This window comes from Spinacia oleracea, chromosome 4, assembly GCF_020520425.1.
Source record: "Spinacia oleracea cultivar Varoflay chromosome 4, BTI_SOV_V1, whole genome shotgun sequence".
NCBI classification, from domain to species: Eukaryota; Viridiplantae; Streptophyta; class Magnoliopsida; order Caryophyllales; family Amaranthaceae; genus Spinacia; species Spinacia oleracea.
The window spans coordinates 80786025-80930203 of NC_079490.1; the positions used below are offsets into that span (position 1 = coordinate 80786025).

General features: G+C 40.4%; 2 protein-coding genes across 4 annotated transcripts; both read right to left on the reverse strand.

Moving 5' to 3' along the window:
- Nucleotides 1–50870: 50870 nt before the first annotated feature.
- LOC130459791 (probable non-intrinsic ABC protein 5) lies at nucleotides 50871–58106 on the reverse strand. Of its 2 annotated transcripts, none has more exons than XM_056827340.1 (9): nucleotides 57166–58106; nucleotides 56467–56553; nucleotides 55748–56377; nucleotides 55395–55559; nucleotides 53920–54154; nucleotides 53761–53842; nucleotides 53576–53677; nucleotides 53326–53470; nucleotides 50871–51117 (listed from the first exon to the last, which is right to left on the reverse strand). In XM_056827340.1, the coding sequence occupies exons 1-6, from the start codon at nucleotides 57394–57396 to the stop codon at nucleotides 53778–53780; spliced, it is 1413 nt and encodes a 470-aa protein (XP_056683318.1). In that variant the 5' UTR covers nucleotides 57397–58106; the 3' UTR covers nucleotides 50871–51117; nucleotides 53326–53470; nucleotides 53576–53677; nucleotides 53761–53777. The 2 variants fall into 2 exon arrangements, with proteins under 2 accessions (XP_056683318.1, XP_056683317.1); XM_056827339.1 differs by having other exon boundaries at nucleotides 53586–53677; nucleotides 57166–57992.
- Nucleotides 58107–103639: 45533 nt separating this feature from the next.
- LOC110793922 (uncharacterized) lies at nucleotides 103640–116945 on the reverse strand. Of its 2 annotated transcripts, XM_021998859.2 has the most exons (5): nucleotides 116393–116943; nucleotides 111336–112050; nucleotides 109528–109891; nucleotides 104435–104790; nucleotides 103640–103883 (listed from the first exon to the last, which is right to left on the reverse strand). In XM_021998859.2, exons 1-4 carry the CDS (start codon nucleotides 116694–116696, stop codon nucleotides 104740–104742), a joined length of 1434 nt encoding a protein of 477 aa, XP_021854551.1. In that variant the 5' UTR covers nucleotides 116697–116943; the 3' UTR covers nucleotides 103640–103883; nucleotides 104435–104739. The 2 variants fall into 2 exon arrangements, with proteins under 2 accessions (XP_021854551.1, XP_021854552.1); XM_021998860.2 differs by lacking the exon at nucleotides 104435–104790 and having other exon boundaries at nucleotides 116393–116945.
- Between the last annotated feature and the right edge of the window lie 27234 nt (nucleotides 116946–144179).

A 144179-nucleotide genomic window follows, 5' to 3' on the forward strand; every position in this document is an offset into this window, starting at 1 on the left:
ATTAATGCTCACAATTTATAACGAGTTTTCCAAGTATTCAAAGAGAGTTTTAGGCATAAAATTCAGTCACTCATTTGCTTCATAATAACCGAAAACCATAGTACCTTTGGGGCGATTCTAGTTAGTAAAACCTAAGGCGGATCCGGACGTGCTGTGGACTTTCTACGGAGGGACGACACTTGGAGTCATAAAGACTTGTTCTTGTTCGGTTCGGGCGCAGCAAGGGAGGGCACGCTACAAAGAGTATGCATCCTAATTATGCTAATTGTTATGGTTTTTCCGCATGATTTATATTCATTTATATGTATCATAACCTAACAGTGGTATCACGAGCCTCTAATTAATTCCATAATAATTGCTTAACATGGTTAAATTTTATAAATTTGCAAGGAATTAAAAGGGGTGATTAATTTTCGTAATTGTAATTAATTGCAAATTTGCGTTTATTTAATTATATGTACGAAGTTTTTCGGCAGTTTCTTCGTTACTCAACGAAATCGAGGGATTTTTGTGTCAATTCCGCATGTAAAAGGCATTCTAAAATTTTGACAAAACTACTATTTTTCGGCCAAAGCCAGAATTCCCAAATTCGAAGCCTAACTATGACTTTTCAGAGGTTTTAGTTTTTCGAATGCAAAGTTTGTAATTTTAAGATGTTAAATTTAAATATTTGTGATTCTTGTTGTTAAATCTTGAATTTTTGATTGACCTACTGTATATGTTTAACAAATTTGAATGCTTAAGCTTGTTAATTATACAAACCTAATTTGTAATTGTAATTAATTTGTTGAAATTCGAATAATTTAGAATTGATTTGATTTTCATAATTAATTGACGATTTAATTAGGTATCCATGATTAAACACCACCATAAAAATTGTTAATTTATGATAAATTTTAAATTTTTATGATCTAGATTTGAATCCATGATAATCGGAAATTAATTAATTAATAAATTTTCGATTTTTCGCCCTAAATTTATGAAATTAATATGTTTTATTAATTTGTCAATAAATTTGAATTAAAAAGTTTTAATTTTTTTGTAATTCGCTCATGATTGTGGCACGCACAAAGCAAAGGACGCTACGTGTTACCCTTAAGGGTGTTGTATAGTGCGGGCATGCGACGACGAGCAAAGGAGCTCGTCGCCCATGAGGTACGAATGCAACGAGCACCAAGCAAGAGGCGCGCGCAAAGCAAGGGAGTTGGGCGTGTGTGGCTCGATGGGAGATGGGCGATGGGCAATGCGGGTGCCAGGCGAGCAATCGCGTGTGGGCAGCAAGCGAGCTGCGCCACAGCGCGCGCTGCCTCGCCCAGCGAGCCGAGCAGTAGCGTTGAGCAATGCGGGCTGCGCGAAGCGTGCCCTGGCATGGCTGCGATGCGTGTGGCCTGCTCGTGCATGCCGAGCGATCAGTCGAAGGGGCGCAGCTGCCTCATGACTCGATGGGGCTTGGGCGCAAGCCCAAGTGCCTCGTCGTGTTACGATTGATGTGTTTTGAATTTAATTTTGAATTTTCAGTTCGGAAACGATTTTAATTAACTTTAAAATTCGTAATTTAAATTGTTTTCTCGGAATTTAATTTTGAATAATCTAATTATTATAAATTCTAATTTGTACTAATTATTTTACTAAAATTAAAACCTTGAATAAATTTAAATTCATTTATTTAATTCAACTGAAAATAAATTAAAGGATTCAATTATAAATTTTTATGAGCTTTAAATTTTAATTAAATTTGTATGTTTCCGGTTAGACTAGGAAATACAATTTTATGTTTAAAATTAGTAAAGCATGTAAATTTATTGGTTTAAGTGGGAGAATTTTAGTCAGAAACTCTTGATTAGGTATACATTCCTTTAAGGTTAAAACAACTTGATTAGAATTAATAAGGATTGAATAATTGGTATATTATTGGAACCCTTGATTAATTGTTGCAAATGTTTATGTGATGCATAATATTTTCTAATAACCAGCTATGTGGGCCATTCATGATAATGAATGGGTGAATGGTATATATTGTATATGTATTGTTTTGCAGGTTATTGAAAGTGACTAGTATGGCCCAAATAGGATAGAAAATATGGTCTGCGTACCATTAATTTGAATGTAAAATTGGTCTAATGCACCAAAGTTTTTAATTTAAATATGGTATGCGTACCATCAAATAGTTGTAATTAGTTTAATTATAGCTTATCCTATTTGAAGAAAATGGCGCCTCCCATGGATAATTCAAGACGAAGTTTCCAATCCATTTTCAAGACGGACTTTGAAGTTGAAGCTTCAAGATGAAGTCGGGCCATACTAGATCACATTTATATCTTATGCATGTTTTAAGTTATTTATTGCTTTAAATATGTCTTAATTATGCATGAGATTATGGCTTGATTATGTTGCATGATTAAGGATTTTAGTTCACTTAAAATCTAACCAACATAGTTAGAGCCTTAAGTTCCAAACTTTAAAATTGAGTTAAAAGGTGACGTGCCAAAATAACACTTACTTGGATAACCTTTACATCAATCTTAGTAATAGTTTTCCGCCATAGCGAGGTGTTACTTATTGATCCTAAAGGGGTAAGGTACACAAATAATTGTGTGTACATGTTAGTTTTGGTGAAACTCAATTATATAAGTAAGGAGTCCTTTTATGTCGTGGCAAATGAGATAGGTTTACCTAATATGCTCTTAGACGTACCTATCAACCAAGAGTAGTTTCTAGACTATTAGCAAAGGATTTTCTTACCTAAAATATTTTAGAATTGAGTCTAAATACATAATGTGCTTAATTCTTCAACGATTTTAGGATCTTGGAATCATTTTATTCACACCTGCCGGAACAATAAATTCGAATGAAATGCCAATGACTTGTTTAAATTGCATGATTTCTTTAATTGTCAAGTTATTACACATGATAAATGTTTAGACTTTGCATGCTTCAATGTATGTTTTAATTATTGTTTATAATTAAATATCTTGCACTGCAGTAAATCCTTTTAGAAAGGTAATAGTAAATTTCCTCGATTGGTAGTGAATCCAAGAACGATTCATGGAAATGAGAGAAAATGAGCAATTTAAATGTACGTTTCTTATATCGACTTTTATGGTTGTTTTCGAGTATCAAAGTCGAATGGAAAACCAATTGGTGCTTGTGAAATACAATGTAGTTTTGAATAATAAACCATTGAGTTTAAACGCTCAGGTTTACCAATGGTTAACAACCTAAAACCTTTGTCCATTTAATTCTCGAATGAGTCTAGTCCCTAGGCATTCGAATAGATCGATGCTTAGAGAACTTTAGAAGCTTCTAGTAAGATCATCTAAGTTGAAACAAAATATTCAACATAAATTAAATGGTAAGAACCTTGTTGGAGTGACATTGGACATGTCTTAACAAAGTATAAAAGTTCATATCAATCTTTTGATTTGAGTTCCACAAACCTTTAGCATTGTTGCTTAGACCATGTCAACAAGTTAACATTCAAAAGCTCTATTTTTATGGACTTTTGTAAGTTGATTGATTTCTAGATCAATTCAAGACAAGCTAGTCTTACTTGTTGAAAGTAACTAAAGATATGAACTATTGTTAGAACACCTAGACAATAGAGTTCCATGCTAAAGAAAGATTTTATGACTTTATTATTTCACATGGTTTTGAGTGAATATGGATTTCTTTACTCAAAGTGATATAAGTTTGAATCTATTTGGCTAGTTCAAAGATTCAGAAGTATAAAACCCACTTGGCAAGAAATCATAAAGATCTAGGTTAGATCATGTTGATGATTACTTAAGTCAAGAATGATCATCAATGATTGTGTGTTGTAATTTCACGATCTAGCTGCATAAGATATGGCATATCTACGTTGGAATGATCGAAGTCAATTAGTACTTGATTCGATCAATGATGAATCATAAAGACTTTTCCTATAATTTCTAAAACAAAATGCTCAACTACCACCAAACTAAACCAAATTTGTCAAAGCTATTGAAAAGTAATTTCAGAATATCTTTTCATAATATATATCTAAAGAGTTGCTAAACTCAGTGGGAGCTTAGTGTTTGTTATTCAACAAACTAAGGCCCAATAATAGATATATGTTTCATTGTGATTTATTCAAATAAGACACAAGGGTATTGTTTCTACCACGAATTTTTGAGAACATAATGTTTGTTTGCTCGAAATAATGTCCTTTTGGAGATTCGTTTCCAAAATGACAAGTGGGAGAAAATAGACCTTGAAAGTCTTCGAGGCGAACAACAAACATAAACGGACATTCCGGAGGCTTTTCAAAGTTCTTTAGAAAATCCGAACATGTATTCTTTAAGGACTTTAGAAGTGGCTTTAAAGAATAGACATCTCTTAGAAGACTTTACAAGTGCTTCAAGGAGAACAGAATATTCAAAGGACTCTCTTATAAGCATTTACTAAGTTAAACATCAAAGAGTCAAAATGAGATTCTTAACCTATATTATAAGTCAAATAATTTAGCTGGATTTAGTATCTACTGAAACTAGAGGAGCTAAAATTACATGGATAGAATTCAATTGGGAATCATTCTGCAAAAGAATTTATCATGTATGATATAATATAAGGATTGCCAAAAACGTATCGTATGACTTTAGGCGTGACGAACATATACCAATCTCTAATTGATCTAAGTGAAGATCAACTAGATTGATATCAAGAAAAACTTATGGTACTTGAAAAGGTACATAAGAATAGTTCTTGATTCAGGGAAATAAAGATATGCTAAATATTGATGCTACACGCATAAACACTGGCAAAGGATCAAGCAAGATTCCTTTGGAGTTAACCGTTGGCAGAGACGAGCTAAAAAGCATCGTGTTTTGAAATGGCAACATGGATTGAACACCATGAGTTGTTGCGTGGGAAATTAAATATTAATTTCTATGTTCTGAGATACAGATGGAAAGTCTTCCACATATCTGTGAACTGCTTGGATAAGTAAATCCAAACAAAGCATCAATAGCAACCTATACAGTTGAAGTAAAATTACTTATTGCCTAAAAAGCAATAAAACATGGTTGTTTACCTTAAAGAGTTCTTCTCTGAACTTGGGTGAATCACATGTCTGCTGACTTGATGGTTCTTCATTACGAAATGTGTAGAACCACTATTGTAGCAAGAAAGACTAGATCACAAAATAAACATACTCAAAAGATCTTATCATCCTATCTCGAAGAACATTCGATGAAGAGGATATTAAAGATTGGCAAAGCATGATAACTAAACCTATGCAATAAGTGAGAAGCAACAATCACATTGTAGCACTGGAAATCAAGCATAGCTTTGAATTCCATTAATTGTTTTAAAGATGGGTTAGAGTCCCATGGTTGTAAAACATTGGGGTTGAACATTTATCATATATGAAATGTATTTTCATATTCCATTTAATCTTGGTTTAGTATTAAATGATGAGTCCCTTGAAATTGACGATATATTCAAGATAGACGGTCAGGACCAGTCATGTGACTAAGAAATGTCTATCAAGTGAACTTGAATGTCAAAAGTTGAAAATGGTCCCTGGTCGGAGTTTTCTATAAAGATGGATTGTAGGGGGTTTTTTTGTGCAAAACTTGTTTCCCGTTCTACAAGATGGGGGTTTCTTTAGAAAACCATAGAATTTTTGTACCTCGAAGGAGTTGCCACCAAACATTGTTTAAAGTCTCGTTTGGAGAGACCGCAAGTGACTCTATTTTGGATAAGGCTTTGAATCCTCGAAACGGATGGGTGAGATCCGGGCACGGAAACAAAATGCTTATTCCGCGAGCTTTAGAAATATTCAAGTACGTTGGCACAACATTTTCGAAAAAATATACCCTAGATTAGACTATGTGGGTTTGAATTTAGAGCAAATAGAATCTCTAATTGTATGGTGGTCACTTTGCTTTAAAGATTGATTTAAGGAACCTAAGGCCGGTTTTTCCAAGAAATTATCTTTGTTAAGCGTGATGTAACCTTTGTACTTTGTTGTATTAAGCATGTGCGGTGATGAAAGCAATAAAGCAACATCACAATACTAAATAAAGTGCGGAATTAGTAAATACAAGACCCCCTAGAAATGACTGGGGAGTAGGTCCACATTGCCTAGAAATTGACTAGGCAAGTAAAGATGTGGAATTGAAAGTGCGGAATAGAAATTGCGATATTGAAATTGCGGTATTGAAAGTGCGATATTGTAGACACCTACTTTTGTCCCCATTCCCGAAAGGGAAGGTTCGATGATGAAAGCATAAATCTCCACTTGACAACGCATCTCCTATAAAATAACGAATCTCGATCACCCCTTTTCATTTCACCCGAAACCTGCTATTTATAGAAACCTGCTATTTATGGAAACCTGCTAAAAATAGTAACTGCCGTAATGCGTAGTTGTTAAAAGTGGCAAGTCATAAAAGATAGAAACCTGTCAGAATTAGGTGTTGCACTCCAACATAAATCCTAAATGAGATAGAAATTGCGAGAGAATCCTATTCCTAATATGATTCGAAAGTAAGAGTTACGTATTAATTAAAATCCTAACGAGCCTAGAGTTCGTAATGGGCCCAGACGCATTCCGTCACAAGGTTAATACGCACTAAAAGACTCGATTAAGTCTCAAATACTCCGGATTCTAGGAATCCGAATCTGACTAAGAAAATAGCCCAAATCCTATTTTCAACGCCTGACTCTGGGCGCCGAAAAGGCCTGGGCGCTGAAATTACCTGGGACATGTTCTTTCCTAATTCCTCGTGGATTAGAGCTTTACAATTCTATCTTTCCACGAACTCTTTTCTATAAATATAGCCCAAGTTCGACGTGAAAAAAGAACAACACACAATTATTATTCTGAGTATTGACTCTAAACCCCTAAGCCTAAGCCTCACACTGCAAAAACTGATCACGCGTTCTGTCGCAATCGATCCATAAATCGAACAGAACGTATCCTGTCCCATAACTTGAGATTCGTTAAATAAAAGGAGAAATAGCAAAGTCAAAGTGGTTAGTTTTTTTAGAACCGTGGCGCATCTCTCAAGGGTGCGTCGTAATGTGTCCCTTTTCCATGGTTTAATTGCTTTCCTCGCCCTTTTATGAACTGTTAAACTAATTAAATCTGATTGTTCTATCACGCCTAATAAAGATAATATCTTGGGAAATCGGATTATCATGCTAGGTCCCTTAATACAATCTAAATCAGATAATCGCGCTCGATCTAGTACTATATGTTGCATATTGTTAAAACCAACTCAGATTAGTTTAATAGTTAACGCATGTCCCTTCAATTATTTATGCTGAGCTAGTATGGATATCCTGCCTCTGGAGTTATCGAAGAGCGAGTACTCCTCTCGGTAGTTACAGTCCCCCGAACCCTCAATCTCTACCTTGTGGGTGTATGTTGAGAGATCCCCACACCAGGGATCACAAGGGAACCTACGGCCGTCGTGGTCAAACATAATTGCACTCCCTTTATGTCACGATAACCGGGTTGTGTCAGTTTTTCTCATTGTCGTTAAAAACTGAATGGCGACTCCTATATTACTAGTCAATTGGGTGTAAACTCACAGGAAATCCAATTACACTTGATTTGACAAAAAGAAACGTCACACCCACGAGGGACAAGGTCACGCATTAGCTTCGTGCTTTGTCGACCCCCTCACAGTGGCGACTCCACTGGGGATAGTGAAGGAAATACTCGTGCTCGTAGGTAATCAAAATAGCCGAAGGGTGAAACGATCCTACCCCGCGTTTATTTCCCCATCAAGTTGGGACGACCTGAAAATCAGCATATTAATGTGAACGGACAGAACCGCATAACGAATCTTGGCTCCCTTGATGTTTCATCTCGGGAGTTGGGACTAAGGATACCCATCGCCAACCGGGGGGTGCATACGCTTCGAATGTTGTCCACTCGGCACTTTCGCTAGTAGTACACCCATCCCAAACCCAATCGCTCGCCCATTAGGTCCCTCTCATTGGTGCATGCCCCCTTGGCTTACATCGTGATTGGCCTCTCGGGCGAAATTCGTCTGTTGAAGGCACTACCTCGACCGGGGCATGTGTTGGATCTGCGATAGAAGCGGTACCAAGCCAGGCGCAAATAACTACCCATAGAAGCCTATCATAAACTACATGACATATTATTATTGCCTCATGATGGAATGTTAGTTATGTGTAGCGAAATATATGATTGTGTGTGACAAACTATCCTAGAAAAACCAACGACCTTAAAAATTGCCCAAACATTCATAAACCAATTTGCCAAAGAGTTATACCGAAATACGTGTTCCGCAAACCCGAACGTTCGCCACAAAAATAAGCGACGCTCGGGATGGCCTGTAACGAATCCCACAGACGCTGCACAACGAGTAAAGGACGTTATTGGGCAAGCACGCAAAATCAAAGTCGCATAAACAAAAGTAGACGCAAACAGAAAACGAGAACCAGCCAGGGACGCATTTTCAACGCCCCGGGTTGGGCGCCAGAATTTCTCACGCCCGACGCTGGGCGCTGAAGTTGCTGCTTGGCCTTCTGGTCAGACGCAGCAGCCTCGGTGCCCGCGCAAAAGGAAAATACGTAGCACAAAAAAAACGTTCGTAAAACAAATTGCTACGAGAGCGTAAGAAGAAGCACTCGATTCTAGAAGCGACTTAAAAAAAAAAATTAACTCTTTGCGTCGTTGTTAGGCCTCCTACGACGACAATGCTCGGCACCAAAACCGGACCTGCCAATAATTATAAATGTCACACGGGCAAAGATTTTCGAAAATATAAAGTGTTCAAATTGCACACATAGTAGTCCAAATATACTAGTCCGACTCAAGGGTAGTCATAAAATGTTTAAAAACCGACTCACGAAACAAACAAATGTGTCTCCTACTCCACAACAATAATGCAGGGCCCCTGAATACCTACCCGTGATAGCCATCAAGGAGCGCGATGGAAGAAGCATATCCCGAACATCTATACCTAGAGGTCGCACAAACCCAAGAGATGCATGCTCTGGAACACGACTCTCTACGTTCTCAAAGGCCACTCGCCTCAAAGAACCATGCTATGCCAAAAACGCTCCCCAATTCACATGCTTTCGGGCTATTGTTTGGGTTAGAAAAGAAAAGAGCGAGGAATGAAACAGAAATTATGGCATTAGCCCTTCAAGATGAATTGTTCGATCCTACTAAGTTGATCGCTCCATCACCCTCAAAAGATGAACAAATCCAACGAGGGTGGGGCAAGACTTTCAAATGGACTAATGCTCGTGGGATGAAGTTCAAGATATCTGCGGGAGAGGGTCCGATGTACGAAGAATTAGAGTCTGAATCCGAGTCTGATTCCGAGTCCGAACCTAGCAAAATTGTAACCCCTCCCAAAAATAGTTTAGACCCGGAAATATCTACTCCGGGAGATCTTTTTGATGTAATGCTTCATGACTTTAATAAGATAAACAAAACTTTTGAGTATATGCCGCTTAAAAATCCGAGTAATAATGCAGAATGTCTCGCCACTAATGAGCACGAAAAAGAGCCAGAAGAGGAATATGCCGAATTAATAAAAGCTGTAAGTGAACAAGAACTCAAAACTCCTATAATTGAGGACACAGAATCTGTAAATATTGGAACAGAAGAAAATCCTAAAATCATCAAAATTGGCCTCACCTTAACTCCCACTGAAAATGCCGATCTAATCTCCACTTTGCGGGAATTCGAGGGTGTCTTTGCTTGGTCCTACAAAGACATGCCAGGAAGAGATCGAGAAATCGCTGAGCATAAAATTCCGCTAGATCCCAAAATGACGCCAGTAAAACAAAAGCTACGGCGGCTCAAACCAGAGTTAGCCTTGAAAATAAAAGAACAAGTCACTAAACAATTAGACGCCGGCTTCATAAAAGTCTCCAACTACCCAGAATGGGTGGCCAATATTGTCCCCGTAGCTAAAAAAGATGGACGAGTGCGAATGCGCGTAGACTTTCGAGACCTCAACAAAGCCAGTCCCAAAGATGACTTCCCTCTACCTCACATTGACATACTAGTAGACAACACCGCAGAACACGCGCTTCTCTCCTTTATGGACGGGTACGCCGGATATAACCAAATACTTATGGCAGAAGAAGACATGGAAAAAACAACCTTCATTACCCCTTGGGGTACATATTGTTACACTGTAATGCCTTTTGGTTTGAAAAACGCGGGGGCCACCTATCAAAGAACAACCACCACGTTACTCCATGACATGATACACAAAGAAATCGAGGTCTATGTAGACGACATGATCGTCAAATCTAAAGACCGGCACGGTCACCTCCCGGCACTTAGAAAGTTCTTCACCCGAATCTTGAAATATAACATGAGACTAAATCCACAAAAATGTGTGTTCGGGGTAACCTCTGGAAAATTGCTAGGATATGTTGTTAGTACGCGAGGAATCGAGATTGACCCATCCAAGATCAAAGCCATTACCGAAATGCCCCCACCTAAAACTGAAAAACAGATAAGGGGCTTCCTAGGAAAGCTGCAATACATTAGTAGGTTCATTTCCAAGCTTACTATGACTTGCGAGCCAATATTCAAAAAATTAAGAAAAGAAGAAAAAGCCGAATGGGATGAACAATGCCAAATTTCCTTCGATAAAATCAAAGAATATCTAAGCAAACCACCCGTCCTTTCCCCGTCTTTGCCCGGAACCCCTTTACGCCTATACCTAACCGTCACGGATACTGCAGCGGGAGCTATGCTCTCACAGTGTGTACATGGATCCGAGCGAGCCATCTACTACTTGAGCAAGATGTTCATACAGTACGAGACGAGATACACAGAACTTGAGAAGACCTGCCTCGCCCTCATCTGGGCATCCAAAAAACTCAGACATTACCTATTGGCGCACACTGTTCATATAGTGTCACAACTAGACCCCTTAAAATATATGTTCGAAAAGCCCGCCCTAAATGGTCGCCTGTCCAGGTGGCTAGTCATGCTCTCAGAATTCGACCTAAAATTCATGCCAGAAAAAACAATCAAAGGAAGAGCGGTAGCCGAGTTCCTGGCCGAGCATGCCACGAATGAGGAAACCACGAAAGCTTACCTCCTCCCTGACGAGGAACTTCTGATGATACGAGACGACTATTGGACACTATACTTTGATGGCGCATCCAATCAGAAGGGATGCAGCGTCGGAGTTCTCCTAGTCAGTCCCGAAGGGGCCCATATACCAATTTCCGTCAAACTTGACTTCGAGGCCACAAACAACGCCGCCGAATATGAAGCCTGCATAGTTGGGCTAGAGGCCGCAAGTAGCCTCGGAGTCAAGTATCTACAAGTCTTCGGGGATTCTTCCCTAATAATCAACCATATATCCAAAAGATGGAAGGTCCGAAGCACCAGTCTCTCAAAATATCAAGCTCACTTAGACCAAATAGTCGAGCAATTCGAAAAAATCGAGTATACATACTTACCAAGAGACGACAACCAATTTGCGGATGCACTAGCAAAGCTAGCTTCAATGCCCAACATCCCGAATGAATGGGACGGAATGACCCTTCGGGTCGAACGAAGGAAAGAGCCGGCTTATTGTTGTGCCATAGACTCCGAACCTGAAAACACCGAAGAAGAACCATGGTATACGGACATCCTCCGTTACAAAACAAGTGGGGAATTCCCCCCCAAACACCTCCCCGCGAGCACAAAAGGCCCTACGCCTCCTCGCTTCACAATATAGCATAATTCTGGGGGAACTGTACAAATACACGCCAAATAAAATCAAGTTACTTTGTGTCCACCAAAACCAAGCCCAAAGACTAATGGAAGAATACCATAACAGCGTGTGCGGACCTCATATGAACGGAAAAATGCTATCCCAAAAATATCCCGCTCAGGGTACTATTGGACCACTATGGAAACCGATTGCCATCACTTTGTAAAAACTTGCCCAAAATGCCAAATCTTCAGTAATCTTAACCACTTGCCTCCCTCAGAACTATACACCTTCACTTCTCCATGGCCCTTTTCCACCTAGGGTATAGATATAATCGGCAAGGTAACACCAACAGGCGTAGGGGGACACGAGTACGTTTTAGTCGCAATTGATTACTTCACTAAATGGGTAGAGGCAGTCTCCTATGCAAAATTAACGGCCAAACATGTCGCTCGATTCCTAGAAAAGAACATATTCTGTCGATACGGGGTTCCACATGAAATCATAAGTGACCAAGGTTCCCACTTTAGGGCTGAAGTCCAAGACCTGCTCGAAAAATATCATGTCAAACATCATAAATCCTCTCCTTATAGGCCGCAAATGAACGGCGCGGTAGAGGCGGCCAAAAAAAAATATTAAAGTCATAATCGAAAAAATGGCCGAAAATTATAAGGATTGGCCCAACAAATTACACTTCGCATTATGGGGCTATCGAACCTCAATCCGCACCTCCATTGGAGTAACACCCTACTCCTTGGTATACGGAATGGAAGCAGTTCAACCGATTGAGTTGGAAATTCCCTCCCTCCGGATCGTCCTAGAAAGCAAGCTGCCCGAGGCCGATTGGGTTCAAGCTAGGTACGACGAGCTCGTCCTTTTAGACGAACGGAGGTTGAGAGCTTTACATCACGTGCAAGTGTATCAAAAGCGCATCGCAAGGCAATTCAACAAAAGAGTCAAACCTCGAAATATCAAAGAAGGCAATTTTGTGTTAAAAGAAGTCCGCGCACCTACTACGGACCCTCGAGGAAAATTCCGGCCTAATTGGACCGGACCATATTTTGTAAAGACCATCCTACCTGGCGGAGCAGTCCAACTAGCCGACATAGATGGAGCGGAATTCGCTAACCTCACGAATTTAGACCAATTGAAAAAGTACTATATTTAATAAAATTCAGTCAGGAGTTGAGGCATCTAATAAAACACATTAAGACTCATAAGCAAGCATTCTGCGCATTACTCTAAGCAAACGGCTTAAAACTCGCTAAAGTAGGAAGGACGAAGGACAAAGTTTCAGCGCCCAGGACTGGGCGCCTTTATTTTTAACGCCCAGGCCTGGGCGCCGATATTTTCTACGCCCGAATTGGGGCGTCATTCTCTCTTGCCACCTATCCTCCCGCTTCTGCAAGTGTTCGTACTCCTTTTTTCGGATCATCAAAAGAACCACGAACACTTGGGGGGGTAGCAGATGTGTAATGAACGCCCCTTTCAAAAATTTCAAAAAATCATAGCTAGAACTACGCGCGACCTGATTCTGACAAGATACGTAGGCAATCCTTATCAAGGATTCGATCCAATAAAATTAAAAAATATTAAAGTCATGGAGCACATTAAGATAAAAGGATATTACAAAGGGCACTATACCCCAACCCATGCACGGGCAAGGCCAAATAGAATGAAAACAAAGACACGAGAATTTTCAGGAACAAGCCCAACAAAGGAGTATGGCACGAGTCGGCAAAAAACGAAAAATAGTGAACACGCATATGTAACACCCCAAGTAGTCGGCTAGTCTAAAAATATGTGTGCACTCTTGTATGAACTCATTTTTTTATATGGAATTCTTTCTCTTTTCGAAATTCGACGTTGGTTTAGAAAGCTAGTACTGCTATAATGGTTGAGGCAAAGCCCATGGAAGGCTCAAAACATTCTTGCACCCAAAATTCGCAAAAAATAAAATATATATACATGCGGAATACAAGAATGAATATATACAAAACAGGAGGCAAGCCTAAGACTCGTCATCGGCTTCATGTCTCCAAGCCTCGCCGGTCCATCCACTCCACTCCCCGTGGTATGAGGACCCCCAGCCAGAATCACCCCAAAAATGAGGCTGTGGCTGCAACTCGGGGCTAGGCTCTCGAGCCACCGACACGGAACGTCGCCTACGCTCCGGGTCGGACCTCTCCCCGGAAGAACTCGCCCCCACATCGGAACGGCGATGCCGTAGGGGCGAGTGCCGTGCCCTCTCTCTCTCCTCACGACCGCGTCCCCCACCCAAGGGACCTGCGTCGTCGGCCCCGGCTCGTCCAGCCCCCGTATGCAAAAACAAAAAGGAAGGTGAGTAAAGGAAAGCCAAACAAAAGGTACAGATCAAAAGAAAAAAAAGAGGGCACATTACCCGAGTGGAGTGGGGGCTCCTGCAAGAAAGTGCAGATCGGGCCCGAACCAACGCGGACTTCAACCGGTTGATCACCCCCACCATCGCGTTGGCCGTACGGGCCGGAACCTGAAACAGGAATGTTAGTAACAAAAGAAAAAAAAAACAAAAGATATAAGAAGAGTGCACCAATAAAAGGTGCATACCGCCTGTACTCCCTCAGGGAGCGGAGCATGGAAAACCCGGTCTTCCGGGACATTCTCCACAATCTCGGATCCACTCTCTCCGGTATACGAGATCCGAGCATCGGGAAGCACCCATCCCCCTAACGAAGGGTCAGGATACTCCTGCACAAAACATGGTAAACATAAACACATAGGCACGAGCATGAAAACCCTAACAAAAAAAAATCAGTACAAAAAGAGAGAGCAACTCACAACGCCAGGCTCCGGGAGACGAAGAGAATCCTGGATAAACTGATAATAGCTAGCTCCCACTATCACCAACTCCGTCGCCGGCACGCCAGTCCTCGAGTGGACCCTCCACGACTCGCCTATCGAACGAGTAGACAGCATGGTCACAGGCGGGGGCTTAGGCACCGAAAAAACCCCGACCGTCTGCATACGTACCCGCTCTCCCATGTACCAGACAGGGTCGCGGCAGCCAACGAACAAGACCCGCATCTGGCTCAGGGCATAACTATCCCTGACCGAAGCATAAGTACCCCTAAAGGAGAGCCATGGGGTCCAAACCACCTGTTTCGTACAGACACGGTCAGATCTCGCACATAGAAAATAAAAGAAAAATGACGAAATACGAGATAGAGGATAAGATTTTGTACATGCTCAGGGTTCCCGTCCCTAATGAGATCCCACACGGTATCGGGCGGTGGACGCGCAGTCAGCTTCTTCTTCCAACCCCAACGACGACCGGCAGGGTACTCCAAAGGCCTCTGCCCCTTTCGGGGAGCCAGCCAAGGCAAGTGCTCAAAAGCCCACAGCTATAAAAGGAAAAGACAATAATACGTCAAAAAGGGGGCCCGATAAAAGCGAGAAAACAAAAGAAAGGCTAGGCACATACCTCGATCAAACGCGGCACTCCCGCCAATGTAATGACAAAGTGACGTCTACACGGGTCCGAGTCGCGCACCGCCAAACTCATCAAGCCGACGAGCATCGCGTAGCCCAAATCGCCCCAGCAATAGTCACCCAGCGTAGACACATCCTCCGGCATGCCTATCCACCTCGGGTCAAAGGTGTCAGTCGGACCCGATAGAAAAGTGGAAGTAATAAAATGGAGGTAGAATAGTCGGGCCTGTCTCGAAGACGACTCCTCCACCCCATGATCCAGGGCCCACATCAGTTCAGCAAAAGGTATCCCACGGGGCTGGTACAAAGGCAATCTCATGCCCATCCACGAGCCCAGGAGCCTGGTACCCTCAGCAACGGTCGGCAGTGGGCCATCCGACCCCAGGCGAACGGGGTTCCCTGTAAAGGTCAAGCCCGTCAAAGCCGTGTAGTCCTCAGGAGTGATCGTCATCTCACCCCAAGGAAAATGAAAAGTGTTGGTGGTATCCCACCACCACCTCATGAACGACCGCAGAAAGGACAGGGAGATGTTAAGACGCAGTATCTCCCAGAAAGTCTCGACCACCGGAAACAGTGAGCTCGCCCTCACCAAAGCCTGGGCGTCCGAGCTCAGGAAACCAAAAATAGTCTCGCTCGTCGCTGCACCGTAGCCGTGAAACGTAGTGTCCCTCCTCGCGTGAAGGCGGGTAGTCACGTGGTGCTCTAGGTCGTAGTGCAGGTCTCGACCGTCGTAGAACTCAGGACCCACCCATAGGGGTCCCGCGCCAGTAGACTGACCCGTCATGCCACGCTCCTCGTGGCCACCAGAAGGAGGTGACAACTCGTCAGACATGCTGATCAACGATACAACAAGGCATTATACCTTTAACAAAATTGGCACTCACACTAATCACTAAAAGAGTGCATTCCGCTCATAAAATGGAGTCGTATAATTTTTGTTCCCTAAAAACATGATACTAAGTTCATATTGAGCAAAAATTCTCTAAGTAAAAAAAATTATTATTAACTCCAACAAAATCAAAATTCTACCATAATTTGTCATTCATGAATTATGAGGAACGCAAGCAATATACCAAAAACACCTACATTGTAAGAAAACACTAGAGTCGTAAGTATACTTGGGGGCTAGTATAAACATGCCCAAATTCAACAAGAATCAACATACTTGCGAAAATTAACATGCACAAACTAATTAACATGTTATGTAGAACATTTCCAACTACCTAATTGAAGGAAAGGGGCACAAAATCAAAAACCCCCAAATCAATTTCATGCACAAAAAAACTTGACCAAAATTACTGAAATTGACAAAAAAGCTCAAAATTACTGAAAATTACTTACATTGGGAAGATTAGGGAGTGACTTGGAGTAGAATTGGCAAAGAAAAGTGAAGAAACGAGCAAAAAATCAGTTGAAAGAAGTAAGGAGTTTGAGCGAAAATGGTGGAAATGGGAAAGGAAGGAGACGGTCCGCGTATTTAAAGACCAGTCTCCCCTTCGCATTTTCAACGCCCAGCTCTGGGCGTTAGGAATTCTCGCGCCCAGAGCTGGGCGCTAAAAGTGTTTCCCAGACAGCGAATATTCGCTGTCGGGCACGCGCAATCCCTATTTGTGTAAAACATCCGTTATCTTGACATTTGTTTCCCAAAAACGGTATTTTGCAATATCGTTAACAAAAAATATACACAGTGTGGACCCACTTATAGGACACACCTAATCGGGAAATATTGCGACCCACCAACAGGTTGTAATCACAAAAAGCCCTTCTACATAGGCAAAATGAAAAAGCAAGAAATTCAAAATGGGCTCGCCCACCCTCAGCGGGAGGGGTCTGCGTCACTAGCCGCGCAGGTCCTCAGTTTTCCAAAAATAAAATTTTCAAAATTCAAAATGAAACAGGCTCGCCATCTTCATCCGGCGGGGTCTACGGCGCAAACCACGTAGGTCCTTATTTTCAAATTTCAAAAACAGATTCGTCCACTTCCATCGGACGGGGTGTCCACCCCTAGCGGACGGGTTCGCCATCTTTAGCCGGCGGGGCCTACGTAGGTCCTTATTTTCAAATTTCAAAAACAGATTCGTCCACTTCTATCGGACGGGGTGTCCACCCTTAGCGGACGGGCTCGCCATCTTTAGCCGGCGGGGTCTGCGTCGCTAACCGCGCAGGTCTTTAGTCGCTGCAGCGATAAATTTTTTTGGTTTTCCGTTTTTCCAAAAAAGAACGATGTGAGTAGCTTTAGGTTTTCCGTTTTTTCCAAAAAAGAACGATGTGAGTAGCTTTCCCTTTTTTCTTTAATTTAAAAGAATGGTTTTTCGTTTTTTCCAAAAAGAACGATGTGCTGGATTTTCCTTCGTTTTACGTCCCATAAAAACAAGGGGGTTTTCTCGTTTAGCTAACCCTGAAAATGAGAATCTTTAAAAATATTTTTACCTCGTGATTGGGTTTGGTCAGGCCCAATTACACTTTATAGCTTTGATTTCGAAAAACATCTGTAGCTACTCCCAATGACAAAGTGAGGGAGTTCCTACGCCTCTTTAGATACTTCCAATGACAAAGTGAGGGAGTATTCTATACTATTCGTTGACAAATCCCAATGACACGTGAGGGATATGTCGACACTTCAAGTGATGACCCTTAAGTCAAAAGTTATCACTCGGGGGCTCGTGAGACCCTCGCAAAAGCAGGTCACCATGGCTTGTGCGACACACTCCGTCTAATACTTTGACCATCGTCTTACTCCAAGACTCAGTCAAAGTGGGGGCTAACTGTAGACACCTACTTTTGTCCCCATTCCCGAAAGGGAAGGTTCGATGATGAAAGCATAAATCTCCACTTGACAACGCATCTCCTATAAAATAACGAATCTCGATCACCCCTTTTCATTTCACCCGAAACCTGCTATTTATAGAAACCTGCTATTTATGGAAACCTGCTAAAAATAGTAACTGCCGTAATGGGTAGTTGTTAAAAGTGGCAAGTCATAAAAGATAGAAACCTGTCAGAATTAGGTGTTGCACTCCAACATAAATCCTAAATGAGATAGAAATTGCGAGAGAATCCTATTCCTAATATGATTCGAAAGTAAGAGTTACGTATTAACTAAAATCCTAACGAGCCTAGAGTTCGCAACGGGCCCAGACGCATTCCATCACAACGTTAATACGCACTAAAAGACTCGATTAAGTCTCAAATACTCCGGATTCTAGGAATCCGAATCTGACAAAGAAAATATCCCAGATCCAATTTTCAACGCCTGACTCTTGGCGCCGAAATCTTCGGCGCCCAGGCCTAGGCGCTGAAATTACCTGGGACGTGTTCTTTCCTAATTCCTCGTGGATTAGAGCTCTACAATTCTATCTTTCCACGAACTCTTTTCTATAAATATAGCCCAAGTTCGACATGAAAAAAGAACAACACACAATTATTATTCTGAGTATTGACTCTAAACCCCTAAGCCTAAGCCTCATGCTGCAAAAACTGATCACGCATTCTGTCGCAATCGATCCATAAATCGAACAAAACGTATCCTGTCCCATAACTTGAGATTCGTTAAATAAAAGGAGAAATAGCAAAGTCAAAGTGGTTAGTTTTCTGAGAACCGTGACGCACCTCTCAAGGGTGCGTCGTAATGTGTCCATTTTCCATGGTTTAATTGCTTTCCTCGCCCTTTTATGAACTGTTAAACTAATTAAATCTGATTGTTCTATCACGCCTAATAAAGATAATATTTTGGGAAATTGGATTATCATGCTAGGTCCCTTAATACAATCTAAATCAGATAATCGCGCTCGATCTAGTACTATATGTTGCATATTGTTAAAACCAACTCAGATTAGTTTAATAGTTAACGCATGTCCCTTCAATTATTTATGCTGAGCTAGTAAGGATATCCTGCCTCTGGAGTTATCGAAGAGCGAGTACTCCTCTCGGTAGTTACAGTCCCCCGAACCCTCCATCTCTACCTTGCGGGTGTATGTTGAGAGATCCCCACACCAGGGATCACAAGGGAACCTACGACCGTCGTGGTCAAACATAATTGCACTCCCTTTATGTCACGATAACCGGGTTTTGTCAGTTTTTCTCATTGTCGTTAAAAACTGAATGGCGACTCCTATATTACTAGTAAATTGGGTGTAAACTCACAGGAAATCCAATTACACTTGATTTGACAAAAAGAAACGTCACACCCACGAGGGACAAGGTCACGCATTAGCCTCGTGCTTTTTCGACCCCCTCACAAATATGGAAATTGCGGTATTGAAAGGTGCGATATTGAAATTGCAATATTGAAAGGTGCATAATTGAAATTTGTACTTGGGCACATGAGATTTGAACGCCAAGAGGCTCCTTAAAAATAAGTGTGCCCGACACGAATTCAAAGCCAAAAATCTCAACTTGGGAGAGGTTGCTCAACCCAAATATCCTATATTTTGCATGTTAAACTTGAACTTGAAAGCTTGAATATTGAAGTTTTGAACTTGAAATAATTAATATTTGAACTTGAAAGGATCCTAGTTTAGGGAAGTAACCATGAACAACCCTAAACTTGGTGGGATCTTGAAAATTGAAAACTTGAACTTGTATATTGAAAAATGGAGTTTTGAATCTCAAAAGACTAAACCTTTAAATGTTAAAAGGTGTCATCTTTGATTACCCCATATTTGAAGGTGATTCTAGTTCAAAGAGGTGATTGTAAACAACTTTGGACATCCTTGAATCTTGAAAGTTTGCATTTTGTATTTTGAAAAAGTTTGTATTTTTGGAAAACATGTATGATTGTTGCAAGTGGTGTTTTTAATGATTAAAAAACACCAACTTGCTAATCATTTTGAAATCAAAGCAACATAGTTGATTAGAATGGGATTCGGATTTACCTAGTTAGGTTTAGGCAAGAGCTCCCAATTGCTTTTGAATTTAGGAATTTTGTATGTGTTTTTGAGGAGTTTTTGAGTTGTATTTTGAGGCGTAATGTCAGAATTACGACGTTGTATTGTTGTTCTCCTCCTCACTATGCTGAAAATGAGGGGTATTTATAGGGAGAATGGGTGCAAGGCGCCAGCACACGCCAGCGCAGGGCGCTGGACCAGCGCAGTGCGCTGCTGACGTGGCTTGAATGCCGCCAAAGCAAGGACGCGGGCTCCGTCCTTGTTTCGTCTTGTAGTGTTGTACCTGTTGTACGAATAGTACTAGGTTTGGCGTTTTGTATTTGCTTGGAGGTTAAGCCATCATTTAGCGTCTAAAAACAAGCCTTTCTCGGGTTTTGAATTCCAGTTTTACGAGACGGGGCCCGGCATGCTCGGTTTTGTAGGTCGGCGCCCGAATTTGACTTGCCTTATATGATTTTGAGTGGAAAAGGCCTAGTAAAACTAATGGGATGGTCTACTAGATGAGATTGTACTTGGATTTTGAAATTGGATTTGGAAAGTTGTATTTTGTACCGAGAACCGAAAGGGGAACGGTCTCGGGGTTGGATTTTGGATCTTGAATTTTGAAAGTATTCTTAGCATTGGGATTTTCGCCTGGAGTTATTCCAATCACCTAGTAAGGATAATGGTATCTTCATCATCCCAAAGGGGAGACACAAATTAGGTGTCTACAGAAGCACCCACTTTGACTGAGCGTTCGGTTAGGAAAGCGCAAGTCAAAGTATTTCGAAAGGGACGGAGAATGATCAAGATGTTCTGCAATCGAGACCACTCTTTGTACGCCGGTACCTGCATAAAACAGGCGTTAGAAAAAAAGATAGAGTCTACCTCGGTGCGGTTGGTGATGACTCCGGTTTGTACTTGTACTTTTCCGCCTTCAATTCAGGACGGAGTTTGGCATCGAAAATTTTGAATCTTGAATTTTTTTGAATTTTGAATTTTTGAATTTGAAAACCCGGAGTTGATCCGTTGGGGATGTGCTTTGCTGGGGATAAGAGCTTTTTACTGGCCCTTAAAACTTCTTTGAAATTTCGACTGACTTTCCCGGAGCTTGGGTCCGTTGGAAGTTGAACGCCTGAGTCGTTGTATTTTTTGGACTTTGTATTCTTGAAATATTCATTTATTTATACTTGGAGATACGGGTGTATACCCGTTTTTTCGATGGATGGCCTGATGCGATGTTTGATGCTTGGTGCGAAAGACCGTAGCAGCAAAGGATGTGCAATCAGCACGGGAGACCGCGCGCTAAAGATTCGCGCATGCAGGGGGCAGCGCTGGGCGCTGGGGCGGCGTACGGCGCGGGGCAGCACTATATAAGTGCCCCTTGCCCTGCCATTTTGAGGAGCACTTCTTGCTTTCTTGTTTTCTTTCTCTCTCAAAGGTCGAATTATCTTCCCTTGGTCTTGTTCTTGCCTTATCCATGTAAGTATTTCATGTTTTTGCTTATGAAATAATTCTAGGATTGCATGTAGTTTTGATTTTCTCGTACTTTGAAATGATGCTTGTATGCTTAAGCCTCTTGAATCTTGTAGAAGACTGTTTGATAGCCACTTGAACTTGAAATGTTGGAACTTGTAGTTTTGAATTTTTGAAAGTTTTCTTGAAGGTATATTTTTGTATCGGCTTCGGCATGGATAGCCTAGGCGTTGATGTAGAACTTGTATACCTGCTTTGGCATGGATAGCCTAGGTGTTGGTGCTTGAATTTGTATACCTGCTTTGGCGTGGGTAGCCTAGGCGTTGGTGTTGAACTTGTACCTTGAACTAGAGGTCACTGGGGATTTGTCTTGAATTTTTTTTTTTTACTTTGTTTAGGCTAGTATAGGATAGCCCCCAGTTTAGAATTTTGACACCTTGTATTCCACTTGATTTAGTATGCCTCGTCACACTCGGAGGAAGCTCGCCGAATTATCGGTGGTTCGAGCTGCTGAGGAGTACGCTTCGGATGATGAAGCGGCTGCAATAAACGCGCCAGACGGGGGTGTGGTTCCCCGGGATGCGCCTACTTTTGGTGGTACTGGTTGGAGCCCTTCCGACCTGGTGTTTCGGCCAGAGTGGCACTTGTCTCAGCGGCCTGGCGCTGGCATGGTGAGTATTGTACTGCGTTTTGAATTCGTATTTTGTAGTTGTATAGGTTTGGAGTTAACTCGTTCACCTGTAGGCCGATGGAAAGCCGTTTCGTACTTTTTGGTCCTTGGTGGAGGTTCACAGGGTTTTAAAGCTCTTCGTGCTGATGAGGAGGCCATGGAGATTTGGTCGCAGACGGGCCTGGCCGACTTCTGGCGTACCATGGGAGGTACTTCGAGGAGAACGGGGATCAAGCCCCGGCTGTGGGCTTTGTTGGAGCGATGGTGGGATACTACCAACACCTTCCACATGGCATGGGGGGAGATCACCATTACCCTCTTTGAGTTTGCTATGATTACAGGTCTTCCTTTTTCTGAGAGGAATGTGACCTTTGATCCAGAGCTGACGTGGAGCTCTGCCGCTGCCAGGGACTTGCTTGGCCCTGTTCTTGACTTGTCAGATAAAGATGCCCATGCTTCTGTGACGGTGATCGTGGAGGCTATCTGCGGTGTGGGTGTATCCGCGGAGCAGAGGGTTAGGCTCTTTCTCCTAGCCTTGGTGAGCAGAGTGATGGTCCCGAGTAGGAGCAGTCGGGTGCACATCAGATTTCTGTCCGCTCTGAGGGATTTGAGAGCTGTTTCGAGCTATAACTGGGGTGGCTTGGCATATAACCACCTCTTGTACGAGATGAAGCGGGCTTCCCGGACTACGCTGGGGAGTGACCCGAGCATGGCTGCTCTGTGGAGTGCGCTAGAGGTATTTATGACTCCTTGTACCTTGTACTTTGTACTTGTATGCTTGTATTTGAACTTGACTGATGTTTTGTTTGCTTCTTGAAAGATTTGGATATATGAGCACTTTCCGACTTTGGCGCCGGATCGTACTAGAGATACGGCTTACCCGTATGCTGCCTCTTGGATAGGAGTGGTGGCAGGAGTGTGCCTCTGGCGGCCTCTCGCAAAGCTTGGAGAGTCCTTCCTGCCGACGAGGTAATATTCTTGTACTGTTGTGCCCTCTTTGCATTTGTATTTGTATTGTTGCCAGAGTTGTCTGTTTTGCAGGTGGTATGGCGTTCTTTTGCCAACGCGCTTATACCTGCCTCGGCTGCTTGTGCCCATTTCCTGTCTGGGCGGCGGGTTTTGCTTCCAGGGGTGTACAGCCATATGTGGTACCTAGGGGAGCGAGTGTCCCCTCAGCACAATTCGGGGGAGAGACTTATCCCCAAGGACCCACCGGGGTCCATGCTGGCGTTGGATGAAGAGCTGCCCCGGCTCTATGTGGAGGCTAGGGGCGATGTTGTTTGCCGCTCTTGGAGGGATTTTGTACACAAGAAGGGGAGCTATGACGACTTCCTGAGGAGGCTGGCTCCACCAGTACGCTTCGTACTGCCGGTGAGCTTTGAACCTTGTATCTTGTATTCTTGTACTCTTGTATTGGTTGGATGATTGTATGTAGGAGGAGGAGGTTGATCCTGAGGACATTCCCCATGCTGATAGGATCCTCCGCTATGAGAACTCGGACGGGGAAGAGGTGGTGGAGACCATCCCTTTTGCTTCTCCTCCGCACCGGAAATCATATGATGTTGTACCTGAGCATTATGCCGCTGTAAGTACTGTTGCATTTTTTGAAACTGTTTGTAATCTTGTACTGGGAAATTGATCTTGGATTTTGTATGTAGGCGCCTCGGGCGAGAGTGCGATGCTGGATGCTCTTGCTTGATTCTTGGAAGAGGAATTGTACCAAGCTAACCCGGAAGCTTTCTGGCCGGGACAGAGAGGTGCCTTTCTTGATCTTGAAATTTGTATTCTGGAAATTTGAACTTGGATGTTGATTCTTGAAATTGTATTTTGTATAGGAGCGCCGTCGAGACCGTAGAGGATCCGTTGACAGAGAACCCCAGGCGGAGACGTCCTTGAGGCAGGAGGGGCCAAGCTTGGATCTGGGACAGGGTTGCTGGTGCTCATGAGAGGCATTCTGATGCTGAGCGGGGAGCTTCTTTTGTACATGTTGATCCCACCAGGCATTCTTTTGGAGGTGCAGGCAGTTCACGACCCTTTGTTTCTTCCCCTGATACTATTTCGGAGGAAGTGGTCCTCATCCTTGGGGTGCAGATTCCTGGGCTTACTATGCAGAGATGGAGAGGATGCGCCAGGCTCAGATGTTTGGGTCGTACCAGTATATGCCGATGCCGCCGCCGTATCACTATTCCTCTCCTCAGCAGGGAGTTCATCCCTCCACTGACATACTTCGTATTTCGGAGCAGGATCCTAGTACCCCTGGAACAGAGCTGGATCGGGATCTGGAGCGCCTGAGGAGGCGGAACAGGGACAAGGCGCCTGTGGTTGATGTCACTGTTGAGGATGACTCGGACTGACCCTGCATGGTAGCGAGTTCCAGCTTGCGTGGGTTGATTTTGTATAGGCTGGATTGTATTGTATTTGTATGGGTTGAAACTTGAATTTTTGTATGGTTGTATGGCTTTGAACTTGAATGGGTTTGCAAAATTTGAAGATTGGTTTTTTGTATGCTTGAATGTTTGGGATTGTATGCGTTGTGTGTGCCTTGAAATTTGTGGCTAGATGCAATCATGAGAAATTTGCCAAAAAATTTTGAAAAAATTTGCCCCATTTTTTGGGGTGTATATACCCACTATAAGCCCCCACTTTGACTGGGGTTTTTTGGTTAGGAAAAGCGCAAGTCAAAGTATATTCAACTCTTGCTATGCATATGCAGACTCGACTTAGGACGCCGATCTAGGACTAGAATGCTTGAATTTTGAAATGACCCGAAATCTGCCCGAAGCGTTGACCCGGACTGCTTGAAATTGCGCGGCTTGCGGCTTTTGAATCTTGAATAATGGAGGTTGTACTCTGCTGTCCAAAACACTAAAGTGTGTGTACTCGGAGTCATAAAAGAGGACGGTGGCCTCGTCCTTAGATGCAGGCCCCTGCGCCTGGCGCAGGCTTGGCGCCTGGCGCTCGTGGGCTGTCGTGCAAGCCGACCTTTGTATAAATAGGGAGCTTGTTGGATCATTTCTCGTATCAATCCTTCCCTGCTATCATTGCATACTGCTTCCTCTCGAAAAGAAAAGAGAATATGGTTGTGTCCTTTGAGAGTGCCTTGAACTCGTGGCTTGGTTTGTTAGGCAAATTGGAGAAAAGGGAGCTTGATAGCATGCATTTTGGGGTGCTCGTCTCTTTCCGGTTTGTAAAATTGGATTTGCACTTCATTCTTGCTGCTCTGGAGGCTTGGGATCTGAATCATCATGTCTTCCGTTTTGGAAATAATGAGGTATGTCCCCTCCTTGAGGAATTTAGTGCTATATTGGCGTGGCCCATCATGCTGGAGCCATGCATGCCCAGTGTTGAAGAAAACTTTTTCTTGAGTTTTGAAAGGTATTTGGGCTTGAATTGAAGCCCCCACTTTTGAGTGCTGTTGTATATGGCAGAGGGGTGGATTTACCCTCTTTGTCACCTACTTTGCTGGGCTTGATGTTCCCAAAGTATTCCGCCTGAGAGCCTTGAGTTTTTGTATATTCGCTCGCTTTCTCTTTTCGAAACAGGGGTTTGGCAATGGTGATGCCTCCCTAATAGAGATTGTAGAGCAGTTTGCTAATGGTCGGGATCCAATGCCGCTTGTGATTGGCAAAACATTGACGGGCCTTGACATGCTGAAGTCGGACCCCTCTTCTCTGCCATCGGGAAGTCCGGTGTTACTCCAAGTAAGGATCTGGAGCTTTCTTGTATGTTGAATTTATACTTGTATTTTGAATATTGAATGTTGAATTTTGAAATGTACTTCGTGTATACTCCCCAAGGTTTGGCTTATGGAGAGGCTCATGTTGCTGGCACCACCGGAGAACATGGCGAGCTATAATAGAAAAGGATTCACTGTGCGGCCCATGCTGCATGGCCGACTTTCATTGGATGAGTGGCGGTGCACACTCTCTGGGATTGAATCTTGTATAAGGTGGGTAGTTTCTTGGTGGGGAATTGCTGCTATGAGACATGCCCCAGGTTCCACCGCTTTGAGGGTGCCAAGCCTCACAATGTTGGTCTTCTACTCGCCTGCTCGAGTGATGAGACAATATGGCTTGAAACAGGAGATCCCGGACTGTACTGAAGAGAACCCGAAACCTGTTGTGCTGAATGCGAATCGACTTGAAGTTTGGAGGTGGTATTGGGTTGCCAAACCATTCTTGAGTATCCAGTTCCCACCTGAGTCAGTTACTCTGTCTGCGGGGTACATTGTATGGATGAGAGGCCTAAGCCAGAGGGACATTTCTTTCTCCGGACCAGCTAGAGTCCGAGGTTCTAGAGCTAGACGTCCTGCATCAACTGACTATGAGGAAGGTGACGGGAGTGTGGCCCATCCGGTGCTTGACCGTTCGGAGTCCAAAGGAGGTTTTTCGTCCTCCCGTCTTGGAAGGCTTGCAAGTTCCTTCTCCCGCCGCTTGGGCAAAGGGAAGATTGATGATTGATTGCGGGAGGAGTCAGGAGATAGTACTCAAGGTGCCAAGACTCGAGAGCATAGTCGCCCGACCCTAGATCTTTGTAGGCTAAATGTGTTTGGAATGAATTGTGTTTGGAAGATGTGTTTAGGAAGTGAAAAGGCTTTTGAACTTTGCTTCACTTGATCCTGACTTTGTGTTAAATTCCGCTTGAACATGCTTTGCTTTGAATTGGCACATTTGGAATAAAGACAACAACAATTTGAGTTTTGAAATTTGATTTGATTTGATTTTTAGGATGCCCTTAATTGAGGAAATTTTGAATGTTTTTGTATTAAAGTGGCTGGGCCTCGAAATAGGTTGCCTACGTGTCCCGTTAGGGAATTAGGTCGGACGTAGTTCTGACTACCTTACAGGACTTGAATTTGGATTTTTGAATTTAAACATGGAACTTAGACATAGAACTTCTTGAGTTGATCGAGGTTGGTAAGAGATCTGAATTCTGTTCCGTCGATGTCTGTTAGTTCGACTGCTCCCCCGGAGAAGATCTTCTTGACAATGTATGGGCCTGCCCAGTTGGGTTTGAATTTTCCCCTTGGGTCCATGGTGCTTTTGCGAAGGGCTTTTAGGACAAGCTCGCCTTCCTTGATGTTTCGGGTTCTGACCCTTTTGTTGAAATGTCTGGCCACTCGGTGCTGATAGACTTGTATATGGTGTGCGGTTTGAAGTGGACGCTCATCGATCATGACTAGTTCGTCATATCTGGCTTGTACCCATGCAACTTCTGGGATTTTGCTTTCGAGGTCTATCCTTAGAGAAGGTATCTCTAGCTCGATAGGTTGTACTGCTTCCATTCCATAGACCAATGAGAGCGGAGTTGCACCAGTTGAAGTGCGAATTGAAGTTCGATATCCCCACAATGCGAAATGCAGCTTCTGGGGCCAGTCCTTGTAATTGGTAGTCATTTCATGATGATGTTCTTGACCTTCTTTGGCTACTTCGACTACCCCATTGGTTTGTGGGCGATGAGGTGAAGAGCGATGATGTTGAATCTTGTACTCGGTGAATAGATCTCCACACTCTCCTTGAAAATGGGTTCCCTGGTCAATGATGAACTCGTGAGGAACGTCGTATCTGCATATGATGTTTTCTTGTATGAACTGGGCCACTTGCTTGGAACCCAATACTTTGAATGACCTGGCCTCGATCCATTTGGTGAAATAGTCGATGGCGACCAGTATGAACTCATGACCCCCGGTGCTTGTTGGAGTGACTTTGCCGATGACGTCGATACCCCAGGCTGAGAATGGCGACGGTGATGATTGAGAGTATAGTAGTAACGGAGGAATGTGCTTCAGATTCTCACACTTTTGACATGTAGGACATTTCTTGACAAAGAAGTAGCAGTCCCGTTCGAGGGTAGTCCAGTAGTATCGTGCCCTGACGATCTTGAGGGCTTGCATTTTCCCATTCATGTGGGTGCCACAGACTCCAGCATGTATGTCGTCCATGACTCTTTGAGCTTCGTGCTTGTCAACACATCAGAGGTTAGGACCGCCAAGGGACCTTTTGTATAGAATGCCGCCTTCCATGACGAAATTGGCTGATTCTAATCGTAGAGCCCTTTTATTCTTGCTTGAAAAGTGTGGGGGATACTCTGAATTTTGTAGATACATTTGAATGTCTGTAAACCAAGGCTCATCTTCGTCTTGCTCGACGTTGTCAATAGCATGGACATATGCTGCTTCTTGACGTGTTTCAATTGTAAGTGGCATTTCAGCCATGCTGCTTGGAATGTTGATCATTGAAGCCAGTTTTGCCAGTGCATCGGCGAATTGATTCTCCTCTCTCGGGAGGTATTTGTTCAGACAGCTGTTCGAGATAGGACTGGTATGGAGCCAAGCTCTCGCTTCTTACTTTCCACTTGCCGGAAATTTGATTGATGATTAGGGAAGAATCCCTGTACACTCGAAGTTTATGGACGCCCAGTGCTAAGGCGGCTTCCAGGCCCATGATGCATGCTTCATATTCTGCCGCATTGTTTGTGATGTTGAATTGTAGTTTTGCTGATATCGGAATGTGTGTGCCGTCTGGAGCTACTAAGATTACTCCAACACCACATCCGTTCTGGTTGGAAGCACCGTCAAAATGCATTGACCAACTTTCATCACTGGTCATTAAGATTTGCTCGTCGGGTAAGTCGTAATCTTCCTCTTTTGCCTCGACAGGACAGTCAGCTAGGATATCTGAGACTGCTGAACCCTTGATAGACTTATGTGGAATGTATTTGAGGTTGAATTCTGCTAGCATGACCAGCCATCTGGGCAACCGCCCGTTGAGTGCTGTTTTTTCGAATAGATACTTGAGAGGATCCGCTTTGCTGATCACATGTATTGTATGGGAGAGCATGTAGTGCCGTAGTTTCTTTGTGGCCCAAACCAAGGCGATGCTAAGTTTCTCGAGCTGAGTGAATTTGGTCTCGTACTCGATCAGCTTTTTTCTTATGTAGTATACGGCGTTCTCTTTGCCTTCAATTTCCTGGGCAAGCATAGCCCCCACTGCTGAATCGGTTGTTGTGAGGTAGAGCCTGAGGGGAATCCCTGGCATGGCTGGCTTTAGTACTGGTGGGTTGGAAAGGTAGCTCTTGATTGTGTCGAATGCATGCTGACAGTCGTCATCCCACACTTTGGGCTCGCTTTTTCGGAACTTTCGAAATACCGATTCACATATCATTGTGAGTCTTGAAATTAACCTGCTGATATATTGTAGTCTGCCGAGAAAAACCTGAATTTCCTTTTCATTCGTTGGTGGTTGCATCTCGAGAATTGCTTTGATTTTTGGATGATCAGCCTCTATGCCTCGAGAGCTGATAACATATCCGAGTAACTTGCCTAACGTTACCCCGAATGCGCACTTTTGAGGATTGAGCCTCATGTTGTATTGTCTGAGCCTGTTAAAAAACTTTCGAAGTACCGAGGTATGCTCGTGCCGCTCTTTGGATTTGACAATCATGTCGTCGACATATACCTCAATTTCCCTGTGAATCATATCGCTCATGATGGTTGTGGCTGTTCTTTGATAAGTTGCTCCTGCGTTCTTTAGTCCGAACGGCATAACTGTATAGCAATATGTACCCCACTGAGTGATGAAGGTTGTCTTCTCCATGTCTTCCTTTGCCATGGAAATCTGATTGTAGCCTAAGTACCCGTCCATAAAAGAGAGTAAGGCGTGATTTGCGGTGTTGTCGACCAAGATGTCGATGTGAGGCAATGGAAAACCGTCTTTAGGGCTGGCCCTGTTAAGATCCCTGTAGTCCACACACATTCGCACTTTGCCATCTTTCTTTGGAACTTGGACAACATTTGCGATCCATTCTTGATATTTTGCTTCTCGAATAAACCCGGCCTCTAGCTGCTTGGAGACCTCTTCTTAAATTTTGAGGAAAACATCCGGTTTCATGTGACGGAGTTTCTGCTTGATGGGTTTTGAACCTGGAATAAGGGGAATTGTATGCTGATCGATGCTTGGATCAACCCCTGGCATATCATGATAGGACCATGCGAAGACGTCTACATACTCTGAAAGTAGCTTGATAAGATCGTCCCGCTCAGCTTGAGAAAGAGTTAAACCAATCTAAACTAGTTTTGAGTCACTGTTGTTAGAAAGGTTGATTTTTTCTGTTTCCTCAATTATGGGCGTCCTGTTTTCATGATTTTCGATAGCTTTTAGAAAATCAAAGTCAGTTTCTTGTAAAGCAAAGTTGTTTGGATTAGGATTGTGTTTTGAATTAGGACTCGAAGAGTAAGTAGAAATTGAAGTGTTATTGAAATCAGCAATCATTACATCGACTGTTTTGACTTGAAGTTCGGCCTTTAGAGGCTCTTGATTGATTCAAGACTCTAGTTCTAGACACTTAGACTCATTGCTAGACTCGGAAATTGAAAGACAGACTCTGGACCTTGACAAAGACACTCAATCGTAAAGATAGTTCTCAGGGTGTTCCCAGACATCTGTGTCATAATCGTCATAATCATCGAAGATGGGGCTGCATGCACAGACTTTCAGGACTTGGTCCCAGACTTGATTCCATGTGCTGTAAGGAAATGCGACGAAGATGCCCTTGCATGAAGTGTTGAGCCCTAAGAGGAACATTCTCACCATTTTTCCCTCTGGCAGCTCGGGCTGAATTGTACGAGCAGAGATTGCCCATCTGTGGTAGTATTCTTGAATGCACTCATCCTTTTCCTGGCGTACAACCGGCTTTTGCTTGATGAGAGTGTCTCGGAAGCTTGAACCTTTGAGGGTGAGGCAGGCAGGGCCATCTAGTATTTCCTCGAACCAAGGCTCTCCGAATAGTAGGTCGAAGTTAGTAGGCACATCGATTACCAGGAACTCAGCATTGTCGTAATAGGTGTCAAAGGAGAAAACCAGCTCGAGGACTCCCAGGACTTTGTGTGTGACATCCTGGAGTTTGACAGTTTGTTGGGTACTCAGCATGAGATCGTACTCGGAGAACCCTAAAGCCTTCAAGGTGGTGAGTGGACAAATTTTCTCTTGGATGTCAGTGGTTACCCTAGGTTCGGGGATCACCCAGTTTTGAGCACTCGGAAGTAGATGGCAACAACTTGGAACCACCAGCTCGTAACCTGGCTTGTATGTTGTGGAGATCAGATTGCATGGAAACTCCTCTTCTTCACCTTCGCAGTCATAGGAGATGGCTTGTACAGAGGGGGTTTGCTTAGCCCTGGGTGGTAATGGTAAAGTCTTGTTGTCGACCATATTCTGGATCAAGTGCTTGAGCTTGTAGCAGTCCTCGATGTCATGACCCTTCCCTTGATGGTATTTGCAATGAGCTGCCGGATCCCAACTCTTAGATCTTTTGTCAACTGGAGGATCGGGTGTCGGACCGATTGGCGCTTTGACTTGTTTTTCGACCAGCCGATCGAATGCCTCACTGTAAGACATCCCGAGGTTTGTGAAGACTCTCTGTGGCCTGCCTTGATACTTGCGCTGATTAGCATTGCTTTTGAAGTTGTTTGACTTTGGACCTTGAGGAGCCTTTAGGGCGTTAACCTCATGAACGTTGTGTGTTGTCTCAGGTCTCTTTCCCTTCCACTTGTCAGTTTGTGGAGCTGGGGCTGCGGGTGCTTTCATCAGGTCATCCTCTATGTCGACCCCAATGTCGTAGGTTCTCTTGAAGCTTTCCAAGCCTAGGTACTTCATGTGAGCATTGTACTTTGGAAGAAGACCGACAATGAAAATCTTGACTAATTCTCTCTCGGAGGGTCCGGTCACCATTTGGAATGCCATTTCTCTCCACCGGTTGAGGTAAGTAGTGAAGCCTTCCTGAGGCCCTTGCCTGAGAACTTTCAGTTCCCTTAGAGTGGTTTGAAGTTGAATGTTGGGTTGATATTGCTCCAAGAATGCTCGAGCAACCGCCTCCCATGTATTTGTTTGATGTTCCTTGAGTGAATAGTACCACTTCTGCAGACAGGTTCCAGAGACATAGGGAATACCACTGGGTATAGCTCGAGTTCGACCCCCTTCATGGCCATTGTAGCTCTGAAATTCTTGAGATGGTACTTGGTATTGTCAGTTGATTTGAACTTTGGAATGTCATTGGCGGAGAATTTGTCTGGCAGATTCGCCTTCCCCTTGAGGTTGTCCTCCATTGAGGTGTCAAAGTAGTTCTCTTGATTGGTAACTTTACTGACAAGACTCTCGATCTTCTTGGTTAAGTCATCAGTGGGTGCGCCCTGTTCCACGGCACCCAATCGGTTGCTTATGCTCTCCACATTGGCACTGAGGCTGGCGAAAGCCGTTAGGAGTTGAGCGAGTTGATCAGAGGCAGACATTTGGCTTGTTTCTTGAATGGGACTGGGAGTTTGATTTGTAGGAGATGAACTGGCTGCTCGTTCGATGCCGGCTATGAGGGAAGCTAGGGCTGATGGATTTCTTTTCAACCTCTTTCCTCTTCGACGAACCCATAGGATCCTTGGACTCCTAGTTAGAACATACCAGACGATTTTAGAACTTGGATTTCCCGACACATGGTATGATATGCATGCAATGAATGAGACCTAGACTTGACTCTAAGTGCCACTCCGAAGATTCGGGATTTTGGGTTTTTGTACTTGTATCCGGGATTTGCAACCCGTTGGAAATGTTTGAGAGGATCCTTCATTCTTTTGTGAAAGTTGACTCTTTGTACTAGAACTTGGAATATCGAAAAAAGGAATATTTTGACCTATTGGAAATTGGACTTATTTGAAGGGAATTTCAACCCGCTCAAGAATTTTGGAGATTGGACTTGTACTAGGAAATTGAATTTTGTATTATTTCAAGGGAATTTCAACCCGTCAATATTTTAGGGGGATTTCAACCCATTGGACTTGGAGTATTTGAAGGGAACTTCAACCCGATTGAAAAGGGAATTGACTTTGTATTATTTCAAGGGAATTTCAACCCGTCAATTTTTTAGGGGAGTTTCAACCCGTTGGAAGATTGGACTTGTATTATTTTAGGGGAGTTTCAACCCGTGGATAGAATTTGAACTTGTATTATTTCAGGGGATTTTCAACCCGTTGAATGGAATCTCGAACTTGTATTATTTCTGGGGTGTTTCAACCCGTTGGAAATGTTTTGAATTTTGTATTGGGGAGCAATGGAAAGAAAGATTTCTTTGTAGCTTGAAGATGAATTTGGAATTTGAATTTGGCTCGAAGTTTGAACTTTAAAATGGAAAGAACGCACTTTTGTATGTAGAACATGAGGCTTTGTATTTGGAAAAACCGGCATTATGCCGCCGTGGATTTGAAACATTGAATTTGGGAACTTGATGGTCCGGCATTATGCCGTCGTGGATTTGGAATCTTGAAGTATAGGACTTGAGGTTTGAAATATAGAATAGAAAAGTCGGCATTACGACGGCATGAATTTGGAATTTGACCCTTGAAGCTTGAAATTTTGAAAGGTCGAGTTGGAAAGTTGGCATTATGCCGGTATGGGCTCGGATATTTGAACTTCAGACTTTGAGATTGGAATTGGCAACTTGAGTTTGAGGTTTGAAGACTTGAATGTTTGAAATAGGAAATCCGGCATGATGCCGTTGGATTTGGGTTTTGAACTTGAAACTTGAAACTCGAAATTTGAACTAGAAAATACGGCATTATGGTGCCGTTGGATTTGGAGGTTTTGAATTTGGAAATTTCACTGGAAATCCGGCATTATGACGCCGTTGGATTGAGTCTTGTCTTGAAACTTGAAACTAGAAATTTGAATTAGAAAATCCGGCATTATGGCACCGTTGGATTTGGATTTGAAAATTGAGGTTTTGGACTAGAAAATTTGGATTTGAACTTAAAACTCGAAATTTGGACTAGAAAATCCGGCATAATGACGTCGTTGGATTGAATTTTGAATTTGGAACTTGGAATTTGGACTTGAAAATCCGGCATTATGACGCCGTTGGATTGAATTTTGAATTTGGCACTTGGAATTTGGACTTGAAAATCCGGCATTATGACGCCGTTGGATTGAAATTTGAATTTGGAACTTGGAATTTGGACTTGAAAATCCGGCATTATGACGTCGTTGGATTGAATTTTGAATTTGGCATTTGTGCGTGAGGCGTGTTTAAGGGTTTTGAATCAAATGGAGTGACACTCCTAAAGACCCTAAAATCGGCGATTTAGATGCATGAGGTTTGAATGATGCTCCTAGGGGTTTGGTTTCCTAGTTGGAGGCTAATTGGTTTTGGCAAGCTAGAACTCGAGGTTAGCCATTCACGCGTGCAAAGACGCCCACACAATGCACAAGTAGTACGTTGTCACACTAATCATGAATATGAATGCGACATGCAAAGTTCTCAACATAAGGTCGGTCTAAGTTTTGTATGATGCAAGTGGTCGGCTTTGGGTGTCAAAAGGTACTCGGCTAAGAGACGGATCCGGCGACAACTTTCACATCCGCCTAAGGGAAGTGTGTGTCGGCAGACGGCCTCCATACTTGACATCGGGAATGTCAAGTAAATGCTAAGTTTCGGTAGGCGCGGAAATGGTCACACACTTTGGTCGGGAACCGTATGGAGAGTCACCATTTCGTTGCCCCCGGGGCTAGCCCGAATGTAGAACACAACCGTTTGGGAAAAGGTAGAAATTCATTTTGCACAATATGGTTTTCGAAAAATGCATGAAATGCCTAGAAATTGAAATTGAAATCGTACTTGAATTTGTATTTGTAAAGCTCATTTTTCGGCACTTGTTCACGAGGTTTGGGAGCGTACTTCCAGATTCAAAAATAGACTAACTCCTAACACGAAAAGTTGAGCAAATTTGGGCGACAAGCCACTGTGAGCCACTGTCTTGGATGCAGGGAATGGCGTTGGGCGCAGGGGCTGCGCCTGGCGCCAGTGCTGGCATCCAGTACTTAAGCAGATCAGTGGCTTGTTGCTCGAAATCTGCCCGCATTTTCGAATTGAAATTAGTAAACTCCCCAGCAGAGTCGCCAGAATTGTAGGGGGTTTTTTTTGTGCAAAACTTGTTTCCCGTTCTACAAGAGGGGCGGTTCTTTAGAAAACCATAGAATTTTTGTACCTCGAAGGAGTCGCCACCAAACATTATTTAAAGTCTCGTTTGGAGAGACCGCAAGTGACTCTATTTTGGATAAGGCTTTGAATCCTCGAAACGGATGGGTGAGATCCGGGCACGGGAACAAAATGCTTATTCCGCGAGCTTTAGAAATATTCAAGTACGTTGGCACAACATTTTCGAAAAAATATACCCTAGATTAGACTATGTGGGTTTGAATTTAGAGCAAATAGAATCTCTAATTATATGGTGGTCACTTTTCTTTAAAGATTGATTTAAGGAACCTAAGGCCGGTTTGTCCAAGAAATTATCTTTGTTAAGCGTGATGTAACCTTTGTACTTTGTTGTATTTAGCATGTGCGGTGATGAAAGCAATAAAGCAAATAAAGAAACATCACAATACTAAATAAAGTGCGGAATTAGTAAATACAAGACCCCCTAGAAAAGGACTAGGGAGTAGGTCCACATTGCCTAGAAATGGACTAGGCAAGTAAAGATGCGGAATTGAAAGTGCGGAATTGAAATTGCGGTATTGAAATTGCGGTATTGAAAGTGCGATATTGAAATTGCGGTATTGAAAGGTGCGATATTGAAATTGCAATATTGAAAGGTGCATAATTGAAATTTGTACTTGGGCACATGAGATTCGAACGCCAAGCGGCTCCTTAAAAATAAGTGCGCCCGACACGAATTCAAAGCCAAAAATCTCAACTTGGGAGAGGTTGCTCAACCCAAATATCCTAGATTTTGTATGTTAAACTTGAACTTGAAAGCTTGAATATTGAAGTTTTGAACTTGAAATAATTGAAATTTGAACATGAAAGGATCCTAGTTTAGGGAAGTAACCATGAACAACCCTAAACATGGTGGGATCTTGAAAATTGAAAACTTGAACTTGTATATTGAAAAATAGAGTTTTGAATCTCAAAAGACTAAACCTTTAAATGTTAAAAGGTGTCATATTTGATTACCCCATATTTGAAGGTGATTCTAGTCCAAAGAGGTGATTGTAAACAACTTTGGACATCCTTGAATCTTGAAAGTTTGCATTTTGTATTTTGAAAAAGTTTGTATTTTTGGAAAACATGTATGATTGTTGCAAGTGGTGTTTTTAATGATTAAAAAACACCAACTTGCTAATCATTTTGAAATCAAAGCAACATAGTTGATTAGAATGGGATTCGGATTTACCTAGTTAGGTTTAGGCAAGAGCTCCCAATTGCTTTTGAATTTAGGAATTTTGTATGTGTTTTTGAGGAGTTTTTGAGTTGTATTTTGAGGCGTAATGTCAGAATTACAACGTTGTATTGTTGTTCTCCTCCTCATTATGCTGAAAATGAGGGGTATTTATAGGGGGAATTGGTGCAAGGCGCCAGCACACGCCAGCGCAGGGCGCTGGACCAGTGCAGTGCGCTGCTGACGTGGCTTGAATGCCGCCAAAGCAAGGACGCGGGCTCCGTCCTTGTTTCGTCTTGTAGTGTTGTACCTGTTGTACGAATAGTACTAGGTTTGGAGTTTTGTATTTTCTTGGAGGTTAAGGCATCATTTAGCGTCTAAAAACAAGCCTTTCTCGGGTTTTGAATTCCGGTTTTACGGGACGGGGCCCAGCATGCTCGGTTTTGTGGGTCGGCGCCCGAATTTGACTTGCCTTATATGATTTTGAGTGGAAAAGGCCTAGTAAAACCAATGGAATGGTCTACTAGATGAGATTTACTTGGATTTTGAAATTGGATTTGGAAAGTTGTATTTTGTACCGAGAACCGAAAGGGGAACGGTCTCGGGGTTGGATTTTGGATCTTGAATTTTGGAAGTATTCTTAGCAATTGGGATTTCCGCCTGGAGTTATTCCAATCACCTAGTAAGGATAATGGTATCGTTATCATCCCAAAGGGGAGACACAAATTAGGTGTCTACATGGACGCATAGAAAACGTTAGACGACTAGAATGCAAGATGACTAGTAGTTATGTTTCTTGAACTATGTGGACATGGCAATGTCGTAATCATTTGCATAGATACTTACTTTGGGAAGACTAGTATCGGACAGACCTATGAAACTTTACTGTAAGAGATGAAAATCTGTCATAAGTAAGTTTCATTAAAATTATTAGACACTAATACTCAATACCTGATTGATTTGAGATTACTTGTTTGAGAACTGCTTACTTTGACGTTGTCAACCGTCGCACCGCAAAAGGAAGCTATAAAGGAAATGCTCGGGTAATCACCTATCAAACGAAGTCTAATCTCAAGATTGAAAGATTGGGATTGTCCTCCCATAAATCGGGATGAGATGCTGAAAGTTGTACAAGGCCACTCGGTGAGCTAGAAACTGTAAAATGCATGGCCGTGCTCAGATGAATCATAGGCTATGATTATCTGTTTATTTGATCATTTGAACTCTGAAACCGAGAAACACCTCTGGACATAATAAGGATGAAAACTCTTACCTTATGTTCAAGAGCAAGCATGGAGTGACAAAGGAATTAAGAAATGCACACTTGTCCCTAAGGACAAGTGGGAGACTGAAGGAAATAATGCCCTTGGTCCAAGTATGCATTTAAAGGTAAGTCTAATAAATGCGGTTCAGTATTAATTATACAAGTTAATAATTCAGTGAGATTAAGTGAACCGTATGCCTAGCTAGAGGCCGCTTCAGTTCAATTGGATTGATGATGTTAATCCACAGCTTACTCTTGACTGAACCCGTAGGGTCACACAAATAGTACGTAAACGGATCAAGTATTTAATGGCATTAAATACTCCATCTATGGATATTCGGAATCGACAGATCTTGGTTTCAGTGGGAGCTGAGATCATCACAGGCAAATAAATGAATACTCCAGAAACGATGATATTACCGAAAACGGAAATATGGATCGTATCGGAAATATAAATATTATCCAAGTCGTAGATGTTGCCGGAAACGGAAACATGGTACGTGTCGAAAAATATTATCGGAAATGGAAATATTGCCGGAATCTGAAATATTGCCGGAAACCGAAATATTGTCGGAATCGGAAATATTATCGGAATCGGAAAATAATTCCGGAAACGGAAATATTAAATATTCGTTCGAAACGAAAATTAATTCCGGAATCGGAAATGTTAAATATTGTTCGTATCGGAAATGAATTAGGAATCGAGAAATTAATCGGAAGCGCGTCGTACGAATTAACATCGGACGAGCTTGCTAGACGAAGGCCCAGCGCGAAGCCAGGCCCACGTCCAGCAAAGCGTGGCGCGCCTCACAAACAGCCCAAGGCCACGCCAGGCCCAGCACAAGGCAGGCCCAGCGCGCGCCTAGGCTGCGGCAGCTTCGTGGGCTTTTTGCGCGGGCATGGCCTGCGCACATGCGGGTCATGCTCGTGTGAGTGTTTGTGCTTACGTACGAAACCTAAATCGTGTAGGATTCGTTTAAGATTAAATTCCTATGTCTACTAGATAAATTAATTAATAGAGTTTTAATTAAATCCAAATTAATTAATTCGTTTCCTAGTAGGATTCCATACCTTTTCCATACCCTATAAATAGGTGATTAATGCTCACAATTTATAACGAGTTTTCCAAGTATTCAAAGAGAGTTTTAGGCATAAAATTCAGTCACTCATTTGCTTCATAATAACCGAAAAACATAGTATCTTTGGGGCGATTCTAGTTAGTCAAACCTAAGGCGGATCAGGACGTGTTGTGGACTTTCTACGGAGGGACGACACTTGTAGTCATAAAGACTTGTTCTTGTTCGGTTCGGGCGCAGCAAGGGAGGGCACGCTACAAAGAGTATGCATCCTAATTATGTTAATTGTTATGTGGCAATTAATTTGGAATCCTGGCTTTTATGGTTTTTCCGCATGATTTATATTCATTTATATGTATCATAACCTAACAAGATAAACAGCTCACTCAATATACAAAGTACAAATGGGGCATGATCCTGCACAATACAAAACCGCACCACTCTGGAGGGAAAAACTCTCAGAGCTCTACGAAAGGTCGCTAAAGTCACCCTTGTGCGCACCGCTCCTTCCCAAGAGGCAGCAAACGGGTAAGCCGCAACTCCAGGGCGAGCAGGCGCCAAGCTACGAAAATTCTCATACGCCCAAATCTCCAAAACGCAAACGAGACATCAGTCAGTCTTATGCCTTCAAAATACAACATACAAGTACAAATCGCAAGATACAAGGAGTCACGAATACCTCCAGCACTCTCCACAAAGATATGCCCGTCAAGCTCTCTTGAGCAGTCCGTGAAGCATTTCTTCTTATTCTTCATTGGACGGTTTGGATGGCCACAAAAGAGTTAGTATCTAGCCATCTTATATCCCAGCTCGAATTTCGGTCTATACCGGCACCAAAATATCAGATTGGGGAGGAAGATAAGAATTAGAGATTGGGCGGTGGACTACTTCATTAGGGAAGGGAAGAAGGGGAATACTACTTAGTAAAGTAGAAGGGCCAACCTGAGTTGTTCTTTTTTCTTTACTATAGTCTATGCTCACAATGCTCTTCATCTCATACAAGAGGTGGCCATATGCTAAGCCACCTCAGTTGAGGTTCGAAACAGACCTCAAATCGCCAAAAGACGTCAAAAAGCCCACCAGTACGCGGCTATTCCTGCCAGGGGCGACTACTCGGCCTGCCAGGGCCAGAAGGAAGAGCCGAACCCTCTGTTGCGCTGTCTTGCCAGCCATGCGAAGCCCAGTCAAAATCACCACTACAGAGGCAGAGGAATCGCTATCTCCGATCAAGTCAACAACAGGGCCGATCCAGTCTCTGACACCCTCAAAACGTCATTTCAAGGCAGCATCAAAAACCACCTATCTCTCAGAAAACGGGAGGCCAGTAATCATGGCAAACTAGAAAAGGGTAATAGTAATCTCCCCCCAACCCGTGTGAAATGTGTTGGTGGTTTCCCACCACCGCTCCATCAAGACTTGTGTCCGGGCCTTGACGCCCACCTTCCCTCTAAAGCCTCTGGTCGCCTCCCAGAAAGGAGCAAAGCCAGTCTGAGCCCAGATCACTCGAGTCTCCTCAACGCCAAGTATGGACGGAGAAATAGTCCAAAACTCCTCCAAAGACCAATACGTTCGCATCGCATCCCTATCAGTCTACAAAAGGAGCAGACCAATACAAACCTATACAAGTTCAAGTAGCAAATTCAAAGCACAGTACAAGGCATACCAAACCAGCGCTTGGCCGATGAGACAAATGAAACTCTGGGTGGAATATAAGGTATGTGGACCGCCAGTCATCCCCCTCGAAAACGGGTCTTCCCCTCGGAACCATACCAGTAGTCGGTGGATCCACCTCAGCCACTTCATTGCCCGAAGAATCCTCCATGGCCGCTCGACTAGTCGAACACTCGGCAAGTTTCCTCCGAGTATGACGAGGCATACTAAAACATTCAAAATACGAAATCAACATCCAAGTCTGGGGGCTATCCTATACTAGCCCGTACAAAAATTCAAGAATCCAAAAATCCCAGTGGCCATACAAGAGCCAGGGACCTCTGTTTCAAAAGAGTATACAAGTTCTACACCAACGCCTAGGCTATCCATGCCGAAACAGGTATTCGAGTTCTACACCAACGCCTAGGCTATCCATGCTGAAGCAGGTATTCAAGTTCTACACCAGCGCCTAGGCTATCCACGCCGAAGCAGTTATTCAAAATTTACAACAACGCCTAGGCTATCCCAACCTATTCTCCTACAAGACCCACCAAGGTCACCAGTGGAGTCATCATCTACAAGTGCTAAATACAAAATTCAAAATGCAAGAGTTCAAAGTTCCAACAGTTCAAGTTCAAATAGCTATCAGACAATTTTCTTCATACAAGATACAAGAAGCCCACTACCATACAAGTACAACATCAACAGATACAAGAATATTTAAAGTACAAGAATCCATCCTACATGCAATCCTAAGGTAATTTCATAAGCAAAACATCAAATACTTACATGGACAAAGATGGAGGCAAGACAAGATCAACGGAACCAAGGGGAGAGAACAGTCGAACTTTGAGAAAACAAGAAGGAAACAAGTGAGTGTGCAAAGAATCTATGCACGGTCATCCGTGCTGATTGTGCGTACTTTGCTGCTACGGTTTTCTGCACCAGGCATCAAACGTCAAATCATACTGCTTTCTGATGAATACTGGTATACATTTGTGTCTTATAGGTTGCTAGTCAAAAAATCCTTATAGGTTGCTAATCAAAGGTTGCTCTTATTAAACAAGTGCAACCTTTAAGAACAAAAAAATTTAAAAAAAATAAAATTTAAAATCTCAACTTTTCCCTCCAAACAAACGCAACTTTTAACCTAAGGAACTTAAAAAAAAACCACACTGCCTCTCTCTAGATCCCGATTTGTAGATGCATCACCATCCCCTAGTAGATGATCGGTGGGATATGATGGGATTCATGCTTTGCTTAGTTTTGAATCAGCTCGGTGATTGATCTGCTGAAACTCAACGTCTCTCTCACCCTGCCTCTCCTCCCTGCAGCCAACATCTCTCTCACCCTCCAAACCATCTCCTTGCTCCCTCTCTCTCTTCGCCGCAGCCACCGCAGGCCGTAGCCACCAGCGATCCGAGCAGTCGAGTTCGAGGAAGAGAAAGAGAGTCACCGACGATTCGCGAGGAAGAGGAACAGAAGAACCCTAATTTTCACAAATTTTAGACGATTTGCTGTTGCTCTTCGATTCATCCCAATTCTGCACACTTTTAGAACTGAAGAACCCTAATTTTCACATTTACATCCGACGATTCGCTCTCTCGTCTATTCTTACATCAGGTAAACTAATTAGCTTTCTATATCCTCTTTTTTGCCATGATTTTGCATGTTTCGACTATTTTCGTCTCAAATTCACTTCTATTTTTAGGGATTTTAGTACTTCGTATTTGATTGTGTAATTTTTGTTTCTTTCAATTCGAGGACGATAATTGGTGAATTGATGAATATGTATTGGATATTGAAGGATCTCAGTAAGAACGCGAGCAAGAAATTGACCTGTTGAACAAAATAATGACCTCATCTTGCCTCTCTATTTATCATCATTGTGTGAATACAAGACGATATGATTATTGAAATTTTTAGTTAATTTAGAATTGCGTGATTATTGAAGGGAGCTCGATCACTATTCAGCTTAAAGATAGTGTTTTTTTAGTGAAAAATGTCGAGCTTACTATTTTGTCGATTGCAGAACTTTGATATTTAGTAACCTTGGTGGATGATTGATTTCACATGGAATTATTCAGATTTTTTTTCCCCTTGTATTGCAGGATTTTCTTGGCTGCCTCGGTTTGGGGCTGCTTGCGTAATGGCTTCTGTGTCGAGTCAGCCACAGTTCCGTTACACCCAACCTCCATCGAAGGTGCTTCGTTTGAGAAACTTGCCATGTGAATGCACTGAGGAGGAGCTGATTGAATTGGGGAAGCCTTTTGGTAAGGTTGTCAATACAGAGTGCAATGTTGGGGCCAACAAAAATCAAGCATTCATCGAATTTGTAAGTTTCCATAGCCTTTCTTGTTTTTCATCATAATCTCGTTATGGACAAGCAGACTGGGAAATAGAAAATTTCATGAACTGCCTTGAACTTTTTTTGGTATAAGCATATATTTTAATTGTTTCATTATGTTGTCTTGCAGTCTGGAAAAATATTGCCTTAGGGCCTGTTAGTTTCACGTGAAAACCATAAACTTATTTGAATTAATCTAAACCCATGCTATGAGTTGAAGTTACTAGCCCTTATTTGAATCCAATTTTCTCTATACTTAGGCTTTGTGATTATTTTCTTTAGGTAACAAGAACGTTGTCTTAGTATTGGTATACTAAATATATTTTTATGCTTCGTAGTTGCCTAGTAACAAGAACGTTGTCCAAATGAAGTTTCAATATAAACAATATGGATTAAGACATAAGTTATTGTAATGTAGATATAAGCATAACGAACTTTAAATGAGTTTCATTAACATATAAATAATCATATGAATCATGAAAAAGGATTAGAATGTGGAAATAGGTTCGTTTGTTGGTAGTTGGGATCGAAAATGCCATTTTTGTCCATAAATGAGCTATATCGACCCAAATGACCCATAGACGTGCATAACGAACTTGAAATGAGTCTTATAAACATATAAAAATCATATGAATCATGAAATATGTGTAGAACTTGAATATAAGTTCGTTTGTTGGTAGCGAAAATGCCATTTTTGGCCATAAATGACCTATATCAACCCAAATGACCCATAGACGTGCATAACGAACTTGAAATGAGTCTTATAATCATATAACTAATCATATGAATAATGAAAAACGTTTAGAATATGGAAATAGGTTCTTTGGTTGGTAGTTGGGATCGAAAATGACATTTTTGGCCATAAATGACCTATATCGACCCAAATGACCCATAGGCGTGCATAACGAACTTGAAATGAGTCCTATAATCACATAACTAATCATATGAATCATGAAAAACGTTTAGAATATGGAATAGATTCGTTTGTTGGTAGTTGGGATCGAAAATGCCATTTTTGGCCATAAATGACCTATATCGACCCAAATGACCCATAGGCGTGCATAACGAACTTGAAATGAGTCTTATAATCATATAACTAATCATATGAATCATGAAAAACGTTTAGAATATGGAAATAGGTTCGTTTGTTGGTAGTTCAGATCAGAAATGCCATTTTTGCCCATAAATGGCCTATATCGACCCAAATAAACCATAGGTGTGCATAACGAACTTGAAATGATTTTCATAATCATATAACTAATCATATGAATCATTAAAAAGGTTTAGAATTTGGAAATAGGTGCGTTTGTTGGTAGTTGGGATCGAAAATGCCATTATTGGCCATAAATGACGTATATCGACCCAAATGAACCATAGGCTTGCATAACGAACTTGAAATGAGTTTCATAAACATATAACTAATCATATGAATCATGAAAAAGATTTAGAATGTGGAAATAGGTTCGTTTGTTGGTAGTTGGGATCGAAAATGCCATTTTTGGCCAAAAATGGCTTATATCTACCCAAATGAACCGTAGGCGTGCATAACGAACTTGAAATGAGTTTCATAATCATATAACTAATCATGTGAATCATTAAAAAAGTTTGGAATGTGTAAATAGGTTTGTTTGTTGATAGTTGGGATCGGAAATGCCATCTTTGGCCATAAATAACCTATATCGACCCAAATGAAACATATGCGTGCATAACAAACATGATATGAGTCTCATAAACGTATAACTAATCATATGAATCATGAAAAAGGTTTAGAATTTTAATATAAGTTCGTTTGTTGATAGTTGGCATCGAAAATGCCATTTTTGGCCATAAATGTGAAGGAAATAATGCCCTTGGTCCAAGTATGCATTCTATGTTAAGTCTAATAAATGCGGTTCAGTATTAATTAACAAGTTAATAATTCAGTGAGATCAAGTGAGCTGAATGCCTAGCTAGAGGCCGCTTCAGTTCAAGTGGAATTAATGATATTAATCCACAGCTTACTCTTGACTGAACCCGTAGGGTCACACAAATAGTACGTAAACGGATCAAGTATTTAATGGCATTAGATACTCCATCTATGGATATTCGGAATCGACGGATCTTGGTTTCAGTGGGAGCTGAGATCGTCACAGGCAAGAAATGAATACTCTGGAAACGATGATATTGCCGGAAACGGAAATATGGATCGTATCGGAAATATAAATATTATCCAAGTCGTAGATGTTGCCGGAAACGGAAACATGGTACGTATCGGAAAATATTATCGGAAATGGAAATATTGCCAGAATCGGAAATATTGCCGGAAACGGAAATATTGTCAGAATCGGAAATATTATCGGAATCGGAAAATAATTCCGGAAACGGAAATATTAAATATTTGTTCGAAACGGAAATTGATTCCGGAATCGGAAATATTAAATATTGTTCGTATCGGAAATGAATTCCGGAATCGGGAATTTAATCGGAAGCGTATCGTACGAATTAGCATCGGACGAGGCCCGCTAGACGAAGGCCCAGCACGAAGCCAGGCCGTCGCCCAGCGAGCCAACGCACACCAGCGCACGCCAAGCCTCGACCAGGCCCAGCGCAAGGCCAGGCCCAGCCAAGGCCTTGGGCGCGCGCGCGCAGAGCGCAGCAATGGGCCGAGCGCTGTGCGCCTAGCGTGGGCCGCAAGGCTTGCGCGGGTGTACGGTGCTCGTGCATTGCGTGTGCAGGAATCCTGAAGTAATCAGAATTCGAAGTGTGATTAAATCCTAAAACTATTAGATAATGATTATTTAATTAGAGTCCTAGTAGGGTTATAATTAAATAAATTAGTATCCTAATAGGATTCCAAAACCCTTTCCATAACTCTATAAATACGTGCCTAGGGTCACATATTTTAAAAGATTAATTCAAGTATTCAAAGTGAGTTTTTGAGAGAAAATTCAGACACATTTCTTACCTAAGAGTGCCGAAAATCTTTAGTACCTTAAGGGCGATTCTAGTTGGTCAATCTTAAGGCGGATCCGGACGTGCTGTGGACTATCTACGGAGGGACGACACTTGGAGTCCTAAAGACTTGTTCTTGTTTTGTTCGGGCGCAGCTAGGGAAGGCACGCAACAAAGAGTATGCATCTAAACTATGCTATATGATTATGTGTAAATAATATGTATTCCTGGCTAAATGGTTTTTCCGCATGATTTATGAATTGTCATATGTATCATAACCTAACAGTGGTATCACGAGCCCCTTATTATTTTCATAATCTAAATTGCATGAACATGGTTAAATATTACAAATTTGCATGAATTAAAAGGGGTGATTAATTTTCGTAATTGTTAATTAATTGCAAATTGCGTTTATTTAATTATACGTACGCAGTTTTTCGGCAGTTTCTTCGTTACTCATCCAAATCGAGTGATTTTTGTGTCAATTCCACATGTAAAAGGCATACTAAAATTTTGACAAAAAAAGTCTTTTTCTGCCGAACCCAGAATTCTCAAATTCGAAGCCTAACTATGACTTTTCAAAGGTTTTAGTTTTTCGAATGCAAAATTTCGTAAATTTAAGATGTTAAATTAAATATTTGCGATTCTTGTTGATAAATCTTGAATTTTTGATTGACCTACTGTATATGTTTAACAAGTTTGAATGCCTAGCCTTGTTAATTATGCAATCTAATTTGTAATTATGATTAATTTGTTGAAAATTAGAATAATTTAGAATTAATTTGATTTTCATAATTAATTATAATTTAATTAGAAACCTATGATTAAAAACCACCATAAAAATTGTAAATTTATGATAAATTTTAAATTTTTATGACCTAGGCTTGAATCCATAATAATCGGAAATCAATTGAATAATAAATTTTCGATTTTTCGCCCTAAAATTATGAAATTAATATTATTTATTAATTTGTCATTAATTTTAAATATAAATTTTAAATTTTTTATGCGATTCGTTCATATAACTTGCACGCACAAAGCAATGGACGCTTCGTGTTACCCTTAAGGGGTGTTGTATAGTGCGGGCATGCGACGACGAGCAAGGGAGCTCGTCGCCCGTGCGGCACGAATGCAATGAGCAGGGGCATGGTGCACGAGCACAAGGCAGTAGCCCTGCCTTGTGTCGTGGGCCACGAGCTATGGACGAATGGGCATGGGCGAAGGCAAGGCACGGCAGTCGCGTGTGGGCAGCAAGCGAGCTGCGCCACAACGCGCACTGCCTCGCGCAAGCGCGCGCAGCCTCGCGCGCAGCGAGCGCAAGCTCGCGTGCCACGAGCGCTGCGCCCAGCGTCGATCGCGCGCAGCGAGCGATGGCTCGCGTGCATCGAGCGCTGGAGCGCGCGCAGCGAGCGCTGGAGAGCGCGCACAGCGAGCGATGGCTCGCGTGCATCGAGCGCTGGCGCGCGCGCAGCGAGCACCACTTGTGCGATGGCTTGCGATGGAAGATGCAGCAGCTATGCAACGAGCGCATGGGCTGCGCGCACATGGCCAGCGATGGCTGTGTGCGTGTGGCCCATGGGCGTGCGATGCGTAGGGTGTTTGTGTTGCGATTAGATCGTTTTGAATGTTTAATTTGAAATTTTTCAGTTTACGTAATTTTAATTAATTTTAAAATTAATAATTTAAATTATTTTCTTGGATTTTAATTTTGAATATTGTAATTATAATAAATTTTATTTATTCTAATTATTTTACTAAAATTAAAATCATGAATTAATTTAAATACGACTGAAATTAAATTAAACTTTTTGGATTCAATTATAAATTCATATGAGCTTTAAATTTTAATTAAATTTGTATGTTTCCGGTTAGACTAGAAATACATTTTTATGTTTAAAATTAGTAAAGCATATAAATTTATTGGTTTAAGTGGGAGCGCTTTTTAGTCATAAACTCTTGATTAGGTCTACGAATCCTTAAGGTTAAAACAACTTGATTAGAATTAATAAGGACTGAATAATTGGTAGATTATTGGTGCCCTTGATTAATTGCTGCAAATGTTTACGTGATGCATAATGTGTTTTACTAACCAGCTATGTGGGTCATTCATGATAATGAATGGGTGAATGGTATATATTGTATATGTACTGTTTTGCAGGTTATGAAGTGACTAGTATGGCCCAAATAGGATAGAAAATATGGTCTGCGTACCATTAATTTGAATGTAATTGGTCTAAAGTACCAAAGTTGTTTTTCAATTCAAATATGGTCTGCGTACCATCAAATAGTTGTAATTAGTTTTAATTATAGCTTATCCTATTTGAAGAAAATGGTGCCTCCCACGGAGATTTTCAAGACGGACTTTGAAGTCAAAGCTTCAAGATGAAGTCGGGCCATACTAGATCACCTTTATCTTATGCATGCTTTAAGTTATTTATTGCTTTAAATATGTCTTAATTATGCATAAGATTATGGCTTGATTATGTTGCATGATTAAGGATTTTAGTTCACTTAAAATCTAACCAACATAGTAAGAGCCTTAAGTTCCAAACTTAAAAATTGAGTTAAAAGGTGCCATGCCAAAATATACACTTGCTTGGATATCCTTTACATCAATCTAGTAATAGTTTTCGCTCAGCGAGGTGTTACTTATTGGTCCTAAAGGGGCAAGGTACACAAATAATTGTGAGTACATGTTAGTTTTGGTGAAACTCAACGATATAACTAAAGAGTCCTTTTATGTCGTGGAAAAATCGATAGGTTTACCTAATAAGTTCTTAGACGTACCTATCAACCAAGAATAGTTTCTAGACTATTAGCAAAAGGCTTTTGCTTACCTAAGATGTTCTAGGATTAAGTCGACAAACTGTGCTTAGTTCTTCAATGATTTTAGGATCTTGGAATCATTTTATTCACACCTGTCGGAACAAATAACTTGAATAAAATGCTTAATAAACATTGAATTATGCATGTATGCTAGGATTTAAGTTTATTAAGAGAAACTGTGAATGGTTATTTATTTGTTTATTCTTTTCAATTGTAGTTTTTAATATGGCAAACAACAATCAAAACATCATCATGGGTTCTGAGCTTATGGTCAAGCTGAACCTGGCAAATTTTCTTGAATGGGAAGCTAAGCTAGTTGAAATAGTCAAACTCAATGGACTTGAGTATGTACTATCACATCCCATGCCAAGCTACTATGCCAGAGACATGACCCCTGAGAGATTTTACGCCTGGGATGCGGATCTCAAAAAGGTTATGAGTCTCATGCTGAACAATATCCCTGATGATTGGGCTAGAAGGTTTGTAGCCTATGAACCTTTTACGCTCATCAAGAATCTGAGGGATATCTGTCGTGGAAGCACGGAGGACAGGGACCTGAACGTCCATGAGTTGATTGAATCAATGTCTGGTCTAAAGGTTAGTTCTCCCAACAGGTGTTATAGGATGGAAGTCCAAGAAACACATGTTCAGCTCCTTCGCACTAAACAGAGGGTAGGCGTCCCACTGAGGTTCCATGTGGATCTTATGCGTTCATACTTTGATCGCCTAAGTCTACTAGGAACACCAATAAGCGAAAGGATGGCAGTCTCTATCTTGCTCAATTCACTACACAGTGGGTTTGGTCGCTTCAAGCAACTATACCTAAGTGAACCAAGAGAAGAAACAGTTGCAGAATTTGTTCACCTTGTCAGAAAGGCTGAAATAATACTGGACTGTGAAGCCAAAGATTTACTCAAGGCTAGAAGGAGACCGTTCAAGAAAAGTGGAAAGTCCAAGGGCAATGCTACATCAAAGCAGGACAAGTCCACATCAAGCTGTCTTTATTGTGATGGAATAGGCCATTACAAAAGAGAATGTCCAAAGCTAAAGGAAGATAAGAAGAACGGAACAGTCGTTCCATCTTCAGGTATTTTCGTTATAGACTGTAAACTTGCTAATTCAACTTCTTGGGTATTAGATACAGGTTGTGGCTCACACTTATGTTCCAATCCACAGGGACTAAGAAGAAGTAGAAAGTTAAGCAAGGGTGAAGTCGACCTATGAGTGGGAAATGGAGCACGGATTGCTGCATTAGCTGTAGGAACTTACTATTTGTCGTTGCCCTCCGGGCTAGTTTTGGAACTGGAAGAATGTTTCCATGTTCCAAGTCTTACTAAAAACATCATTTCAGTTTCTTGCTTAGATGCTAAGGGATTTTCCTTTTTAATAAAAGACAATAGTTGTTCGTTTTATTTTAAAGAGATGTTTTATGGATCTGCTAGATTAGTCAATGGACTTTATTTATTAGATCACGACAAACAAGTATATAACATAAATACCAAAAAGGCCAAAAAGGATGATTCAGATCTCACCTATCTGTGGCATTGTCGATTAGGCCATATAAACTTGAAACGCTTAGAAAGACTTCAAAAGGAAGGAATTCTAGAACCATTTGACTTAGAGGATTATGGTAAATGCGAATCATGTTTACTTGGCAAAATGACAAAGCAACCTTTCTCTAAAGTTGGAGAAAGAGCAAATGAACTATTGGGTTTAATCCATACAGATGTATGTGGACCAATGAGTACAAATGCTAGAGGTGGTTCAGCTACTTTATCACTTTTACTGATGACTTCAGTAGGTATGGTTATGTCTACCTAATGAAGCATAAGTCTGAATCCTTTGACAAATTCAAGGAATTTCAGAGTGAAGTAGAGAATCAATTAGGCAAGAAGATTAAGGCACTGCGGTCTGATAGAGGCGGTGAATCACTAGTGGAAAAAATACCTGTTGAGGGGGGCATTTTGGGTTTATTGAGGCGAACAAGGCCCGCTGCGACAGACGTAGCTTCAACAGCTCAGTGATCTGTTGAGGCGGGCTTTGTTCGCCTCAACAGGTGATCTGTTGTGGGGGGCTTTCAAAAGCCCGCCTCAACAACCTCTACAGAAACGCGAAAAATAAGGACCTGTTGAGGGGGGCATTTAAGAAGCCCGCCTCAACAGCCTCCTCTGTTGAGGCTCACTTCTTAAATGCCCCCCTCAACAGGTCCTTATTTTTGCGCCAAAAATTCATATGTTGTTGAGGCGTACATTAAAAGCCCCCTTCAACAACATTAATTTTTTTTTTTCCAAATTCTTTTAAAATATAAAATAGGCGGCAATAACCACAACTAGATATATACTCCATTGAGTATTGAAACCTGTACCCAATCAACACCAAAATAGCAAAGGTATGAATCTGCTTATCTTTGATAAATAAATCATTACATTAACTTCATTTATATTAACCCAACAGAGCAAAGCGTATATATAGTACGTATGTTTACAATTTTTAAACACCTAGCTAGTCTAACAAATTACAACTAATATTAACAACTAAAGACAAAAGGCTAGAGAGCTAATCTAACAAATGTCTCTAATCCAGCAACTTAGGTCCCTTTAGATCATGCATTACGTACAAACCTTAAGTAAGGTCGTGTTGACTTTCTTCCAATCGACTCGATCCCTAGCCTGCAAGTTGCATGGAAGGAAAATATATATGAGTACCAAAGTTTACACTCACGATATTGTCTTTACATTCCATTGAAGCATAAAATTAAAAGATATAGTTGCAGACTATAGAGATAATTAAGTACGTTGTTGACCTATAACGACCCAATGAGCCTTAAATGTGCATACGTAGATTAGAATGAGTTTTAGAAAGTTAAAGCTATGTATATTAGTCATGTAATAAGAATCAAATGAGTCCTTAGGTTCTTTAGTTCAAAGTTGGGAGCGGAAATGTCATTTTAGCTCTAAACATGACCTATAACGACCTAATGAGCCTTAAATGTGCATAAATAGATTCGAATGAGTTTTAGAAAGTTAAAACTATGTATATTAGTCATGTAATAAGAATCAAATGAGTCCTTAGGTTCTTTAGTTCAAAGTTGGGAGCGGAAATGTCATTTTAGCTCTAAACATGACCTATAACGACCTAATGAGCCTTAAATGTGCATAAATAGATTCGAATGAGTTTTAGAAAGTTAAAACTATGTATATTAGTCATGTAATAAGAATCAAATGAGTCCTTAGGTTCTTTAGTTCAAAGTTGGGAGCGGAAATGTCATTTTAGCTCTAAACATGACCTATAACGACCTAATGAGCCTTAAATGTGCATAAATAGATTCGAATGAGTTTTAGAAAGTTAAAACTATGTATATTAGTCATGTAATAAGAATCAAATGAGTCCTTAGGTTCTTTAGTTCAAAGTTGGGAGCGGAAATGTCATTTTAGCTCTAAACATGACCTATAACGACCTAATGAGCCTTAAATGTGCATAAATAGATTCGAATGAGTTTTAGAAAGTTTTAACTATGCATATTAGACATGTAATAAGAATCAAATGAGTCCTTAGGTTTTTTAGTTCAAAGTTGGGAGCGGAAATGTCATTTTAGCTCTAAACATGACCTATAACGACCTAATGAGCCTTAAATGTGCATAAATAGATTCGAATGAGTTTTAGAAAGTTAAAACTATGTATATAAGTCATGTAATAAGAATCAAATGAGTCCTTAGGTTCTTTAGTTCAAAGTTGGGAGCGGAAATGTCATTTTAGCTCTAAACATGACCTATAACGACCTAATGAGCCTTAAATGTGCATAAATAGATTCGAATGAGTTTTAGAAAGTTTTAACTATGCATATTAGACATGTAATAAGAATCAAATGAGTCCTTAGGTTTTTTAGTTCAAAGTTGGGAGCGGAAATGTCATTTTAGCTCTAAACATGACCTATAACGACCTAATGAGCCTTAAATGTGCATAAATAGATTCGAATGAGTTTTAGAAAGTTTTAACTATGCATATTAATCATGTAATAAGAATCAAATGAGTCCTTAGGTTCTTTAGTTCAAAGTTGGGAGCGGAAATGTCATTTTAGCTCTAAACATGACCTATAACGACCTAATGAGCCTTAAATGTGCATAAATAGATTCGAATGAGTTTTAGAAAGTTAAAACTATGTATATTAGTCATGTAATAAGAATCAAATGAGTCCTTAGGTTCTTTAGTTCAAAGTTGGGAGCGGAAATGTCATTTTAGCTCTAAACATGACCTATAACGACCTAATGAGCCTTAAATGTGCATAAATAGATTCGAATGAGTTTTAGAAAGTTTTAACTATGCATATTAGACATGTAATAAGAATCAAATGAGTCCTTAGGTTTTTTAGTTCAAAGTTGGGAGCGGAAATGTCATTTTAGCTCTAAACATGACCTATAACGACCTAATGAGCCTTAAATGTGCATAAATAGATTCGAATGAGTTTTAGAAAGTTAAAACTATGTATATTAGTCATGTAATAAGAATCAAATGAGTCCTTAGGTTCTTTAGTTCAAAGTTGGGAGCGGAAATGTCATTTTAGCTCTAAACATGACCTATAACGACCTAATGAGCCTTAAATGTGCATAAATAGATTCGAATGAGTTTTAGAAAGTTAAAACTATGTATATTATTCATGTAATAAGAATCAAATGAGTCCTTAGGTTCTTTAGTTCAAAGTTGGGAGCGGAAATGAGTCCTTAGGTTCTTTAGTTCAAAGTTTAGTTCAAAGTGAAATTCTAAAGACCACCAGATCAGAATTCACATGCAACAGCAGCAAGACCAGCAGATTAGTATTCAAAGCAATAAATTAGCAAATCCAGCAGACTTGTAATTATGGAAAAATTAAAGAACTTTACCAAATCCATGAAGATATAAACGCTTCCATCTTTGTGTCTAAACAACCTAAGTAAATAAATACTCGGTTGTAAAAAACTTAGCCCATTGCTCACGAACCACATCTATTTCCTCATCGGTATAAGGCGCATTTCTTGGAGTGTAAGCCTGAAATAAGTAACATGATAAGTAATGCTACTTGTAAATTAAGAATTCTACTACGTAAAAGTACTAGTATTAGTAGTTCAACTAACATATGGTAAAAGAACGAACATTGTCTAACCGCTCATCAGTGTTATGGTGTAACGTGACTATTTCATGCATGAACTTCATAACGTAATAGCCACACTCGCGGGCGCCGACTTGTTGAGCACACTAATTTGGAGATAAATCATAAATTATATATCCAAGTAGTTACCCAAAAAAAAAAGTAAAGCTAATTAGTAAGCATGATATACCTTTACATGGAAGCCTTTCAACCCCTGCATAGTCGCTCTATTCGGACAAATCCCATCATTAAACTTGTACACTTGGTATGCCCTGGAAGTTGAGTAAAACTTCATGAATCTGATTCGGCACGAAAAGAAATAACTTAAAAAGAATTGAAAGTAACTTACAAACACAAGATTCCCCATGCACTATTTTCTCGGTTGTTTGAATTCCTGCTCGACCTAACTTTGGTCTTGAATATCCGTTTACTAGCTGGACGCTTGTTTGACAAAACCTTGATTCTTGATCAAAGCTCCTAATAGTTGTTGCTCCGGATATAGTCTCGGCAAAATGTTGTATCACTGGAGCTTTAGTTACTCCAACCAATCGACAAAGTTCTCGTGCTGATGGTATGTAATATTGCTGCAGTATAATCAAGCTCAAGATGTTAAAACTCAAGATGTAAAATAACGAGAATTGAAAAATAAAAACAAATAAAAGAAAGAAGAAAAGAACCATCTAATGGGGTAATGATGGACAAAAGGGTAGCCGCTTCATGTTCAACACCAACAAGATTTTTTTCATGAGTATGTGTATTTTCATTTTGAAACATAACCAAATAATCCTCGATCCAGGGACATGATCGATCAATAACAGGGCCGAGGAAATAGAGATGTCCTTGTGAGAGAATAAATGAAAAGCCAACAGAATCGTCTCATGAATCTATGAAGGTCATGTTCTCATTTCAAAAACTCAGAAACTTAAGAGAAACTCAAGGAAATAATCTTCTTTAAATGAATAGCAAGTTGTTCCCTCTAGTATATTTTACATCCCCAAAAATCATGTTTTCTTTCCTATAATCTCTTTAAGTGAACCCAACTACCTCTATTTATGTCATTGGTAAAAACACACAAAAAAAATTCACATTTCTCGGCCAAAAACCGTAATCAAATTTTCAGTATTTGCGTTTCCACATTTGCTAAATTTCTTCTGAAATTTTGTTTTCGTCTTCCTCATTTTTTATGTTTTTGTTGCCCATTTCCATTTCTATGCAACACACCTACCAGGGCTGCCACCTCTGGCATTAACCAACATATGTAAATGTGCCTCCTGGTGACAATTTTATTTCCTTAATAAACCAACATCTGATACCTTTTTATCAGATTTTTTAAGCAGTACTAGCCTAGCTTTTAATCTCGCTAACATAAAATGTGATGCTATGGTGACGCGGAAGCTTTGGCAAGGAACACTCAGTACCACTAGCTAGGAGACAGAAGATGCAGCTCAATCTTCACATTTCAGATGATATTTACAAACTAAATAGTGCTTGTAGAAGGTACTAGAACACTGATCCTGAACAGTATAGTTTAACAATGAACCTAATACTTTCTAGAATATTGATTAGTTTAGTAACGACAGGAGACAATAACCAAACGATGTATTTTCCATTTGGACTTTTTGGAGTTAAGATGTTGTAGCAACGAATACAAATATCACAAAACTGGAGCTAGGTTCGAGAGGAAAAAGACTTAAGAGAATCATTTAGTAAATTGTTGAGCTATACTGCACGAAAACACACAGTTTCTATACCAAGCACCTAAACAACACCAAAGCAAGTTCCAATTAAGCATAATAGCAAAGGTCAAAAGCTCATGAGATTTACCTGATACCATAGAGAGACTGCAATAACAGGGATGAAAATCACGAAAACCTGCCATGCAACCATTGACATCACCGCAATAATTCCCAGAAGTTGTATCAAAGAGAATGCGAAAGCACCAACTTGAGATGGAATGCTTAAATCCACAGCACTCTGATCTGTAGATGCCTGAATCATGACATGGAACTATAATGGTCAGCAAATGCAGCAGATGTTGTATGAAACTTATTCTGTTTAGGGAAATCTCATGATATTTTGCACCTTCCTATCTTCTAGACTTCTACCATCAATTTTCAAAAAGTTTCTCAAAAATGAATGCAATATTTACAAAGGATAAGCAGGGGAAGTGTAAGTACCCGATTTAAAATCCGCCCACTTGGGGTAGCATCAAAAAACGACATTGGGGCGCGGAATATGCAAGAGTGCATCTTAGTAAAAAGTGAAGTAGCAGTCTTATATGCAACAGTCATAAGGAGACTTGCCCTTGCTAAGATACAAAAGGCACTTCCAACCGACAAAACAACATACACCATTATTAAAGTTTTCTCATCAACTGTAGGTTTGGCATCAGGCGAGACAGGAGTTGCCCAAGCCATCCAATAATTGCTTAAAATTTGAAGAGTCTGGAAAAGTATCTGAGCTAACAATATGAAGGGTATCAAAGCACCTCCATATGCTGTTGTGATATATTTCCAATAAACTGAAAGTCCAACTCTACCCTTCTCTCTTTCTTCCTCTTGGACAAGTTGTGCCTTAATCCCTGCCATGTCATCAGCTTTTCCATCTTCACCAACATTGCTCTCCTCTTCTAAGGGTTTTGTACCACTATATTCCTCATGAACTGTCGGCTTTATTACTCCAGGCTCAACTGAATCAAGTGCAGATAAGGCTTCTTCGTGCGCTCCTACAAGTTCCATGAAGTCTGTTCCTGAACTAAGAATATCATTGTACTTTCCTGCTTGCAATATACTCCCATTTTTCATGACCTTTAAATGATATATGTGTTACAGAGTAATCAGAAGTTGATTTAAAATACAATGGCATCGAATGGAGAAAGAAGCTAAAAAAATCTTACCAAGATTAAATCTGCAGCAGGTAAGAACTCCACTTGGTGTGTGACATATATCACAGTCTTGGATTCTAAAAGTCCAAGCAGACATTCCTGCAAGGGAATCCATGCAAATACATGACTTAGCAAACATCATAGGTGTTTAATCAGGCAATAACCTATAAGTGATCTCTAGGACAAGAAAGTAACTGGAGATTCCAATGGAAAGAAAAAAAATGGCAAAATGATAGTCACACTGAATGACTGAATTGAAGAACAAAAGATGAACAAAAGATTCTAAACAAGACAACGTATGCTAAACAACACATGTAATGTCATGGCACAATAAACCTGAATCTCAGATTTCTACACACATCTGCAGACTTTGATATCACTATATCAGTGAACCTTAACAATGTACATTTTAAAACAATTGTGATCAGCACTTCTAATTACTTAGCCATGTAACGAGATCAAGAACCAGAATCGAACTTGCACGGCGGTTGATGGTCAGTATCACAATGGCATAGGTTATTGCCTGTAGCTATAACTGTTATACTCACATAGTCACACATACTCCTAGTATTAAAATGACTCTAACAGTCATAATTATGTAAATATACGAAGTATATCATTAGGTATCATGTGAATATTCACTTGTATAAGTACAGGAAAAAAAGGATCAAAATAGAATGTATGATATGCAAAAGGAAAAAGATATAGTACCTTGAAGAGATGACTACCAGTATGAGCATCAACAGCACTAAAAGGATCATCAAACAGATATATATCAGCATCTTGGTATAAAGCACGAGCAATTTGCATCCTTTGCTTCTGACCACCACTCAAATTGATACCCCTCTCACCAATAACTGTCTGGTCTCCAAAAGACAAGATTTCAAGATCCTTTTTCAAGGAACATGCCTCTAAAACCCTGTCATACCTTTCATGATCCATTTTCTGACCAAACAATATATTATCGAGCAGGAATTCAAACAAAAAACAGATGGAGTTAGGTCGAGCAGGAATTCAAACAACAAACAGGGGCAATTAGGTCGATGAACAAGGGAAATCAAACAAAAATGAAATGAAGTGGAAAATGCACGAGAAAAAAGAAGATTATTACCCAAATAATTGCAAATAAAAACTAACCTAGCTTCACAAATCGATTGTGTGAAACAGATGGAGTCGCGCGAAGGTAGGAAAGACGACGGTGGGGAAACTCTCCTTCAGATGGTGGTGGTGGAGCCGCGCGGTGAGGAAGGTGGTGGTGGTGGTTATGGTGGTGGTGGAGTCGCGCGGTGAGGATAGGTATGCGTTGGAAGAGATGTGAAGTACGACGAGATGTGAAGAGAAGCTTATCTGTTTGGCGGTGGTTGTAATTGATTTAAATTTAATGTAGCCTATTGAGGCGGGCAATTAAAAGCCCCCTTCAACAGAAGGACCCTATTGAGGCGGGCAATTAAAAGCCCCCTTCAACAGCTTCTCTCTATTGAGGCGGGCAAGGAAAGCCCCCTTCAACAGCTTCTGTAGAAGCGAACACCAAAAAAGCCCGCTTCAATAGAATAGTAAAATATTTGACCCGCGTTGACTAAGTAGCTATTGAGGCGCGCTTATGTATGCCCCCCTCAACAAGGGGGCTACAACAGGGGTTTTTTCCACTAGTGAATATCTGAGCTATGAATTTGATGACCATCTGAAAGAATGTGGAATTCTATCAGAATTGACTCCTCCTGGAACACCACAATGGAACGGTGTGTCAGAACGGAGGAACAGAACCTTGCTAGACATGGTCAGGTCAATGATGGGTCAGGCCGAACTTCCATTAGAATTTTGGGGACATGCACTAAATACAGCTGCACTCACTATAAATAGAGCTCCGTCTAAAGCTGTCGAAAAGACGCCATACGAATTATGGTTTGGAAAGCCTCCAAATGTGTCTTTTCTTAAGATTTGGGGATGTGAAGTATACGTCAAACGATTAATTTCAAACAAACTTCATCCAAAATCTGACAAATGTATCCTTGTGGGCTATCCAAAGGAAACAAAGGGGTATTACTTCTACAATACATCTGAGAACAAGGTGTTTGTTGCTCGAGATGGTGTCTTTTTGGAGAAAGATCACATTTCCAAAATGACAAGTGGGAGAAAAGTAGACCTCGAAGAAATTCGAGTCGAACAACAAACTCTAGAGAATGCTCAAGATGACATTCAGGATGAAACTCAGAGATCTTTAGAAGAATCTGGTGAGAATCATGGTCAAACTAGAAATGTTACCCCGCGTAGATCGCAAAGATATAGATCTCAACCGGAAAGGTACTTAGGTATTTTGACGAACGAGAGCTATGACGTTCTATTACTTGAAAGTGATGAACCTGCGACTTACAAACAAGCTATGACGAGCCCTAGCTCCAAGCAATGGCAAGAAGCCATGCAATCTGAATTAGACTCCATGTCTGAAAACCAAGTATGGGATTTGGTCGATTTGCCAGATGGCTACCAAGCCATTGGAAGCAAATGGGTTTTCAAACTGAAAAAGGAAAAGGATGGGAAACTTGAAGTTTTCAAAGCTAGATTGGTTGCAAAAGGTTACAGGCAAGTCCACGGTGTGGATTACGATGAAACCTTTTCACCAGTTGCAATGCTAAAGTCTATTCGGATAATGTTAGCAATCGCTGCATATTACGATTACGAAATATGGCAGATGGATGTCAAAACTGCTTTCTTAAACGGCGTTTTAACAGAAACTGTGTTTATGACACAGCCTGAAGGTTTTGAGGATCCAAAGAATGCTAAAAAGGTATGCAAGCTAAAGAAGTCAATCTACGGATTGAAGCAGGCATCCAGGAGCTGGAACATACGTTTTGATGAAGCAGTCAGTGACTTTGGTTTCATCAAGAACGCAGACGAATCTTGTGTATACAAGAAAGTCAGTGGGAGCAAAATTGCTTTCCTAGTATTATATGTCGACGACATATTACTTATCGGAAATGACATTCCTATGTTGAACTCTGTCTAGATTTGGCTTGGGAAATGTTTTTCGATGAAGGATCTAGGAGAAGCACAGTACATATTGGGCATCAAGATTTACAGAGATAGATCTAAAAGGATGATTGGACTTAGTCAAAGCACTTATATCAATAAGGTGCTTGATAGGTTCAAGATGGCAGACTCCAAGCGAGGCTACCTACCCATGTCTCATGGAATGACTGTAAGCAAGACTCAGTGCCCAAAAACACTTGATGAGCGTAGACGAATGAATGGGATTCCATATGCATCATTGATTGGTTCAATAATGTATGCTATGATATGTACACGCCCGGATGTTGCGTACGCACTCAGTGCTACGAGCAGATACCAGTCAGACCCAGGAGAGGCGCATTGGACTGCTGCCAAGAACATTCTGAAGTACCTGAAAAGGCACAAAGATGACTTCCTGGTCTATGGTGGAGATGATGAATTAATTGTTAAAGGCTATACGGACGCAAGTTTCCAAACCGACAAAGATAATTTCAGATCACAGTCTGGGTTTGTCTTCTGCCTCAACGGAGGAGCAGTAAGCTGGAAAAGTGCTAAGCAAAGCACCATTGCGGATTCTACAACTGAAGCGGAGTACATTACTGCACATGAAGCAGCAAAGGAAGCTATATGGCTAAGGAAGTTCATAGGTGAACTTGGTGTAGTCCCCTCCATTAAAGGACCAATAGCCCTGTATTGTGACAATAACGGAGCTATTGCACAGGCAAAGGAGCCTAGACACCACCAGAGAGTCAAGCATGTACTTCGTAGATTTCACCTTCTACGAGAGTTCGTTGAAAGAAAAGAAGTCGAGATAAGCAAAATTGGAACTGATATCAGATCCATTGACTAAAACTCTGCCGCAGGCGAAGCACAACTCGCACACTGCAGCTATGGGAATCAAGCATATTGGAGAATGGCTTTGATGACTCTGTTTAATGTTTTAAAGTTTTAGAGTTTAAATCTTTGTAAAACATTATTGGTTAATCATTCACAATAAATGAATAGAATTCATTTTTTCCATTTAATTTGTGGTTTATTAAATGATGAGTCCCTTCAATTTGACGATATATTCAAGATAGACTGTCAGGACCAGTCCTGTGACTAAGAAATGTCTATCAAGTGAACTTGAATGTCAAAGGTTGAAAATGGTCCCTAGTCGGAGTTTTCTATAAAATTGGACGCATAGAAAACGTTAGACGATTAGAATGCAAGATGACCAGTAGTTCTGTTTCTTGAACTATGTGGACATGGCAATGTTATAATCATTTGCATAGATACTTACTTTGGGAAGACTAGTATCGGACAAGACCTATGAAACTTTACTGTAAGAGATGAAAATCTGTCATAAGTAAATTTCATTAAAGTTATTAGACACTAAATCCTCAATACCTGAGTGATTTGAGATTACTTGTTTGAGAACTGGTTGCTTTGACGTTGACCAACCGTCGCACCGTAAAAGGAGGCTATAAAGGCAACGCTCAGGTAATCACCTATCAAACGAAGTCTAATCTCAAGATCGCAAGATTGGGATTGTCCTCCCATAAATCGGGATGAGATGCTTAAAAGTTGTACAAGGCCACTCGGAGAGCTAGAAACTGTGAAATGCATGGCCGTGCTCGGATGAATCATAGGCTATGATTATCTGTTTATTTGATCAGTTGAACTCTGAAACCGAGAAACACCTCTGGACATAATAAGGATGACAACTCTTACCTTATGTTCAAGAGCAAGCATCGAGCGACAAAGGAATTAGGAAATGCACACTTGTCCCTAAGGACAAGTGGGAGACTGAAGGAAATAATGCCCTTGGTCCAAGTATGCATTCTATGTTAAGTCTAATAAATGCGGTTCAGTATTAATTAACAAGTTAATAATTCAGTGAGATCAAGTGAGCTGAATGCCTAGCTAGAGGCCGCTTCAGTTCAAGTGGAATTAATGATATTAATCCACAGCTTACTCTTGACTGAACCCGTAGGGTCACACAAATAGTACGTAAACGGATCAAGTATTTAATGGCATTAGATACTCCATCTATGGATATTCGGAATCGACGGATCTTGGTTTCAGTGGGAGCTGAGATCGTCACAGGCAAGAAATGAATACTCCGGAAACGATGATATTGCCGGAAACGGAAATATGGATCGTATCGGAAATATAAATATTATCCAAGTCGTAGATGTTGCCGGAAACGGAAACATGGTACGTATCGGAAAATATTATCGGAAATGGAAATATTGCCAGAATCAGAAATATTGCCGGAAACGGAAATATTGTCAGAATCGGAAATATTATCGGAATCGGAAAATAATTCCGGAAACGGAAATATTAAATATTTGTTCGAAACGGAAATTGATTCCGGAATGGGAAATATTAAATATTGTTCGTATCGGAAATGAATTCCGGAATCGGGAATTTAATCGGAAGCGTATCGTACGAATTAGCATCGGACGAGGCCCGCTAGACGAAGGCCCAGCACGAAGCCAGGCCGTCGCCCAGCGAGCCAACGCACACCAGCGCACGCCAAGCCTCGACCAGGCCCAGCGCAAGGCCAGGCCCAGCCAAGGCCTTGGGCGCGCGCGCGTAGAGCGCAGCAATGGGCCGAGCGCTGTGCGCCTAGCGTGGGCCGCAAGGCTTGCGCGGGTGTACGGTGCTCGTGCATTGCGTGTGCAGGAATCCTGAAGTAATCAGAATTCGAAGTGTGATTAAATCCTAAAACTATTGGATAATGATTATTTAATTAGAGTCCTAGTAGGGTTATAATTAAATAAATTAGTATCCTAATAGGATTCCAAAACCCTTTCCATAACTCTATAAATACGTGCCTAGGGTCACATATTTTAAAAGATTAATTCAAGTATTCAAAGTGAGTTTTTGAGAGAAAATTCAGACACATTTCTTACCTAAGAGTGCCGAAAATCTTTAGTACCTTAAGGGCGATTCTAGTTGGTCAATCTTAAGGCGGATCCGGACGTGCTGTGGACTATCTACGGAGGGACGACACTTGGAGTCCTAAAGACTTGTTCTTGTTCGGTTCGGGCGCAGCTAGGGAAGGCACGCAACAAAGAGTATGCATCTAAACTATGCTATATGATTATGTGTAAATAATATGTATTCCTGGCTAAATGGTTTTCCGCATGATTTATGAATTGTCATATGTATCATAACCTAACAAAATGGCCTATATCGACCCAAATGAACCATAAGTGTGCATAACGAACTTGAAATTAGTTTCATAATCATATAACTAATCATATGAATCATTAAAAACGTTTAGAATATGGAAATAGGTTCGTTTGGTTGTAGTTGGGATCGAAAATGCCATTTTTGGCCATAAATGACCTATATCGACCCAAATAACACATAGACGTGCATAACGAACTTGAAATGAGTCTTATAATCATATAGCTAATCATATGAATCACGAAAAACGTTTAGAATATGGAATTAGGTTCGTTTGTTGGTACTTGAGATCGAAAATGCCATTTTTGGCCATAACTGACCTTTTTCGACCCAAATGAACCATTGGCGTGCATAATGAACTTGAAATGAGTTTCATAAACATATAACTAATAATATGAATCATGGAAAAGGGTTAGAATGTGGAAATAGGTTCGTTTGTTGGTAGGGTTGGGATCGAAAATGCAATTTTTGGCCATAAATGACCTATATCAACCCAAATGAACCATAGGTGTGCATAACGAACTTGAAATGAGTTTCATAATCATATAACTAATCACATGAATCATTAAAAAGGTTTAGAATGTGGAAATAGGTTCGTTTGTTGATAGTTGGGATCGAAAATGCCATTTTTGGCCAAAAATAACCTATATCGACCCAAATGAACCATATGCGTGCATAACGAACTTGAAATGAGTATTATAAACATATAACTAATCATATGTATCATGAAAAAGGCTTAGAATTTGAATATAAGTTCGTTTGTTGATAGTTGGCATCGAAAATGCTATTTTTGGCCATAAATGACTTATATCGACCCAAATGAACCATAAGTGTGCATGAAGAACTTGAAATGAGTTTCATAATCATATAACTAATCATATGAATTATTAAAAACGTTTAGAATATGGAAATAGGTTCATTTGTTGGTAGTTGGGATCGAAAATGCCATTTTTGGCCATAAATGACCTATATCGACCCAAATGACCCATAGACGTGCATAACGAAGTTGAAATGAGTCTTATAAACATATAAAAATCATATGAATCATGAAAAATGTGTAGAATTTGAATATAAGTTCGTTTGTTGGTAGTTGGTATCGAAAATGCCATTTTTGGCCATAAATGACCTATATCGAACCAAATGACCAATAGACGTGCATAACGTACAATCATATTCCTAATCATATGAATAATGCAAAATGTTTAGAATATGGAAATCGGTTCTTTTGTTGGTAGTTGGGATCGAAAATGCCATTTCTAGCCATAAATGACCTATATCGACCCAAATGACCCATAGGCGTGCATAACGAACTTGAAATGAGTCTTATAATCATATAACTAATCATATGAATCATGAAAAACGTTTAGAATATGGAAATAGGTTCGTTTGTTTGTAGTTGGGATCGAAAATGCCATTTTTAGCCATAATTGACCTATATCGACCCAAAAGAACTATAGGTGTGCATAACGACTTTGAAATGAGTCTCATAAACATATAACTAATCATATGAATCATGAAAAACGTTTAGAATATGGAAATAGGTTTGTTTGTTGGTAGTTGGGATCGAAAATGCTATTTTTGGCCATAAATGACCTATATCGACTCAAATGACCCATAGGCGTGCATAACAAACTTGAAATGAGTCTTATAATCATATAACTAATCCTATGAATCATGAAAACGTTTAGAATATGGAAATAGGTTCGTTTGTTGATAGTTGGAATCGAAAATGCCATTTTTGGCCATAATTGACCTATATCGACCCAAATGAACTATAGGCGTGCATAACAAATTTGAAATGAGTTTCATAAACATATAACTAATCATATGAATCATGAAAAAGGGTTAGAATGTGGAAATACGTTCGTTTGTTGGTAGTTGGTATCGAAAATGCCATTTTTGGCCAAAAATGGCCTATATCGTCCCTTGAACCATAGGCGTGCATAACGAACTTGAAATGAGTTTCATAAACATATAACTAATCATATGAATCATTATAAAGGTTTAGAATGTGGAAATAGATTCCTGTTTTAGTAGTTGGGATCGAAAATGCCGTTTATGGCCATAAATGACCTATATCAACCTAAATGACCCATAGGCGTGCATAACGAACTTGAAATGAGTCTTATAAACATATAACTAATCGTATGAATCATGAAAAGGGTTTAGAATTTGAATATAAGTTCGTTTGTTGATAGTTGGGATAAAAAATGTCATTTTTGGCATAAATGGCGTATATCGACCCAAATGAACCATGGGTGTGCATAACGAACTTGAAATGAGTTTTATAAACATATAACTAATCATATAAATCATGAAAAAGTAGTAGAATGTGAAAATAGGTTTGTATGTTGGTAGTTGGGATCGAAAATGCCATTTTTGGCCATAAATGACATATATCGACCCAAATGAACCATAGGCGTGCATAACGAACTTGAAATGGGTAACCAAATGTTCTGGTCTCGGAGGGAGCTCGAGAGATCCTTTATGCGTATCCTGGATGATGTGGCTACCAGGGGGTTTGTGGGAGCGATCGGGATTTTCCCCACTACGGGAAGCGGTCCAGGGTTTTGAGGGTGTTGTTGGCGTCAAGAACAGGACGCAAGTCCTCCTGGAGTGGTGGTTGGACACCACTATCACATTTCACATGCATTGGGGGGAGATTAAGATCACTCCCTTTGAGTTTGGTATGATTGACGGACCCCCTTTTCTGATAGAGAGGTTGTTTTCACCCAAGATTTAATGTGGGGAAGTCCGGGCATTGGAGAGTTGTTGGGACCTGTTGTGAGGAGATTGCCACCGGGAGGTAACTCATGTGGTTTATTGCAGATTCTGGTTGGTATTGAGTTGCCTGGGGCAACAACTGAGTAGAGGGTTCGCATTTTCTTGCTGATGCTTGTCTGTCGATTGGTGGTCCCCGGTAGGAATAGTCGTGTGTTAGTACGCTATTTGGAGCCTCTGAGGGATTTGGGATCCGTTCCCGGGCTTAGTTGGGGTATTTTGGCATATGGACATCTTTTGCATTAGATGAAGAATTCTTCGAGGACTGCCCTTTCAGACCCAGCTGGTATTTCTGCCCTGTGGAGAGTGCTGGAGGTATTTACGACTCTTTTTGTACTTTGTACTTTGAAATTGTAGGTTTGACTAACCTTTTATTTATTTGTAGATTTGGGCGTATGAGCATTTCCCTGTCTTGGCACCTACTCGCCCTCACGGTGCGACTTACCCGTTTGCAGTTTCTTAGCGGGGCGCATTGCGTGCCCATGAGACTATGTGTAGACACCTAAATCGTGTCTCCCATAATGGGATGATGACGATACTATTATCCTTCCTAGGTGGTTGGTGCAACTCCGTGCGGAAGTCCCAATTGCTTCAATCTAAATCATATGACTTACAAAACGAAAAAAACTAGAAACTGAAAGTGATACTAAATGAGCCCTTAAAAGTTACTACCTCCGTATTAAAATGATCTTTACACTTTCCGTTTTGGTCTGTTTCTTAATAATCTTTACATTGTGCTTTATACAATTTTTTAACATGAAAATTTACTACTCTGTATCTTACCCTATTTACCCCGCAATATTTACAACTTTTCACTCAATTTCTGTTACTTTGTTAATTTTTTTCTTACACCCACCCACCTTTTTATAAATTTCTCTTACTTTAACCATATTTTTATTATATTCACCCACCTTCTTGTTAGGTTATGATTCATATGACAAAACATAAATCATGCGGAAAAACCATAAAGCCAGGAAAGCATATTATTTACACATAATCATTTAGCATAGTTTAGATGCATACACTTTGTTGCGTGCCCTCCCTAGCTGCGCCCGAACCGAACAAGAACAAGTCTTTAGGACTCCAAGTGTCGTCCCTCCGTAGATAGTCCACAGCACGTCCGGATCCGCCTTAAGCTTGACCAACTAGGATCGCCCTTAAGGTACTTAGAATTTTCGGCTATTGTAGGCAATTATATGACTGAATTTTTGCTCTCAAAAATCACTTTGAATACTTGAATACTAAATATAAATTATGAGCCCTTAACTCATATTTATAGACCATGGAATAAGTAATCGAATCCTACTAGGATACGAATTAATTAAATTAGAATCCTAGTAGAATTCTTATTTAATTAATTTATCTTTTAGGATTAGGAATTTTAATCATTAAACAAATCCTATACTCTTTAGGTTTCGTATGTGAACACAAACTCTACACGAGCATGACCCGCAAGCGTGTAGGCCATGCCCGCGCACAGCCCACACGGCCCCTCGGCCCACGCGAGCTACAAGCCCACGCGAGCTGCAGCAATGCTCGCAGCCCATTGTTGCGCGCGCTGCGCCCGCTGCCATGGCCTGCTGGGCCTGGCCTTGCGCTGGGCCTGGCGTGGCCTTGGCTGTTCGTGTGGCGCGCTTGGCTTGCTGGGCGATGGCCTGGCTTCGTGCTGGGCCCTCGTCCGGCAGGCCTCGTCCGATGCTTATTCTTACGATACGCTTCCGATTAAATTCCCGGTTCCGGAATTCATTTCCGATACGAACAATATTTAATATTTCCGATTCCGGAATTAATTTCCGTTTCGAACAAATATTTAATATTTCCGTTACCGGAATTATTTTCCGATTCCGATAATATTTCCGATTCTGACAATATTTCCGTTTCCGGCAATATTTCCGATTCCGGCAATATTTCCATTTCCGATAATATTTTCCGATACGTACCATGTTTCCGTTTCCGGCAACATCTACGACTTGGATAATATTTATATTTCCGATACGATCCATATTTCCGTTTCCGGCAATATCATCGTTTCCGGAGTATTCATTTCTTGCCTGTGACGATCTCAGCTCCCACTGAAACCAAGATCCGTCGATTGCGAATATCCATAGATGGAGTATTTAATGCCATTAAATACTTGATCCGTTTACGTACTATTTGTGTGACCCTACGGGTTCAGTCAAGAGTAAGCTGTGGATTAATATCATTAATTCCACTTGAACTGAAGCGGCCTCTAGCTAGGCATTCAGCTCACTTGATCTCACTGAATTATTAACTTGTTAATTAATACTGAACCGCACTTATTAGACTTAACATAGAATGCATACTTGGACCAAGGGCATTATTTCCTTCAGTCTCCCACTTGTCCTTAGGGACAAGTGTGCATTTCCTAATTCCTTTGTCGCTCGATGCTTGCTCTTGAACATAAGGTAAGAGTTGTCATCCTTATTATGTCCAGAGGTGTTCCTCGGTTTCAGAGTTCAACTGATCAAATAGACAGATAATCATAGCCTATGATTCATCCGAGCACGGCCATGCATTTCACAGTTTCTAGCTCTCCGAGTGGCCTTGTACAACTTTTAAGCATCTCATCCCGATTTATGGGAGGACAATCCCAATCTTGCGATCTTGAGATTAGACTTCGTTTGATAGGTGATTACCTGAGCGTTGCCTTTATAGCCTCCTTTTACGGTGCGACGGTTGGTCAACGTCAAAGCAACCAGTTCTCAAAACAAGTAATCTCAAATCACTCATGTATTGAGGATTTAGTGTCTAATAATTTTAATGAAATTTACTTATGACAGATTTTCATCTCTTACAGTAAAGTTTCATAGGTCTTGTCCGATACTAGTCTTCCCAAAGTAAGTATCTATGCAAATGATTATGACATTGCCATGTCCACATAGTTCAAGAAACAGAACTACTAGTCATCTTGCATTCTAATCGTCTAACGTTTTCTATGCGTCCAATTTTATAGAAAACTCCGACTAGGGACCACTTTCAACCTTTGACATTCAAGTTCACTTGATAGACATTTCTTAGTCACAGGACTGGTCCTGACAGTCTATCTTGAATATATCGTCAAATTGAAGGGACTCATCATTTAATAAACCACAAATTAAATGGTAAAATGAATTCTCTTCATTTATTGTGAATGATTAACCAATAATGTTTTACAAAGATTTAAACTCTAAAACTTTAAAACATTAAACAGGGATATCAAAGCCATTCTCCAATATGCTTGATTCCCATAGCTGCAGTGTGCGAGTTGTGCTTCGCCTGCGGCAGAGGTTTAGTCAATGGATCTGATATGTTGTCATCAGTTCCAATCTTGTTTATCTCGACTTCTTTTCTTTCAACGAATTCTCGTAGAAGGTGAAATCTACGAAGTACATGCTTGACTCTCTGGTGGTGTCTAGGCTCCTTTGCCTGTGCAATAGCTCCGTTATTATCACAATACAGGGCTATTGGTCCTTTAATGGAGGGGACTACACCAAGTTCACCTATGAAATTCCTTAGCCATATAGCTTCCTTTGCTGCTTCATGTGCAGCAATGTACTCCGCTTCAGTTGTAGAATCCGCAATGGTGCTTTGCTTAGCACTTTTCCAGCTTACTACACCTCCGTTGAGGCAGAAGACAAACCCAGACTGTGATCTGAAATCATCTTTGTCGGTTTGGAAACTTGCGTCCGTATAGCCTTTAACAATTAATTCATCATCTCCACCATAGACCAGGAAGTCATCTTTGTGCCTTTTCAGGTACTTCAGAATATTCTTGGCAGCAGTCCAATGCGCCTCTCCTGGGTCTGACTGGTATCTGCTCGTAGCACCGAGTGCGTACGCAACATCCGGGCGTGTACATATCATAGCATACATTATTGAACCAATCAATGATGCATATGGAATCCCATTCATTCGTCTACGCTCATCAAGTGTTTTTGGGCACTGAGTCTTGCTTAGAGTTATTCCATGAGACATGGGTAGGTAGCCTCGCTTGGAGTCTGCCATCTTGAACCTATCAAGCACCTTATTGATATAAGTGCTTTGACTAAGTCCAATCATCCTTTTAGATCTATCTCTGTAAATCTTGATGCCCAATATGTACTGTGCTTCTCCTAAATCTTTCATCGAAAAAATTTCCCAAGCCAAATCTTGACAGAGTTCAACATAGGAATGTCATTTCCGATAAGTAATATGTCGTCGACATATAATACTAGGAAAGCAATTTTGCTCCCACTGACCTTCTTGTATACACAAGATTCGTCTGCGTTCTTGATGAAACCAAAGTCACTGACTGCTTCATCAAAACGTATATTCCAGCTCCTGAATGCCTGCTTCAATCCGTAGATTGATTTCTTTAGCTTACATACCTTTTTAGCATTCTTTGGATCCTCAAAACCTTCAGGTTGTGTCATAAACACAGTTTCTGTTAAAACACCGTTTAAGAAAGCAGTTTTGACATCCGTCTGCCATATTTCGTAATCGTAATATGCAGCGATTGCTAACATTATCCGAATAGACTTTAGCATTGCAACTGGTGAAAAGGTTTCATCGTAATCCACACCGTGGACTTGCCTGTAACCTTTTGCAACCAATCTAGCTTTGAAAACTTCAAGTTTCCCATCCTTGTCCTTTTTCAGTTTGAAAACCCATTTGCTTCCAATGGCTTGGTAGCCATCTGGCAAATCGACCAAATCCCATACTTGGTTTTCAGACATGGAGTCTAATTCAGATTGCATGGCTTCTTGCCATATTGCTTGGAGCTAGGGCTCGTCATAGCTTGTTTGTAAGTCGCAGGTTCATCACTTTCAAGTAATAGAACGCCATAGCTCTCGTTCGTCAAAATACCTAAGTACCTTTCCGGTTGAGATCTATATCTTTGTGATCTACGCGGGGTAACATTTCTAGATTGACCATGATTCTCACCAGATTCTTCTAAAGATCTCTGAGTTTCATCCTGAATGTCATCTTGAGCATTCTCTAGAGTTTGTTGTTCGACTCGAATTTCTTCGAGGTCTACTTTTCTCCCACTTGTCATTTTGGAAATGTGATCTTTCTCCAAAAAGACACCATCTCGAGCAACAAACACCTTGTTCTCAGATGTATTGTAGAAGTAATACCCCTTTGTTTCCTTTGGATAGCCCACAAGGATACATTTGTCAGATTTTGGATGAAGTTTGTCTGAAATTAATCGTTTGACGTATACTTCACATCCCCAAATCTTAAGAAAAGACACATTTGGAGGCTTTCCAAACCATAACTCATATGGAGTCTTTTCGACAGCTTTAGACGGAGCTCTATTTATAGTGAGTGCAGCTGTATTTAGTGCATGTCCCCAAAATTCTAATGGAAGTTTGGCCTGACCCATCATTGACCTGACCATGTCTAGCAAGGTTCTGTTCCTCCGTTCCGACACACCGTTCCATTGTGGTGTTCCAGGAGGAGTCAATTCTGATAGAATTCCACATTCTTTCAGATGGTCATCAAATTCATAGCTCAGATATTCACCGCCTCTATCAGACCGCAGTGCCTTAATCTTCTTGCCTAATTGATTCTCTACTTCACTCTGAAATTCCTTGAATTTGTTAAAGGATTCAGACTTATGCTTCATTAGGTAGACATAACCATATCTACTGAAGTCATTAGTGAAAGTGATAAAGTAGCTGAAACCACCTCTAGCATTTGTACTAATTGGTCCACATACATCTGTATGGATTAAACCCAATAGTTCATTTGCTCTTTCTCCAACTTTAGAGAAAGGTTGCTTTGTCATTTTGCCAAGTAAACATGATTCGCATTTACCATAATCCTCTAAGTCAAATGGTTCTAGAATTCCTTCCTTTTGAAGTCTTTCTAAGCGTTTCAAGTTTATATGGCCTAATCGACAATGCCACAGATAGGTGAGATCTGAATCATCCTTTTTGGCCTTTTTGGTATTTATGTTATATACTTGTTTGTCGTGATCTAATAAATAAAGTCCATTGACTAATCTAGCAGATCCATAAAACATCTCTTTAAAATAAAACGAACAACTATTGTCTTTTATTAAAAAGGAAAATCCCTTAGCATCTAAGCAAGAAACAGAAATGATGTTTTTAGTAAGACTTGGAACATGGAAACACTCTTCCAGTTCCAAAACTAGCCCGGGGGGCAACGACAAATAATAAGTTCCTACAGCTAATGCAGCAATCCGTGCTCCATTTCCCACTCGTAGGTCGACTTCTCCCTTGCTTAACTTTCTACTTCTTCTTAGTCCCTGTGGATTGGAACATAAGTGTGAGCCACAACCTGTATCTAATACCCAAGAAGTTGAATTAGCAAGTATACAGTCTATAACGAAAATACCTGAAGATGGAACGACTGTTCCGTTCTTCTGATCTTCCTTTAGCTTCAAGCAATCTCTCTTCCAATGCCACTTCTTCTTGCAGTAGAAGCATTCAGATTTAGAAGTGGGTTGACTGACCTTCCTCTTTACAGATTTGGCGCCAGTTTGCTTAGTTGGGCTGGCCTTGTTGCCACCTTTCTTAGCATTCCTCTTCTTTCCAGATTTCTTGAACTTGCCCCCACGCACCATAAGCACATCCTGCTTATCACTTTTGAGCGTCTTTTCAGCGGTCTTCAGCATACCGTGAAGCTCAGTGAGCGTTTTGTCCAGACTATTCATATTGTAGTTCAGTTTGAACTGATCATACCCGCTATGAAGAGAATGTAGGATGGTGTCTATAGTCATTTCCTGAGAAAATTGCTGATCCAGCCGACTCATATTCTCAATGAGTCCAATCATTTTGAGAACATGTGGACTTACGGGCTCGCCTTTCTTAAGCTTGGTCTCAAGAATTTTCCTATGAGTCTCGAATCTTTCGACTCGAGCCAGATCTTGGAACATGTTCTTCAACTCACTGATGATTGTGAAAGCATCTGAGTTGATGAACGTTTTCTGCAGATCTGCACTCATGGTGGCGAGCATTAGACATTTCACATCCTTGTTGGCTACAATCCAACGATTGAGGGCTGCCTGAGTGACCCCGTCGCCTGCGGCTTCGGGCATCGCCTCTTCTAGGACATACTCCTTTTCTTCCTGCATAAGAACTATTTTCAAGTTCCTTTGCCAGTCAAGGAAGTTTTTCCCGCTCAACTTCTCCTTTTCGAGAATTGATCGAATGTTGAATGAATTGTTGTTTGCCATAGTTAAAACTACAATTGAAAAGAATAAACAAATAAATAACCATTCACAGTTTCTCTTAATAAACTTAAATTCTAGCATACATGCATAATTCAATGTTCATTAAGCATTTTATTCAAGTTATGTGTTCCGGCAGGTGTGAATAAAATGATTCCAAGATCCTAAAATCATTGAAGAACTAAGCACAGTTTGTCGACTTAATCCTAAAACATCTTAGGTAAGCAAAAGCCTTTTGCTAATAGTCTAGAAACTATTCTTGGTTGATAGGTACGTTAAGAACTTATTAGGTAAACCTATCGATTTTGCCACGACATATAAGGACTCCTTACTTATATCGTTGAGTTTCACCAAAACTAACATGTACTCACAATTATTTGTGTACCTTGCCCCTTTAGGACCAATAAGTAACACCTCGCTGAGCGAAAACTATTACTAGAATGATGTAAAGGATATCCAAGCAAGTGTATATTTTGGCATGGCACCTTTTAACTCAATTTTTAAGTTTGGAACTTAAGGCTCTTACTATGTTGGTTAGATTTTAAGTGAACTAAAATTCTTAATCATGCAACATAATCAAGCTTTGATCTCATGCATTTTAAGACATATTTAAAAGCAATAAATAACTTAAAACATGCATAAGATAAATGTGATCTAGTATGGCCCGACTTCATCTTGAAGCTTTAACTTCAAAGTCCGTCTTGAAAATCTCCGTGGGAGGCACCATTTTCTTCAAATAGGATAAGCTATAATTAAAACTAATTACAACTATTTGATGGTACGCAGACCATATTTGAATTGAAAAACAACTTTAGTACTTTAGACCAATTACATTCAAATTAATGGTACGCAGACCATATTTTCTATCCTATTTGGGCCATACTAGTCACTTCATAACCTGCAAAACAGTACATATACAATATATACCATTCACCCATTCATTATCATGAATGGCCCACTTAGCTGGTTAGTGAAACACATTATCCATCACATAAACATTTGCAGCAACTAATCAAGGGCACCAATAATCTACAAATTATTCAGTCCTTATTAATTCTAATCAAGTTGTTTTAACCTTAAGGATTTGTAGACCTAATCAAGAGTTTATGACTAAAAAAGGGCTCCCACTTAAACCAATAAATTCATATGCTTTACTAATTTTAAACATAAAAATGTATTTCTAGTCTAACCGGAAACATACAAATTTAATTAAAATTTAAAGCTCATATATAATTGAATCCAAAAAGTTTAATTTAATTTCAGTCGTATTTAAATTAATTCATGATTTTAATTTTAATAAAATAATTAGAATAAATAAAATTTATTATAATTACAATATTCAAAATTAAAATCCAAGAAAATAATTTAAATTATTAATTTTAAAATTAATTAAAATTACGTAAACTGAAAATTTCAAATTAAAATTTCAAAACGATCTAATCGCAACGCAACAATCCCACGCAACGCACGCCCATGGGCCACACGCACACAGCCATCGCTGGCCATGTGCGCGCAGCCCATGCGCTGCGTCGCATCGCTGCTGCTCACCATCGCAAGGCATCAATCGAACTCGCGAGCTGGTGCTCGCTGCGCGCGCCAGCGCTCGATGCACGCGAGCCATCGCTCGCTGCGCTCGCTTGCCAGCGCTCGATCCATGCGAGCCATCGCTCGCTGCGCGCCTGCCTTTCCCGCACGCGAGCTTGCGCTCTTCGCACGAGGCAGCAGTATGCGAGCTGGCGCTCGCTGCGCGCGAGCCATCGACGCTGTGCGTAGCGCTCGTGGCATGCGAGCTTGCGCTCGCTGCGCGCGAGGCTCCGCATGCTTGCGCGAGGCAGTGCGCGCTGTGGCGCAGCACGCTTGCTGCCCACACGCGACTGCTCGTGCCTTGCTCTCGCCCCTGCCCACACGCCCATTGCTCACAGCCCACGACACAAGCCAGGGCTACTGCCTTGTGCTCGTGCACCATGCCCTTGCTCGTTGCATTCGTACCGCATGGGCGACGAACTCCCTTGCTCGTCGTCGCATGCCCGCACTATACAACACCCCTTAAGGGTTACACGTAGCGTCCATTGCTTTGTGCGTGCAAGTTATATGAGCGAGTGGCATAAAAATTAAAAATTTATATTCAAAATTAATGACAAATTAATCAATAATATTAATTTCATAATTTTAGGGCGAAAAATCGAAAATTTATTATTTAATTGATTTCCGATTAACATGGATTCAAGTCTAGGTCATAAAAATTAAAATTTAACATAAATTTACAATTTTTATGGTGGTTTTTAATCATAGGTATCTAATTAAATTATAACTAATTATGAAAATCAAATTAATTCTAAATTATTCCAATTTTCAACAAATTAATCATAATTACAAATTAGATTGCATAATTAACAAGGCTAGGCATTCAAACTTGTTAAACATATACAGTAGGTCAATAAAAAATTCAAGATTTATCAACAAGAATCGCAAATATTTAATGTAACATCTTAAATTTACGAAATTTTGCATTCGAAAAACTAAAACCTCCGAAAAGTCATAGTTAGGCTTCGAATTTAAGAATTCTGGGTTCGGCCGAAAAATACTCTTTTTGTCAAAATTTTAGAATTCCTTTTACATGCGGAATTGACACAAAAATCACTCGATTTGGATGAGTAACAAAGAAACTGCCGAAAAACTGCGTACGTATAATTAAATAAACGCAATTTGCAATTAATTAACAATTACGAAAATTAATCACCCCTTTTAATTCTTGCAAATTTGTAATATTCAACCATGTTCATGCAATTTAGATTATGAAAATAATAAGAGGCTCGTGATACCACTGTTAGGTTATGATTCATATGACAAAACATAAATCATGCGGAAAAACCATAAAGCCAGGAAAGCATATTATTTACACATAATCATTTAGCATAGTTTAGATGCATACACTTTGTTGCGTGCCCTCCCTAGCTGCGCCCGAACCGAACAAGAACAAGTCTTTAGGACTCCAAGTGTCGTCCCTCCGTAGATAGTCCACAGCACGTCCGGATCCGCCTTAAGCTTGACCAACTAGGATCGCCCTTAAGGTACTTAGAATTTTCGGCTATTGTAGGCAATTATATGACTGAATTTTTGCTCTCAAAAATCACTTTGAATACTTGAATACTCGATATAAATTATGAGCCCTTAACTCATATTTATAGACCATGGAATAAGTAATCGAATCCTACTAGGATACGAATTAATTAAATTAGAATCCTAGTAGAATTCTTATTTAATTAATTTATCTTTTAGGATTAGGAATTTTAATCATTAAACAAATCCTATACACTTTAGGTTTCGTATGTGAACACAAACTCTACACGAGCATGACCCGCAAGCGTGTAGGCCATGCTCGCGCACAGCCCACACGGCCGCTCGGCCCACGTGAGCTACAAGCCCACGCGAGCTGCAGCAATGCTCGCAGCCCATTGCTGCGCGCGCTGCGCGCGCTGCCATGGCCTGCTGGGCCTGGCCTTGCGCTGGGCCTGGCGTGGCCTTGGCTGTTCGTGTGGCGCGCTTGGCTTGCTGGGCGATGGCCTGGCTTCGTGCTGGGCCCTCGTCCGGCAGGCCTCGTCCGATGCTTATTCGTACGATACGCTTCCGATTAAATTCCCGGTTCCGGAATTCATTTCCGGTACGAACAATATTTAATATTTCCGATTCCGGAATTAATTTCCGTTTCGAACAAATATTTAATATTTCCGTTGCCGGAATTATTTTCCGATTCCGATAATATTTCCGATTCTGACAATATTTCCGTTTCCGGCAATATTTCCGATTCCGGCAATATTTCCATTTCCGATAATATTTTCCGATACGTACCATGTTTCCGTTTCCGGCAACATCTACGACTTGGATAATATTTATATTTCCGATACGATCCATATTTCCGTTTCCGGCAATATCATCGTTTCCGGAGTATTCATTTCTTGCCTGTGACGATCTCAGCTCCCACTGAAACCAAGATCCGTCGATTCCGAATATCCATAGATGGAGTATTTAATGCCATTAAATATTTGATCCGTTTACGTACTATTTGTGTGACCCTACGGGTTCAGTCAAGAGTAAGCTGTGGATTAATATCATTAATTCCACTTGAACTGAAGCGGCCTCTAGCTAGGCATTCAGCTCACTTGATCTCACTGAATCATTAACTTGTTAATTAATACTGAACCGCACTTATTAGACTTAACATAGAATGCATACTTGGACCAAGGGCATTATTTCCTTCACTTCTTCACACTCTTCCTCTTTTTTCTTAATATTTGTAGAAACAGTAACCGTAAATATCATTTTAAAACGGAGGTAGTAATTGCTAATAATATAATGAAGTTACCTAAAATGATTAGAAATGCTTGGTAAGGAGCTAAAATGAAAATTAAGGTGAATAAGATGATTGATTTTGAAACGTTACTTTAGTTAACGTCTCACTTTCAGCACCTTGAACTTTTTTTCAATAAAAAAATAACATGATAATAGTATTGCTAGCTGTTGTAGAACTGCAGAAGACGTAGTGCATAGAACAAGATGCAGTATGATCTGCAAATTCATCAATATGTCTTCCTTTTTGTTGTTAAGTTAAAATAGACATGAAAATTAAAAGAAAAAACAACAATTGAAATATTTGGTGGAGATTTCAAGGGGAATTCGAACCTAAATCTTACATAAATTGAAATCAAAAAAGTTAAGCAATGAAAAAATTTGAGATAATTTGGACTACCCAGTGATTTCCGAGTCAAAATCCTCTACACCACAATTTGTATACCACTCGTGATATTCCTAAGATAAAGAGAGAATGAGTGACTTTGAAATTCGATTCATGGAAACCTTTGATCATGAATTACCCTGATGGTGTGTTTGGGAACTTGAAATTGGATTTCAATTTTGGGATTTTACCAATTGTGTTGGGATGAGGCAAGAATTTGTATTTAAATTTGGCTCAAATCCACGACCCTCTTGAAACAAGCCCACTAGATAGAATTTCAAATCCATTTTATTTACCTGGAATTTGAAATGACAAAGCGCTTCCAAAAACAAAATACATCCACACTTTTTTCACGATCTCCCAAATTTGAACTCCTTCCTTTTCTTCTTCCCTTGTCCCTTCCTGGTTTTCCACCGTTGAAGCTCCTTTGGACCATGGTTTTTGGTTATAACATCTTTATCTTCCCTCTCCCTCTCCTTCTGCTTGAAATATGGGATTATCGCCCCAAATTATTAGTACGATGTTGTCACAGAAAATAGATGATCGATGACACTTGCAAATTGAAAATAACGGTGACGACACTGACGACAAGTGGAGTTTGAGGAGACAGGAATGGCAGTTGGATCGATCAATAATCTCATCGAGCTTTGAATAATATTGAATTAATTTTTCCCAAATTGAAATTGGATTTTAATTATGGGATTTTACCAATCGTGCTCCGATGAGGCAAGAATTTGTATTTGAACTTGGCTCAAATCCACGACCCTCTTGAAACAAGCCCACTAGATAGAATTTCAAATCCATTTTATCTACCTAAAATTTGAAATGACAAAGCACTTCGAAAAAGAAAATTCATCTGTGTGAACTCAGATGGATCTGTTTTGTGTTTTCTTAAATTAATTGCCAATTTTTAATGATTAATCAATTAATTCCACGAATTACCTCTCATTGATTGTTGTAGAATATACACAATTTTATTTTTCAATTTTGACTTCATGGTATTTGGGCTTGACTAATACCTTTTGTTTGAGGAATTTGAATTCATTTTTTTAGAAATGTTTGAGACCTGAAGTATCTTTAGTGCTTGCCAAACATTATAATGGAATTGAAATTGACATTCTAATGATTGCCAAACACTTGAATTCAAATTTTACATTTCAAATTCTAGATTCAATTTAACATGTTCAAATCAATTCTAAGATTCCAAACAGTACCTGATGAAATTAAAAAATATAAAAGATGTAGTCTGTAAACCGTGATGGTTGACGCCTTGAGGGGAAAGATGCGAAGTACGGATGTAAAGGAGATAGCCTAGAAATAATTGTATTTTCATTTTTTTATGATATATAAGAGCATAGTCTTTTCTCATAAAAATACTCAGTAATAAATTCGTTCAGTAGTATTGATAAACAACAATATAATTCTGTAAGTGGTTGGTGACATAATTTTTTTTTTTACATAACCTTAATTTAACATAAATAAAATAGTTTACAAACTAAACAATAACTAATGTCTTTATACACCATTACATATACTACAAAACCAACTAAAGGTAGCCAGCACTTCTCGTGGCGGTCCTTGATTGTCGATACCTTGTTTACACCACCAACAAGTTGTTATCGTGCCAAAGTCCCTTGTGGTTGTGATTTTATTGTAGGAGATTGACCAGTAACTTAAACAAGTAAGACTAGAAGATTACCTAAATAACCTGCAGAACATGGAAAGCAAAGAAAGAAGACGAAGATAAGCACAGAATTGGGTGTAGGGGTTTTTTTGTGTCGAATTGCTTTTTTCCCTACAAGGGGCGGTTTTTAGAAACCTTTGAATTTTTGGATCTTGAAGGAGTCGCCACCAAACATTATTTTAGGGTCCCGTTTGGAGAGACCAAGAGTGACTCGATTTGGATAAGGCTTTGAATCTTCGAAACGGATGGGTGAGATCCGGGCACGGGAACGAGATGCTTATTCCACGAGCTTTAGAAATTATTCAAGTACGTGGCACAACATTTTCGAAAATACCCTAGTTTAGACTATGTGGGTTTGAATTTAGGACAAATAGAATTCCTACTTTGTATGGTGGTCACTTTGCTTTAAAGTTAATTTAAGGGAACCTAAGATCGGTTTGTCCAAGAAATTATCTTTGTTAAGCGTTATGTAACCTTGCATTTTGTTGTATTTAGCATGTGCGGTGATGAAAGCAATAAAGCAAATAAAGCAACATCACAATAGTAAATAAGTGCGGAATTAGTAAATACAAGACCCCCTAGAAATGGACTAGGGAGTAGGTCCACATTGCCTAGAAGGACTAGGCAAGTAAAATTGCATAATTGAAAGTGCGGAATTGAAATGCGTTATTGAAAGTGCGGAATTGAAAGTGCGGAATTGAAAGTGCGGAATTGAAAGTGCGGAATTGAAATTGCAATATTGAAATTTGAACTTGGGCACATGAAATCCGAACGCCAAACGGCTACTTAAAAGTAAGTGTGTTCGACACGAATTCAAAGCCAAAAATCTCAACTTGGGAGAAGTTTCTCACCCCAAAGTATCCTAGATTTTGCACATAGAACTTGAACTTGAAAGCTTGAAACTTGAAATATGGAACTTGAATACTTGAACTTGAACTTTGAAATATTGAACTTGAACTTTAAATATTGAAAGTAAGAGACTTGAATCTCAAAGATCGGGCCTTTTAATGTTGAAAAGGTTAGATCTTTGATGTGCTCTTGCTTTGAAAGAATCCTAGTTTAGGGAAGTAGTCATGAGCAACCCTAAACATTGTTGGATCTTGAAATTTGAAAACTTGAACTTGTATATTGAAAAATGGAGTCTTGAATCTCAAAGAATAAACCTTTAAAAGTTAGAAAGGCATCATCTTTGACTACTCCATACTTGAAAATGATTCTAGTTCAAAGAAGTGATTACAAACAACTTTGAACATCCTTGAATCTTGAAAGTTTGCATTTTTGTATTTTGAAAAGCTTGGATTTTGAAAAGATGTATGATTGTTGCAAGTGACATTTTTAAGAGTAAAAATGCCAACTTACTAATCATTTTGAAATAGAAAATCAAGACAACATTGAATAGATTAAGGTTGGGATTCGGAATTACCTAGTTAAGTTTAGGCAAGCTTTCCGATTAGAACTCCCAATTGCTTAAAGCTTGAAGATTGTATGGTGTTTTCGGAGGATTTTGTATTGATTTTTGTATTGAATTTTGAGGTGCAATTTTTGTATTACGACGTTATGTGTTGATTTTTCCTCCCTAAACTGCTCATAATTAGGGGTATTTACAGGGGGATTTGCTGCTAAACGCCAACCATTGCCAGCGCAGCACGCAGCTGGCAGCGCTGGGCGCTGGTGACGTGGCAGGGATGCTGCCAAAACAAGAACGCGGGCTCCGTCCTTGCCTTGTCTTGTATTGATGTACCTTCGTACTATTTGTATGAAGTTTGGCGTTTAGTGTTTGCTTGGGGCTTAAGACTTGATTTTGCGTCTAAAAACAAGTCGTTTCGGGTTTTTGAATTTCGGTTTTACGGGACGAGGCCCGGCTTGCTCGGTTTTGTGGGTCGGCGCCCGAATTCGACTTGCCTTATATGATTTTGAGTGGAAAAGGCCTTGTAAAACCAATGGGATAGCCCATTGGGTGAGATTGTACTTGGATTTTGAAATTGTTTTTGGAATTTGTATTTTGTACCGAGTTCCGGGATGGGAACGGCCTCGGGGATTGGACTTTGGCTCTTGGATTTTGGACATGCTTTTAGCAATTGGAATTTCCGCACGGAGTTACTCCAAATACCTAACAAGGATAATGGTATCATCATCATCCCAATGGGGAGACACAAATTAGGTGTCTACAGAAGCTCCCACTTTGACTGAGCGTTCGGTTAGAAAAGCGCATGTCAAAGTTTTCGACTTGGGATGGAGAATGATCAAGATGCTCTGCAATCAAGACCACTCTTTGTACGCCGGTACCTGCACAAAACAGGCGTTAGAAAAAAAAGGACAGAGTCTACCTCGGTTCGGCTGTGACGACTCCGGCTTGTACTTGTACTGCACTTCCGTTTTTGAGTTAGGACGGAGCTTGGCATCGAAAATTTTGAATTTCGAATTCTTGAATTTTGAACTTTAAATTTTTTGAATACCCGGAGTTAATCTGTTGGGGATGTGCTTCGCTGGGGACAAGAGCTTTTTACTGGCCCTTGAGATTTTGAAATTTCGGCTGACTTTCCTGGAGCTTGGGTCCGTTGGGAGTCGAACGCCTAAATTGTTGTATTTTTTGGACTTTGTATCCTTGGAGACACAGGTATATACCTGTATTTTCGGAAAATAGCACGACTTGATGTTTGATGCCTGGTGCAGAAAATCGTAGCAGCAAAGGGCGTGCAATCAGCACGGGAGATCGCGCGCACTGAAGATTCCTGCGCATGCAGCAGGCAGCGCTGGGCGCTGAGCTCGGCGCTCGACGCGGGACTGCGCTATATAAGCGCCCCTTGCCGTGCCATTTGAGGAGCAATATTCATTCTTTCTTGCTCTCTTTCTCTCTCAAAGGTCGAATTGTCTTCCCCTGGTCTTGTTCTTGCCTTGTCCATGTAAGTATTTCATGTTTTGCTTATGAAATAACTCTAGGATTGCATGTAGTTTTGAATTTCTTGTACTTTGAAATGCTTGTTGATATGATGCTAGGCTTCTTGAATCTTGTAGAAAATTGTTTGATAGCCATTCGAACTTGAACTGTTGGAACTTGTAGTCTTGAATTTTTTGAATTTTTGAATTTTTTTTTCTTGAACTTGTATCTGCTTCGGCATGGGTAGCCTAGGCGTTGAGGTAGAACTTGTATACCTGCTTTGGCATGGGTAGCTTTGGCATGGGTAGCCTAGGCGTTGGTGTAGAACTTTGCATACCTGCTTCGGCACTGATAGCCAAGGCGTTGGTGTAGAATTCTCCTTTGAAGTAGAGGTCCCTGGCTTAAACTTGTACGGCCATTGGGGATTTTTTGAATTTTGACTTCGTACAGGCTAGTATAGGATAGCCCCCAGTTTAGAATCTTGATGTTTTTTATTTTGCATGACTTAGTATGCCTCGTCACACTTGAAGAAAGCTCGCCGAACGCTCGGTGGTTCTAGCTGCTATGGAGGACGCTTCGGATGATGAAGCGGCTGCCACAAATGTGCCGGAGGGGGCATGATTCCTCGGAGTCTACCCGCTTTCGTTGGCACTGGTTGGAGTCCTTCCGATCTAGTGTTCCGATCGGACTTTCATTTGTCTCAGCGGCCTCGCGCTGGCTTGGTGAGTCTTGTACGGTGCTTTGGATTTGTATCTTGTACTTGTATAGTTTTTGAGCTGATTCGTTCATCTGTAGGCCGATGGAGAGTTGTTTCGCACCTTTTGGTCCTTGGCGGAGCTTCAGAAGGTTTTTCGAGCCATCCGTGCTGACGAGGAGGCTATGGAGATGTGGTTGCAGACGGGCCTGGTTGATTTCTGGCATGCCATGGGAGATACTCCGAGGAGGACGGGGATCAAACCCCGGTTAGAGGCTTTGCTGGAGCGGTGGGGGGATACCACCAACACTTTTCATATGGCATGGGGGGAGATCACCATTACCTCTTTCGAGTTTTCCATGATTACAGGCCTTCCCTTTTCTAAGAGGAACGTGATTTTTGATTCTGGGATGAGGTGGTTCTCGAACACCGCCAGGGACTTGCTCGGCCCTGTTGCTGATTTGGCGGATGATGACACTCATGCTTCTGTGACGGTGATCATGGATGCTATCCGTAGTGTGGGCATATCTGCGGAGCAGAGGGTTCGGCTCTTCCTCTTGGCTCTGGTGAGTAGAGTGATGGCTCCGAGCAAGAACAGCCGGGTGCACATCGGCTTCCTGTCAGCTTTGCAGGATTTGAGGGCTGTTTCGAGCATTAACTGGGGTGGCATGGCCTACGGCCACCTCTTGTATGAGATGCAGTGGGCTTCTCGGACTGCGTCGGGGAGCGAGCCGAGCATTGCTGCTTTGTGGAGTGTGATGGAGGTATATGGGACTCCTTGTACTTTGTATTTTGTACTTTTATGCTTGTATCTTGAATTTAACTGATGCTTTGTCTGCTTTTTGAAAGATTTGGATGTACGAGCACTTCCCGACTTTGGCGCCGGATCGTACTGGAAATGCGGCTTACCCGTATGCTGCCTCTTGGATAGGAGCGGTGCGCAGGAGGGTGCCTCTGTCGGCCTCCCGCAGACCTTGGCGGGTTCTACCCGTCAGTGAGGTAAACTCTTGTACTGTTTTGTTCTCTTGTATTTAATTTGTATTTGTATAGTTGCCTGAATTGTCTGCTCTGTAGGTGGTTTGGCGTCCTTTTCCTGACGCGCCTATACCTGTTTCGGCCGCTCGGGCCCATTTCTTGTCTTCGAGGCGGGTCTTACTCCCGGGCGTGTATCGCCATATGTGGTACTTGGGGGAGCGCGTGTCCCTTCAGCTACAGTACGGGGGACAAGCTTGTCCCTAAGGATCCACCGGAGTCCAGTTGGCGCCAGACGATGAACTCGCCCAGCTCTATTTGAATGCTGGCGATGCTGTTTGTCGCCATTGGGAGAGCTTTGTAGATAGGAGGGGTCATTATGAGGATCTTCTGAGGATACTTGCTCCACCTGTACGCTTCGTACTGCCGGTGAGCTTTTGAATCTTGTATTCTTGTATTCTTGTATGTTTGTATGATTATATGATTGTATGTAGGAGGAGGAGGTTGATCCTGAAGACATTCCCCATGCTGATAGGGTCATCCGCTATGAGAACTCGGACGTGGAACAGGTGGAGGTGACCATTCCTGTAGCTTCTCCTCCGCACCGGAGATCGTATGATGCTGTACCTGAGCATTATGCAGCTGTAAGTACTTGTATTTGCTTGGAATTGATTGTAGTCTTGTATCTGGAAAATGATCTTGAATTTTGTATGCAGGCGCCTCGGGTGAGAGTGCGTCGCTGGATGCTTTTGATTGATTCCTTGAAGAGGCATTGTGCCAAGCTGACCCATAAGCTTTCTAGCCGGGACAGAGAGGTGCTCTTCATGATTTTGAAATTTGTATTCTGGAAAACCAAAACTTGGATGTTGATTCTTGAAATTTGTACTTTGTATAGGAGTGTCGTCGAGGTCGCAGAGGTTTCGTTGACAGGGAGCCCCAGGCGGAGACTTCGTCGAGGCAGGAAGGACCGAGCTTGGATCTGGGACAGGGGTCCAGTGCCGGTACTTTTCAGAGGCATTCTGATGACGAGAGGGCAGCTGCCCCTTTTGTATATTCTGATCCCACCAGGCATTCTTTTGGGGGTGCGAGCAGTTTGAGGCCCTTTGTTCCTCCTCCTGGTTGCTACTTCGGAGGGAGCGGTCCTCAGCCTTGGGGTGCGGATGCTTGGGCTTACTGGTCGGAGATGGAGAGGATGCGTCAGGCTTAGATGTTTGGGGCGCCGTACCAGTTCATGGCGATGTCTCCGCCTTATCAGTACCCTTCCCCTCAGCAGGGAGTTTATCCCTCTTCTGGCACTCTTCGTATCTCGGAGCAAGATCCTGGTACCCCTGGGACGGAGCTGGATCGGGATCTGGAGCGCTTTAGGGGTCGGAATAGGAACAAGAGCCTGTAGTTGACATCACGGTTGATGATGACTCGGACTGACCCTGCATGGTAGCGAGTTCCAGCTTGCCTTGGTTTGATTTTGTATAGGTTGGTTTATATTTGTATGGATTTGTACGGTTTGTGATTTGAATTTTGTATGGTTGTATGGTTTTCAACTTGAATTGGCTTGAAATTTTTGAAGTTTGGTTTTTTGTATGCTTGAAAATTTGAACTTGTATGCGTTGTGTGTGCCTTTGAAATTTGTAGCTATATGCATGCATGAGGAATTTGCAAAAAATTTGAGAAAAAATTTGCCCATTTTTTCGGGTGTATATACCCACTATAAGCCCCCACTTTGACTGAGGTTTTTTGGTTAGGAAAAGCGCAAGTCAAAGTATATTCAACTTTTTCTATGCATATGCAGACTCGACTTAGGACGCCGATCTAGGACTAGAATGCTTGAAATTTGAATAAATTGACCCGAAATCTGCCCGAAGCGCTAACTCGGACTGCTTGAATTTACGCGGCTTGCGGCTTTGGAATCTTGAATAATGGAGGTTGTACTCTACTGTCTGAAACACTAAAGGGTGTGTACTCGGAGTCATAAAAGAGGGCGGTGGTCTCGCCCTTCGCTACAGGCCCCTGCGTTTGGCGCAGGGCTTGGCGCCTGGCGCCAGCGTGCTGTCGTGCAAGCCGACTCTTGTATAAATAGGGACCTTGTCGGATCATTCTTGTGCAGCAATCCTTCCCTGCTATTCTTTGCATACTACCTCCTCACGAAAAAGAAGAGAGAATATGGCTATGTCTTTTGAAAATGCCTTGAACTCATGGCTTGGTTCGCTAGGCCAATTGGAGAAGAGGGAGCTCGATGGCCTGCATCTTGGGGTGCTCGCTTCTTTCCGGTTTGTAAAGCTTGATGTGCAATTACTTCTTGCTGCTCTGGAGGCTTGGGATCCAAATCATCATGTCTTCCGCTTTGGAAATAATGAGGTATGTCCCCTCCCTGAGGAATTAAGCGCCATATTGGGGTGGCCCATTATGCCGGAGCCATGCATGCCTAGTGTTGAAGTACACTTTTTCTTGGGCTTTGAAAGATATTTGGGCTTCAAGCCCCCACTTTTGAGTGCTGTTGTATATGGTAGAGGGGTGGATTTGTCCCTTCTGGTCACCTACTTTGCTGGGCTTGATGTTCCCAAGGTTTTCCGTTTGAGGGCCTTGAGTTTTTGTATCTTTGCTCGCTTCCTCTTTTCGAAACAGGGGTTTGGCAATGGTGATGCCTCCCTAATAGAGATTTAGAGCAGTTTGCTAATGGTCGGGACCCAATGCCGCTCGTGATTGGCGAAACATTGATGGGCCTTGACATGTTGAAATCGAAGTAAGGATCTGGAGCTTTCTTGTATATTGAACTTGTGCTTGTATTTTGAAGGTTGAATATTGAATTATTTTTCTTGTATACTCCCCAAGGTCTGGCTTATGGAGAGGCTCATGCTGGTGGCACCACCGGAGAACATGGAAAGCTATAATAGAAAGGGGTTCACTATGCGGCCCATGGTGTATGGCCGACTTTCTTTGGATGAGTGGTGAAGCGCACTTTCTGGAATTGGATCTTGCATGAGGTGGGTAGTTCCTTGGTGGGGAATTGCTTCCATGAGGCATGCCCCTGGTTCTACTGCTTTGAGGGTGCCAAGCCTCACAATGCTGGTCTTCTACTTGCCTGATCGAGTGATGAGACAGTATGGCTTGAGACAGGAGATCCCGGACTGTACTGAAGAGAACCCGAAACCTGTTGCGCTGAATGCAAATCGACTTGAAGTTTGGAGGTAGTATTGGGTCGCCAAACCATTCTTGAGTGTTCAATACCTGCCCGAGCCTGACACTCTGTCTGCAGGGTACATTGTTTGGATGAGAGGCCTAAACCAGAGGGATATTTCTCTCTCTAGACCAGCTAGAGTCCGAGGTTCTAGAGCTAGACGTCCTGCATCAACTGACTATGAGGAAGGTGATGGGAGTGTGGCCCGTCCGGTACTTGACCGTTCGGAGTCCAAAGGAGGTTCGTCATCCTCCCGCCTTGGAAGGCTAGCAAGTTCCTTCTCCCGCCGCCTGGGCAAGGGGAAGATTGATGATTGATTGCGGGAGGAGCTAGGGGATAGTACTCAAGGTGCCAAGACTCAAGAGCATAGTCGCCTGACCCTAGATCTTTGTATGCTGAATGTGTTTGAATTGTACTAGAAGGAATTGTGTTTTGGAATGTGTTTGGAAGGTGTGTTTAGAAAATGTGTTTAGAAAATGTGTTAAGGAAGTGAAAAGGCTTTGAACTTTGCTTCACTTGATCCTGTCCTTGTATTTGAATTAGCTTTAAAGGCCTTAGAGCCAAACAAATAATTATTGTTAAATTCCGCTTGAACATGCTTTGCTTTGAATTGGCACGTTTGGAATAAAGACAACAACAATTGAATTTTGAATTTGATTTGATTTGATTTTTAGGATGCCCTTAATTGGGGAAATTTTGAATTTTTTTGTATTAAAGTGGCCGGGCCTCGGAATGAGGTTGCCTACGTGTCCCGTTAAGGAATCAGGTCGGACGTAGTTCTAACGACCTTACAGGACTTTGAATTGAATTCTTGAATTTGAACATGGAACTTAGACATAGAACTTCTTGAGTTGATCGAGGTTTGTCAGAGATCTGAATTCTGTTCCATCGATGTCTGTTAGTTCGACTGCTCCCCCGGAGAGGATTTTCTTGACAATGTATGGGCCTGCCCAGTTGGGTTTGAATTTTCCCCTTGGGTCCATGATGCTTTTGCGAAGGGCTTTCAGGATAAGCTCGCCTTTCTTGATGTTTCGGGTTCTGACCCTTTTGTTGAAATGTCTGGCCACTGGCGCTGATAGACTTGTACGTGGTGAGCGGCTTGAAGCCGATGCTCATCAAGCATGATTAGCTCATCATACCTTGCTTGTACCCATGAAGCTTCTGGGATTTTGCTTTCGAGGACTATCCTTAGAGAAGGTATCTCCAGCTCGATAGGTTGTACCGCTTCCATTCCATAGACCAATGAGAATGGAGTTGCACCAGTTGAAGTGCGAATTGAAGTTCGATATCCCCACAATGTGAAGTGCAGCTTTTGGGGCCAGTCTTTGTAATTGGTTGTCATTTTCATGATGATGGATTTTACATTCTTGTTGGTTGCTTCGACCGCCCCGTTGGTTTGTGGGCGATAAGGCGAAGAGCGATGATGTTGAATTTTGTACTCGGTGAATAGGTCTTCACACTCTCCTCGAAAATGGGTTCCCTGGTCACTAATGAACTCGTGAGGAACTCCGTATCTGCATATGATGTTTTCTTGTATGAACTGGGCCACTTGCTTGGAACCCAACACTTTGAATGACCTGGCCTCGACCCATTTGGTGAAGTAGTCGATAGCAACCAGTATGAACTCATGACCCCTGGTGCCCGTTGGAGTGACTTTGCCAATGACGTCGATACCCCAGGCTGAGAATGGCCACGGTGATGATTGAGAGTATAGCAATGATGGAGGAATGTGCTTTAGATTCACACACTTTTGACAGGTAGGACATTTCTTGACATAGAAGTAGCAATCCCGTTCGAGGGTAGTCCAGTAGTATCGAGCCCTGATGATCTTGAGGGCCAACATCTTCCCGTTCATGTGGGTGCCACAGACTCCTGCATGTATTTTTTCCATGACTCTTTGAGCTTCGTGCTTGTCAACACATCGGAGGTTAGGGCCGCTAAGGGACCTCTTGTATAGAACGCCTTCTATGACGAAATTGGCTGATTGTAATCGTAGAGCCCTTTGATTCTTGCTTGAGAAGTGCGGGGGATACTCTGAATTTTGCAGATACCTTTGAATGTTTGTAAACCAAGGTTCATCTCTGTCTTGCTCGACGTCGTCAATAGCATGGGCATATGCTGCTTCTTGACGCGTTTCAATTGTAAGTGGCATTTCGGCCATGCCGTTTGGAATGTTGATCATTGAGGCCAGCTTTGCCAGTGCATTGGCGAATTGGTTCTCCTCTCTCGGGAGGTATGTATAGCGAAGCTCTTCTACTTGCTCAGACAGCTGCTCAAGATAGGACTGGTATGGAGCCAAGCTCTCGCTCCTTACTTTCCATTTGCCGAAAATTTGATTGATGATTAGGGAGGAATCCCCGTATACTCGAAGTTTCTGGACACCTAATGCTAAGGCGGCTTCCAAGCCCATGATGCATGCTTCATATTCTGCCGCATTGTTTGTGACGTTGAATTGCAGTTTTGCTGATATAGGAATGTGAGTGCCGTCTGGGGCTACTAGAATTACTCCAACACCACATCCGTTCTGATTTGAAGCACCGTCAAAATGCATTGACCAACTGTCATCACTTGTCATTAAGATTTGCTCGTCGGGTAAGTCGTAATCCTCCTCTTCTGCCTCGATGGGACAGTCGGCTAGGAAGTCTGAGACTGCTAAACCCTTGATGGACTTTTGCGGGATGTATTTAAGATCGATTTCTGCTAGCATGACCAACCACCTGGACAATCGTCCGTTGAGAGATGGTTTTTCGAATAAGTACTTGAGAGGATCTACTTTGCTGATTACATGTACTATATGGGAGAGCATGTAGTGCCGTAGTTTCTTTGTGGCCCAAACCAAGGCGATGCTGAGTTTCTCGAGCTGAGTGTATTTGGTCTCGTACTCAATCATCTTTTTGCTTATGTAGTATACGACATTCTCCTTACCTTAAATTTCTTGGGCGAGCATGGCCCCAATTGTTGATTCTGTTGTTGTAAGGTAAAGCCTGAGGGGAATCCCTGGCATGGATGGCTTTAGCACTGGTGGATTGGAAAGATAGTTCTTGATAGTGTCGAACGCACGTTGACAGCCGTCATCCCACACTTTGGGCTCGCTTTTCCGGAGCTTTCGAAGTACCGGTTCACAGATCATTGTGAGTCTTGAAATGAACCTACTGATATATTGCATTCTGTCGAGAAAACCCCGAATTTCCTTTTCATTCGTTGGTGGTTGCATCTCTAGAATTGCTTTGATTTTCGAAGGGTCAGCCTCGATGCCCCGAGAGTTGATGACATATCCGAGCAACTTGCCTGAGGTTACCCCGAATGCACATTTTTGAGGATTTACCCTCATGTTGTATTGCCTGAGCCTGTTGAAAAACTTTCGAAGTACCGAGGTATGCTCGTGTCGCTCTTTGGATTTGACAATCATGTCATCGACATATACCTCAATTTCCTTGTGAATCATATCGCTCATGATGGTTGTGGCTGTTCTTTGGTAGGTAGCCCTTGCGTTCTTTAGTCCGAACGGCATGACTGTGTAGCAATATGTACCCCACTAAGTGATGAAGGTTGTCTTCTCCATATCCTCCTCTGCCATGGGAATCTGATTGTAGCCTGCATACCCGTCCATAAAAGAGAGTAAGGCATGATTTGCGGTGTTGTCGACCAAGATGTCGATGTGAGGTGATGAGCGACATTTATGTCGCTCTTAGCTTAGGATTTTAGTTCATTTTATTAGCTTTTTATTATTATTTTTGCTTAGTTTTATCGTTTTTAGTTCGTTTGTTACATTTTTGCATTTATCGTTACAATCTCTCGTCTTGCGTATATTCTAGCCGTTTTCGCTCTAATTATGTCTTTTATGCTCAATTTGATAGCGTGGGGTCATTTGGAGTGTTAACGTGCTAAATAATGCGACTTTTGGCTTAGACGATGATTTAAATAGCTTTACGATTTGCGAAAATGTCAAACGAATTAAATATGTGATTTTCCGATCCAATAATGCGTTTTCCGATTTTAATAATGTGCTATACGATTTTGTTCAATGTGCAGCGACGAAGAAAAGCAGCCACAGCAAGGCAAGGCACACAGCCAAGCAATGCAGCTACACTTGTGCACTCACAGTAACTCTCGTGCACACACAAAGCCACAGCAATACAGCAAGTTCAGTAGCTGTACATTCAGCCTTGTTGCAGCCAGTTCCAAGCCCACTGCAGCAGCCTTGTGCTCTCCTTGAGAGCCTTGACAGCAGCCCTTACCTTGCAACAACTATGGCACAGCAGCTCTACACAACCACAGCAAGGCAGCAAAGCAGTGCAGCAAGACCACGCAGCACAGACCCAGCATAACACGCAGCAATAGCGCAGCAGAATAGCAACTGTGGGCGCAGCAACCTCGCAGCAGTTTGTGCGATCGAATCTGTTCTGTGTGCTCGAATCCTTGCTGTGCGATCGAGTGGTCAAGCCTGTGCGGACGAGTGGCTGGACAGAACGTCCTGAAAATAGTGTGCGACCGAATTTGTTCCCATGTTCTACCGCACAGGTTTTGTGCGACCAAACACGCACTCTTGTGCGACCAAACAAGAGCGCGGGCTGCTTCTATATAAACTAAAATCGCATCATTGTTGAGCGTAGTTAGTTTTACGTAGTTTTCATTTTCAGATTTTAGAATTAGAATTCTCTCTCTAGAAATAGTTTAGGGCTTAGATTAGAGATTAGGATTAGGATTCATTGCTTCAAATTCTTCAATTCTTAGTGAATTCAATCATCATTTTCAGATTTCTTTTTCTCTTTGCTTTGAGTTTTGCTCTTCATTTTGTTCTTCAAAGTTTGATGCAATTTCTTCATTTCAAGGTATAATTCTAATTCCTCTTTTGATTTTGTTCTTCAATTCTTTAATTGCTTTGTTAATTTCGTTCTTGCTTAGATTTTATGCTTGAATTCTAGAATTAGTTTGATATTTTGAATTTGCTTGATTTTTCCCCAATTTTTGTGGTTTGAATTTTCTGAATTTTATTGTTTCAAATAGCTTCATTGTTGCAATTAGATTCATGATTAGGATTAATGTTAGTTTAATGTTGATGTTAATCATGCTAATTGAGTAGTTTAGTCTAGAGGTTAGGGATGAAGCTTTGGGATTGAATTTGGAGAAGTTTTGGGGAAATTCATGATTGATGTTGTGATTAAATGTGATTTAGTGATAGGATTTCCATGACTAGTTGAGTAGTAGTCGCGAATGCTATTCGATTGGATTAGATTGGAATGTATGATTAGGTTTGGCAAGACATTGTGAGCCTAATTTGTGCAAGTGAATGATAGTTCCTATTATATGCTAGTTAGTTTAATCTAGGATTAGGCGAAAGCTCTTCCGTGGGTTAGACGCTTAGCGTTCCCTATCCGAGAGGTGGCGGGTTCGTCATTAATTTTCATTCCCCTATTTGCTATGTCGTTGCATATTCATGAATGTTTGGACCTTGTGCTTCCTTTGACTCGATTTCCATAGCCGATTCCCGAAATCTCTAGAATTTCTTTATTTGTTTGCATTTCTATCTTTGATTAGTTTAATTCAAAAACTCAAATTCCTTCCGAACTAGCTTGTGAACGCATAGATTGATAAGTCAAACATATCCATTCCTATGGGACGATCCCTATGCTTGCCGCTATAGTCAATATAGCCGGTAGTTTAGGTGTTTTATAAATTTTGTTTGATTAGGTTGTTTTCTATCAACGACGGAAAATACACCTATCATGAGGCAATGGAAAACCGTCTTTAGGACTGGCCTTGTTAAGATCTCTGTAGTCCACACACATTCGTACTTTGTCATCTTTCTTTGGAACTGGGACGACATTTGCGATCCATTCCGGATACTTTGCTTCTCGAATAAACCCGGCCTCTAGCTGCTTGGAGACCTCTTCTTGAATTTTGAGGGAAACGTCCGGTTTCATGCGACGGAGTTTCTGCTTGATGGGCTTTGAACCTGGAATGAGGGGAATTGTATGCTGACCGATGCTTGGATTAACCCCTGGCATATCATGATAGGACCATGCGAAGACGTCTATGTACTCTGAAAGTAGCTTGATAAGATCATCCCGCTCTGCTTGAGAAAGAGTTAAACCAATCTGAACTAGTTTTGAATCACTGTTGTTAGAAAGGTTGATTTTTCTGTTTCCTCAATTATGGGCGTCCTATTTTCATGATTTTCGATAGCTTTTAGAATTTAAAGGTCAGTTTCTTGTGAAGCAAAGTTGTTTGGATTAGGATTGTGTTTTGAATTAGAACTCGAAGAGTAAGTAGAAATTGAAGTGTTATTGAAATCAGCAATCATTACATCGACTGTTTTGACTTGAAGCTCGGCCTTTAGAGGCTCTTGATTGATGCAAGACTCTAGTCCTAGACTCTTAGACTCGTTGCTAGACTCGAAAATTGAAAGACAGACTCTGGACTTGGACAAAGACACTAATCGTAAAGATAGTTCTTGGGGTATTCCCAAACATCCACGTGATCGTCATAATCATCGAAGATGGGGCTACATGCACAGATATTTAGGGCTTGATCCCAGACTTGGTCCCACGTGCTGTAGGGAAATGCGGCGAAGCTGCCTTTGCATGAAGTATTGAGCTCTAAGAGGAACATTCTCACCATCTTGCCCTCTGGCAGCTCAGGCTTGATTGTACGGGCGGAGATAGCCCACCTGTAGTAGTATTCTTGGATGCACTCATCTTTTTCCTGGCGTACAGCCGACTTTTGTTTGATGGAAGTGTCACGGAAGCTTGAACCTTTGAGGGTGAGGCAGGCAGGGCCGTCCAATATTTCCTCGAACCAAGGCTCTCCAAATAGTACATCGAAGTCGGCAGGCACATCGATAACTAGGAATTCAGCACTGTTGTAATAGGTGTCGAAGGAAAAGACCAATTCGAGGACTCCTAGGACTTTGTATGTGACACCTTGGAGTTTGACGGTCTGCTGAGCACTCAGCATGAGATCGTATTCGGAGAAGTCCAAAGCCTTCAAGGTGGCGAGGGGGAAGATGTTTTCTTGAATGTCGGTGGTTACCCTAGGTTCGCGGATCACCTAGTTTTGAGCACTTGGAAGGAGATGGCAGAAGCTTGGAACCATCAGCTCGTAACCTGGCTTGTATATTGTAGAGATTAAGTTGCATGGAAATTTCTCTCCTTCATCTTCACATTCATAGGAGATGGCTTGGACCGAGGGAGTTTGTTTGGCTCCTGGAGGTAGGGGTAAGGTCTTGTTGTCGACCATGTTCTGGATCAGATGCTTAAGCTTGTAGCAGTCTTCGATGTCATGACCCTTCCCTTGATAGTACTTGCAATGGGCTGCAGGATCCCAGCTCTTGGATCTCTTGTCGAATGGAGGATCGGGTGTAGGACCAATTGGTGTGATTACTTGCTTTTCGACCAGCCGATCGAATGCCTCAATGTAAGACATTCCGAGGTTTGTAAAGCCCCTTTGTGGTCTGCCCTGAAAGTTGCGCTGATTGGTGTTGTTCTTGAAATTGTTTGGCTTTGGGCCTTGAGGAGCCTCTAGGGCGTTGACCTCGTGGACCTTGTGTGTCGCCTCAGGTTTCTTACCCTTCCACTTTTCAGCTTGTGGAGCTGGGGCTGCTGGTGCTTTCATCAGGTCATCCTCTATATCGACCCCGATGTCGTAGGTTCTCTTGAAGCTCTCCAAGCCTAGGTACTTCATGTGAGTATTGTATTTCGGAAGAAGACCAACAATAAAGATCTTGACCAATTCTCTCTCGGAGGGCCGGTTCACCATTTGGGATGCCATTTCTCTCCACCGGTTGAGGTAATTAGTGAAGCCTTCCTGAGGCCCTTGCCTGAGAACCTCTAGCTCCCTTAGAGTAGTTTGAAGTTGAATGTAGGGCTGATACTGCTCCATGAATGCTCGAGCAACTGCTTCCCATGTACATGTTTGATGTTCCTTGAGTGAATAGTACCATTTCTGGCAGACAGGTTCCAGAGACATAGGAAATACCACGGGGTATAGCTCGAGTTCGACCCCCTTGATGGCCATTGTAGCTCTGAAGTTCTTGAGGTGATATTTAGGATTGTCGGTGGACTTGAACTTTGGAATGTCATTGGCGGAGAATTTGTCTGGCAGGTTCGCCTTCCCCTTGAGGTTTTCTTCCATTGAGGTGTCAACATAGTTCTCTTGATTGGTGACCTTATTGACCAGACTCTCGATTTTCTTGGTTAAGTCATCGGTGGGTGCGGCTTGCTCCACAATACCCATTCGGTTTCTTATGCTCTCCACATTGGTGCTGAGACTAGCGACAACTGCTATGAGCTGGGTGAGTTGATCGGGGGCAGACATTTGGACTGATTCTTGAAAGGGACTGGAAGTTTGATTTGTAGGAGATGAACTGGCTGCTCGTTCGATGCCGGCTATGAGTGAGGCTAGGGCTGATGGAGTTCTTTTCAACCTCTCTCCTCTTCGGCGAACCCACAGGATCCTTGGACTCCTAGTTAGGACACACCACATGATTTAGAACTTTAGAACTTGAACTTCCCGACACATGATATGATATGCATGCAATGAATGAGACCTAGACTTGACTCTAAGTGCCACTCCGAAGATTCGGGATTTTGGATTTTGTACTTGTATTCGGGATTTGCGACGCGGAAATATTTGAGAGGAGCCTTCATTCTTTTGTAGAAGTTGACCCTTTGTACTAGAACTTGGAATATCGAAAAAGGACACTTCGACCTTTTGGAAATTGAACTATTTTAGGGGAATTTCAACCCTTTTTGGAAATTGGACTTGTATTAGGAGATTGAATTTTGTATTAATTCAAGGGAATTTCAACCCGTCAATATTTTAGGGGAATTTCAACCCGTTGGATTTGGAGTATTTGAAGGGAATTTCGACCCGATTAGAAGGGAATTGATTTTGTATTATTTCAAGGGAATTTCAACCCGTCAATATTTTAGGGGGATTTCAACCCATTGGATTTGGAATATTTCAGGGAAATTTCAACCCGAGAATAGAATGCGGAATTTGGAATTTGTACTATTTCAAGGAATTTTCAACCCATTGGAAAATTGAACTTGTATTATTTCAGGGGATTTTCAACCCGTTGGTAGTATTAGAAAAGGGGTTTGTATTATTTCAGGGGATTTTCAACCCGTTGGTAGTGTTGGAAATGTTTTGAATTTTGTATTTGGAAGACAAGGATTTTTTGTAGCTTGAAGATGAGCTTGAAGTTTGAATTTGATTCGAAGATGGAAAGGACGCACTCTTGTATATAGAATATGAGGCCTTGAATTTGGAAAATCCGGCATTATGCCGCCATGGATTTGAGGCATTTGAATTTGGAACTTTGAAAGTCCGGCACCATGCCGCCGTGGACTTGGGATTTTGAAGTGTTTGAAAAATGAGATTGAATGAGGAAAATTTGTCATCATGGATTTGGAATTGGAAGCTTCGAATATAGGATTTGGGATTTGAAAGGTTAGATTTTAGAACTTCGAACTTGAGGTTTGAAATACAGAATGGGAAAAGTTGGCATTACAACGGCAAGGATTTGAACATTTGAAACTTTGAGTATAGGACTTGAAGCTCGAAAGATTGAACATGGAATTTGAGGTTTGAAAGATTGAGTCGAAAAGTTGGCATTACGCCGGTCATGAGTTTGGACATTTGAACTTGAGGCTTTGAGATTGGAATTGGCAACTCGAACTTGAGGTTTGAAGACTTGAATGTTTGAACTCGAAAATCCGGCATGACGCCATTGGATTTGGGTTTTGAATTTGGAATTTGAAATTTTGATTAGAAAAATCCGACATTATGACGCCGTTGGATTGGAGTTTTGAACTCAAAACTTGAAACTCGAAATTTGAACTAGAAAATCCGGCATTATGACGCCGTTGGACTTGAAATTTGGACTAGAAAATCCAGCATTATGACGTCGTTGGATTTGAATTTTGAACTTGAAAATAGAAGTTTTGACTAGAAAATCCAGCATTATGACGCCGTTGGATTGAATTTTGACTTGAAACTTGAAACTCGAAATTTTGACTAGAAAATCCGGCATTATGACGCCGTTGGATTTGAACTTGAAATTTGGACTAGAAAATCCGGCATTATGACGCCGTTGGATTTGAATTTTGAACTTTGAAACTCGAGATTTGAAATGGAAAATGTGGCATGACGCCGTTGGATCGCTTTTTGAAGTTTTGAAATTTGGAGTGGAAAATCCGGCATTATGACGCCGTTGGATTCGAATTTTGAATTTGGCATTTGTGCATGAGGCGTGTTTGAGGGTTTTGAATCAAATGGAGTGGCACTCCTAAAAGACCTTAAATCGGAGATTTAGATGCATGAGGTTTGAATGATGCTCCTAGGGGTTTGGTTTCCTAGTTGGAGGCTAATTGGTTTTGGCAAAGCTAGAATTCGAGGTTAGCCATTCACGCGTGCAAAGACACCCACACAATGCACAAATAGCACGTTGTCACACTAACATGTATATGAATGCGACATGCAAAGTTCTCAACCTAAGGTCGGTCTAAGTTTTTGTATGATGCAAGTGGTCGGCTTCGGGTGTCAAAAGGTACTCGACTAAGAGACGGATCCGGCGACAACTTGCACATCCGCCTAAGGGACATGTGTGTCGGCAGACGGCCTCCATACTTGACATCGGGAATGTCAAGCAAATGCCAAGTTTCGGTAGGCACGGAAATGGTCACACACTTTGGTCGGGAACCGTATGGAGAGTCACCATTTCGTTGTCCCCCGGGCTTGCCCGAATGTAGAACACATCCGTTTGGGCAAGGTAGAAATTCATTTTGCACAAATATGGTTTTCGAAAAATGCATGAAATGCCTAGAAATTGAAAATTGAAATCGTACTTGAATGTTGTATTTGAAAAGCTCGTTTTTCGGCATTCGTTCTCGAGGTTTGGGAGCGTCCTTCAAGACTCAAAAATAGACTAACTCCCAACACAAAAATTTGAGCAAAAGTGGGCAACAAGCCACTGTGAGCCACTGTCCTGGATGCAGGCAGCGGCGTTTGGCGCAAGTGGTTGCGCCTGACGCCAGTGCTGGCATCCAGTACTTAAGCAGATCAGTGGCTTGCTGCTCAAAATCTGCTCGTATTTTCGAAATTGAAATTAGAAACTCCCCAGTGGATTCGCCAGAATTGTAGGGGGTTTTTTTTGTGTCGAATTGCTTTTTTCCCTACAAGGGGCGGTTTTTAAAAACCTTTGAATTTTTGGATCTTGAAGGAGTCGCCACCAAACATTATTTTAGGGTCTCGTTTGGAGAGACCAAGAGTGACTCGATTTGGATAAGGTTTTGAATCTTCGAAACGGATGGATGAGATTCGGGCACGGGAACGAAATGCTTATTCCGCGAGCTTTAGAAATTATTCAAGTACGTGGCACAACATTTTCGAAAATACCCTAGTTTAGACTATGTGGGTTTGAGTTTAAGACAAATAGAATTCCTACTTTGTATGGTGGTCACTTTGCTTTAAAGTTAATTTAAGGGAACCTAAGATCGGTTTGTCCAAGAAATTATCTTTGTTAAGCGTGATGTAACCTTGCATTTTGTTGTATTTAGCATGTGCGATGATGAAAGCAATAAAGCAAATAAAGCAACATCACAATAGTAAATAAGTGCGGAATTAGTAAATACAAGACCCCCTAGAAATGGACTAGGGAGTAGGTCCACATTGCCTAGAAGGACTAGGCAAGTAAAATTGCATAAATGAAAGTGCGGAATTGAAATGCGTTATTGAAAGTGCGGAATTGAAAGTGCGGAATTGAAAGGTGCATAATTGAAATTGCAATATTGAAATTTGAACTTTGGCACATGAAATCCGAACGCCAAACGGCTACTTAAAAATAAGTGCGTTCGACACGAATTCAAAGCCAAAAATCTCAACTTGGGAGAAGTTGCTCACCCCAAAGTATCCTAGATTTTGCACATAGAACTTGAACTTAAAAGCTTGAAACTTGAAATATTGAACTTGAAATACTTGAACTTGAACTTTGAAATATTGAACTTGAACTTGAAATATTGAAATTAAGAGACTTGGATCTCAAAGATCGGGCATTTTAATGTTGAAAAGTTTAGATCTTTGATGTGCTCTTGCTTTGAAAGAATCCTAGTTTAGGGAAGTAGTCATGAGCAACCCTAAACATTGTTGGATCTTGAAATTTGAAAACTTGAACTTGTATATTGAAAAATGGAGTCTTAAATCTCAAAGAATAAACCTTTAAAAGTTAGAAAGGCATCATCTTTGGTTACTCCATACTTGAAAATGATTCTAGTTCAAAGAAGTGATTACAAACAACTTTGAACATCCTTGAATCTTGAAAGTTTGCACTTTTGTATTTTGAAAAGTTTGGATTTTGAAAAGATGTATGACTGTTGCAAGTGACATTTTTAAGAGTAAAAATGCCAACTTACTAATCATTTTGAAATAGATAATCAAGACAACATTGAATAGATTAAGGTTGGGATTCGGAATTACCAAGTTAAGTTTAGGCAAGCTTTCCGATTAGAACTCCCAATTGCTTAAAGCTTGAAGATTGAATGGTGTTTTTGGAGGATTTTGTATTGATTTTTGTATTGAATTTTGAGGTGCAATTTTTGTATTACGACGTTATGTGTCGATTTTTCATCCCTAAACTGCTCAGAATTAGGTGTATTTATAGGAGGATTTGCTGCTAAACGCCAGCCATTGCCAGCGCAGCACGCAGCTGGCAGCGCTGGGCGCTGGTGACGTGGCAGGGATGCTGCCAAAACAAGGACGCGGGCTCCGTCCTTGCCTTGTCTTGTATTGATGTACCTTCGTACTATTTGTACGAAGTTTGGCGTGTAGTGTTTGCTTGGGGCTTAAGACTTGATTTTGCGTCTAAAAACAAGCCGTTTCGGGTTTTTGAATTTCGGTTTTACGGGACGAGGCCCGGCTTGCTCGGTTTTGTGGGTCGGCGACCGAATTTGGCTTGCCTTATATGATTTTGAGTGGAAAAGGCCTTGTAAACCAATGGGATAGCCCATTGGGTGAGATTGTACTTGGATTTTGAAATTGGTTTTGGAATTTGTATTTTGTACCGAGTTCCGGGATGGGAACGGCCTCGGGGATTGGACTTTGGCTTTTGGATTTTGGACATGCTTTTAGCAATTGGAATTTCCGCACGGAGTTACTCCAACTACCTAACAAGGATAATGGTATCGTCATCATCCCAATGGGGAGACACAAATTAGGTGTCTACATTGGGTAATTTGTTTAAACCTTGTGAACAACACACAAGCGTCACTATGAATCCCCTAAAAATTAGATAGCATACTATGAATAAAAATGAAAAGCACCCCTCACATAATGGTTTTTGAAAGCGTCAAGAACAACTCTCGACACTAACCTAATTAAAAAGATAATTAACAAAAGCTAACCCCAAGAACCACTTAACAACCCAAAACCTAATACTCTGACCCTCCCTAAACCCCAATGCTCCTTCCCTCACCAAAGTAGTTGAACACCCACTTCCAAGCCCCCCACGGGAGGTTAAGTCCTTCTCCAATACACACCATGCTCCTCCGGCAGAACAACAGCCCACTGTCGAGTAGAGAAGAAGAACTAAATTTTTGACCTCCCAACACTTATGAACCAACCTGATTGCTACTCCAATCCCCCAAAACAAATGTACACACAAACTATAATCTAATGAAACAAACATAATCAACAAACCTAGAAACCAAAAATGAAAACAACCGCTAGCAACACTCATAGAAGAACCTTTACCAACAAAATTGAAAAGAGAAAACATCACTACTACCCACACCAGCCTATGCTCCACCAATAAAACCATTAAAACAACCAAACAAGCCAACAAAACCATAATCAAAACTTTAATCGAGAGGCTACGGAAACACAAGAAGGGAAATGACCCTTAACTGAAACCCTTGACTACCCTTTACCTTTACCGTCAAGATCAGGCTATTTCCGAGACTACAAGACAACAGCGGGTAAAATCGAAGGAAAAACAAAAGCTAATATTCCCAATCCCACAGCGCATAACCAAAACCTAGCAAATCTATCCCGAAATTGAAACCCTACCCCCTAACACTTGAACTTTACCTGCAAATTAAAGGCGGTTGGCGATTAATGGAGACGGTGTATTAGGGAGGCTTCGAAACATATCAATTGATTGAACAAACCAACGCTTGGCAGCAACTGAATGGATTACATCCGAAGTCGAAAAAACCAACGCAACCTTGTTTGATTGAACAAACCCAAGATCCTTTAATTCCCAATGAGAAGAGTTGCGCACTAAGAGGAGGTGGAAGCTTCCGACGTCGAATCGTTTGACTCCTTCTTCCTCCTCTCCCGGAAACCTTGACTATTAACCAGAGATTCCAAATCAAAAAACCTAATTTCGATATCTGGTGGGTAAAACCCCCTAGTGTTATCGGCAAAACACGTAGATAAGAAAACAAGAAAAATCGCTCGCCTGAGCAACGAACTCAGGTCGGCGACAAGGGATGGTTAGGGTTTGTGTTTTTTGGTAGAAAGAGGGCATAGAGATTTGTAGAGAGAAAGAGAGAGTTTTAGTCAGGATTCTTTGAAAATGTTACAGAAGACATCTACTACTCCCTCCGTCCCAAATTAGTTGTTACACTTTCCTTTTTCGTCCGTCCCAGATTAGTTGTTACACTTCTAAATTAGGAATGACCCCACAATTATAATATTGTCTCTCTCTTCCCACTAAATTTTTTTTTGTCCCCACACCCTCTCTCATTCAATTAAAAAAATACCCCACTAACTCCTATCACATCTACTTTTTCAATAAAATAACAATAGATAACCACACTACTACTTATCGCATTAAACTGTGTGCCCAGGAGAGTGTAACGACTATTCTGGGACGGAGGGAGTATCAAATATTAATAAACAAGAGGGGAATTACATATGGGTCAGATAACGATATATTAAGAAAATACCACATAGATATGGAGATATTTAATTAAAACATCACTTAAATAATATCACGGACTAACAAACTAATTTCATGTACTTAAGAAATTAGTTTTACCAAATAATTAATGCAAACAACCACCTCATTAGTTTTAGACTCTACCTTTTTAATTTCATATGCTACCTTATCAATTACAGCTAACTTATCAATTTCAGCTCAATTTCAACTAGTGTTACCTAGTTGTTAAATAAAGCCTATTAAATGAGTAATTGTTTGTACTCTTATTATAATGATTTTACGGTTTTTTCATGAAATGCCCCTGAGGTTTCACGAAACGCACCAAATACACCTGTGCGTTTCAAATTACATAATACACTCCTATTTAAACTTATTTGCACCAAATGCCCCTAAACTTAACGGAAGTCTAACTCCGTTAACATTAAATATTAATTCATCTAACTAATCCTAATTTAACCCTAATTAACTACTGATTAGCTTAATTAATTTAACCCTAATTAACTCTAAATCCCCTCTCTCTTCTCTCCTCTCAATCTCACGTCTTCTTATTCTGGGTATCAAATTGGTGAACCCGGCGACATTTTTCCTTCTTCAAACTATCTTCATCAAACATCAATTGCTAACTCAAACCCCCAAATATTCGGACCCAGATTTTCAAGTGAATTGAAATCGTGAATAATCTGAAAATGAAGAACAAAATGAACCTGAAAATGAAGAACAAAATAAAACAGAAAAAATGGAAAAGATAATCTGAAATTTGAGAGTTTAATTTGATTCCTAAATTCTCAACTACAAATTCGATTCCAATCTCCCTCTACTCTAATTCCAGTCGTTGTTATTCTACTCGTCTATTTGCTGCTACTGATGCTATCTCTTCCCGCGGAAGAACTCAGCCCCAAGAACAAAAATAAGAAAACAAAATCGGAAAAGAAATTAAAATCTGAAAAACGAAATTCATTGTAATCTACAAATTGTGTCTAATTCTCTAATATAATTCTAACTACCGTGCGCTATTCTCTATCCTAATCGCAATTGCTGCTATTCTACCTTGCCTAATTCAAATCCGAACTTCGTTCCCGAATTCGTTCTTTAGCAGATCTGTTCTTCTTTTTGGTTCGAGGGAGCTGCTGCGATTAGAGGAGAAAGAGAATAGCGCATCAGGATTTGTTTTATGTTTCTCAGATTTTGATTTTTGTTGGTTTTTCTATTTTAGATTTTGGAGTTGAGTTCTTCGAGAGCATAGAATAGCAGCAGCAGCCAAGAAAAGCAGCAGAATATAGGTAGATTAGAGAGAGATTAGAGCCACTACAATTCGAATTTGTAGTTTAAATTTTCGATTTTAGGAATTAAACTCTCAAAATTTCATATTCTACCGTTAGTCATTAAACATATTTAAGGGCATTTGGTGCATTTTTTTTAAAAATAGGGGTATGTTATGTAATTTGAAACGCGCGGATTATTTGGTGCGTTTTTCGTGAAACCCTAGGGGCATTTCATGAAAAAATCGATGATTTTAATACACGACTAATATCATGATCTTTACTAAACAGATAACAATAGGGTGTAGTTAACAAGTACTCCCTCCGTCCCAAAATACTTGACCAGTTTGACCGGCACAAAGTTTAATACAAAGTAATTGACTTATTATTTAAATAAATGATAGTTGATAGTGGATATTTTTTATTATAGATAGGGAATATGTATCAACTTTTTAAATAGGTTAAAGTGGTAAGTAAAGAGTGCATGTGACTACAAAATGACATGTGAAGTGAGATAGTTGATAATTAATAAAAGTTTACCATTTATAGAAATGGTACAAGTAATCCGGGACGGCTTTATAAGGAAAGCAGTGCAAGTATTCACAAGACAGAGGGAGTAATCAAATTATGTGGAAAAGTATTGAGCTGTGATACTAGCAGATTTTGTGCTGATGCTCAACAGTCAACAGTTAACAGTCAACAGTAATTCCTTGTAAAGACTAGTATGTATGCATCCATTAAGAATTTTGAAAGAAATATAAAAGTACCCCAATATTTAGGAACATCTCAACTGGAATCAAAACAACAAAGGCGCATGTAGCGAATATTAACACCATATTGGGGAAGTACTCGTGAACACAACCATACCCGAAAAGCTCCATGCCAACAAACATTCAGAGAGCATGAAATCCCCAATTTTGCTTTGCCTTCTTTCCAGGTTTCTAGGATTACTACAAAATGATATGAACTGAATATCAGTTTGTATTTACATGTACAAAAAAAAATCAGAAGCGAAAGATATATTTCGAAAAGGAAAATAATGCATCTAAATAACTATGAATTCACTGCCTTGAATAACTTATTAGCTGTACCCAATTTTATGCGAACTAGTTAAGGTATTTTCAAGTACACGAAACACTCTTGTTAATTGTATGTAGGCTTTAAAAAAAAAGCAAACAGTTCCTTTTTCAGTTTTTTCATAGAGATTTATTGGACAATAAAAAATCGGCCACTAATTTGGTCCTTTATAGATACAATTGCATGAAAATTTCCAGTTTGTCCAGTCAACACAAAAGATGCTGTATACGGCTCATGTTTCTCTCCAGTATATGTTACTGCAAAGTACTGTCATGCAGACATGCACTGCTCTTTCGCATGACAAATCAGAAAACAATTTAAGCTTGTATTTCAAACATATCACAACATATATCCAACAAAAACAAATTCAAGGTTTGTACCAGGAATCTATTAGAATTACAGAAAGCACCGGTACTTGGCATACCTTGTCCGTAAAACACTCAGGCTTCCAGGTAATGATGTACTTTTAATTCTTCTCATCATCATCAAGAAGGTAGTTCAGATTGAGATTTGTCCCAATCAAAAGCTACTTTGCGGAATAACGTAAGGAACCTAACCAAGAACTGAGGAAGGCCAGCTAACTGTTCTAAAACGATCTCGGAACAAATTTAGATCATTCCAGCCCTCTCAGTTCTAAATGCCTGTGCACCCTGCCACACAGAATGTGCCGTCATACTTCTTTGGAGTTCAAAGTCCAAGCAGGCAGGGTGCAGGCATTGCCCATGCCCCTCAACGGGGCCGGGCAAACCCAAAGGTTGCATCATGTTGCTGCTGTTGCGACTGCACAAAGTTTCACAAGCAAATAAAATATAAGAACAGAATGCCAAGATGAGTATCAATAAGGACAACAAGATATTTCCCTTTCCCGCTTTTCTTTCAATATATCACTTCAAGACTTGGAAACCGAGCCACAAATCGATAGTTGTCTAGCAATACGAAAAAGACGAAGAAGCTACGAGGAAATTAGAGGAATTAAAGTTTTTGATAAGGAAATATATTATATTAGCAGTAGGAAAAAAAGAGACCGAGGACTAGCTGTCCTCTCATCTAGAAAATTAAGTTACAGATTGCCATAAATTTTTTGTACCTCCCCAACCGAGCAACTCTTGAGAAAGCCTCACCAGCCTAACCCAAAAAGATACTAAAAAGTGACCTTACCCCACAATTAATTAGAAGGTCATGAAACTCGTGAAAAGACCCTCAAATTTCTCTCCAACCACACACACCACAATTGCCATGAAAGCATCGCGCCATAACAACTTCTTCTCCTTACCCTTACCAAACCCCCTTAGGCAAATTTGTGGACATTCCAATTATCGCTTAAGGGCAAACCCAAGATACTTCATGACTCGCAAACAATCTCCACCAGAATTTCGTTTGGAGGAATTAATTCAAATTGCCAAATTCCTTGTCATGACCTCCTTATATTTGTTGCAAATGATGATGGCACATTCACGGACAACTCCCATATTTGTTGCAAATGAAGATACACATTCACGGACAACACCTATACACAATATTCTCTATAAAAACACATTCTGCCACCAATCAATGGAGTTTTCTGTCTTGATATAAAGCCAACAGAGCACCTTTTCTTCTGACATTTCCTTTTCTCCCATTCTTATCTACCTCAAAAAAACTACCCCATAAAAGTTAATTCAGGTATATCAATATCAAAAGATATCACTAACAGCCTAACATCTTTCAACATTATAAAAGTGTCCTAACTTATTACTTAAATAAATTATATCTCTTTCCACATTCCCAAAAGTCCCCCTCCCCCTTGTCAATACTATACCTTACTCTCAGATATGCTAGCCCAGGCTTAACCACGTCACTAGAGGCTTCCACTACTCCTCCAAGATTTCAACACCATTTCCCCTTCACTATCCGGCAACACACAAATTACAGACAGAATTACAACCGGCTACAACAGCCAGTTCTTCCACTGCATCTGTACACAGACTCTAAAACTCACACTGAACATTTTGTTCCGGACTAGCATATCTAGCATCCAAGCACAAGTAATAAAGGCTGCTACCTGTTATTTCAAGCGAATATCTCAAGTATGGAATTACAGATGAACTATAATACACGCACAAAAGGGTACAATCCAAACTAGCGAGGAGGAATCTATTTCTACAGTGTCAGATTCCTGAGTTGTTAATTCAATATGCAAACTTAAAGAGTGTTTATGCTCTACAATTTCAACTGTTAAAGCAAGGTACTCTTTAAGTCATCACACATATTCCTAATTCATTCAGTTTTGGGACCTAGTGTTTAAAAAGCAGAAATATTCTCTTTTTTTCAGGGGATGAGATAAGATACAAGAAATACGTATTTTAAGCCACAGAAAAACTGTACATACTATTGATATACAAAACCTTAAGGAACAAGGATTAAAAACAAATAAATAAAGTCGGTAAAAGGAGGTACAAAAGTGTCCACAACCTATTATTTTCACAAACCAGACAGAATTGCCAAACAGGTACAAGAGAAAGTAGGGATCATTGATACATAAAGATGAATTGTAATGGGTAAATTGAAAATGCTCCAAATGAGCAACTTTTCTGCTCAATACAGGGCACAAACACCACATGTGCCTCTATTTATTCTTCTACCCTTATTTCTTTTTTTCTATTTACTTTTCTTCTTTCTCCCAATTAAATCAAGGCCAAATCAGCAAAATAGTTTTCCTCTGTTTTTTTTACCTGCGCCATTTTCCTTCATGGAAGGTACATATTACTTGCACCATATCCTTTTATGGTATGTTTCACATGTTTTTTGGTGTATTTAAATACTAAATACCCACTTTACCCTTACTCACATAGTCACATTTCAAATTTACCAGTGTTACCTAACCTTCAGTCTTTTGTTTGTTATCATATGGGTAATTTTAATACTTACAATTTTTCTTAATCTTTGTACCCAACCCAAATGGTGCTAAGTTGAAAATAAAACGGAGGAAGTATTAAAAAACAATATTGACCACCCCGGTCAGTCACCCGCCATTTGGCTTAAACAAATCTTATGTGACATTCCAATATTCTCCAACTGATTATATAGCTTTGACATAAAATATTCAATCTTCACTTTATCACCAATACTTGGATAGTTGGATATCCTTGCTTTCCATGATGTAAATTTAATACTCCCTCGGTCCCATTATAGTACTCATTTCTCATTTCCCACGGGAATTAAGGAAAGTGAAACATAGCACATGAGTACTTGATTTGCAACTACTGATGTACTCCGTAATAATTCCGACACAAAAATCAACTTTTATATTTTTTTTAGATCATCTGTTCCTCTCTCTCTCTCCCCTCCATTTTTGCGCAAGCCTCTTCTTCTTTTCTCCTTTTTCTGCTGCAGAACGACCACCAACAAAGAGCATTCGTACCAAAGAAGCGGGCGAATGGCAAAGAAGCAAATAGGCACAATTAACCACTGAAACGGGTGGTGAATTGAGCCTAAATAGGAAAATACCAACAGAACCGCCGTTAAGTAAACCCAATAAACACCAAAGCTGGATGAAAGAAATACTCCACGCTAAAACAAACACCCTAAGCAACAAAACACGGGCAACCCAAGGTGAGACAGGGCTTGAAGACCGTCAAGAGTACCAATCAGCCACGGAGAACATAGAAAAACCTACTTACGAAGCTCGCTGGATATGGAAAGGCTGCTGATCACCAATTTTTAGATACAGAACAAAAAAAAACATGCGCGGTGTAGAGAGAGAAGAGGGAAAAAAAAAGGGTCTTAAAATAATGTAAATTTTAGATGGACATGTAAAAATAAATGTGTGCACAGATTCTTAAAGCAAAAAGAGGACAAAATTGGAATAACGTCAGTATAATGAGGGTAATTTGTGGAAAAAATTATTAAAGATTAGAAATGAGAACACTATTTTGGGATAGCCAAAAAGGAATACAAGAACTGTATTATGGGGCCGAGGGAATAAAATCTTTTAACAAAAATACTCAAAAGAAATTAGTTCGAAAAGGCTAATATTGGAAAATACATTTTTTGTTAACAAACTATCATCAGCCTCATGCTTTTGACTACTCCCTCCATATTTTAAAAAGAGATACACTTTCCTTAACGGCCGTATTTTAAAAAGAGATACACTTTCCTTTTTTGATATGTTTTGGTCCCTACTTCCAATTATATTAATATTTCTCTCTTTCTTGTGGTCCCCACACTTACTCACATCATCTTTTTACTATAATAAACAATTCACCCACTACCCCACTTTCATCTTATTTTAATAAATTCAACTCACTCTCCTAAAACTACGTGCCGGTCAAAGTGTATATCTTTTTAAAATACGGAGGGACTTGAAGTTCATAGGACGAAAAGAGATTTGCCAAGGCGACCTGGGCAGGTCGGTAAGTTAGTATTACTCCCCCGCATTTATTTAAGGGATACACTGGCCTTTTCCGGCCGTATTTATTTAAGAGATACACTTGCCATTTTTAGTAACTTATCAACCCCACCATCTAATTAAATATTCTATCTAATATATCCTATGTCCCACCACCCTATTAAACAAATAATTTCAGAACTACACCGTACGTCCGTACCCCCACCCCTATAATGACATGGTCCTCACTTGTTTTACTTATTAAAATATCTACCCAACCCCACTTGTTTTATTACTTTATTCCATTCAATTCTTCTTCTTAATACTCGTGCCCGGCCAAGTGTATCCCTTAAATAAATACGGATGGAGTATATAGTTAAGGAAACGGAGGGAAAATCAAAAAAAGAAAATCTAAAAATCTGGTGATCACTGTGCACAACTGCAGATGCCTTAAGCCCCAAATAAATAGATGCAGATGCAAAGGTTCTTTTTGCTGTATATACCAATTTGTTTCCGGGAAAACAAAATTATCTCTAAGGTACCAAAGACCCCAACTGGCTAATTAGGCCACATGAACCGATCAATGACCCAAACTACATTGTCAGATTGGCCTAATACAGCCAGACGTAATTAATAAAGATGAACTTTGAACAGTGAAAATATATCCAATTTTCTACCTCAAAAGCAAACTCCTGCAACCATATGCGTCATTAAGGCTGAATGGATATCACTATACTACCCCCAATAACTCAATAAGATGAGCATAGCCACACACACACACACAAAAAGGTGATTGATCAAAACTAAGAAAAATAACCATCATAGTGCGAGGAAGAAAATCACACAAACTTCCCCAACCACAACAAACGGGAGGAATAGAAAAGTGAAGTAAGCATAAAGAAGTATACAGGGACAGGTTGGCAGCAAAAGAGTTTGAAGATTTATTGGAGTGAAAGAGATAAATGGTACTATGTTAGTATAAAAACTCTAGATTGAGGATAGAGAAAGTAAGGGGGCAGTGGTACACCTCTCTTCTCCACAACAAGGAACCCAATAAATATGCCCAAGATATGGCCTTTTTCCCTCTCCCCCCCCCCCCCCCCCTCCTCAAAGAAAAACCCCAAGTACAAAAAAGGAGGATAATTGCATACCTGCTGATATGATTGGTGAATATGTTCATGAGGATGAATGAATGGCATTCCAGGACGTTGACAGGGGTATTGAGTGGTATGCAGATATATAGCAGATGTAGAACGTGGATTAACATGATTTGGACTATATGCAGCCATCATAGTCTCAGGATGACCATAACCGAGACCTGCAGGATTAGATGGAGACGCCCATAGAGGTAGATGCTGCGGTAGAGGCCGTGGTGGATCAGCAGAAATCTGAGGCCTAGGAGTTGACCCAAGTTGAGGAAATTCTGTATTATAATTAACAGCCGGGGAGTACATAGGTTGGACAGTGTAAGGCCCAGCATGAAATCCAAATCCAGGGTCAAACCTTTGCAGATACCTGCAAAAACACCCTTCATAATTAGCATAAAAGGTGAACACAATAAAGAGGCACAAAATAAAGATATGGTTGCAAAGAAGCTAATAGCCAGTCATATGAAAACAATATCAATCTGGAACAATAACTTATTGCAAGTGTCAGAAAGACTACTACATCATACTATTGGAAAGCTACTATTTTGGTTCAATACAAGGACTGCAAGTAGAGAAGACTAAATTGTGACACCTAAGGAAATTTCCACAACAAATGCAGTATCCTATTGCAGAGCAGAGACTTGAGTTATGATACGGTACTCTGCAAGTCTGCACAAAGTGCTGCAGATGAAGAGTGCGCAACAGAAATAGAAATGCAATCATCTGTGCTAATTTATCAGCAGAGGACACTACAAAGTGATACCTGTTATAAAGCATGAGAAGAAAGTCCAGATTAAAAAAAAAGAAGGAAACTTTCAAGCATAGAGTAGGAAGCTACAAATACTAATTACCTAAAAGCAACATGACAGCTACATTAACAGATTTCTATCTGTGAGAATGATAAGCACATACAGTGACAGTTCCTAAGTAATGATAGACGGGTGTCAACTAAACATTTGCATCACGAAACTCCGTACAGGCTAATTTTAAATATTAAAAAATAATTTTCAGGCAAACTTGCTTAGTTGCAATAGTGTAGCTTTCACGCTTGCGGACGCATAACTTCAACCGTAAATATCTTTATTTATCAATAAGTCAAATTATTGCAACTAAAAGTGAACGGAGGAAGCAGACAGCACGGAATCATAACTCAGATGGCAGCAATTACGCAACTCCAATTGTAAACCAAGAGCTTGGTTCTACTGGAAATCCATGATCTACATCAATGACTTCCATCCAGCTTAAATAAGACATTTTCTTATATATTTTGGTAGATGTTGAACAGAGGATGAGGCATTAAAATTCCATGCGAATCACAGTCCAAGCCTAAAACTCAATGATAAATCCACACATAAAACCAATAAACCCCCCCACCCCCAACACAAACACACAAAACATAAATCAGAAACAAAGAAAAGATGGGGGGAGCTGGGGGGCAATAGGAGAGAGACAAGAAGTAATCCAGGTGACATAAGAACAAAAAGTTCACACATGCAAAGTCCATTCATTTTAAACAAAGTTAAAGAGCCAATGAAGTGTTCAGTCAAGAATGAGTTCCAGAAAACAATAGTAGCGAGTTGGAATCTGCCTCCCTGAACGTAATATCATAAAAGCCCAACCAGTTAAGCAAGTAAGTGTGTGCATGCTTATAAACCTGCATATGTTTGCAAGTATTTGATTGCATGTTTACAGGAAGAAAGATAAAACTCGGATTCAAATTTTTTTCTTCTTGGAACCGAGTAAGGGATTGAAGGCAACAAGGAAATTATCTAAATAAGAAAGCCCAAAAATCATATAACAATAAAGAATACCTATCATAATTCCGGTCGTAATCAGGATCTTTGCGGTCAATATCACGGTCTCTAAAGATAGCAACCCTATTACTGGGTCTGTACCTACTAATAGGGTCTTTTTCTGTTCTACTTCTAGCTGACCTACTGCTACCACTTGTAGAATCAACTACAGAAACAGCCCTTCCACTACTCAAGTCAGAACCTCCAGAAGCAGGTTTATCATCAACCTTTGGCGGTCCTGAAGAAGGAAGCTGCAAGTTCTCTGCTTTTTTTGCCTCAATTTCAGGTTTTAAACCAGGGGAACCATTTTGGCTATTAGAGTTAAAAATCCGTGCACGAGCTCTGTTGTACTCCTCTTTCCTTTCCTCAACACTTTTGGAATTTGCCTTTTGAGAACCGGAATTACCAACGCTGGATGAAGATGAATGCTTATTTGGCCTCTGCTTAATGGCTACCTTGACAACACCACTATCTTCTTGAGGCAAGCTTACAGGGATATCTGCCAGGCGGATGCGAGGGAACCGACACTCAGTTGATGTCTTTTGGACAATAATTCTAGAACCAGACCCATCAGGGAGACTATTATCTAGCAAGACCATGGACTGCAGAAAGTAATGCTGAGCCACTCGATGAGCAGCAAGCCTTAAATAAGAAGTTGGAAGCTGCTGAAATTCCAGCTGCTGCTGCGTAGGATCCTGAATAAACTGCTCAACATCTTGCTCCAATCGCAAGACTGAAAAGTAATCAAAATTTCAACATCAGAACTCTTTTTAAGTAAATGATACAACCTAACAAAATAACATGCAGCAGGAAGCACCCAGAAGACCAGGAATTACAACTGAAATAGGCGCATGAAATCCTAGTGATATTCATATCTGACAATAATGACACTGAAGTCAATCATAAGGTGCTGACAAGACAAAGAGCCCAATAAACTAGCAATATTTGCGGGATTATGGTAATATATACAGTACCAATTAAATTATAATGTAGAATCAAGACTTCTATGAAGAGAGACAACAATAAACAAATAGAAAAAATCAAGATTGCCTTTATGATAGGCAGCTGGAAAGCAAAACAAACTTCACTACGATTTCAGTGTATGACAGCTTAAAGATTGGTATATGCAAGAAAACTACTCATACTGTCTTATATAATGAGGTACATAGTTCTTAAACTCATACATACTACAGAAATTACCTTCAGCATAGAAGTATGACTGATTCACAGACATCAAACAATCACAAACAACTCATGGGAGGAGCAAAGGGTGGAATTGAAAGTAGGAAATGGAATTGAAAATTTAATAAACTTGATCAAATACTAGCCTTTTTGTTTCATAGTACAAGATGTGTGCTCCAATACAATTAAGGGCACCCTTAGGGTGCTAAACAATTAGCACTACCATGCTCTCCAAAGCAGATATATCATCAAGGGGAGAGAAAACTATTCAAGGGGCTGTATTAACCACCAATATAAGAAACACAACTTGATGACATCAAAAAAGAACAGTCTCAGTGTCCTTGTTTGAGAGTCGCACCCAGAGTCCCACAGACATCCCTAAAAAAGTATGGAGGCAACACTCCAAGCTACAACTTCCACAGTTAAGAAAATCACGTACCTAATACATTAACCAGAATGTCCAAGTAACAAGATCCCTCTAATGCAGTGTTGCCTAATACTCTAATTAGCCCACGAACCGCAAACCGAAAAAGCGAATTATAACATCAAGATGGTATAATTTTGGTCTAATTTAGCAAATTAGGTAGCGAATTGCGAACCCGTACCTAATCTCATACTAGCGAACCAGGTAACAGTGCTCTAATGCGAAGACACAAAAAAAAAATTAACAGAGGAAAAAACAGATTTGAAAAAGAAAAAAACTACAAACCAGCTTCTCCTGCAACTGCTTCTCTACTCATATAAAGCAGCAGATGATTTCATATTAAGAGGTCCAACAAAACCATTGAAAACAAGCAATTTACCTTATCAGAGATCATAAAATGTAGGAATTCAGGAAATAAGCTAATTATCTAAGTCCTAACTTAGGTCAAGCTGAAAGCCTGCCAAATAGATTAAATCAGTGCATTTACAAATTTAAGCACTGCATAGATGTAATTAGGCTCACCGACAAACTTATCCAACAGAGATCGCAGCTTCAACACCATAACAGTTCTGTCAGTGCTAAATTAAAATGAGTGTGCATCAATATGATTAATTAAACAGCTTAATGCATTATAGATTTTGAACGGAACTAATTGATGACCAAGTGCATTCATGAATCACATGATCCTTCGATGGAACTCTATAAGCAACCAAATCAAAATAAGTACACATAATTGAAAGCTATGTTACTCCGACACTTCTTCCGGCGGTTGGTGTCGGTGTCGACACGACCCGACCCGCGACACGACACCCGACACGTGTCCGGGGAGGTGTCGACACCAGTGTCGGAAAAGAGTCCGAAATATAGTGTCGAAATCGGGAAGAGAAAAGAAATTGAGAAAAAAAAATCAAAACCCTAGATCTAGAAATTGAAGGTCGGGGAAGACAATTAAGAAAAAAATATGTTGGGGCTTTTGCTGTAGAAGAAAAAACGAGTTGAAAGCATTCTTCAATCCTTGTTTTCATGACTGCTTGAGAATCGCCATTGTTTCCGACGTCTTCTTCCTTCTCGTGTTTATGTTTTGCGTCTATTTTGAGGTGCTGGGCTACCATCTTTGGGTTCGTGGTTTATAGTATAGGGTTTGTTCTCACTTTTGGGTTATGATATCACGTGGGTTGGTATTATACGTTAGTTTGTTTTTTAAAAAGTAAAGAAAAAAGTTATTGATATACTGATGATATCACGTGGGTAAAGAATGGTCTAGGACTCTAGGGTGTTGCTGATTGGTGAGTGGGTCAGCTTTTTATTATTCAGCTTTTCTATTTTTTAATTTATTACTTCCTGTTTACTCCGTACCATTTTTTTAGGGGTATTATATATTTATATGTTTACTTTTGAACTCTTTGTATTCTTAAACTCTTTCAAATACTATTTTCTTGTTTTGTAATTTTAATTTTATTATTCATTAATAATTTTTATCTTTTTTTTTTTAATTTAACAATTATTTTTTGTAAGTGTCGATGTTTTTGTCCGACACTTTGTAAGGCAGCCGTGTCTAAAAAACAAGTCAAGACACTCCTTTGACCGTGTCGGAGTGTCTGCAAATATTTGGATCGGAGTGTCAGATACTCCGACACCCGTATCGGACACGACACCGACACCCGTGTCTGAGTAACATAGATTGAAAGTGTAAAACAGCAGTTCCCTTGTCTCGTAGATGTTTCTGGCTGCGCTAAATTTAATCCAAAATCATTTCTTGTTACCCATCTCGAATTGGGTTGCTTCAGACTCACATTTTGGCCCAGCATAACACGGTCCTTTTAAATTTTATTTACCCGCAACAACATATTAACTAATGCTCAGCTAATGGTCATTTAATTGCCTTAATTCGACCACAAACAATGGATTCCCAGTCACCTTCAGCTCAACTACGGTTCACGGAAGTACCTTTGACTTTCATAAAGCACAAACAGGGAAATCTGAAGTTGGCTCTCTTCTATCGCAACAATATTTGTATTTATATACATTGGTAACATAAGGTTTTTTGAAGTAAACTAACAACCACTTCAATTACTTTAGCATTAACTAGAACTCCTCCTATGTTCACAAACAACCTAAATTAGTTATTAAAAGGAAGTAAAATACAATGCACACCCAGAGTTTTAAATGATGCGGCTGCAACCACTTTTGCAGGCAACGGGTGGTTTGTAGCTATCGTGGTTGCATAAAGCTTAAAATTCTTAACAATGCGACAGTGATATGGCCAAGATTTAGTACCCTGGTATGACATAAACTCACAATAATCAATGATGACCAGTAACCTCAAACATTGATTTTTTTAATCTGAAGGAAAGCGAAAACATTAGGAGAGAAAGGAATAAGCAAAAACATTAGGAGAGCATAAAAACACAAAAATTTGAGAATTACACCAAAAACTCCATTCTATTTCTCTCCTCAAACTATGTTTCTTCACATCTCTGTCAATCTGTCAAAGTCGTTGCGGTGATAATAATGACAAGATGATGAAGCTGAAGGAGATGATAATACAACAACATCAACAAAGCATTAGTCCCAAAATGATGTGGGATCTGCTAACATGAACAGTCATAAGAAATCGTCCATGAAACGAGAAAAAATAAAGTAAAAGGTAATCTTAAATAGAGTAAACCCTTAAAGGGAAAGCGAGGGCAATGAGACACGAAAAATAGGGAACCAGAAAACAAGATCGGTTTAAGAAGAAGCACAAATATTGAATTAAAAATAAAAATTATTGTTCATCGGCAATAGAGATAGAGAGATAGTAGGTTAGAGTGGATTGTGGGTTGGGAATTACAAATGACAAGGTAATATGGGTCATTTCAAATTCTTTATTTTTTAGGCCTTTAAGAAAATAGGAGAATTTGTATCAATTCCAAATTTGAAATACTTTGGGAAACCAAACACTAGATTTACCCAATTCCAGAATTTCAAATGTAATCACAGATTAATATTGCAATAAAATGGCAGAACAAGTGAACACAAAAGCTATGTCCCCACCATACTGCCAACCAATAATGCTCCTCTCATAAAAGCTTCACCACTAGGTTCTCACGTTAGTTGATAATGTTTGAGCAAACCCTTAACATCTTTTTAATCAAACCCATCAAATTTTCCATAACAGGCCTCACTCTGAAAGGAATTTCTCTACCTACACTCTGAAAGGCAAAGGAGCAACCGAAATATCAAAAATCAATTTCAATATAAAACGGCTTGATCATTCTACAGGGCGTTATGAACAATTTCGCTTTCTAACTTTTACCAATTAACCAAACTACTCAACAGTACCAATTAATCAAACTACTCAACCGTCACAACTTCCTAGTCTGCCTATCAAGCCTATCGCCCTATCATTCCAATTATAATCAACACAGTAAAGTGAAAACCATGCATCTGAATCGAAACGATATAAAAAACAGCAAAAAAATCTTACTTGACAAGCGCTCCCGGGGATTCTGCAAAGCCTCACGAAGGAACTGATCAACTTGATTGATAGCATCATCTGAAAGCCCGGAAACTCCAGCGTTTTCAGCACCACTTGAAAAAGCCAAATTCAGCGGGCCAGAGGCTGTTAAATCATCAGCTGCGATACAATTGCTAGAAGAAGAAGATGGGGTAGCAGAATCTTTAGCAGAAGAAGAAGCAGAAAGAAGAAGTCTCTTCATACTCTCCTCCACATCCGCCACCTCCCATGACTCAGGAGCAACAGGATCTTCAACAGCGTTTCCACCGTCCATTGTCGAAAAAGCTATTGAGACGGAGCTGCTGCTACTGCGAATTTTGAGATTGAAGTGATCATCAAAAAGCTGTGGTTTTCATGGCGGAAACCCTAATTTGAAAGTGAGAATTGAATTTCATGGAGATTTGGGGGTTAGGGTTTGGAGAAGACGACAGAGTTAGGGCAACAGAAATTGAGCACAAGAAAGAGAAATGAGATAGGGTTTGACGAATTTCTGGGTTGAGAGAGTTCGTACCTTAAAGAACGGTTAACTTGTTAAGGAATACCCCGTACTTACCGATTCTGTAATTCTGCGTGTCCATCGAGGATATTTCTGTTTACTTCGTACTTCCTCCGTTCCGCAAAGAATGCATCATTTCTATTTGCACATATGCGATATGATTCTTAGAACATTAATATCTTTAATGCGTATAAGAAAAAATTATAAAAAGTTGATATTTAAAATCCTTGCATTAATACGAATTTAACAAGATCTCACTTGACTATGTTTTTACGTACACAACAGTGAAAAAATAATTGTCAAAGTTGATTGATGAATAGTGCGCAAATGAGAAACGATGCATCTATTGTGGAACGGAGGAAGTATGTTTTTGGCTCTGTAAAATTTAGTTCGTTAAACTTCGCAATTTTTTACGTATACTCGATAGTGGGGAACTACTTGTATAGAGCGGCTATACAAGAGCCCAATAAATAACGGCCCAAAATTAAAAGAAAATGACGTGTAAATGTAAATTAGTAAACTAAGGTAAAAAGGAGGGGGTAAAGGGAAAACGAGGTGGTAAAAATTTGTAACGGGGATGCCGTTGATGAGCGGGAAAACATTCACCTCGTTTCTCGCGAATTCCTCTTCTCCTTCCTCTTCTCTTTCCTCTTCTCCAATTTCCTTCAAACCCTAGATAGAGAAACTAACCGAAATTGAAATTGTTGAGACATCAATTACATGAAGAACGACCCGTACTGGCCGGATTATTCGATAGTGCCGGCGAGAAGGAGATTAGAGATGGTCGACGAAGGTGATGAGGTCGTCGGAGGAGGATATGACGGCGGCGGAGGTGACAGAGAATTTGAAGAGGTCAGTCTGAGTTTTGATTTAAAATTGATTCTAATTACTTGGTAATTGACTGTAATTGATTGCATTTACTTGGTAACTAGTTAATTAGTTTAATTAGTTATTTAATTAGTTGCTAGCTAGTTATGTGGATTGCCGTATATTATATTGCATTTTAGTTTAATTGGTTATTTAATTAGTATTATATTAGTTATTTGGTTTAATTGGTTAATTGATAATTAGTTATGTGATTGCAGTATTGTGATGATCACCATGATGATAATGTTGAGTGTACTGTATTTCGTGTTAATGATGGTAATGGTGATGACCTTCATGAGGAAGATGGTGATAATGAATTTGCTGTTAATGAGGAAGACGATGAGTGTAATGAATTTCCTGTTAATGAGGAAGATGATGAGTGTAATGAATTTCCTGTTAATGAGGAAGATGATGAGTGTAATGAATTGGGAACTGATTATGATAATTATGATTGTGATAATGAGCACTGTAATGGGGATGAGATTGTTGGGCTAATAAAAGAGGATTATATTTATGAGGAGACGGTTGAACCTTATCAGACTCCGAAGAAGAAGATTGTGAAGATTGTGAAGATTGTGAAAACAGGTTTTGGGGATGAGGAAGAAATTGCCCCTCCAGAGATAAACATGCGATTTAGTACATATCAAGAAGTGCATGATTATTTCTTTAGCTATGCAAGGCAAAAGGGATTTGGAATTTGCATAACCGCTAGTAGTTTGAAAAGGGCGCCGAAGGGTAGTGATATAAAAGTGAGGCGTTGTGGGACTTGGACTTGTGAGTGCGCTGGACAACCAACTCCACCAAAGCAATACAAAGATCGAAGCAAGTTACCAAAGCAAATTCAGAGTGCCACGGCTAAGGCAAGGAGATCCAAAAAAGTAGGATGTCCAGTTGAAATGTATGCAAGTGTATGTAGATGAAAAAGGTGATTGGATTATTAGGAGAGTGATGTTGGACCATCAGAATCACCAACCTGTTAGGTTATGATAAATATAAAGCATATATATTTCATGCGGAAAAACCATAAAGCCAGGAATCCAAATTAATTGCCACAAAACAATTAGCATAATTTAGGATACATACTTATGTAGCGTGCCCTCCCTAGTTGCTCCCGAACCGAACAAGAACAAGTTTAGGACTCCAAGTGACGTCCCTCCGTAGATAGTCCACAGCACGCTCGGATCCGCCTTAGATTTAATTAACTAGAATTCAACCTAAGGTTTTAAGTTATTCGAATATAATTTGTGGCAAATTATTAACTTTAGTTTTAACCTTAAAACTATATGAATACTTGAATTGATTGATTATAAATTGTGAATGTCATCACCTATTTATAGGGTAGGATTATCGGAACTAGAAACCTACTAGGATTCAATTAATCTAATCTTATTAGAATTAGATATTAATTAAAACTATTAAGTTAATGTTTAATTCAACAACTAACTCTAGTAGTTTTAGGAAATTAATCATTAATCTAATCCTAATCGCTTAAGGATTCGATGCATGCACGAATTCAACGCACACACGCACGCACAGCCCACGAGGGGCGTTGGGCGCGCGCGCGCGGAGTGCTCGGCCCAGCAGCGCTGCAGCCCACGATTGGGCGTGCCAGCCTGCTGGCCTCGCTGGGCGTGGCCTTGCGCTTTGCTTGGCTGGGCCTTGCGATGCTTGCGGGCTGCCTTGCTGCCTTGCTGCGTGCGGGCTTTGCTAGGCGCAGGCCTGGCTTCGTGCTGGGCCTTGCGTCTAGCAAGCTCGTCCGATGTTCATTTCGTACGACGCGCTTCCGATTAATTTTCCGATTCCGGAATTCATTTCCGATTCGAACTATATTTAATATTTCCGATTCCGGAATTAATTTCCGTTTCGAACAAATTTTTAATATTTCCGATTCCGATAATATTTCCGATTCCCACAATATTTCCGTTTCCGGCTATATTTCCGATTCCGGCAATATTTCCATTTCCGATAATATTTTCCGATACGTACCATGTTTCCGTTTCCGACAACATCTACGACTTGGATAATATATTTATTTCCGATACGATCCATATTTCCGTTTCCGGCAATATCATCGTTTTCGGAGTATTCATAATTTGCCTTTTGACGATTTTAGCTCCCACTGGAACCGAGATCCGTCAATTCCGAATATCCATAAATGGAGTATTTAATTCACTTAAATACTTGATCCGTTCACGTACTATTTGTGTGAACCTACGGGTTCAGTCAAGAGTAAGCTGTGGATTAATATTATTAATTCCACTTGAACTGAAGTGGCCTCTAGCTAGGCATACAGTTCACTTGATCTCACTGAATTATTAACTTGTATAATTAATTAATACTGAACCGCATTTATTAGACTTATCATTGAATGCATACTTAGACCAAGGGCATTATTTCCTTCAGTCTCCCACTTGTCCTTAGGGACAAGTGTGCATTGCCTAATTCCTTTGTCGCTTGATGCTTGCTCATGAACATAAGGTAAGAGTTGTCATCCTTATTATGTCAGAGGTATTTCTCAATTTCAGAGTTCAACTGATCAAATAAACAGATAATCATAGCCTATGATTCATCTGAGCACGACCATGCATTTTACAGTTTCTAGCTCTCCGAGTGGCCTTGTACAACTTTCAACATCTCATCCCGATTTATGGGAGGACAATCCCAATCTTGCGATCTTGAGATTAGACTTCGTTTGATAGGTGATTACCCGAGCTTTGCCGTTATAGCCTCCTTTTACGGTGCGACGGTTGGCAACGTCAAAGTAACCAGTTCTCAAACAAGTAATCTCAAATCACTCGGGTATTGAGGATTAGTGTCTAATAATTTTGATGAAATTTACTTATGACAGATTTTCATCTCTTATAGTAAAGTTTCATAGGCCTGTCCGATACTAGTCTTCCCAAAGTAAGTATCTATGCAAATGATGGCGACATTTTCATGTCCACATAGTTCAAGAAACAGAACTACTAGTCATCTTGCATTCTAGTCGTCTAGTGTTTTCTATGCGTCCATCTTTATAGAAAACTCCGACCAGGGACCATTTTCAACTTTTGACATTCAAGTTCACTTGATTGACATTTCTTAGTCACAGGACTAGTCCTGACAGTCTATCTTGAATATATCGTCAAATTGAAGGACTCATCATTTAATACTAAACCAAGATTAAATGGAATATGAAAATACATTTCATGTATGATAAATGTTCAACCCCAATGTTTTACAACCATGGGCCTCAAACCCATCTTTAAAACAGTTCATAGAATTCAAAGCTATGCTTGATTTCCAGTGCTACAATGTGAGTGTTGCTTCTCACTTGTTGCATAGGTTTAGTTATCATGCTTTGCCAATCTTAATATCCCTTTCATCGAATGTTTTTCGAGATAGGATGATAAGATATTTTGAGTTTGTTTATTATGTGATCTAGTCTTTCTTACTTAAATAGTGGTACTACGCATTTTGCAATGAAGAACCATTAAGTCAACAGACATGTGATCTACCGAAGTTCAGTGAAGAACTCTTTACGTAAACAACTATGTTTCATTGCTTCTTAGGCAATAATTACTTTTACTTCAACTGTTTAGGTTGCTAGTGATGCTTTGTTTGGATTTACTTATCAAAGCAATTCATGTGGAAGACTTTCCAGCTGTATCTTAGAACATAGAAATTAATATTTAATTTCCCACGCAACAACTCATGGTGTTCAATCCATGTTGCCATTTCAAAACACGATGCTCTATAGCTCGTCCTTGCCAATGGTTAACTCCAAAGGGATCTTGCTTGATCTTTGCCAGTGTTTATGCGTGTAGCATCAAAATTTAGCATATCTTTATTTCCTTGAATCAAGAATCATTCCTATGTACCTTTTAAAGTACCATAAGTTCTTCTTGAACTCAATCTAGTTGATCTTCACTTAGATCAATAGAGATTGGTATATGTTCGTCATGCCTAAAGCCATACGATACATTTTTGGCGATCCTCATATTATATCATACATGATAAATTCTTTTGCAGAATAATTCCCAATTGAATTCTATTCATGTAACTTTAGCTCATCTAGTTTCAGTAGATACTAAATCCAGCTAAATTCTTTGACATATAATATAGGTTAAGAATCTCATTTAGACTCTTTGATGTTTAACTTAGTAAATGCTTATACATAGTATCTATTACTTAGATTTATTCATATGGGTCGAATATCTCCAATGGAGTCTTTCGTGTTTGATTTAGTAAATTCCATTACTTAATCTAAAACAATATTATAAGATCTTTGTAACACTACCTCAAAATTGGCCAAAAGTATCACAAATAAGAGACCTCTTTTATAAAATAAGAGGTTTCTCAATATAAGAAACCTCTTATTTTAGAAAAGAGGTTTATTTGATTGAAATGTAAAAGACCACCCGAAAGAAAAATGGTCTCTTTGTTTTGCTTTAAATATTCTGCCTTATCTAAGAAACCATTTATCTGTTTAGGAGGTTTCTTTATTCGTGAAAGAAAAAAATAAAAAAAAACAAATCAAATAAATAGATAAGAAACCTCCTTTTTTAGGTGGGTTCTTCCTTTAATTTATTTTCTCTATATTTTTTAAAGGAAAAGATAAAAACAAAACAAAACAAAATATTTTGTTTGCACTTTTAGCGGGATTGATATATCAATTGAACTGCACCTTTGCCGCCTCCATAAAAAAAAACTCCCTCCATCTTCTTCTTCGTTCGTTACGTTCTTGAATTCGCCATTCTTCCTGCTCCGTTTGGAATCAACGCACCACCGCTCACGCTGCTTCTCTACACTCAACGCACCACCTCTTCTCTTCACTCAACCTAACTCTGCAACACGGTATTTCTCTTCTTTCTATTTCTCTTGGTTGATAATTGATATTGACATGCCCTAATATTTGTATTTTTTATGCAGTGTTTTCAATTTTATTTTTGTGTAATTGGTTGTTTTTGATAGGTTATGATACATATGACAAAACATAAATCATGCGGAAAAACCTTAATGCCAGGAAACATATTATTTACACATAATCATTTAGCATAATTTAGGAGCATACACTTTGTAGCGTGCCCTCCCTAGCTGCGCCCGAACCGAACAAGAACAAGTCTTTAGGACTCCAAATGTCGTCCCTCCGTAGAAAGTCCACAGTACGTCCAGATCCGCCTCAAGTTAGACCAACTAGAATCGCCCTTAAGGTTACTAGGAAATTCGGTTAATGTGTTTGCAAGTGTTTGGCTTATTTTTCTTTCAAAACTTACCCTTAGAATACTTCAATCCCGTGTACATAAATTATGACCCTAGGCCCTTATTTATAGAGGTTTGGAAAGGGAATCGGAATCCTAGTAGGATACGATTTAATTAAACTTAGAATCCTACAAGGACTCTAATTAATTAAATAATCCTTTTAGGAATAGGAATTTAATCATACACCAAATCCTAATAGATTTAGGAATTGTGCATGGACACAAACACACACACGCACGGAGCCACGAGGGCGCCCGCACGCGTGCGCTCGGCCCACGCAGCCCACGCTGCGCAGCCTCGCCTTGGCGCGCTGGGCCTGCCTTGCGGTGGGCCTGGCGCTGCCTTGGGCTGGGCGTTGGCGCGCGTCTTGCTTGCTGGGCGATGGCCTGGCTTCATGCTGGGCCTTCGTCCGGCAGGCCTCGTCCGATGCTTATTCGTACGATACGCTTCCGATTAAATTCCCGGTTCCGGAATTCATTTCCGATACGAACAATATTTAATATTTCCGATTCCGGAATTAATTTCCGTTTCGAACAAATATTTAATATTTCCGTTTCCGGAACTATTTTCCGATTCCGATAATATTTCCGATTCTGACAATATTTTCGTTTCCGGCAATATTTCCGATTCCGGCAATATTTCCATTACCAATAATATTTTCCGATACGTACCATGTTTCCGTTTCCGGTACGACTTGGATAATATTTATATTTCCAATACGATCCATATTCCCGTTTCCGGCAATATCATCGTTTCCGGAGTATTCACTTGCTTGTGACGATCTCAGCTCCCACTGAAACCAAGATCCGTCGATTCCGAATATCCATAGATAGAGTATTTAATGCCATTAAATACTTGATCCGTTTACGTACTATTTGTGTGACCCTACGGGTTCAGTCAAGAGTAAGCTGTGGATTAATATCATTAATTCCACTTGAACTGAAGCGGCCTCTAGCTAGGCATTCAGCTCACATGATCTCACTGAATTATTAACTTGTTAATTAATACTGAACCGCATTTATTAGACTTATCATTGAATGCATACTTGGACCAAGGGCATTATTTCCTTCAGTCTCCCACTTGTCCTTAGGGACAAGTGTGCATTTCCTAATTCCTTTGTCACTCGATGCTTGCTCTTGAACATAAGGTAAGAGTTGTCATCCTTATTATGTCCAGAGGTATTTCTCGGTTTCAGAGTTCAACTGATCAAATAAACAGATAATCATAGCCTATGATTCATCCGAGCACGGCCATGCATTTCACAGTTTCTAGCTCTCCGAGTGGCCTTGTACAACATTTAAGCATCTCATCCCGATTTATGGGAGGACAATCCCAATCTTGCGATCTTGAGATTAGACTTCGTTTGATAGGTGATTACCTGAGCGTTGCCTTTATAGCCTCCTTTTACGGTGCGATGGTTGGTCAATGTCAAAGTAACCAGTTCTCAAACAAGTAATCTCAAATCACTCAGGTATTGAGGATATAGTGTATAATAATTTTAATGAAATTTACTTATGACAGATTTTCATCTCTTACGGTAAAGTTTCATAGGTCTGTCCGATACTAGTTTTCCCAAAGTAAGTATCTATGCAAATGATTATGACATTGCCATGTCCACATAGTTCAAGAAACAGAACTACTAGTCATCTTGCATTCTAGTCGTCTAACATTTTCTATGCGTCCAATTTTATAGAAAACTCCGACCAGGGACCATTCTCAACCTTTGACATTCAAGTTCACTTGATAGACATTTCTTAGTCACAGGACTGGTCCTGACAGTCTATCTTGAATATATCGTCAAATTGAAGGGACTCATCATTTAATAAACCACAAATTAAATGGAAAATGAATTCTATTCATTTATTGTGAATGATTAACCAATAATGTTTTACAAAGATTTAAACTCTAAAACTTTAAAACATTAAATAAGGACATCAAAGCCATTCTCCAATATGCTTGATTCCCATAGTTGCAGTGTGCGAGTTGTGCTTCGCCCGCGGTAGAGGTTTAGTTAATGGATCTGATATGTTGTCATCAGTTCCAATCTTGCTTATTTCGACTTCTTTTCTTTCAACGAACTCTCGTAGAAGGTGAAATCTACGAAGTACATGCTTGACTCTTTGGTGGTGTCTAGGCTCCTTTGCCTGTGCAATAGCTCCGTTATTATCGCAATACAGGGCTATTGGTCCTTTAATGGAGGGGACTACACCAAGTTCACCTATGAACTTCCTTAGCCATATAGCTTCCTTTGCTGCTTCATGTGCAGCAATGTACTCCGCTTCAGTTGTAGAATCCGCAATGGTGCTTTGCTTAGCACTTTTCCAGCATACTGCACCTCCGTTGAGGCAGAAGACAAACCCAGACTGTGATCTGAAATCATCTTTGTCGGTTTGGAAACTTGCGTCCGTATAGCCTTTAACAATGAATTCATCATCTCCACCATAGACCAGGAAGTCATCTTTGCGCCTTTTCAGGCACTTCAAAATATTCTTGGCAGTAGTCCAATGTGCCTCTCCTGGGTCTGACTGGTATCTGCTCGTAGCACTGAGTGCGTACGCAACATCCGAGCGTGTACATATCATAGCATACATTATTGAACCAATCAATGATGCATATGGAATCTCATTCATTCGTCTACGCTCATCAAGTGTTTTTGGGCACTGAGTCTTGCTTAGAGTTATTCCATGAGACATGGGTAGGTAGCCTCGATTGGAGTCTGCCATCTTGAACCTATCAAGCACCTTATTGATATAAGTGCTATGACTAAGTCCAATCATCTTTTTAGATCTATCTCTGTAAATCTTGATGCCCAATATGTACTGTGCTTCTCCTAGATCCTTCATCGAAAAACATTTCCCAAGCCAAATCTTGACAGAGTTCAACATAGGAATGTCATTTCCGATAAGTAATATGTCGTCGACATATAATACTAGGAAAGAAATTTTGCTCCCACTGACCTTCTTGTATACACAAGATTCGTCTGCGTTCTTGATGAAACCAAAGTCACTGACTGCTTCATCAAAACGTATATTCCAGCTCCTGGATGCCTGCTTCAATCCGTAGATTGATTTCTTTAGTTTGCATACCTTTTTGCATTCTTTGGATCCTCAAAACCTTCAGGCTGTGTCATAAACACAGTTTCTGTTAAAACGCTGTTTAAGAAAGCGGTTTTGACATCCATCTCCCATATTTCGTAATCGTAATATGCAGCGATTGCTAACATTATCCGAATAGACTTTAGCATTGCAACTGGTGAAAAGGTTTCATCGTAATCCACACTGTGGACTTGCCTGTAACCTTTTGCAACCAATCTAGCTTTGAAAACTTCAAGTTTCTCATCCTTGTCCTTTTTTCAGTTTGAAAACCCATTTGCTCCAATGGCTTGGTAGCCATCTGGCAAATCGACCAAATCCCATACTTGGTTTTCTGACATGGAGTCTAATTCAGATTGCATGGCTTCTTGCCATTGCTTGGAGCTAGGGCTCGTCATAGCTTGTTTGTAAGTCTCAGGTTCATCACTTTCAAGTAATAGAACGTCATAGCTCTCGTTCGTCAAAATACCTAAGTACCTTTCCGGTTGAGATCTATATCTTTGCGATCTACGCGGGGTTACATCTCTAGGTTGACCATGATTCTCACCAGATTCTTCTAAAGATCTCTGAGTTTCATCCTGAATGTCATCTTGAGCATTCTCTAGAGTTTGTTGTTCGACTCGAATTTCTTCGAGGTCTACTTTTCTCCCACTTGTCAGTTTGGAAATGTGATTCTTCTCCAAAAAGACACCATCTCGAGCAACAAACACCTTGTTCTCAGATGTATTGTAGAAGTAATACCCCTTTGTTTCCTTTGGGTAGCCCACAAGGATACATTTGTCAGATTTCGGATGAAGTTTGTCTGAAATTAATCGTTTGACGTATACTTCACATCCCCAAATCTTAAGAAAAGACACTTTTGGAGGCTTTCCAAACCATAACTCATATGGAGTCTTTTCGACAGCTTTAGACGGAGCTCTATTTATAGTGAGTGCAGCTGTATTTAGTGCATGTCCCCAAAATTCTATTGGAAGTTCGGCCTGACCCATCATTGACCTAACCATGTCTAGCAAGGTTCTGTTCCTCCGTTCTGACACACCGTTCCATTGTGGTGTTCCAGGAGGAGTCAATTCTGATAGAATTCCACATTCTTTCAGATGGTCATCAAATTCATAGCTCAGATATTCACCGCCTCTATCAGACCGCAGTGCCTTAATCTTCTTGCCTAATTGATTCTCTACTTCACTCTGAAATTCCTTGAATTTGTCAAAGGATTCAGACTTATGCTTCATTAGGTAGACATAACCATATCTATTGAAGTCATCAGTGAAAGTGATAAAGTAGCTGAAACCACCCCTAGCATTTGTACTCATTGGTCCACATACATCTGTATGGATTAAACCCAATAGTTCAGTTGCTCTTTCTCCAACTTTAGAGAAAGGTTGCTTTGTCATTTTGCCAAGTAAACATGATTCGCACTTACCATAATCCTCTAAGTCAAATGGTTCTAGAATTCCCTCCTTTTGAAGTCTTTCTAAGCGTTTCAAGTTAATATGGCCTAATCGACAATGCCACAGATAGGTGAGATCTGAATCATCCTTTTTGGCCTTTTTGGTATTTATGTTATAAACTTGTTTGTCGTGATCTAATAAATAAAGTCCATTGACTAATCTAGCAGATCCATAAAACATCTCTTTAAAATAAAACGAACAACTATTGTCTTTTATTAAAAAGGAAAATCCCTTAGCATCTAAGCAAGAAACTGAAATGATGTTTTTAGTAAGGCTTGGAACATGGAAACACTCTTCCAGTTCCAAAACTAGCCCAGAGGGCAACGACAAATAATAAGTTCCTACTGCTAATGCAGCAATCCGTGCTCCATTTCCCACTCGTAGGTCAACTTCACCCTTGCTTAACTTTCTACTTCTTCTTAGTCCCTGTGAATTGGAACATAAGTGTGAGCCACAACCTGTATCTAATACCCAAGAAGTTGAATTAGCAAGTATACAGTCTATAACGAAAATACCTGAAGATGGAACGACTGTTCCGTTCTTCTGATCTTCATTTAGCTTTGAACATTCTCTTTTTTAATGGCCTATTCAATTACAATAAAGACAGCTTGATGTGGACTTGTCCTGCTTTGATTTAGCATTGCCCTTGGACTTTCCACTTTTCTTGAACGGTCTCCCTCTAGCCTTGAGTAAATCTTTGGCTTCACAGTCCAGTATTATCTCAGCCTTTCTGACAAGGTGAACAAATTCTGCAACTGTTTCTTCTCTTGGTTCACTTAGGTATAGTTGCTTGAAGCGACCAAACCCACTGTGTAGTGAATTGAGCAAGATAGAGACTGTCATCCTTTCGCTTATTGGTGTTCCTAGTAGACTTAGGCGATCAAAGTATGAACGCATAAGATCCACATGGAACCTCAGTGGGACGCCTACCCTCTGTTTAGTGCGAAGGAGCTGAACATGTGTTTCTTGGACTTCCATCCTATAACACCTGTTGGGAGAACTAACCTTTAGACCAGACATTGATTCAATCAACTCATGGACGTTCAGGTCCCTGTCCTCCGTGCTTCCACGACAGATATCCCTCAGATTCTTGATGAGCGTAAAAGGTTCATAAGCTACAAACCTTCTAGCCCATTCATCAGGTATATTGTTCAGCATGAGACTCATAGCCTTTTTGAGATCCGCATCCCAGGCGGAAAATCTTTCAGGGGTCATGTCTCTGGCATAGTAGCTTGGCATGGGATGTAATAGTACATACTCAAGTCCATTGAGTCTGATTATTTCAACTAGCTTAGCTTCCCATTCAAGAAAATTCGATAGGTTCAGCTTAACCATAAGCTCAGAACCCATAATGATGTTTTGATTGTTGTTTGCCATAGTAAAACTACAATTGAAAAGAATAAACAAATAAATAACCATTCACAGTTTCTCTTAATAAACTTAAATTCTAGCAAACATGCATAATTCAATGTTCATTAAGCATTTTATTCAAATTATGTGTTCCGGCAGGTGTGAATAAAATGATTCCAAGATCCTAAAACCATTGAAGAATTAAGCACAGTTTGTCGACTCAATCCTAAAACATTTTAGGTAAGCAAAAACCTTTTGCTAATAGTCTAGAAACTATTCTTGGTTGATAGGTACGTCTAAGAACTTATTAGGTAAACCTATCGATTTTGCCACGACATAAAAGGACTCCTTACTTATATCGTTGAGTTTCACCAAAACTAACATGTACTCACAATTATTTGTGTACCTTACCCCTTTAGTATCGACAAGTAACACCTCTCTATGGCGGAAAACTATTACTAAGATCGATGTAAAGGATATCCAAGTAAGTGTTATTTTGGCATGGCACCTTTTAACTCAATTTTTAAGTTTGGAACTTAAGGTTCTTACTATGTTGGTTAGATTTTAAGTGAACTAAAATCCTTAATCATGCAACATAATCAAGCTTTGATATCATGCATATTTAAGACATATTTAAAGCAATAAATAACTTAAAGCATGCATAAGATAAATGTGATCTAGTATGGCCCGACTTCATCTTGAAGCTTCAACTTCAAAGTCCGTCTTGAAAATCTCCGTGGGAGGCGCCATTTTCTTCAAATAGGATAAGCTATAATTAAACTAATTACAACTATTTGATGGTACGCAGACCATATTTGAATTGAAAAACAATTTTGGTACTTTAGACCAATTACATTCAAATTAATGGTACGCAGACCATATTTTCTATCCTATTTGGGCCATACTAGTCACTTTATAACCTGCAAAACAGTACATATACAATATATACCATTCACCCATTCATTATCATGAATGGCCCACATAGCTGGTTAGTAAAACACGTTATGCATCACATAAATATTTGCAGCAATTAATCAAGGGCACCAATAATCTACAAATTATTCAGTCCTTATTAATTCTAATCAAGTTGTTTTAACCTTAAGGATTTGTAGACCTAATCAAGAGTTTATGACTAAAAGGGCTCCCACTTAAACCAATAAATTCATATGCTTTACTAATTTTAAACATAAAAATGTATTTCTAGTCTAACCGGAAACATACAAATTTGATTAAAATTTAAAGCTCATATAAATTTATAATTGAATCCACATATTTAATTTATTTTCAGTCGTATTTAAACTAATTCATGATTTTAATTTTAGTAAAATAATTAGAATAAATGAAATTTATTATAATTATAATATTCAAAATTAAAATCCAAGAAAACAATTTAAATTATTAATTTTAAAATTAATTAAAATTACATAAACTGAAAATTTCAAATTAAAATTTTAAAACGATCTAATCGTAACACAAGGTACGCAACATCACCACGCAACGCACAGCCATAGGCCACACGCACGCAGCCATCGCTGGCCATGTGCGCGCAGCCTATGTGCTGCGTCGCATCCATCGCTGCACACCATCGCAAGGCGCCTCGAGGCACGCTTGGCCTCTGGCTCGCTGCGCGCGCCTGCCCTCGACGCACGCGAGCTTGCGCTCACTGCGCGCGAGCGTTCGTCGCTGGGCGTAGCGCTCGTCGCACGCGAGCTTGCGCTCGCTGCGCGCGAGGCTTGGCACGTTGCGCGCGGCAGTTGCGTCGTGGCGCAGCTCGCCTGCTGCCCACACGCGACTGTCGCTGCCTTGCTCTCGCCCTTGCCCACTCGCCCATCGCACATAGCACACGACACAAGGCAGGGCTGATGCCTTGTGCTTGTGCACCATAGCCTTGCTCGCTGCATTCGTACCGCATGGGCGACGAGCTCCCTTGCTCGTCGTCGCATGCCCGCACTATACTGTTAGGTTATGATACATATGACAATTCATAAATCATGCGGAAAAACCATAAACCCAGGAAAACATATTATTTACACATAATCATTTAGCATAGAATAGATGCATACTCTTTGTTGCGTGCCTTCCCTAGCTGCGCCCGAACCGAACAAGAACAAGTCTTTAGGACTCCAAGTGTCGTCCCTCCGTAGATAGTCCACAGCACGTCCGGATCCGCCTTAAGATTGACCAACTAGAATCGCCCTTAAGGTACTATTATTTTCGGCACTTTATAGGCAAATGTGTGACTGAATTTTTCTCTCAAAAACTCACTTTGAATACTTTGAAACTTGTGTTATAAATTGTGAGCCCTAGCCTCATATTTATAGCGGTATGGAAAGGGAATCGAAATCCTATTCAGATACAAATTAATCAAACCTAGAATCCTACAAGAACTCTAATTTAATTAATTTATCAAATAGAATTAGGAATTTAATCATTAACCGAACTCTGCATGTTTTAGGAAACGTGCACGAACACAAACACTTGCACACACACGCACGACAGCCACGATGGGACTCATGCGTGCGCGCGAGCAGCAGCCCACTCAGCGCCCGCGCGCGCTGCGCGCTGCGCGTGCTGTGCGCGCTGCGTGCTGTGCGCGCTGTGCGCGCTGCGCGCTGCGCGCAGCCTGCTGGGCCTGGCCTTGCGCTGGGCCTGGCGTGGCTGTTTGTGCGGCGCGCTTGGCTTGCTGGGCGATGGCCTGGCTTCGTGCTGGGCCTCGTCCGGCAGGCCTCGTCCGATGCTTATTCGTACGATGCGCTTCCGATTAAATTTCCGATTCCGGAATTCATTTCCGATACGAACAATATTCAATATTTCCGATTCCGGAATTAATTTCCGTTTCGAACAAATATTTAATATTTCCGTTTCCGGAATTATTTTCCGATTCCGATAATATTTCCGATTCTGACAATATTTCCGTTTCCGGCAATATTTCCGATTCTGGCAATATTTCCATTTCCGATAATATTTTCCGATACGTACCATGTTTCCGTTTCCGGCAACATCTACGACTTGGATAATATTTATATTTCCGATACGATCCATATTTCCGTTTCCGGCAATATCATCGTTTCCGGAGTATTCATTCCTTGCCTGTGACGATCTTAGCTCCCACTGAAACCAAGATCCGTCGGTTCCGAATATTCATAGATAGAGTATCTAATGCCATTAGATACTTGATCCGTTTACGTACTATTTGTGTGACCCTACGGGTTCAGTCAAGAGTAAGCTGTGGATTAATATCATTAATTCCACTTGAACTGAAGCGGCCTCTAGCTAGGCATTCAGCTCACTTGATCTCACTGAATTATTAACTTGTTAATTAATACTGAACCGCATTTATTAGACTTAACATAGAATGCATACTTGGACCAAGGGCATTATTTCCTTCAGTCTCCCACTTGTCCTTAGGGACAAGTGTGCATTTCCTAATTCCTTTGTCACTCGATGCTTGCTCTTGAACATAAGGTAAGAGTTGTCATCCTTATTATGTCCAGAGGTGTTCCTCGGTTTCAGAGTTCAACTGATCAAATAAACAGATAATCATAGCCTATGATTCATCCGAGCACGGCCATGCATTTCACAGTTTCTAGCTCTCCGAGTGGCCTTGTACAACTTTTAAGCATCTCATCCCGATTTATGGGAGGACAATCCCAATCTTGCGATCTTGAGATTAGACTTCGTTTGATAGGTGATTACCTGAGCGTTGCCTTTATAGCCTCCTTTTACGGTGCGACGGTTGGTCAACGTCAAAGCAACCAGTTCTCAAACAAGTAATCTCAAATCACTCAGGTATTGAGGATTTAGTGTCTAATAATTTAATGAAATTTACTCATGACAGATTTTCATCTCTTACAGTAAAGTTTCATAGGTCTTGTCCGATACTAGTCTTCCCAAAGTAAGTATCTATGCAAATGATTATGACATTGCCATGTCCACATAGTTCAAGAAACAGAACTACTAGTCATCTTGCATTCCAGTCGTCTAACGTTTTCTATGCGTCCAATTTTATAGAAAACTCCGACTAGGGACCATTTTCAACCTTTGACATTCAAGTTCACTTGATAGACATTTCTTAGTCACAGGACTGGTCCTGACAGTCTATCTTGAATATATTGTCAAATTGAAGGGACTCATCATTTAATAAACCACAAATTAAATGGAAAAATGAATTCTTTTCATTTATTGTGAATGATTAACCGATAATGTTTTACAAAGATTTAAACTCTAAAACTTTAAAACATTAAACAGAGACATCAAAGCCATTCTCCAATATGCTTGATTCCCATAGCTGCAGTGTGCGAGTTGTGCTTCGCCTGCGGCAGAGGTTTAGTTAATGGATCTGATATGTTGTCATCAGTTCCAATTTTGCTTATCTCGACTTCTTTTCTTTCAACGAACTCTCGTAGAAGGTGAAATCTACGAAGTACATGCTTGACTCTCTGGTGGTGTCTAGGCTCTTTTGCCTGTGCAATAGCTCCGTTATTATCACAATACAGGGCTATTGGTCCTTTAATGGAGGGGACTACACCAAGTTCTCCTATGAACTTCCTTAGCCATATAGCTTCCTTTGCTGCTTCATGTGCAACAATGTACTCCGCTTCAGTTGTAGAATCCGCAATGGTGCTTTGCTTAGCACTTTTCCAGCTTACTGCTCCTCCGTTGAGGCAGAAGACAAACCCAGACTGTGATCTGAAATCATCTTTGTCGGTTTGGAAACTTGCGTCCGTATAGCCTTTAACAATTAATTCATCATCTCCACCATAGACCAGGAAGTCATCTTTGCGCCTTTTCAGGTACTTCAGAATATTCTTGGCAGCAGTCCAATGTGCCTCTCCTGGGTCTGACTGGTATCTGCTCGTAGCACTGAGTGCGTACGCAACATCCGGGCGTGTACATATCATAGCATACATTATTGAACCAATCAATGATGCATATGGAATCCCATTCATTCGTCTACGCTCATCAAGTGTTTTTGGGCACTTAGTCTTGCTTAGAGTCATTCCATGAGACATGGGTAGGTAGCCTCGCTTGGAGTCCGCCATCTTGAACCTATCAAGCACCTTATTGATATAAGTGCTTTGACTAAGTCCAATCATCCTTTTAGATCTATCTCTGTAAATCTTGATGCCCAATATGTACTGTGCTTCTCCTAGATCCTTCATCGAAAAACATTTCCCAAGCCAAATCTTGACAGAGTTCAACATAGGAATGTCATTTCCGATAAGCAATATGTCGTCGACATATAATACTAGGAAAGCAATTTTGCTCCCACTGACCTTCTTGTATACACAAGATTCGTCCGCGTTCTTGATGAAACCAAAGTCACTGACTGCTTCATCAAAACGTATATTCCAGCTCCTGGATGCCTGCTTCAATCCGTAGATTGACTTCTTTAGCTTGCATACCTTTTTAGCATTCTTTGGATCCTCAAAACCTTCAGGCTGTGTCATAAACACAGTTTCTGTTAAAACGCCGTTTAAGAAAGCAGTTTTGACATCCATCTGCCATATTTCGTAATCGTAATATGCAGCGATTGCTAACATTATTCGAATAGACTTTAGCATTGCAACTGGTGAAAAGGTTTCATCGTAATCCACACCGTGGACTTGCCTGTAACCTTTTGCAACCAATCTAGCTTTGAAAACTTCAAGTTTCCCATCCTTGTCCTTTTTCAGTTTGAAAACCCATTTGCTTCCAATGGCTTGGTAGCCATCTGGCAAATCGACCAAATCCCATACTTGGTTTTCAGACATGGAGTCTAATTCAGATTGCATGGCTTCTTGCCATTGCTTGGAGCTAGGGCTCGTCATAGCTTGCTTGTAAGTCGCAGGTTCATCACTTTCAAGTAATAGAACGTCATAGCTCTCGTTCGTCAAAATACCTAAGTACCTTTCCGGTTGAGATCTATATCTTTGCGATCTACGCGGGGTAACATTTCTAGATTGACCATGATTCTCACCAGATTCTTCTGAAGATCTCTGAGTTTCATCCTGAATGTCATCTTGAGCATTCTCTAGAGTTTGTTGTTCGACTCGAATTTCTTCGAGGTCTACTTTTCTCCCACTTGTCATTTTGGAAATGTGATCCTTCTCCAAAAAGACACCATCTCGAGCAACAAACACTTTGTTCTCAGATGTATTGTAGAAGTAATACCCCTTTGTTTCCTTTGGATAGCCCACAAGGATACATTTGTCAGATTTTGGATGAAGTTTGTCTGAAATTAATCGTTTGACGTATACTTCACATCCCCAAATCTTAAGAAAAGACACATTTGGAGGCTTTCCAAACCATAATTCGTATGGAGTCTTTTCGACAGCTTTAGACGGAGCTCTATTTATAGTGAGTGCAGCTGTATTTAGTGCATGTCCCCAAAATTCTAATGGAAGTTCGGCCTGACCCATCATTGACCTGACCATGTCTAGCAAGGTTCTGTTCCTCCGTTCTGACACACCGTTCCATTGTGGTGTTCCAGGAGGAGTCAATTCTGATAGAATTCCACATTCTTTCAGATGGTCATCAAATTCATAGCTCAGATATTCACCGCCTCTATCAGACCGCAGTGCCTTAATCTTCTTGCCTAATTGATTCTCTACTTCACTCTGAAATTCCTTGAATTTGTCAAAGGATTCAGACTTATGCTTCATTAGGTAGACATAACCATACCTACTGAAGTCATCAGTGAAAGTGATAAAGTAGCTGAAACCACCTCTAGCATTTGTACTCATTGGTCCACATACATCTGTATGGATTAAACCCAATAGTTCATTTGCTCTTTCTCCAACTTTAGAGAAAGGTTGCTTTGTCATTTTGCCAAGTAAACATGATTCGCATTTACCATAATCCTCTAAGTCAAATGGTTCTAGAATTCCTTCCCTTTGAAGTCTTTCTAAGCGTTTTAAGTTTATATGGCCTAATCGACAATGCCACAGATAGGTGAGATCTGAATCATCCTTTTTGGCCTTTTTGGTATTTATGTTATATACTTGTTTGTCGTGATCTAATAAATAAAGTCCATTGACTAATCTAGCAGATCCATAAAACATCTCTTTAAAATAAAACGAACAACTATTGTCTTTTATTATAAAGGAAAATCCCTTAGCATCTAAGCAAGAAACTGAAATGATGTTTTTAGTAAGACTTGGAACATGGAAACACTCTTCCAGTTCCAAAACTAGCCCGGAGGGCAACGACAAATAGTAAGTTCCTACAGCTAATGCAGCAATCCGTGCTCCATTTCCCACTTGTAGGTCGACTTCACCCTTGCTTAACTTTCTACTTCTTCTTAGTCCCTGTGGATTGGAACATAAGTGTGAGCCACAACCTGTATCTAATACCCAAGAAGTTGAATTAGCAAGTATACAGTCTATAACGAAAATACCTGAAGATGGAACGACTGTTCCGTTCTTCTGATCTTCCTTTAGCTTTGGACATTCTCTTTTGTAATGGCCTATTCCATCACAATAAAGACAGCTTGATGTGGACTTGTCCTGCTTTGATTTAGCATTGCCCTTGGACTTTCCACCTTTCTTGAATGGTCTCTTTCTAGCCTTGAGTAAATCTTTGGCTTCACAGTCCAGTACTATTTCAGCCTTTTTGACAAGGTGAATAAATTCTGCAACTGTTTCTTCTCTTGGTTCACTTAGGTATAGTTGCTTGAAGCGACCAAACCCACTGTGTAGTGAATTGAGCAAGACAGAGACTGCCATCCTTTCGCTTATTGGTGTTCCTAGTAGACTTAGGCGATCAAAATATGAACACATAAGATCCACATGGAACCTCAGTGGGACGCCTACCCTTTGTTTAGTGCGAAGGAGCTGAACATGTGTTTCTTGGACCTCCATCCTATAACACCTGTTGGGAGAACTAACCTTTAGACCAGACATTGATTCAATCAACTCATGGACGTTCAGGTCCCTGTCCTCCGTACTTCCACGACAGATATCCCTCAGATTCTTGATGAGCGTAAAAGGTTCATAGGCTACAAACCTTCTAGCCCAATCATCAGGGATATTGTTCAGCATGAGACTCATAACCTTTTTGAGATCCGCATCCCAGGCGTAAAACCTCTCAGGGGTCATGTCTCTGGCATAGTAGCTTGGCATGGGATGTGACAGTACATACTCAAGTCCATTGAGTTTGACTATTTCAACTAGCTTAGCTTCCCATTCAAGAAAATTTGTCAGGTTCAGCTTGACCATAAGCTCAGAACCCATGATGATGTTTTGATTGTTGTTTGCCATATTAAAAACTACAATTGAAAAGAATAAACAAATAAATAACCATTCACAGTTTCTCTTAATAAACTTAAATTCTAGCATACATGCATAATTCAATGTTTATTAAGCATTTTATTCAATTTATGTGTTCCGGCAGGTGTGAATAAAATGATTCCAAGATCCTAAAATCATTGAAGAACTAAGCACAGTTTGTCGACTTAATCCTAGAACATCTTAGGCAAGCAAAAGCCTTTTGCTAATAGTCTAGAAACTATTCTTGGTTGATAGGTACGTCTAAGAACTTATTAGGTAAACCTATCGAATTTGCCACGACATAAAAGGACTCCTTACTTATATCGTTGAGTTTCACCAAAACTAACATGTACTCACAATTATTTGTGTACCTTGCCCCTTTAGGACCAATAAGTAACACCTCGCTGAGCGAAAACTATTACTAGATTGATGTAAAGGATATCCAAGCAAGTGTATATTTTGGCATGGCACCTTTTAACTCAATTTTTAAGTTTGGAACTTAAGGCTCTTACTATGTTGGTTAGATTTTAAGTGAACTAAAATCCTTAATCATGCAACATAATCAAGCTTTTGATCTCATGCATTTTAAGACATATTTAAAACAATAAATAACTTAAAACATGCATAAGATATTTGTGATCTAGTATGGCCCGACTTCATCTTGAAGCTTTGACTTCAAAGTCCGTCTTGAAAATCTCCGTGGGAGGCACCATTTTCTTCAAATAGGATAAGCTATAACTAATTACAACTATTTGATGGTTCGCAGACCATATTTGAATTGAAAAATAACTTTGGTACTTTAGACCAATTACATTCAAATTAATGGTACGCAGACCATATTTTCTATCCTATTTGGGCCATACTAGTCACTTCATAACCTGCAAAACAGTACATATACAATATATACCATTCACCCATTCATTATCATGAATGGCCCACATAGCTGGTTAGTAAAACACATTATGCATCACGTAAACATTTGCAGCAATTAATCAAGGGCACCAATGATCTACCAATTATTCAGTCCTTATTAATTCTAATCAAGTTGTTTTAACCTTAAGGATTTGTAGACCTAATCAAGAGTTTATGACTAAAAAGCGCTCCCACTTAAACCAATAAATTCATATGCTTTACCAATTTTAAACATAAAAATGTATTTCTAGTCTAACCGGAAACATACAAATTTAATTAAAATTTAAAGCTCATATAAATTTATAGTTGAATCCAAAAAGTTTAATTTAATTTCAGTCGCATTTAAATTAATTCATGATTTTAATTTTAGTAAAATAATTAGAATAAATAACATTTATTATAATTATAATATTCAAAATTAAAATCCAAGAAAATAATTTAAATTATTAATTTTAAAATTAATTAAAATTACGTGAACTGAAATTTTCAAATTAAACATTCAAAACGATCTAATCGTAACGCAAACACCCTACGCGTAGCACGCCCATGGGCCGCACGCACACAGCCATCGCTGGCCATGCGCGCGCAGCCCATGCGCTCGTCGCATAGCTGCTGCATCCCTATCGCAAGCCTCCGCACGCATTGGTGCTCGCTGCGCGCGCCAGCGCTCATCGCACGCGGGCTATCGCTCGCAGTGCGCGCGCGACATCGCTCGCTGGGCGCGCGACATCGCTCGCTGGGCGCGCGAGCCATCGCTCGCTGGGCGCGCGACATCGCTCGCTGGGCGCGCGACATCGCTCGCTGGGGGGGCGACATCGCTCGCTGTGCGCGCGAGCCATCGCTCGCTGGGCGCGCGACATCGCTCGCTGGGCGGGCGACATCGCTCGCTGTGCGCGCGAGCCATCGCTCGCTGGGCGCGCGACATCGCTCGCTGGGCGGGCGACATCGCTCGCTGTGCGCGCGAGCAATGCTAGGCGCAGCGCTCGTGGCACGCGAGCTTGCGCTCGCTGCGCGCGAGGCTGCGCGCTCTTGTGCGAGGCAGCGCGCGTTGTGGCGCAGCTCGCTTGCTGCCCACACGCGACTGCCTTGGCTCGGCCTACGCCCATGCCCATTCGTCCATTGGTCGTGGCACACGACACAAGGCAGGGCTGCTGTCTTGTGCTCGTGCACTACGCCCTTGCTCATTGCATTCGTGCCGCACGGGCGACGAGCTCCCTTGCTCGTCGTCGCATGCCCGCATTATACAACACCCCTTAAGGGTAACACGAAGCGTCCATTGCTTCGTGCGTGCAAGTTTTATGAACGAATCGCATAAAAATTTAAAATTTATATTTAAAATTAATGACAAATTAATAAATAATATTAATTTCATAATTTTAGGGCGAAAAATCAAAAATTTATTATCCAATTGATTTCCGATTGTTATGGATTCAAGTCTAGGTCATAAAAATTTAAAATTTATCGTAAATTTACAATTTTTATGGTGGTTTTTAATCATAGGTTTCTAATTAAATTACAATTAATTATGAAAATCAAATTAATTCTAAATTATTCTAATTTTCAACAAATTAATCATAATTAATAATTAGATTGCATAATTAACAAGACTAGGCATTCAAACTTGTTAAACATATGCAGTAGGTCAATCAAAAATTCAAGATTTATCAACAAGAATCGCAAATATTTAATTTAACATCTTAAATTTACGAAATTTTGCATTCGAAAAACTAAAACCTTCGAAAAGTCATAGTTAGGCTTCGAATTTGAGAATTCTGGGTTCGGCATAAAAATACTATTTTTGTCAAAATTTTAGAATGCCTTTTACATGCGGAATTGACACAAAAATCACTCAATTCGGATGAGTAACGAAGAAACTGCCGAAAAACTGCGTACGTATAATTAAATAAACGCAATTTGCAATTAATTAACAATTACGAAAATTAATCACCCCTTTTAATTCTTGCAAATTTGTAATATTTAACCATGTTCATGCAATTTAGATTATGAAAATAATAAGGGGCTCGTGATACCACTGTTAGGTTATGATACATATGACAATTCATAAATCATGCGGAAAAACCATAAACCCAGGAAAACATATTATTTACACATAATCATTTAGCATAGAATAGATGCATACTCTTTGTTGCGTGCCTTCCCTAGCTGCGCCCGAACCGAACAAGAACAAGTCTTTAGGACTCCAAGTGTCGTCCCTCCGTAGATAGTCCACAGCACGTCCGGATCCGCCTTAAGATTGACCAACTAGAATCGCCCTTAAGGTACTATTATTTTCGGCACTTTATAGGCAAATGTGTGACTGAATTTTTCTCTCAAAAACTCACTTTGAATACTTTGAAACTTGTGTTATAAATTGTGAGCCCTAGCCTCATATTTATAGCGGTATGGAAAGGGAATCGAAATCCTATTCAGATACAAATTAATCAAACCTAGAATCCTACAAGAACTCTAATTTAATTAATTTATCAAATAGAATTAGGAATTTAATCATTAACCGAACTCTGCATGTTTTAGGAAACGTGCACGAACACAAACACTTGCACACACACGCACGACAGCCACGATGGGCCTCATGCGTGCGCGCGAGCAGCAGCCCACTCAGCGCCCGCGCGCGCTGCGCGCTGCGCGTGCTGTGCGCGCTGCGTGCTGTGCGCGCTGTGCGCGCTGCGCGCTGCGCGCAGCCTGCTGGGCCTGGCCTTGCGCTGGGCCTGGCGTGGCTGTTTGTGCGGCGCGCTTGGCTTGCTGGGCGATGGCCTGGCTTCGTGCTGGGCCTCGTCCGGCAGGCCTCGTCCGATGCTTATTCGTACGATGCGCTTCCGATTAAATTTCCGATTCCGGAATTCATTTCCGATACGAACAATATTCAATATTTCCGATTCCGGAATTAATTTCCGTTTCGAACAAATATTTAATATTTCCGTTTCCGGAATTATTTTCCGATTCCGATAATATTTCCGATTCTGACAATATTTCCGTTTCCGGCAATATTTCCGATTCTGGCAATATTTCCATTTCCGATAATATTTTCCGATACGTACCATGTTTCCGTTTCCGGCAACATCTACGACTTGGATAATATTTATATTTCCGATACGATCCATATTTCCGTTTCCGGCAATATCATCGTTTCCGGAGTATTCATTCCTTGCCTGTGACGATCTTAGCTCCCACTGAAACCAAGATCCGTCGGTTCCGAATATTCATAGATAGAGTATCTAATGCCATTAGATACTTGATCCGTTTACGTACTATTTGTGTGACCCTACGGGTTCAGTCAAGAGTAAGCTGTGGATTAATATCATTAATTCCACTTGAACTGAAGCGGCCTCTAGCTAGGCATTCAGCTCACTTGATCTCACTGAATTATTAACTTGTTAATTAATACTGAACCGCATTTATTAGACTTAACATAGAATGCATACTTGGACCAAGGGCATTATTTCCTTCATATACAACACCCCTTAAGGGTAACACGTAGCGTCCATTGCTTTGTGCGTGCAAGTTATATGAGCGAATCGCATAAAAATTAAAAATTTTATTTTCAAAATTAATGACAAATTAATAAATCATATTAATTTCATAATTTTAGGGCGAAAAATCGAAAATTTATTAATTAATTAATTTCCGATTAACATGGATTCAAGTCTAGGTCATAAAAATTTAAAATTTAACACAAATTAACAATTTTTATGGTGGTTTTTAATCATAGGTATCTAATTAAATTATTAATTCATTATGAAAATCAAATCAATTCTAAATTATTCGAATTTTCAACAAATTAATTATAATTACAAATTAGATTGCATAATTAACAAGGTTAGGCATTCAAACTTGTTAAACATATATAGTAGGTCAATCAAAAATTCAAGATTTATCAACAAGAATCGCAAATATTTAATTTAACATCTTAAATTTACAAACTTTTGCGTTCGAAAAACTAAAACCTCCGAAAAGTCATAGTTAGGCTTCGAATTTGAGAATTCTGGGTTTGGCCGAAAAAAATTATTTTTGTCAAAATTTTAGAATGCCTTTTACATGCGGAATTGACACAAAAATCACTCGATTTGGATGAGTAACGAAGAAACTGCCGAAAAACTGCGTACATATAATTAAATAAACGCAATTTGCAATTAATTAACAATTACGAAAATTAATCACCCCTTTTAATTCTTGAAAATTTGTAATATTTAACCATGTTTATGCAATTTAGATTATGAAAATAATAAGAGGCTCGTGATACCACTGATAGGTTATGATACATATGACAAAACATAAATCATGCGGAAAAACCTTAATGCCAGGAAACATATTATTTACACATAATCATTTAGCATAATTTAGGAGCATACACTTTGTAGCGTGCCCTCCCTAGCTGCGCCCGAACCGAACAAGAACAAGTCTTTAGGACTCCAAATGTCGTCCCTCCGTAGAAAGTCCACAGTACGTCCGGATCCGCCTCAAGTTAGACCAACTAGAATCGCCCTTAAGGTTACTAGGAAATTCGGTTAATGTGTTTGCAAGTGTTTGGCTTATTTTTCTTTCAAAACTTACCCTTAGAATACTTCAATCCCGTGTACATAAATTATGACCCTAGGCCCTTATTTATAGAGGTTTGGAAAGGGAATTGGAATCCTAGTAGGATACGATTTAATTAAACTTAGAATCCTACAAGGACTCTAATTAATTAAATAATCCTTTTAGGAATAGGAATTTAATCATACACCAAATCCTAATAGATTTAGGAATTGTGCATGGACACAAACACACACACGCACGGAGCCACGAGGGTGCCCGCACGCGTGCGCTCGGCCCACGCAGCCCACGCTGCGCAGCCTCGCCTTGGCGCGCTGGGCCTGCCTTGCGGTGGGCCTGGCACTGCCTTGGGCTGCGCGTTGGCGCGCGTCTTGCTTGTTGGGCGATGGCCTGGCTTCGTGCTGGGCCTTCGTCCGGCAGGCCTCGTCCGATGCTTATTCGTACGATACGCTTCCGATTAAATTCCCGGTTCCGGAATTCATTTCCGATACGAACAATATTTAATATTTCCGATTCCGGAATTAATTTCCGTTTCGAACAAATATTTAATATTTCCGTTTCCGGAACTATTTTCCGATTCCGATAATATTTCCGATTCTGACAATATTTCCGTTTCCGGCAATATTTCCGATTCCGGAAATATTTCCATTTCCAATAATATTTTCCGATACGTACCATGTTTCCGTTTCCGGCAACATCTACGACTTGGATAATATTTATATTTCCGATACGATCCATATTTCCGTTTCCGGCAATATCATCGTTTCTGGAGTAAAAAATGTTTGATTATGTTCATTTGCTATGGACTCTCACTTGCCCTTCGATTTTTTCTCCAGAAACGATGATATTGCCGGAAACGGAAATATGGATCGTATCGGAAATATAAATATTATCCAAGTCGTAGATGTTGCCGGAAACGGAAACATGGTACGTATCGGAAAATATTATCGGAAATGGAAATATTGCCGGAATCGGAAATATTGCCGGAAACGGAAATATTGTCAGAATCAGAAATATTATCGGAATCGGAAAATAGTTCCGGAAACGAAAATATTAAATATTTGTTCGAAACGGAAATTAATTCCGGAATCGGAAATATTAAATATTGTTCGTATCGGAAATGAATTCCGGAACCGGAAATTTAATCGGAAGCGTATCGTACGAATAAGCATCGAACAAGGCCTGCCGGACGAAGGCCCAACACGAAGCCAGGCCATCGCCCAGCAAGCAAAGACGCGCACCAACGCCCAGCCCAAGGCAGCGCCAGGCCCACCGCAAGGCAGGCCCAGCGCGCCAAGGCAAGGCTGCCCAGTGTGGGCTGCGTGGGCCGAGCGCACGCGTGCGGGCGCCCTCGTGGCTCCGTGCGTGTGTGTTTGTGTCCATGCACAATTCCTAAATCTATTAGGATTTGGTGTGTGATTAAATTCCTATTCCTATTAGGATTATTTAATTAATTAGAGTCCTTATAGGATTCCAAGTTTAATTAAATCGTATCCTACTAGGATTCCAATTCTCTTTCCAAACCTCTATAAATAAGGGCCTAGGGTC

Coding starts and splice junctions, on each gene's coding strand:
- LOC130459791 (XM_056827340.1), bottom strand. CDS start 57,396: ATGGATCATGAAAGGTATGACAGGGTTTTAGAGGCATGTTCCTTGAAA. Junction 56,378..56,466: donor CTGCTGCAGATTTAATCTTG/GTAAGATTTTTT, acceptor TATCATTTAAAG/GTCATGAAAAATGGGAGTAT. Junction 54,155..55,394: donor CAGTCTCTCTATGGTATCAG/GTAAATCTCATG, acceptor ATTATACTGCAG/CAATATTACATACCATCAGC.
- LOC110793922 (XM_021998859.2), bottom strand. CDS start 116,696: ATGGACGGTGGAAACGCTGTTGAAGATCCTGTTGCTCCTGAGTCATGG. Junction 112,051..116,392: donor TCCCCGGGAGCGCTTGTCAA/GTAAGATTTTTT, acceptor ATTACTTTTCAG/TCTTGCGATTGGAGCAAGAT. Junction 109,892..111,335: donor TACGACCGGAATTATGATAG/GTATTCTTTATT, acceptor GTGTTTTTGCAG/GTATCTGCAAAGGTTTGACC.